Here is a 143,170-nt window from a genome sequence, read left to right as displayed (position 1 = left end):
ATGCGCACTAAGTGTATGAGGATACACCAACAGTGTTTTCTTTTGTGCCGCTAATAGAAACAAGGTTGATTAGTTATGTAATGTCAAAGTAAATTATTTCAAAGTCACACGCTAATATATTACACAATCGCGCCATTAAAACAATCTGAAATACTGGAATACACCAGGATCCACGGTCCCATTTTTAACAAAAATATAAAAGAAACAGAAATAAAATAAACTGTGTTGTGTATAGTAAAGGTAAGAGTAGATGAACTTAACCTTTCTCTACTGACCAGAAATATTTGTCATCCCAGAGATCTATTAATGTAATACAGTATAAAAGTTTTCACTGATAATTGCATTATTCTTATAAACCTATAATACAAAGACAGATAATTAATGAAATGTACTGTCAGTTATTAAAATGGCATATTACATGTTCATCAGATACCTGTGTGTGTTTACAGGGGTTTCACATGAGATACCTGTCCTAACTGAATTACATGTTCATCAGATACCTGTGTGTGTTTACAGGGGTTTCAGGTGAGATACCTGTCCTAACTGAGTTACATTTGCATCAGATACTTGTGTGTATTTACAGGGGTTTCACGCGAGATACCTGTCCTAACTGAGTTACTTGTTCATCAGATACCTGTGTGTGTTTACAGGGGTTACACATCAGATACCTGTGTGTATTTACAGGGGTTTCACGCAAGATACCTGTCCTAACTGAGTTACATGTTCATCAGATACCTGTGTGTGTTTACAGGGGTTACACATGAGATACCTGTCCTAACTGAGTTACATGTTCATCAGATACCTGTGTGTGTTTACAGGGGTTACACATGAGATACCTGTCCTAACTGAGTTACATGTGCATCAGATACCTGTGTGTGTTTACAGGGGTTACACATGAGATACCTGTCCTAACTGAGTTACATGTGCATCAGATACCTGTGTGTATTTACAGGGGTTTCACGCAAGATACCTGTCCTAACTGAGTTACATGTTCATCAGATACCTGTGTGTGTTTACAGGGGTTACACATGAGATACCTGTCCTAACTGAGTTACATGTTCATCAGATACCTGTGTGTGTTTACAGGGGTTACACATGAGATACCTGTCCTAACTGAGTTACATGTTCATCAGATACCTGTGTGTGTTTACAGGGGTTACACATGAGATACCTGTCCTAACTGAGTTACATGTTCATCAGATACCTGTGTGTGTTTACAGGGGTTACACATGAGATACCTGTCCTAACTGAGTTACATGTGCATCAGATACCTGTGTGTGTTTACAGGGGTTACACATGAGATACATGTCCTAACTGAGTTACATGTGCATCAGATACCTGTGTGTGTTTACAGGGGTTACACATGAGATACCTGTCCTAACTGAGTTACATGTGCATCAGATACCTGTGTGTGTTTACAGGGGTTACACATGAGATACATGTCCTAACTGAGTTACATGTGCATCAGATACCTGTGTGTGTTTACAGGGGTTACACATGAGATACATGTCCTAACTGAGTTACATGTTCATCAGATACCTGTGTGTGTTTACACGGGTTACACATGAGATACCTGTCCTAACTGAGTTACATGTTCATCAGATACCTGTGTGTGTTTACAGGGGTTACACATGAGATACCTGTCCTAACTGAGTTACATGTTCATCAGATACCTGTGTGTGTTTACAGGGGTTACACATGAGATACCTGTCCTAACTGAGTTACATGTGCATCAGATACCTGTGTGTATTTACAGGGGTTTCACGCAAGATACCTGTCCTAACTGAGTTACATGTTCATCAGATACCTGTGTGTGTTTACAGGGGTTACACATGAGATACCTGTCCTAACTGAGTTACATGTTCATCAGATACCTGTGTGTGTTTACAGGGGTTACACATGAGATACCTGTCCTAACTGAGTTACATGTGCATCAGATACCTGTGTGTGTTTACAGGGGTTACACATGAGATACCTGTCCCAACTGAGTTACATGTGCATCAGATACCTGTGTGTGTTTACAGGGGTTACACATGAGATACCTGTCCTAACTGAGTTACATGTTCATCAGATACCTGTGTGTGTTTACAGGGGTTACACATGAGATACCTGTCCTAACTGAGTTACATGTGCATCAGAAACCTGTGTGTATTTACAGGGGTTTCACGCGAGATACCTGTCCTAACTGAGTTACATGTGCATCAGAAACCTGTGTGTATTTACAGGGGTTTCACGCGAGATACCTGTCCTAACTGAGTTACATGTTCATCAGATACCTGTGTGTGTTTACAGGGGTTACACATGAGATACCTGTCCTAACTGAGTTACATGTGCATCAGAAACCTGTGTGTATTTACAGGGGTTTCACGCGAGATACCTGTCCTAACTGAGTTACATGTGCATCAGAAACCTGTGTGTATTTACAGGGGTTTCACGCGAGATACCTGTCCTAACTGAGTTACATGTGCATCAGATACCTGTGTGTGTTTACAGGGGTTACACATGAGATACCTGTCCTAACTGAGTTACATGTGCATCAGATACCTGTGTGTGTTTACAGGGGTTACACATGAGATACCTGTCCTAACTGAGTTACATGTGCATCAGATACCTGTGTGTGTTTACAGGGGTTACACATGAGATACCTGTCCTAACTGAATTACATGTTCATCAGATACCTGTGTGTATTTACAGGGGTTTCACGCAAGATACCTGTCCTAACTGAGTTACATGTTCATCAGATACCTGTGTGTGTTTACAGGGGTTACACATGAGATACATGTCCTAACTGAGTTGCATGTGCATCAGATACCTGTGTGTGTTTACAGGGGTTACACATGAGATACCTGTCCTAACTGAGTTACATGTGCATCAGATACCTGTGTGTGTTTACAGGGGTTACACATGAGATACCTGTCCTAACTGAGTTACATGTTCATCAGATACCTGTGTGTGTTTACAGGGGTTACACATGAGATACCTGTCCTAACTGAGTTACATGTTCATCAGATACCTGTGTGTGTTTACAGGGGTTACACATGAGATACCTGTCCTAACTGAGTTACATGTTCATCAGATACCTGTGTGTGTTTACAGGGGTTTCAGGTGAGATACCTGTCCTAAATGAATTACATTTTCATCAGATACCTGTGTGTGTTTTACAGGGGTTTCAGGTGAGATACCTGTCCTAACTGAATTACATGTTCATCAGATACCTGTGTGTGTGTTTACAGGGGTTTCACATGAGATACCTGTCCTAACTGAGTTACATGTTCATCAGATACCTGTGTGTGTTTACAGGGGTTACACATGAGATACCTGTCCTAACTGAGTTACATGTTCATCAGATACCTCTGTGTGTTTACAGGGGTTACACATGAGATACCTGTCCTAACTGAGTTACATGTTCATCAGATACCTGTGTGTGTTTACAGGGGTTACACATGAGATACCTGTCCTAACTGAGTTACATGTTCATCAGATACCTCTGTGTGTTTACAGGGGTTAGGGTTAGGTTAGGTTAGGATTTCTGTAAGTCCAATCGACAGGTTCCGAGGGACCTGAAGACGGCTATGCACTGTCCATCCATTCTGCTGACCGCTTTGCAATGGTGTGGGATCAGGAGGGATCCCATCACAAACTCCTACTTGATATATGATTTTTTCTTTTGTCATTTCAGGTCCCAGGATCACTCACAACACAAGTCTGGAAGGTCAAGAGGTCAACCTGTTTGGCATCAATGCCAGAGTGAACGCAAGGATGAAAATATAGATGTGGTAATGTATAATATCTCATAATGTTTATTTATTTAAGTATTTGAGTGTCCGGGGTGTTCCTGAGTGGGCTATTTGGCCTCTGGCTATTTTATGAAGGGCTGTTTTACCCAGGGTTATTCTGGTTAAGGTTAGGGGCCTGTTTGGGACTGGTCAGTCCAGGGATAATAAACAGAGGGTTATGATGGTTAGGTTTAGGTGCTGGAAGGGGTCATGTATCATGGGTTGGTGATGCCCAGGTGTGACGGTTAGGTTTAGAGCTGTGGAAGGGTCAGCCGTCGAGGTTTTGACCACACCAGTCACAGATGGAGACTCAGGTTTCGTTCAGACCTCTGGGAAAACGTGTATCCAAATGTTTGATCCACTGTGCTTCTGCTCTGAGCCGGTCACTAAGGGCCCAGGATGGGTTTGCCTGCAAACCTGTGACCCTCAAGGCCGTCAGGCCGTGAAACAGAAAGTATTGTACCACGTGTCTGCGGTTTTCTCTTCAGTGTGTGATGTTATGTGCGTGCTGATATTTGTGTACTCTTAATTAATTTTTTTGTCTGGCCGATGTACTGTTTGTTGCACTTGGTACAGTACAACAGGTAAATACAATTGCAAGTTTCGTGGGACAGAAACCTGGGAAGCTGAAATACTTTTTTTAGAGAATCTACTAACTATTAATTGTGCTGGAGTGTAGTATTTGCATTTGCCAATACAGCCTATGGCAGGCGCGGTATAAATCTTGCTTTGTACTAATTTATCCAGCAAGTTGATGTTCCTCCTATATGCCGCTATTGGCTTATGTCTTTTTAAATAGTTAGTAGGTTCTAGGAATTTTGGGAAGTTGGCTTTGAGTTCAAGGTTCAGCTGCGTGCTTTGTAGCGAGAAATGGGCCACAAGAGGGAGTATTTTGTCCCTCTGGCCTGTGTTTTCCACAGGAGGAGCCCGTGGCTGGTCAAAGGTTTTCAGGATCCTTCTGAGGAAGGAACGAGAGTATCCTCTGTGTTTGAGGGCCCCAAAGAGGGTTTGTACAGCTGAATAAAAGGAGGACGGTTGTGTGCAGATTCTTTTAAATCTGAGTAATTGTGATTTTATGATTCCCTTAAATGTATGTTTAGGGTGTAAGCTCCCTTTGTGTAAAAGTGAATGTGTGTCCGTCTCCTTGAAATAGACTCTAAAATCAAGGAAGCCAGTTTCCAAAAATGTAGGTCCTTTATAGGAGACCACATCCAAAAAGTTGACCTCCTTTGGGTCAAATGTATATTTAATTTTAATGGACCTTTGGTGTATGTTGAGATGGTCAGTGAAGGCAACAAAATCCTCTTTAGAATATATCCATACTCCACAAATGTTGTCCAGGAATCTGTGGTATGCATACGGTTTCTTACTAGCTGAGGTCAAAGCTGATTCTTCCCAGTCTGCCATAAATATATTTGCATGAGGGCACACATTTCTTGCCCATTGCTGTCCCCTTAGTCTGTAAATAGAATTCTAGTAAGATTGATTTCTAATAATTTAAGTATATAATGATCTGGTCTTTTGGGGTCTGGGTATTTTTCCATAAACTTTTTTACAGCTTTGAGGCCTACCTCAGTTTCTATATTTGTATATAAGCTATCTATATCTATGGTGAAGAGAAATGCATTTTTAGGTATTTTTAAATTTTTTATATAAAATCATAAGTATCCATAAGTATCACTAGGATGACATATAGATATGGGATTCAAAAATATTCTATATATTCAGCTGTAAAATATGTCTCACTGTTACAATCGGATACTATTGGTCTTCCTGGAGGGATTTCTCCAGGTACACTCAATTTTTCAGGCTCTTTATGGATCTTGGGTAATAAATAAAATCTTCTGAGCCTGGGAGGGTTTTCTCCCCAAAAAAATATTTTTGTGCCCCACAATTTTTTTTTTTTTTATCAAGCATTTAATCTAGTATCTAGATGATTCTAGTTTGTGGATATATGGCTCCCTCTAGTGTGCAATAGTGTTCCTTCACTGCCAACTGTCTCTGTCCTTCCCAAATATACTGTGTTTTATCCATAATAATAGTTGCATTCCCCTTATCAGCAGGTTTTATAATAATATCCATTATTCTTTGAAGTTCTAACAGAGCTTTTCTTTCTACCCTTGTTAGGTTTTCTGGTGTTTTCAGGCCCCAATTTAGGTGCTTGTATGCATAATTGTCAGCTCTGATTATTTGTGTGATTTGTTTAGGTAGGCTGGATAAAGCTGGAGTCCAGTCTGAGGCTCTAGTGAAGGGAATTTTTTGTTTTTGATTCTTTTTACCCTCAAAGAAAGTCTCCAATTTAATTCTGCGGTGATAGGCTTGCATATCTTTTAAAGGGATAGTTCACTTTGAAATTAAATTTTGGTATGTTTTAGCTTACCTCAAGGGCATCCAAGATGTAGGTGTCTTTTTTTCCGCAGTAGTTTCAATTTTGATATTTTTAGGTCAAACCGTTCTTGTCTGTCAGTCATATAATGCAGGTCTATGGTAACTATCTCAAAGAGCATGCACAGAGTCCAAATTAACAATTCCCCATCGTAAGTACACATTGATGGCCAAAGACACGAAACGAGCGGTTTGTGTGAGAAAACTAATAGTATTTATATCGTTTTTACCTCTTGAACACAGCCACGTCCAAGTGATCTGAGGGCGCGCGCGCATCCTGGTGTGTGACGTGTGCGCAGACTGGTGCATAGATATATACACTAGATGTCGCCTTGGCTACGGTTTCTTTCCAATGAACTGCAGTAGCCAAGGCGACATCTAGTGTTTATATCTATGCACCAGTCTGCGCACACGTCACACAGCAGGATGCGCGCGCGCCCTCAGATCACTTGGACGTGGCTGTGTTCAAGAGGTAAAAACGATATAAATACTGTTCGTTTTCTCACACAAACCGCTCGTTTCGTGTCTTAGGCCATAAGGCCAGGTCTTATGTCATGTTGGGGGGGGGGGATTTATAGGTAATGTGTTTCTCTGTACTGTTGGCATCTGCACCGAGAAGATTTTTTGGTATATCTACTTGTCAAATAAAAGTTCTACTTCATTTACTTTAAAAATTCATCAAAGCAAAATATTATGTAACTGACCCCTGAATAATGAGCAGCAGCTATTGCATCAGTGCCTTCACTGTGTTTAGATGTGTTGCTTTCACACCTCTAATGAATAGATCATCTCTGCATTCAGCACAGGTGTTAACAGCACCCTGAGGTGCACATTTACTCAACAGCAAACCTATAATGGCTATAATTGGTCTTCAGAGTTTACTGTGGTACCGAGGTATGTTTACTGTGGTATGAATAACCTCACATGACTTATTAACAGGAGTAAATGAGAAACCTGCCATTGCATGTTTGACAAATCAAATGGGCAATGTGACGACTTCACAGCATGCATTCTACCAGCGCTGATTCCTACTGTTTCCTTCCTTTTTCTGCTGTGTAACAAGAAAAGGGATATGCGCCACCCAATGGTCAAAGTTGACACAATGAACCTTAGAGGGCATGAGCAGAAAAAATATATATTGTTACAACCCTGCAACAAAAAAGGAGAATACATGCAACAATTCTAAATGAAACATTTATTTTACCCCTCCTTGAACTGCCACCTTAACGTGGTGGAGGGGTTTGAGTACCCGAATGACCCTAGGAGCTATGTTGTCCGGGGCTATATGCCCCTGGTAGGGTCTCCCAAGGCAAACAGGTCCTAGGCGACGGGTGAGACTGAGAGCGGCTCAAAAACCCCATATGAGAAAAATTAAACCGAGGACCGTGACGTCGCCCGGTATGGCGCAGCCGGGGCCCCACCCTGGAGCCAGGCCCGGGGTTGGGGCTCGTATGTGAGCGCCTGGTGGCCGGGCCTCCCCCCACGGGGTCCGGCCGGGCTCAGCCCGAAGGAGCGACGTGGGGCCACCTTCCCGCGGGCTCACCACCTGCAGGAGGGACCGTAAGGGGCCGGTGCTGAGAGGATCGGGCGGCAGTCAAAGGCGTGGGCCTCGACAACCCGATCCCTGGACACGGAAGCTAGCTCTAGGGACGTGGAACGTCATTTCATTTCATTTCATTTATTAAGCACTTTTACACAACTGGTCATTGAACAAAGTGCTGTACAAAACACATAGACAACCATAAAAACACACAACATTAACACCATAGTTAAATAACAGCGAAATAAACCCCTCAGTTTAATAGCCTACAAGAACAACTACTATACCCCATTAAATGCTAATGCTAGGAGGTATTCTTTAACCCGCTGAGGTCGGCGGTATCGTCGGCGATACCAGCTCGCTTTTTTTTTATCATTGTAAAACAAACTCATAAATACTCTGTTGACTTTGATTTTCCATAGGAGTTTCATACATCAATCGATTCTGTTAAATGTGTATTATTTTTGTGTATACTCACAATAAAAACAAAGTGTTGTGCTTTTTGCCAAATAAAGAAAAATAAACACGAAGCGAGTTCTGCCTTCTCTCTGTCAGTGAAGTCCATTCTGAAACGCGTCCGAAAATGAACAATCACTCAGCGAATACTCAGTCAAACAGGCATAAAGACACACAGGCATGAAGCTTGAATTCTCTTCTTTTAAATGAAATAATTTATATAAAAAACAAATATTCTCATCTTGTGAAATCTGTATTAAAAGAGAGCGATTCCAGTCGAGCTCATCTCAGCTCATTACGTTTTAATCGGCCCCGCCCACGGAGAGCGCGCGCTATTCAAACGCAAATGACTGAGACGATCCCATACAAACTGTGAACGCCCCCATATCAGCTCGAGAAAACACAAGTTTATTCAGATCATTGTACTTGTTTACACAGTCTCGCGGCGCTGTGAGGAATAATAATAATGGAAAACTTACCTCAGAAGTGCTGGTATTTCGAGGAGCAACGGATGGAATACTGTAGTAAGTTTTTTTTCATTCTCAAGTAAATCGCGTTTCTGTGTGAATGAATGAACGGAAGAGATGCGCTGTTTACCACAACTCGCAAAAAGACAGTTTAAATTTGGTTTCTGTGTGTGAATGAATGATCTGCTTTTAGCAAACTATTTTGCTATACTGAGTAAAAATCGACTGAAATATGTTGAAATAAAATGTATTTGTATAAGCAACGTATTAAACTGCAAATTAACATTTATATTCCTTATAATAAAAACGAAAGACCTATGTTACAGACAAATGAAAGACAACATTTCGTTGATTAGTTTTGGATAGATTACACATTTTTACTGTAAAATATCTGCCACCTCAAATAAGCTTTTGTTTGCCAATTTTTGCTAATATGTTAAATATAGTATGTTTTGTCAATGTAGGCTATATTCGAAGTAATGAATCCTTAACTTTGAAATATGTATGATAAAATGTATACTTTAGTTTTACAAAGAAAGATTACCCTTCAATTGTTGTTGTAATTGTAACCTTTTTAATAAAAAAATATATATTTACAAGGTAGATGTAAACAAATTTTAAAAGGTAAATATAAGCCTTTTCTTTAAATAATTTTTATTGTGTTTTATTATTGACAAATTTGGGGAGAGGATACATATTCCAAAACTGAAAATACAGTATGAGAATTAACTGCACAATTACTAGACATGTTTTCCTTGGATATTATACAATTTGCAAGCACAATTTGTGAAAAAAAAAAAAAAAAAAAAAAAAAATTGAAATGCTTCCAACTGTGAACCAATTTGGTAGAATATATATATATATATATATATATATATATATATATATATATATATATATATATATATATATATATAGGGCTGGGAATCGATTAAAAAAAATCAACTAATTAATTGCACAATTTCTGTAATTAATTGCAATTAATTGCGCTTCCCCCAAGCTTGTAATCATCAATATTTAAACTTAGAATCACCTAATTAAACAACACAGGAAAAAAAGGGAACAGAAAATAGCCCTATATTAAAATATTAAACATCAATATATCAATATATGAGCAAGACACTTAACCCCTAGTTGCTCCAGAGGCGTGCGACCTCTGACATATATAGCAATTGTAAGTCGCTTTGAATAAAAGCGTCAGCTAAATGAATAAATGTAAATGTAAATGTAAATATATTATTCTTTTTCAATAATCAATCAACATAATCAATTTAACAGATTATTATTATTATTATTATTTTATTAATTATTAAAACAAAATATAGTCCTACAAAGCTATTATTACCAGAGCATGTGATCAGAGCAGGTCATTTTACCATTGTTGCCCAGCATGGCTATACCAGCTCAGCAAACAGAAGTCAACAGAGAAATTTCACGTTACTTGAGTGGACTTTACTTTTCCAGTGCTTAGTACATGATTGAAGCCTTTGGGCCGTTAACGACAGAGCCGCCGACACACACACACACACACACACACACACACACACACACACACACGGAACGGAGAGCTCGCCGCTGCTGGGCCATTAACGACAGAGCGAGCCGACACACACACACACACACACGCACGCGCGCGCGCGGAGCACAGAGCGCGCCGACCGACCGACACACACACACACACTCACGCGCGACGCACATACCGAGCGGAAAAGACCCGCTCATGAAAGCTGCCCGAGAATGAAACCTGACCGCCGAACATGGAGGGGCGGGACGGCATATTTCGGCCTTTTTAATAGCAGACGCAACAGGAAATCATTAAAACGAGGCAAAAAAAAAAAAGTGCTGCGTCTATTGCGTTATTTTTTTTTAACGCGTTAAACATTTCAAATTAATCGCAAAGATTAACGCGTTAATTCCCCCAGCCCTAATATATATATATATATACATTGCTCTTGCATTCTTTCTTGTGGCTATAGGTGACACACCTGAATGAATGGCACATTAAGTTTGCAGGCCCCATTGTCTCCTCAGGTGTGAACCACTACATATGCATGATGCTGTTGAATGGTTGACGCCCCTTGCACATATTGCCTTTACAAACAAAAAGTGTTTTACAAAATTTAAATCAATGTATTGTGTTATGTGAATGATAAGGGCAGGATGATTTTCACATCATTTTGAAGAAAAAACTCTAGGCAACTACATCCATTAGTCAAAAGTCTTATTGTCACATATTTAGTATGTGTTTTGTGGCCTTATTTCAGAAACTTTAGTTTTTAGTTTTTTCAATAACCATGCATAAACATTATTCTCTCAAAAATACAAACATGTACATGCATGTTGCTCACATATTATGGTAGCCCTGTTTGTGCTAAATAGAGTGTAATTATACCTTTGCCATTAATATGTTTATAAGCAACTGAAAAAAGCACAAATGTCAGGGCATGTCAGAACATCTCAAGGACCCCAAAAACACCTCAGACCCCAGAGGGTTAAGCTTGTGTTTAAAAACAGTTAATGTAGGTTCCAATCTGATAGAAAGGGGTAGATCATTCCAGAGTTTTGGAGCTATCGCTACAAAAGCTCGATCTCCACTTCTCCGTTTTGTTCGAGGAGTCGTTAAAATCAGCTGGTCAGCTGACCTCAAAGACCGTTTTGGTTCATGTTTCTTAATCAGATTTGCCAAATACAATGGAGCCATGCCATGCAATGATTTATAAACAAAAAATAACATTTTAAAATGTATTCTGTAGTCGATCGGTAGCCATTTTAAAGAGCTCAAAACTGGGGTAATGTGGTCTCTCTTACGAGTACCTGTCAAAAGCCTCGCAGCAGCATTCTGGACTAGTTGTAAACGATTAATCAATGTTTTATTTATGCCGACATATAGTGAATTACAGTAATCTAGTCTTGTAAATATAAAAGCATGAATACGTTTTTCGAGATCACGCGTGGACAAAAATGGTTTCACCTTCGCTATTAATCTCAAATGATAAAAACAAGACTTAACCACAGAATAAATCTGTTTCTCAAACTTGAAATCACTATCAAAGAGAACTCCTAAATTTCGCACTAATGGCTGACAGAAGGGGGCTAAATCACCCAGATCAACAGAATCATTAGGAACTCCAAACCAAGGCAAACAGGTCCTAGGCGACGGGTGAGACTAAGAGCGGTTCAAAAACCCCTTATGAGAAAAATTAAACAGAGGACCGTGACGTCGCCCGGTATGGCGCAGCCGGGGCCCCACCCTGGAGCCAGGCCCGGGGTTGGGGCTCGTATGCGAGCGCCTGGTGCCCGGGCCTCCCCCCACAAGACTTAACCATAGAATAAATCTGTTTCTCAAACTTGAAATCACTATCAAAGAGAACTCCTAAATTTCGCACTAATGGCTTACAGAAGGGGGCTAAATCACCCAGATCAACAGAATCATTAGGAACTCCAAACCACACAACTTCAGTTTTCTCTTCATTTAGTTTTAAAAAATGTAAAGATAACCATGATTTGATGTCATGTATACAGTCCCACAACAACTCTATTTGGTTCTTACTGTTCTTTTTCAGAGGGAGATAGATTTGCATATCATCTGCATAAAAGTGAAAGGGGATTCCATGCTTGCTAAAAATTTACCCAAGGGGTAACAAATACATAGAGAACAAAATTGGGCCGAGAATGGACCCCTGTGGAACCCCACTGAGCAAAGGAGCAGGTAGAGAGTAATCTTGACCAATATTTACAGAAAAAGTTCAGTTTAAAAGAAAAGACTTGAACCATGCAAGCGCTATACCATGAATTCCTACAACATTTTCAGCCACCTTGCTGGCGGGGAAGGAGCCTGAGATTGTGCGTGAGGTTGAACGGTTCCGACTAGAGATAGTCGGGATCACCTCTACGCTCGGCTTGGGCTCTGGAACCACACTCCTCGAGAGAGAGGATGGACTCTTCACCACTCTGGAGTTGCCCATGGTGAGAGGCGGTGGGCTGGTGTGGGTTTGTTTATAGCCCCCCAGCTTAGCCGCCATGTGTTGGAGTTCACCCCGGTGAACGAGAGGGTCGTTTCCCTGTGCCTACGGGTCGGGGATAGGTCTTTCACTGTCGTGTGTGCCTACGGGCCAAACGGCAGTGCAGAGTACCCGGCCTTCTTGGAGTCTCTGGGAGGGGTGCTGGAAAGTGCTCCAACTGGGGACTCCGTCGTTCTACTGGGGGACTTCAATGCCCACGTGGGCAGCGACAGTGACACCTGGAGGGGCGTGATTGGGAGGAACGGCCCCCCTGGTCTGAACCCGAGCGGTGTTCAGTTATTGGACTTCTGTGCTAGTTACAGTTTGTCCATAACGAACACCATGTTCAAGCATAAGGGTGTCCATCAGTGCACGTGGAACCAGGACACCCTAAGCCGTAGGTCGATGATCGACTCTGTGATCGTTTCATCTGACCTGCGGCCGTATATCTTGGACACTCGGGTAAAGAGAGGGGCGGAGCTGTCAACTGATCACCACCTGGTGGTGAGTTGGATCCGATGGCGGGGGAGGAAGCTGGACAGACTCGGCAGACCCAAGCGTACTGTGAGGGTCTGCTGGGAACGTTTGGACGAGTCTCCTGTCAGAGAGATCTTCAACTCCCACCTCCGGCGGAGCTTCGACCGGATCCCGAGGGAGGCTGGAGATATTGAGACAGAGTGGACCATGTTCTCCACCTCCATTGTCGAAGCGGCCGCTCGGAGCTGTGGCCGTAAGGTCTCCGGTGCCTGTCGAGGCGGTAATCCCCGAACCCGGTGGTGGACACTGGAAGTAAGGGATGCCGTCAAGCTGAAGAAGGAGTCCTATCGGGCCTGGTTGGCGGGACTCCTGAGGCAGCTGACGGGTACCGGCAGGCCAAGCAAACTGCAGCCCGGGTGGTTGTGGAGGCAAAAACTCGGGCCTGGGAGGAGTTCGGTGAGGCCTCGAAGAGATTCTGGCAAACCGTCCGGCGCCTCAGGAGGGGGAAGCAGTGCCCTACCAACGCTGTCTACAGTAGAGGTGGGGAGCTGTTGACCTCAACTGGGGATGTCGTTGGACGGTGGAAGGAATACTTCGAGGATCTCCTCAATCCCGCCGTCACGTCTTCCATTGAGGAAGCAGAGGCTGAGGGCTCAGAAGTGGACTCGTCCAGCACCCAAGCTGAAGTCACCGAGGTAGTCAAGAAACTCCTCGGTGGCAAGGCACCGGGGGTGGATGAGATCCTCCCTGAGTACCTCAAGTCTCTGGATGTTGTGGGGCTGTCCTGGCTGACACGCCTCTGCAGCATCGCGTGGCGGTCGGGGACAGTGCCTCTGGGATGGCAGACCGGGGTGGTGGTCCCTCTTTTTAAGAAGGGGGACCGGAGGGTGTGTTCCAACTACAGGGGGATCACACTTCTCAGCCTCCCTGGGAAAGTCTATGCCAGGGTACTGGAGAGGAGAATACGGCCGATAGTAAAACCTCGGATTCAGGAGGAACAGTGTGGTTTTCGTCCAGGCCGTGGAACACTGGACCAGCTCTATACCCTCTACAGGGTGCTGGAGGGTTCATGGGAGTTTGCCCAACCAGTCCACATGTGCTTTGTGGATTTGGAGAAAGCATTCGACAGTGTCCCTCGCGGCGGCCTGTGGAGGGTGCTCCGGGAGTATGGGGTGCGGGGTCTTTTACTAAGGGCTGTCCGGTCCCTGTACGACCGAAGCAGGAGCTTGGTTCGCATTGCCGGTAGTAAGTCAGACTTGTTCCCGGTGCGTGTTGGACTCCGGCAGGGTTGCCCTTTGTCGCCGGTTCTGTTAATAATTTTTATGGACAGAATTTCTAGGCACAGCCAGGGGCCGGAGGGTGTCAGGTTTGGTGACAACACGATTTCGTCTCTGCTCTTTGCAGATGATGTTGTCGTGTTGGCCTCATCAAACCAGGACCTTCAGCATGCACTGGGATGGTTTGCAGCCGAGTGTGAAGCGGCTGGGATGAGAATCAGCACCTCCAAATCCGAGGCCATGGTCCTCAGTCGGAAAAGGGTGGCTTGCCCACTTCAGGTTGGCGGAGAGTTCCTGCCTCAAGTGGAGGAGTTTAAGTATCTTGGGGTTTTGTTCACTAGTGAGGGAAGGATGGAACGGGAGATTGACAGACGGATCGGTGCAGCTTCTGCAGTAATGGGGTCGATGTACCGGTCTGTCGTGGTAAAGAAAGAGCTGAGCCGCAAGGCGAAGCTCTCGATTTACCGGTCAATCTACGTTCCTACTCTCACCTATGGTCATGAGCTTTGGGTCATGACCGAAAGGACAAGATCCCGGATACAGGAGGCCGAAATGAGCTTTCTCCGCAGGGTGGCTGGGTGATCCCTTAGAGATAGGGTGAGAAGCTCGGTCACTCGGGAGGGACTCAGAGTAGAGCCGCTGCTCCTCCACATCGAGAGGGGTTAGCTGAGGTGGCTCGTTCCGGGTGCATCCCACTGGGAGGAGACCCCGGGGAAGACCTAGGACACGCTGGAGAGACTATGTCTCCCGGCTGGCCTGGGAACGCCTCTGTGTCCCCCCGGAAGAGCTGGAGGAAGTGTCTAGGGAGAGGGAAGTCTGGGCATCTCTGCTTAGACTGCTGCCTCCGCGACCCGACCCTGGATAAGCGGAAGAAGATGGATGGATGGACATTTATTTTAATGGTGTATGCGCATGAGCTCAAACGTTGGGAATCTGGTGAAAAGTCGATCTTCCCGATTGAAAATGCGCAAGTGAACGTAATCATAATTTTTATATAGGTTATGGCATCCAGGATAAGCACAAGTACAATTTTTATGAACAAAACAACACATGGGTCTTCCCTCTTGTCACGGACAGATGGGAAAGACAACAGGATAAATGGGTAAGTAGATATTTATTTATAAATAGGAGACAGGAGATGGATGAGCACAAGCTTTCGGATGTAAAGATGGTAATTCTGGACTTCCGGTTATGGCGGCGCTAGAATGAAACAAAGTGCACGGAGCTCCCGAATAATTTAATCTAAATAATCCTACCTGAAGGCTTTTCATACGACGAAAGTACTTTCTTTAGTACAATCATTTTGTTGCGATTTGAACACCCTGCTAAATATGCCGCATTCAAAGAAAACGGACAACAAGAAGGAAGATGCACAAGACACGAGACTGCAGTTATCGGACCCTCCGCCATGGTTTCATGCAGAAATGGAAAAAGGATTTCTCAGAATTCAGGAGTTAATCGATGGACGCCTGAGTAAATTCGCAGAATCCTTGGAGAAAATGAGCAGTGAACTACAATCAACAAATCTGAGAATGGTGGAAGTGGTAACAAAGCAGATGGAGATGAAAGAAGCATTAACAGGCCTTCACACGGATGTCGCGGATGTCAAGTTGGCTGTTGATGGCGAAATCAAACAGTTGAAAGACAAAATTGATGAACTCGAAACTCAATCTCGCCCTTCAGAATTTACGTCTTGTAGGTTTCCCTGAGGGAGTGGAAGGGAGAAACCCAGTGGACTTTATGAAGGAATGGCTGCCTAAGATTCTGGGGAAGGAGGACAAGATCTACAAAATTGAAAGAGCTCATCGCACTTTGCAACGACGACCAGCCGAAAATGGCAAGCCACGGGCTATTCTCATTCGTCTACTTCGGTATGGAGACACACTTAAGATTCTCAATGCGGCAAGAGAAAAGGCTCACCTATGGCAATTCTACCATCATGATATTTCGTGACATGTCATAGACATTGTTCAGAAAGCGACAAGATTTCAGCGCACTCAAAAAACATCTACACAATAACGACGTCACTTATGCTATGCTTCATCCCGCGACGTTGAGGATTCAGCTGCCGGAGGGACAAAGATCCTTTAACTCCAAAGCATCAGCAGAGACTTATCTTCGACAACACCATCCACACTTGATTGCCGGATAAGACACTAGCCAATGGCATCTCAAAGCATTCCGGGGATCCACACTAAACTCCACTAAAGTAATCACCCAAAAACTGTAAAAGAATAACTGTACCAAAGTAACAGGGGTGAGGGGATTTTCTTTTCAATGAATATTAACGGAAAAACTCTGTCAATGGTGAGTAAGCCTATTTAAATAACGGTTCAAGAAGAACGTGGTTTTATTTATATTTTGGACATTGAGCAGCTTCATTACGGTTTACTAAAATATGTGACTTTCGGGACTTTAGGAGTGTTCGAAATAATTTATTTGTTTGCTTGAAAGTACGTAATTTAAGTTTAACATTTGGTAGGTTTGACAGTAGATCTAACGTTACCTGGGAGTTAGGTAGGATGGATAAGGAAGAGGAAGTCAAGTTCGACTGCATGTTGCGGTGCACAATCAGTCATGGGGGTTTAAAGTTTCACACTTCGTTTGGGGAAGTGGTGGGAGTGATAGGGGGAGGTGGACAGAACACATGTTTTAATTATTTTATTTATGGGTGGCGTAGAGATAATTTCTTAAGATCTAAATGCAAATATAACAAATAATCTACAGTTAACGTCAAATACACTGAAATACAAGTATGTTACTTGGAATGTCAATGGGTTAAATCAAAGACTTAAAAGGAAAAAAGTCATGCTATACCTTAAAAAACATAATATTGGAATTGCTTTGCTACAAGAAAAGTATTTGACCGATTCTGAACATCAAAATCTTAAAAAGCAATGGCCTGGACAGGTTTTCTTTTCTTCCTTTACATCACAATCCAGAGGGGTGGCTATACTTATTGATAAAAATATACCCTTTCAAATGGAATCTGTTGATAAAGACAAATCCGGTAGATATATTATTTTAAGAGGAATAATTGCTATGCAGAGAATAACACTGGTAAATGTATATCGTCCTGAAATGGAGGGTGCTGATTTTATTCACAATCTATTTTTCAAATTTGCATGTCCTACGGCAGAACTAATGATTGGAAGAGACTTTAATGTAGTCATGGACCCAGTATTAGATAGATCGTCTACCAAAGCGTCAGCGTTAAGTCAAGTTGCCTTAGCTTTGAAATACGAACTATCAAGTTTTAATTTAATAGACATATGGAGATTTAAGAATAAAACAAAAAAAGAATATTCTTTCTACTCGCATAGGCATAATAATTATTCCAGAATTGACTATTTTTTCGTTCCAAAAGCGAAGGACTATTTGATTGAATTATGTGAATATCTACCAAGAATATTGTCTGATCATGCCCCTTTACTTATATCAGTGCAACATCCTTCGGAGTTGCCGAATTGTAAGCTTTAGTGATTTAGCAACCATTTACTGAACAGTTCTGAAGCGGTGAGCTTCATAAATAATAATATAGACAACTTTATGATTACAAACAGGAATTCTGCTTCTTCTGGCATAGTTTGGGAGGCTATGAAAGCATTTTTACTGGGCCAAATTATCAATTATTCTTCCAGTATGAAAAAACAATATAATAAAAAGTTACAATTACTCGAAAAAGAAAAATTAAAAAAATGGAAAGACAACATTTTAGGACTAAAGATGCCCAGATGTTTCTACAATTGCAATAAAAAAAATTGGAATACAATATTATGACTTCCAAAGAAGCCGAAAATGTGCTTCTTAGAACACGGCAGAAATATTATGAACATGGGGATAAGATTGGAAAAGTGTTAGCGTGGCAGATAAGAAAAGAAGAAATTAGTAAAACTATTACTACAATATGTTCGCCAGGCAAAAAAAGTGTTAAGCACCCTAAATTGATTAACCAAGAATTCTTAGATTTCTATAAATTACTGTACAAGTCTCAAGGAGTAGATGAAGAGGAAATCCAAAAGTTTGTAAGCAAATTGGATATCCCAGTCTTATGTGATAATGACCGAGAATAACTCGAGAAAGAAATTTCGAAAGAAGAGATTAATTTTGCAGTTATCGCACTGGCTGGAGGTAAAACACCTGGTTTGGACAGTTTCTCTATGGATTTTTATAAAACTTTTTTTCCGAAATTAGCCGATCCGATGCTTTCAATGTATACGGAGGCAATTCATAAAAAATAATTACCAGAGACTTTAAATCAGGCTTTAATTACAGTTCTGCTTAAACCTGGCAAAGACCCGAATCTACCTACCTCATACTGACCAATCTCACTACTCAATTCGGATTATAAAATTCTCACTAAAATGATCGTGCTACGTTTAGAATAGGTTTTGCCTAGTTTAATTCACATCACATTTATTAAAAATAGTTCCTCAGTTGATAACATACGAAGGTTTATGAATATTATTTATTCGGCGAAACAAATAGACTCTGCGATGATTGCTCTTTCTCTGGACGCCGAGTAGAATGGCCCTATTTAATAGCTATCTTGTAAAAAATTAATTTCGGTCCTAAATTTATTGATATGATTCGTATGTTAAATAGATGTCCTTCGGCAGCCGGCGTCCGTACTAACTCCGATTTATCTTCGCACTTTAATTTGTCAAGGGGAACTAGACAGGGATGTCCTCTGTCTCCACTACTTTTTGCAGTGGCGGTGGAGCCCCTGCCCATTGCCATACGGGCACACGAATCAATCTCTGGGCTAGAGATAGGAGAGATGACACAAAATATCATTGTACGCGGATGATGTAATATTATAACTTACTAACCCTGAATCATCACTCCCTACCTTATCTCAATTATTAGAAGACTTTAGAAAAATATCTGGATATAAAATTATTTTAAATAAAAGTGTTATGATGCCACTGAATCTGGCTGCGGAGAAAATGCCCTTAAAGGACAAATCCAGTGAAAAATGAACCTAGGGGTAATTAACACATGGTTACCGAGTCGATCGTTCCCTGAGATGCGTTTTCATGATAATCGAATATAAAGTGTTTTATCTTTAAAAACAGATTAGCTCATAACAATAGTATATGGGGCACAGAGTAAGTAAAAGTAAATTCTAGTTTAATAAGAAGATACTTTATAAAGACAGTACATTACGCGTTTACATGCAGGATCCATTTTGGAAAACAGTCTCGACTAATCGAGTCACGAACGCCGTGCTACGTTAGATTTCACTATGCGTAATTCCTATCGACCAGCTCACTTAGCGTGGCGTTCGTTGCTCGACTGGTCGAGACTGTTTTCCAAAATGGATCCTGCATGTAAACGCGTAATGTACTGTCTTTATAAAGTATCTTCTTATTAAACTGTCTGTACACTTACAAAGTGCTCAATGCTTCGGTTTGCATGTAGGGACCCTCATTATGCTACCGTGTTAGTGTGAGGCTATTTTGAGCCTTGTTAGTGGTATTAACTAGCGATTTACTTTTACTTACTCTGTGCCCCATATACTATTGTTATGAGCTAATCTGTTTTTAAAGATAAAACACTTTATATTCGATTATCATGAAAACGCATCTCAGGGAACGATCGACTCGGTAACCATGTGTTAATTACCCCTAGGTTCATTTTTCACTGGATTTGTCCTTTAAATAACATCCCTTTTTCATGGAATCCAGATAAGATAGTTTATTTAGGATTAGATATTCCTTCAAAGTTGGAAGAAGCATATTCTTTGAATTACTCCCCATTACTTAAAAAGGTAACGAGAGACCTGGAAAGATGGAACTCACTACCATTATCGTTAATTTGCAGAATAAATTGCATAAAATGAACGTTCTTCCTAAATTTTTATATTTATTTCAAACTCTTCCGGTGTCTATCCCACTAAAGTTTTTTAATACTCTTAATAGCTCGATTAGAAAATTTATTTGGAATAATAAAACTCAGAGGGTTAAACCTAAGACATTACATATGGCATTTAATTACACTTTTTAATCATTTGGGAGTTGAGGATACTAATTGTTGGAGTTTTGTAAGTGGAATATTTGCCCAATCTTGTCTGATACAAGACAGCCGCTCAACAGTCTGTGGTCATACATAATGATTTAATTTCTATAGGCTATATTTTTAAAAATAGAGTCGGCTCTTCAGATATGTGAGCCAGCTTCCGACGATCACCTACAAGAGCCGGCTCTTAGATCCGGCTCATTCGCGAACGACCCATCACTAGCGAGAACTCTCTCTGAACTGCACGCGCGACACACACACACACACACACGTCCAGCTACAATAATCATTTTAATTTGAAACAGCAACCCAGAATATTTGTCACAAGCATTGATTAAAACAATGATGACAATAATCACATAATTATTTTTTTTTTAAACGACTTAAATTCTGGACCTTTGGCAGTGAGGGGGGGTTCGTTCGAACCACCCAACCCCCCCCCTGCCTACGGGCTTGTATAACACAAACACAAGCCAGTAACTAAATACTAATGACTGCTTGAATATGCCTCTACGAGTCTCAAATGCTCACAAAAGTTCTGCACGCTCTCACTTCTGTGTCACATATCTCAGTGAAATGTAGAGCAGAGCTGATGTGTGCATCTGTAGAACATATAAACGGTTGGATGTGCCAGAATTGTCATCAAGTAAACAAAGATAACTGAAGTCATTGTTTTTAGAGCCAACAAAGAACGATTAAAAGTTAGCGCTCACCTTCAATCACAAACTACTGTAAGCCAGAAATCTTGTTGTAGTCATGGACAGACCTACATTTTAACAGCCACATTAAGACAATAACAAAGTCAGCTTACTGTCACCTGAAGACGATATCAAGGGTTAAATAAGCTTGTGTCTTAGCAGGATCTGGGAAAACTTGCCCATGCGTTTATCTTAACCCTCTGGGGTCTGAGGTGTTTTTGGGGTCCTTGAGATGTTCTGACATGCCCTGACATTTGTGCTTTTTTCAGTTGTTTATAAACATATTAATGGCAAAGGTGTAATTACACTCTATTTAGCACAAACAGGGCTACCATAATATGTGAGCAACATGTATGTACATGTTTTCATTTTTGAGAGAATAATGTTTATGCATGGTTATTGAAAAAACTAAAAATGAAAGTTTCTGAAATAAGGCCACAAAACACATACTAAATATGTGTCAATAAGACTTTTGACTAATGGATGTCGTCGCCTAGAGTTTTTTCTTCAAAATGATGTGAAAATCATCCTACCTAATCATTCACATAAAACGATACATTGATTTAAAATTTTTAAACACTTTTAGTTTGGAAAGGCAATATGCGGATGGGGCGTAAACGATCCAACACCATCATGAATATTTAGTGGTTCACACCTGAGAAGTTCACACCCATAATGAGCCTTTCATTCAGGTGTGTCACTGAGCCACAGGTAAGAATGCAAGGACTATATATATATATATATATATATATATATACACATACATACATACATACACACACATATATATATACACATATACACATACATATATACATATACATATACATATATATATATATATATATATATATATATATTTATATATTTATATAATACATAGTTCCCAAAGGCCAATTAATGTCACGTGACCTCCCCGGAGACGCCATCTTTTAGGGCATAAGCTGCTGTGTTTACAAAGATTTAACATGGACAGTATAGAGTTTTACAAGCAAATTTCGAATATTTCTTTCTATTTATAATGTTACGAAAATCATGAAGAGACAAAGTGACAGAGATTATAAAGAGACTCTTATTAACACAAGACAGAGAGAGGTACAATGCGAAAATTTCTGTCATAAATGGTGTGGATCCGTATGCGCTAAACTGAGCACTGATTTTGCAGCTTTGCCTCAGATACAGTATTATCCATGTGTACCATTATCTGGTATTGGCTAGGAGTTTTAACACATGTGAGCAATTCCGAGCCTGGAAATATGTGCATGAATATGAATATACACGGCATGAAAATAAACAAAACTCGCGTGCAAATTAATTAATGTAACGGTTATTGCGGAACTACTTTATACGCGGGTTCTTTAGGGACATAATCTGAGATTGCAAGGCTGGAATGTGTGTGCGTGTGGCAGAGTGAGAGAGAGAATCGCGGGCGCGATCGAACAGTGGAAACAATGTTGTTTTTGTATGTTTTTAATACCTCGTCATTTTGTATACAGGACATCATTCAAACTGCAAAGTGTTAACTTATATTTGTGTACACTCGCAATAAAACACAACAAATTCTTGCGTGTTTTGAGGGAGTTTCTTTCCTGTTTATCCTCGCCAGCCATAACCTCCGTCGTTGTTCTGACAAAAGCTTAGTCTTCTCACATTCATTAAGTCTAACGACGGGTATACTGTAAAAACTAAATTTAACTGAACCTCCGGCACGATTGGAACATCCATTGACCCAGCAGGAGATGACCATTTTCACTTTTTAATCACAAAATTTCCGTTTCAGCTTCTTCTTCTCATGTTCTGCATTGTAAGAATGTTGTGTTCTGCCCTCAGAAATGGCGCCGGGTCGGCAAATGCCCGTATGTTGTGACGTCATGTGGGAACTATGTATTGGTTCACAGTTGGAAACACAGTTGTTGTTGTTTTTTTCACAAATTGTGCTTGCAAATTGTATAATATCCAAGGTAAACATTTCTAGTAATTGTGCAGTTAATTCTCATGCTGTATTTTCAGAAAGTTTTGGAATATATTCTCAACCCAAATATGTCACTAATAAAACACAATAAAAAATTATTTAAAGAGAAGGTTTATATTGACCTTTTAAGTTTTTGTTTACATCTATCCTTGTATATATATTTTAGCTATTTTATTAAAAAGGTTATACAATTATAACAAATATAAAATTTTAACAATATTTCCAGTGTAATCTTTCTTTGTAAAAATACATTTTTATCATAACTATTTCAAAGTTAAGGATTCATTAGTTTGAATATCGCCTACATTGGAACAAACACTATAACATCTTAGTTGATTATTTTTGACAAAACATATACACTCACCTAAAGGATTATTAGGAACACCTGTTCAATTTCTCATTAATGCAATTATCTAATCAACCAATCACATGGCAGTTGCTTCAATGCATTTAGGGGTGTGGTCCTGGTCAAGACAATCTCCTGAACTCCAAACTGAATGTCAGAATGGGAAAGAAAGGTAATTTAAGCAATTTTGAGCGTGGCATGGTTGTTGGTGCCAGACGGGCCGGTCTGAGTATTTCACAATCTGCTCAGTTACTGGGATTTTCATGCACAACCATTTCTAGGGTTTACAAAGAATGGTGTGAAAATGGAAAAACATCCAGTATGCGGCAGTCCTGTGGGCGAAAATGCCTTGTTGATGCTAGAGGTCAGAGGAGAATGGGCCGACTGATTCAAGCTGATAGAAGAGCAACTTTGACTGAAATAACCACTCGTTACAACCGAGGTATGCAGCAAAGCATTTGTGAAGCCACAACACGCACAACCTTGAGGCGGATGGGCTACAACAGCAGAAGACCCCACCGGGTACCACTCATCTCCACTACAAATAGGAAAAAGAGGCTACAATTTGCACGAGCTCACCAAAATTGGACAGTTGAAGACTTGAAAAATGTTGCCTGGTCTGATGAGTCTCGATTTCTGTTGAGACATTCAGATGGTAGAGTCAGAATTTGGCATAAACAGAATGAGAACATGGATCCATCATGCCTTGTTACCACTGTGCAGGCTGGTGGTGGAGGTGTAATGGTGTGGGGGATGTTTTCTTGGCACACTTTAGGCCCCTTAGTGCCAATTGGGCATCGTTTAAATGCCACGGCCTACCTGAGCATTGTTTCTGACCATGTCCATCCCTTTATGACCACCATGTACCCATCCTCTGATGGCTACTTCCAGCAGGATAATGCACCATGTCACAAAGCTCGAATCATTTCAAATTGGTTTCTTGAACATGACAATGAGTTCGCTGTACTAAAATGGCCCCAGTGTTAATTTCGTTAACGAAAACTATGACGAAAAATGTTCGTTGACGACCTTTTTTCCCCTGACTAAGACAAGACGATGAGAGACGCCACCCACGTCATTAAACGATAACTGTGACTATATCAACACATGCAATATCGTTGACGAAAAAAGACGAGACTGAAATGTGTTTAAACTTTTTTGAAACTTAACCAAAACCACTTGTTTGTGTCAAATAAAGGAGACGACAACACATTGACTGTTTTTACGAACGTTCATGCTTACGGTTGCCAGATTTTTATATTTAACCCCCCAGTCAGAGCTTTTCTGTTAAAAGAACACGTTTTCTACCCGGTCTTTTCAATAGTATCTGGCAACCATGCGCGCGCGCTCTCTACACTGCTGAAGAAGCGCGGATGATCTGAAAACACAGACAAGTAGGCTGGAATTTAGCGATCTTCATTTGAGATTTTCTACTTAAATTAAAGTGTCGTTCAGTCGGTCTGTGTTCTGCCACGAGCCGCTTGCGCTATCTGTGCTACTAAATCTGCGATCAAAATATAGGCTGATATCCAGCAGTGTTTTTAATGTTGATCATTTTATACGAGCAAGAATGCAATGTTTCCTGAATATCCACACGATTTCAAATGTGACACTGATTTTATACAACAGTTCAACAAACAGAAGGGTAACATTAAATGATGTAGGCCTACTACATTTAAAACAGTATTGTGTCAGTATTGCTCTATTTTGCAACGAAAGCCACAGCAGAACTGCAGCACACAGCGGTGATTCGTGAACGATTCTGTGGCTTTGAATTTAATTTTTTATTTATTTATTTAATATGGACATAGCAATAACATTGGACGAACCAGATGCATTGTTTAAAGTGTTATAGCACATGTGCTAATTTTCAACACCTGAATGAATCGTGAGATTCAATGACCCGTTCATAAAACTAGCAGCTTGCTTCGTTACTGAATGAATGAATGACTCCATGACTCACTCATAAGACAGTGACTTACTACTGGCTTTAATTTAATATTTTAAAAGTACCGGTATCACTTTGTTTTTACCATCATTGCATATTTATTGAACATTGTTTAATTAAAACAAATATTTAAAAAATATTGTCCCTTAATGGAAAAGGTGTGACTGCAGTCTAAGTGGAAGAGAGGGGGTAGGGCACTCTAAAAACCACTGAAATAAGGAAAAGTGGTATGTAGAATTGCACAAGTGCTACTGCTAGAGAGTGCAATGTCAATACAGCCTGTTACCTTAATTTACATTTCTCATAAGCTTAACTGAATTGGCCTAGAGATAAACATTTTAGGAAATTTTTTGTCTAAAGACTACATATAAATAGCTACCAAAATTAATGTTGGTAACTGCAGTTTGACTAAAAGTTGACAAAAAATGCAATGACTTTTCGTCAACTAAAACTAGACTAAAACTATGAAAGACAAAATGACTAAAATGTGACTAAGACCAATAAATATTTTCGTCTCAAGATGAAAACTAAGACTAAATCAAAAATGGCTGCCAAAATTAACACTGAATGGCCCCCACAGTCACCAGATCTCAACCCAATAGAGCATCTTTGGGATGTGGTGGAACGGGAGCTTCGTGCCCTGGATGTGCATCCCACAAATCTCCATCAACTGCAAGGTGCTATCCTATCAATATGGGCCAACATTTCTAAAGAATGCTTTCAGCACCTTGTTGAATCAATGGCAAGGCAAGGCAAGGCAAGGCAAGGCAAGGCAAGTTTATTTATATAGCACATTTCATACACAATGGCAATTCAAAGTGCTTTACATAGAAGAAATTAAAATAATAAAAAGAAATAAGAATAATTAAAACAGTTTAGAAAAATTAAATTAAATACAGTACTTTTAAAAAAATATATATATATATTATTATAGATCTTTCCTTCAAAGGATTCCCTTAAGACTTAAATCTTTCCTTCTTTTAACCTTCAATCTTTTTACGACTTCCATCTATCAACTTTCCTTTAACTTTCTTTTCTCCCTCATTTACTCACACGTTCTTTTCACTTTCTTTAGCACTGCGTTCACATTCTTTCTCAGACGAAAACTTTAATATCGTCATTTAAACACTATTCTGCTTTCAAACCCACATTAATACACGTCACTTTCACATTATCACTTTCTTTTACCTTCTGAGTGGGCATTTACAGTTTCGGGCTAAATGCCCTGCTGACATAGGAGAAATTAAAATAATTAAAAGAAATAAGGATAATTAAAACAGTTTAGAAAAATAAAATAAAATACAGTACAGTACAAACAGTCGGACGAACATTGGCACAGTGCTCATTCAGTAAATGCACAGCTAAACAGAAGTGTTTTGAGTCTGGATTTGAATGTGACTACTGTAGGAGCACATCTGATCTCTTCTGGAAGCTGGTTCCAGCTGTGGCTGGCATAATAGCTAAAAGCAGACTCACCATGTTTAGAGTGAACCCTTGGTATTTCTAGCTGATATGATCCTAATGATCTGAGTGATCTGTTGGGTTTATATTCAGTGAGCATATCTGCAATGTATTGAGGTCCTAGGCCATTGAATGATTTATATACCAGTAATAGTACTTTAAAATCAATCCTAAATTTAACTGGGAGCCAGTGTAAAGACCTGAGGACTGGTGTGATATGTTCATATTTTCTGGTTCTGCTCAGAATCCTAGCAGCAGCGTTCTGTATGAGCTGCAACTGTCTTATGGTCTTTTTGGGAAGGCCAGTGAGGAGTCCATTACAATAATCCACCCTGCTGGTGATGAAAGCATGCACAAGTTTCTCTAAGTCTTGCCTGGAAACAAAGCATCTAATTCTTGCAATATTTTTCAGATGATAGTATGCTGATTTAGTTATTGCTTTGACATGACTACTGAAACTAAGGTCTGACTCTAGTGTCACACCAAGATTCCTGACTTGATGTTTAGTTGTTTGACCCCTAGAGTGAAGGTATACGTTCACCTTGAGAACTTCATCTTTGTTTCCAAACGCAATAACTTCAGTTTTGTCTTTGTTTAATTGAAGAAAGTTTTGAGTTTTGACACATCCAACTGTTGACTTCGTCAATGCATCGGCACAAGGAGTCAATGGGGCTGTAGTCGTTAGGCGATAGGGCTAAGTACAGCTGTGTGTCGTCTGCATAGCTGTGGTAAGCAATTTGGTTATTTCTCATTATTTGGCTCATTGGGAGCATATACAGGTTGAACAGGAGTGGCGCAAGGATTGAGCCTTGAGGGACTCCGCATGTCATGGATGTCCACTCAGACTTATGGTCTCCTATACTCACATAATAACCTCTCCCATCTAAGTATGACCTGAACCATTTTAGGACTATCCCAGAAAGCCCCACCCAGTTTTCCAGCCTGTCAAGAAGTATGTTATGATCGACAGTGTCAAATGCAGCACTGAGGTCGAGTAGTACCAGCACTGATAATTTTCCTGAATCAGTATTTAAGCGAATATCGTTTATTATCTTTATGAGCGCTGTCTCTGTGCTGTGATGCGGTCGGAAACCAGATTGAAAATTGTCAAAGTATCCATTTGAGCTTAAGAATTTGTTCAGCTGATTGAAGATAACTTTTTCAATGAGCTTGCCTATGAAAGGAAGATTTGAGATCGGTCTATAGTTGCTTAATATGGTCTTATCCAGATTGCTCTTTTTCAGGAGGGGCTTGACAACTGCAGTTTTCAGGGAGTTTGGAAAACTCCCAGAGAGAAGTGAGGCATTTACCACTTCTAGAAGATCTGCTTCTAAACTGTTTAGCACACTTTTGAAAAAAGATGTGGGAAGTGTGTCAAGAGCGCATGTTGATGTTTTAAGGTGTTGTACGGTTTCTTCCAAAATTTTGCCATCAATTTCTTTGAAGTCAGACATAGTAACTACTTTCTCAGGTGGTCTGATCTGTCTGACCTCAGTGCAACTCAAGGATGTGCTGATCACCTTTCTGATATTATTGATTTTCTCAGAGAAGAAAGAAGCAAACTCACTGCACTTGCTGTTTGAGAGCATTTCACTAGGAATCTGGCTTGGGGGGTTTGTCAGTCTCTCTACAGTAGCAAAAAGAGTGCGTGTGTTGTTTAAATTGCTGTTTATAATATTTGAGAAGAAAGTCTGTCTAGCTTTGCCTAGTTCCATATTGAAAGCATGCAGGCTGTCTTTGTAGATGTTATAATGGACTACAAGTTTTGTCTTCCGCCACATGCGCTCTGCTTTTCTGCATTGTCTTTTCATATTTTGCACTGCTGTTGAGTTTCTCCAAGGTGCTTTTTGTCTGCCACTCTTCTTCCTGACTTTAACAGGAGCAATATCATCAATTATATTTTTAACTTTTGAGTTAAAAGAATCAAGGAGAAAATCAACAGAGTCAGCAGATATGCTTGGTGTTAAAGATATAGCCTTCATAAATAGTACACTAGTGTTCTCATTTAAGCATCTCTTCTTGACAGACACAGATCTAGCTTCAATGGCACGAGAGATCAATATATCAAAGAAAATACAGAAATGATCAGACAGTGCTACATCCTTAATAACAATCGATGAAATGTTTAGACCCTTACTGATAAGTAAATCTAGAGTGTGTCCATGATTGTGTGTGGGTCCATGTACATGCTGAGTCAGATCAAAAGTTTTTAAAACAGTTTTGATTTCTTTTGCCATATTGTTTTCTGCATTATCTATGTGAATGTTCAAATCTCCAGCAATGGCAAAACAGTCAAACTCTGAGGTAATTGTTGATAACAGTTCTGTAAAGTCCTCAGCAAAGGCTGGAGAATATTTTGGAGGCCTGTAAATAATGATAAGTAAAATGCGAGGAGCACCTTTTAACACAGTACCCAGATATTCGAAAGATGGGTAATTCCCAAATGATATTTGCTTACATTGATAGATATCTTTAAAAAGAGCAGCTAGACCCCCACCTCTCTTAACAGCTCTGCAGACACTCATAAAAGTAAAGTTAGGAGGGGCTGTTTCATTGAGGATTGTTGCACTGCAGCTGTCTTCTAGCCAGGTTTCATTTAGAAACATAAAGTCCAGGTTGTTTGTGGTTATTAAGTCGTTGACTAGAAGTGATTTATTTTTAAGTGAGCGAATGTTTAAAAGTGCTAACTTAACAGTCTTACTTTTTGTCCCCACAGCAATCTTAGTTTGACATGTAATAGGCACCAGATTAGTTGGGTTTGCTGTACGGCTATTGAAGGCCTTAGACTTTCTATCTTGTAATAGAACAGCAATAGAGAAAGATACAGGCACACTGGGTTCCCGCTTGTTCTGTAAACATTTGAGAAGGTTACTGTTATCATAACAGGAACCCAAAACACATCACTGAGAGCTGGTATCAGTTGTTTTTGGTTCCAGCATGCACCAGTTCTTCCATTTTCTGTGAGAAGCACAAAAGTGGAGTTGCTGGCGAGAGTGAGAAAGTATCTGGTGAAAGGGGCTGTTGCTCAGGTGTTATCGGAGGCTGGGATATGCTGTCCTGGCTTCCCTGGCTGTTTTCCAGGAAGTCGTCCTTGGGTGCTGAATCTTGGAGCAGTTCTAATATGTCTGTCTGTGGTGAGCTCTGTGGGCAGGGCTCAGCTGAGATGGTGTCCATGAGCAGAGGTTGTTGTGGCTCAGTGGTGTTATCATTGTCCTTGTGTGATATGTCAACCGCATGTCCATTTTGCTGCTGAAGTGAAGTCCCGTGTTCATTCATACTGTTTCCAGGTGTGTGTGTGTCGTTCAGATTGACACACACTGCAGAAGGATGATTGAGGGAGAAGTCGATATTGTCCTTTAACACTCTTGAACCAAGTTTGTTTGGGTGATGGCCATCCCGATGAAATAGTTGTCTCTGACTCCAGAAAAGATTGAAGTTGTCAATGAAGTTTACTCCTTTTATATTGCAGGTTTTTTGCAGCCATGTATTAATCCCAAGCAGCCGTGAAAACCTGTTTGTTCCTCTTGCTGGGAGTGGTCCACTGATGAATGTTTGAACTTTCAGTCTTTTAAGTGTTTCAAAAAGTTCATTGAAATCCTTCTTAAGGAGTTCTGACTGCTCTTTATGAATATCATTCTTCCCCACATGAATTATGAGTCGATTTGCAGTCTTATGTTTCATCAGAATGTTTTGAAGTTCCCTGTTTATATCAGAAGTTGTAGCTTGTGGAAGGCAGCATGTAGTTGTATCCCTGCTGCTAATGTTTCTGATTATGGAGTCCCCCACTATCAGAGTCCTGTGCTCGGCTGCGCTCTGAGCTGAGTGCCGCTGTCTGCTCGACCTTGAGTGCCAGTTAGCATCAGTGTTAGCTACTGGCTGATACAGTCTGTGTTCGATCGTATTCATCATGTTTGGGGATTCCTCATTTACATTCATTAGTACTTCAAATCTGTTCTCAAGATGTATAGGTGTTGGTAGGAGACCAGTGTTTGCAGTCCTTGTCAGAGCTGTATCTGGGGTAGAGGATGCTACTGCGGTAATATGTGATGCTCGTGACAATCTGATGTCTCGAGTGCCTTTGGGTCTCGCTCCCTGTTTGTGCCATCGGTTTGTAAGTCGATCGGCTTGTTTCTCTACCTGTCGAGGAGCACTAGTTTCATGGGACTCACCGGCTATATGCTGAGGGTGTCCATGACGAAGCTCTGTTGTGTGTTCCGTCTGGTTTGGTGGTCCCGTAAATAACTTTGTTTCAAGAACTGCAATCCTTTGTAAAAGTCTGTGGCAGTTAGTGCAGCAAGTAGATTCCAGAAGAGGCATTTTCTCTCTTATCCTTGTAGGCAGTTGTGTTTTCCTTTCCCCGGAATGTAAGCTGGTCGGGTAGAAGAATTCTGCGTTTTTGTGGTAATCCAAACTTTGTCGTTTGAGCACTGTGCTGATTTGCTGAAGTTAAAATTAGGTGATAAAAGGAGCTAAAATATAAAAATATAGAAGATAAAATATAAAAGCGATAGAGCAAAGCGCGGAGCAGTAAGCAAGAGCGTCCGAACGGTAGCTGAGCTGAGCAGGAAGTGTGGAGAAAAATATAGTAGTTATATTCCTATGTATATATCCTAGTTTATTATCTTCAATGGACGTCACTTATGCAGTAATCTGCAATTAAATTAATGCAGGGCAAATTAATTAATATCTTAAGGCTTGCATGGTGACTTCAGTAGTTTCATAGAAGTATCATTTTTATTCTTTTTTTTAAAGTTAAAACTAGGGCAAGTTAAAAGCATTATATAATGTTTTCTATTATAATATAATTGCTCTAACTTGTCCCCCCTTGTTTTTGTTTTGCAGCTGATGGGGAAGTGAAGATGGAGAAGTTTCAAGTTTTTTGTTCACCGCACATTTTCACAGTTTTTTGTTCACTGCACACATTTTCAGTTTTAGGTTTTACACCTTTCCATACCTATAAATTGTTTGTTGTTTAAAATAAAATGTTAATTTCCCATTTCAGAGATTGAGATCATTTCTTTAAATGCAAGTCATTTTATATGTATATTCATGGTTCATAAGATTTTTATGTACAAAAAGAAAAATATAATTTTTTGTACTATAATAAACTATGTATAAGTAGTGGCTTGTTGACTAATTATTAATGTACCGACAAACGTTCTGGGAACCTTCAGAGAACCTTATTCTTATGTTTTGTGAACAATAAACTATGCAGAGTATGACTTAATTGTTTACTGATTATTAATGTACAGACATCATAATGTATAGGTTAGGAGAACGTTCTGGGAACCTTCAGAGAACTTTATTCTTGTGAACATAAACTATGTAGAAGTATTGGTTTGTTGACTGATTATTTATGTATAGCAGCCATTCTCAAACTGTGGTCCGCGGACCACTAGTGGTCCGTGAGGGTACTGCAGGTGGTCCGTGGAAAGGCTAAATAAAATATAAAATAATATTTTTTTTACCTTCATTTTACCAGGAAATTCCCATAAAAAAAGAAAAGTAAAAAGAATATGTAGGCCTATATTGATATAACATTTTAATTAAATTGTCAAGTTATTGTGTGATTACTAAAATAGCCTAGTGGTGTTCGGCCGTGACATTCAAGTTCAGTGCCGTTAGAACCACAACATTGGTTCGGTGGATAGCAACAGGTTCTCTGAAGAGAAAAGGGCAGAGGCAAATATGTTCTCATTATCACATCACACGCATAGCCTTTAATGGTACGTTCACAACGGACGAAATTTCGCTTCAAACTTTTGTTTTTACGCGCGTCAATTTAGCTCTTGACGCGCGAATTGATACAAAGTGGTCAAGCGTATCACTAGACGCGGCAGGCGCGAATTTCACATAATCCCTTTTTGAATTTGACGCGCTATTCGCATCCGGTGTGTGAACGCACAGTTAGGCATAGGCAGTTTATATGAAACGAAATGTTTATAAATGGAATGAATAAGGCCTGTTATTATTTAATTTCCAGTTAGTTTCTTGATCTCGCGTTTCTGAAATGTTTTGCAGATGTGCTGTTAAGTGGACAAACTTTCTGAGGACTTGTAAAACTCTGAAGATTAATAATAATAATCCCCTAAAATCGCCAAAGGTTTTGAAATGTTGACTATATTCAAGTGTTCTTATTACTGTATAGATTTCATACTACATTGCTATGGAAATAAGCCTGTTGTTCAAATGAACCTGATTATGCCCTGGGCGCTTGAGTAGCCTAAATAAATAAATTAAATATGTGGCAGCCGTTGTGTGCAGTAAACTTTCCTTTAACAAGCCTGTGATGTGATGACCAGTTATAGTTTTAGTGCTAGTAAGCCTATTTAGAGGTGCGGATTAATTCAGGTAGGACTGTGTGTAGACATATTTTATTATGTGTATTATGAGGTGGTCCGCGAAAATTCTTGATCTCAAATAGTGGTCCACACACTCAAAAAGTTTGAGAACCCCTGATGTATAGACATCAGTAGAGGTTAGGGGAACGTTCTGGGAACCTTGTTGTAAAATTCCTGAAATGTGCTTAGGTTAGGGGAACGTTCTGGGAACCTTCTCGTAAAATTCCTGAAATGTGCTTAGGTTAACCCTTAAAGACCGATACGTCCGCCCGCAGCATAAAATAACTATCGTTCTAAAATGTTTAATAACTTTTGAGTCGCTAATCCTATCTGTATGCTTTAAAATGCACCGTAAAGATGAGATTCTCAGCTTTCCTGTGTTATCACGGGTGTCTCTATTGGTCATTCAGTGGCTCCGTAGTGCCGGTGATTGCGTCATCAAAATCTGCAGCAGTGATTCGTCAAGGAAACACATGTGGTTTCTTTCTCTGAGCCAAACAGGAACGAATGTTGATGCTTAGTCCCACCCCCATGCCCAGATTCGTCCAAACGGTCATCGACTCAACCAACAAACATAGTGATTGGTGATTTTAACAACCAATCACGTTTCTTTATACATTTTTAACAAACGCAATGCATTGAAAACTACGCATGAAAACTAACGGATGCAAAGTTTTTGACCATAGCGCAAAACACGAAAGAGCGCAAAACACGAAAGAGCATGAGTATGTAAAAAAAACAGCAGTACAAATCGGAGGATGTGTTAGAATAGATTTTTTTAAACGAGTCGTTAGACCTGGTGGAACCTTCCGATTCAGAAGATTGTTTGAATCATTTGCACTGTTTATTTATATTTAGTTAGTGAAGATTATTTGCACTATTTGTTCATTAGCACTCAGTATATTACCCTCAATGAACCATTTCTTCATTTGCACTGTTTATTTCTTTTTGTATTTAGTTTGTGAAGATTATTTGAACCATTTGTTCATTTACACTCTGTATATTGTATTGTTAGTATTTATATTGCACAGTTGTCACTACTTGTTATATTGTTTGCATTTGTTGTTCATGTTCAAATTATAATATAATTTTCTGAAGAAAAATGTTTGCTTCAGTGTTCTGTTGTAATATAACAACTTTTCTATTTACTTTACTTCCTGAACTTATTTGGACACATCTACATTGTCAGTAAATGTAATACACCTGTTTTTACTCAAAAACGCCTAGAATAATATTATAATAAATGGCTATAACTTGCTGTGGGATTGTTACATGTAGACAAAATTTCATCTGGAAGTCTAAAACAACCAAGTCTAACTTTCTAAAAGAAAAAAACAAAACTTCAGGAAGTTCTGTTTGAGTTCACACTGAAAACACCACATTTTTTGCTGCCGTTTTTCTTAAAATCCTGTTAATTTCATAAATTCTCTGACAAAAGAAATGTAAAACTGGGACTTTAAATGAGCTAGCTGGAAACTTTAGGTTCTCCTGTTTAAAATGATATATGGCACTTGATGCTTGCTGCTAGAATGGGTTAGAAAAACAAAGAAAAGTGCAGGTGAGTCAGGCGCCCCAAAAATGTTCTAGGTCTTTAAGGGTTAAGGGAACATTCTGGGAACGTTTTGGGAACCTACTCGGAATGTTCTGGGAACGTTCCCCTAACCTAAAGGGAACATTCTATTTACGTAAAGAAAACTTTCCTGGCTAACCAATAGGGAACGTTCTTGGGAACGTTCCCAGAACGTTCTGGGAACCAAAAACTAACGTTCCCAGAACGTAAAATTGTTTGCTGGGTCATCATTTGAACTTGATCACTCAACTCATTAAGACCCTTATTTCTGATGTAGATTTATGTTGTTGATCACAGAATAACTGTGATTCTGCATAAATATCCAGAATTTTAGATATAATACAAAAGATTTCTTAAAAGTTGTTTTGAAAAAAAAAACTAAAAAAATCTTTCTTTTAGGCACTTACAGCCCAGCCGGCATTTCAACGTTGATTCACCGTTGAAACAACGTCAGGTACCATGGTTGAATCAACGGTGAATTACCTTTCGATTTTGCAAATTGAATCAACGTTAATATCGTGACGTTGTTTCACTGTCTTACCTTTCATCATGGGATAATACAATTGTACATTCAATTACAACCTAGTTTGCAGTTGGAACATGAGTCATGACAATGCTGACTGAATTTGTGATTAACTGTCCATACTGTACACTAAAAATTGTTAACTGTCAAATGATTTGCAGAAATGGCTTAATTAAACACATTAAATAATGAGTTAACACATGCTCAAGATTGTAAAACAAGTTTTATTCTGAAAAAACAAGTCTAAAAATACTTTCTAAAACAGATGAAAAACATCTCAAACTTTAAATTGCAGCGTTTTCGAAGTAATGTTAAAAACCTGTAGAAGTAAACATCTAAATGGAATATTTAAAGAGTTTTTGTTCAATTACAGTAACCCTTAAATTAAACATTTAATATTTCAAATGTACAGTAAAAAAAGAAGTTTTTAAATTCTCAATAAAATGTGACAGTGCAGTGCTCCGACAGAGTCCCAGCTCGAGGTCCATTCCGATGCCATCACTTCCTCTTCACTTCTTGCCCGCTGTCTGCTACTATCCTATAAATAAAAGCAAAAACACTGAATACAAAATAAATCATGTACAAGATTTTCACTTTACAGTTCAATTTGTCGGGTAGAAAACAAAATATACAACACTATCCATTCTAAAACACATATTTTATGTATTCAGATGTACATTTACACAAGAAATTCTTCAGAGCCTCAAGGTGGAATTGTAAAAAATGTAATATTACTCCCATGTGTCAGTTACGGTTACTATAATCATGAGGTCATGATTTCATCCTTAAAACAGATGAAGAAATCAACAAATTGTGGTGTTGAGCTGAGAGGGTTGAGGTCTGTTGTTCTTTATTTCTTTCAATGCAGGTTTATATTGTTTCAACAATTATATATTTCTGTATATTTCTGATAATATTTGTGGAGAAACATTACACTGTTTTAATTCAGAATCCTAACCATACATTGTACTAATTAAAAGTAATTTATTAAATCAAGTAAAATAAAAAAATAACACAAAAGGCCAATGAATCCGTACCAGAAGTGATAGTGCAATGTAGCAGCTAAAGAATAATCCTCTACCAACCTGCCAGTAATCAGCTGGATCCTTGGAGAATCTGAAGGGGGAAAGAAGAAATTATTCAATGAAAAGTCCTTAAAAAGCAGTATTTTTTATTTATTTTGACCATTCCTTTAAACAATCTTAAAAATGTATTTAAATTGTAAAAACTTTTGCCATTATAACATTCACACAACATGAACTGAGTAATGTCATCTTTGAGACTGTTAGTATTACATGATTAAAAATGTAAACATACACTTAAAGCATGGCAATCCCATCAGAAGTGTGTATCATAGCAAGCGAAGCACACACAAAAAAGCCAAATGGTACCAAAATCAAACCATCAAATAATTTGACCTGCAGCCGCATTTATCCTATTATGACACGTCTGAGGGTCTTTCCCTTAATGGTTTCCAGTGATTAAAGAAAGGACTGATGAAGGTGACATGAATCCACTTTCAGTGCGCCACTTCAGCAGAAGAAAGACAAAAGGACAAAAAGTTAAATGTATCAGTTAAATCAGTAATGTTAAATGTCTTACTTTAAAGATGAAAATCATACTTAATACTATATATTAATCCCTGTGTAGGTTTTCGAACAGTGGGTAAAATTGACTTACTGTATCTTAGTTGGTGAATGGGTCTTTCTGTTGGGTGTTCTCCCCCGATAAAAATCTTATTCCAATGCTTGATCTAAAAAAAAAAATTTTAAACAAATATCTTTTCAATATCGTTATCAGTGTTTGAAGAGGTTATGTAAACTTCTAAATGATGGTTTTATCACTTTACTCATTCCCACGCTTTTTTTTTTACCTCTCATGCGTTTTTAAACTAACGTTAGCTGACAACATTAACCCTCTGAGGTCGAGAAACGCGCCCACGCGTTTTGCTGGATTTTTTTCAGTTCAGTTCAAAAGAAATTAATTTTGCTCTGTTGACTTTGATATTACAAGCAAGTTTCATACATCAATCGATTCTGTTAAATGTGTATTATTTTTGTGTATACTCACAATAAAAACAAAGTGTGGTGCTTTTTGCCAAATAAAGAAAAATAAACGTGATGCGAGTTCTGCCTTCTCTCTGTCCGTGTAGTCCATTCCGAAACGCGTCCGAAAATGAATCATAACTCAGCGAATACTTCTCACACAGGCATGTGAGTTATGTCTTTATGAAGCTTGAAATCTCTTCTTTTAAATGAAGTAATTTATATAAAACACAAATGTTTTCAACTCATGTAATCCGTTTGAAAGCAAGGAGAGGTACCGTTTTTCCTTCTGCCTCATTATCTTTATAATCAGCTGCGGGCGCCCCGCCCCCGGCGCGATTCACATGTAAATAGTTTAGGTGATCTAGTATACGCCCCCCGATCAATGCCATAAAAACACAGTTTCTTCATCAGACTTACTGATAGTTCATCGCGTTTTGAGTATGGCACGCTTCTCCAGTAAAGACGCCCTTCAGATGATTCTGGACAGCGAGGAAGAATGCACGATACCGGGTTGTTTCCTCAGAGGAAGATTGTAACAGACGACGAACGGCAGCATATTGAAGAGCGAATTCCGCCGAGGACACAATTTCGGAGTAAGTTTTACTTAAAAGTCTTTTGTCTTTTATTTTTCGTGTTCGCATTTATGAGGAAAAAAACAATATTACGTGACAGTTCTCCATTATGGACGCGAGCGCTCTAAGCACTAAAATACTTTCAAACATTCACAGAGACCTCAAAACAGAAACTACAAATCCTTTCTTTAAAACGAATTTCGTTTTGTATCAATTGTCTCTTAATTTTAATATTTTTTTCATTAACAAATTTCCTGGATTTAAAGTAAATATAGGCTAGCAATCACAACATAAGGTCTGAACTGGAGATCATCATGAACCCGTAGCCTACTCGCCTCACATGTCTAAAAAAAATGTAATATATTTACAGAAAGCTGGTTCTAAACAAAACCATCCAAAACAAAAAAACTATGTAGCCTAATAAATGTGCATTTCTCCGGTGCGTTCACAACGTTACAGTCAGGCGAAATATGAAAGACAACATTTTGTTTAGTAGATTTGGGTACAGTTTTTACTGTAGAATATACTGCCACATCAAATAAGCTTTTGTGTAGCAATTTCTATATATAAAATAGCCTACTATTTTTGTCAAAAATAAAGTCATCAACTAAGATGTTAGCTGTTCCAATGTTGGCTATATTCAAAGTAATGAATACATAGATAAAATGTAGGCCTATAATCTTTTTTTTTACAAAGAAAGAGTACACTTGAAATATTGTTGAAATTGTAATTATTGTTGTTGTAACCTTTTTAACTTTGAAATATGTATGATAAAATGTATACTTTAGTTTTTACAAAGAAAGATTACACTTGAATTGTTGTTGTAATTGTAACCTTTTTAATAAAAAAAATATATTTACAAGGTAGATGTAAACAAACTATTAAAAGGTAAATATAAGCCTTTTCTTTAAATAATTTTTATTGTGTTTTATTAGTGACAAATTTGGGGAGAGGATCAATATTCCAAACCTGAAAATACAGTATGAGAATTAACTGCACAATTACTAGACATGTTTTCCTTGGATATTATAGGCCAAATTGCAAGCACAATATGTGGAAAAATAAAAAAGAATTGAGATGCTTCCAACTGTTGCTCTTGCATTCTTGTGGCTCAGTGGCACACCTGAATGAATGGCTAATTAAATATGCAGGCCCCATTGTCTCCTAAGGTGTGAACCACTAAATATGCATGATCTGTGACGCCCACTCCGCATATTGCCTTTCCAAACAGAAAGTGCTTTGCAAAATTCAAATCAATGTATGTGTTATGTGAATGATAAGGGCAGGGTGATTTTCACATCATTTTGAAGAAAAAACACTAGGCAATGACATCAATTAGACAAAATTCTTATTGGCACATATTTAGTATGTGTTTTATGGCATTATTTCAGAAACTTTAGTTTTTAGTTTTTTCAATAACCACGCATAAACATTATTCTCTCAAAAATGCAGACATGTACATTCTTGTTGCTCACATATTATGGTAGCCCTGTTTGTGCTAAATAGTGTGTAATTTTTTTTTGCCATTAATATGTTTATAAGCAACTGAAAAAAGCACAAATGTCAGGGCATGTCAGAACATCTCAAGGACCCCAAAAACACCTCAGACCTCAGAGGGTTAAACACATAACGTTACCAACAACAAAACACAGCAATGTCAGATGGTATAACTTACATTGAAATACATGCTAATATCGCTACGCTAATGGTGAAGCAGTACAAAAACACACACAGAGATAACTTATTTATTTTATGAGGTTTTATGAGGTTCAGTCCCTAACGTTAGACTGTTAAGGACTGAAAAATGTTTTCTTACCTGATATCGCCAGTATTTTTACAGACCACGTACGACCCCTTCCTCTGTTCACATTCCAGCTTTTGTTCTTCATTGACATATCAACTCAAATTCGCTCAAAATTTAAGAATTCAACAGGCAGATATAAAATAATCCAGGTCTGACCGAGTAATCAACGCAAGCAGCAGCTGCTCACCGACCGAGAGTAACGGACGTATTTTCAAACTTAAAATAGGCGGGCAGAGCCGCGCACACTCTCATTGGACAGTTTCCTGAAAGACAGACAGATTAACCAATCATGCTCAAAGTAAAACGGTGAAACAACCAATAGCAATAGTTTGTGCGAGTTAACATAGTGGTGTAGGCTATTGAGTTTTATTTGACATGACAGTGTGAATACTAACATAAGGCAAAAGGTTTCTGCTGCACTGCTCTCTTGAGAGTGAAAATATTATTGTTAATAATGATAATAATTGTATTTTAACATACACTGAAGAGCTGTTATGATCAAAAATCATTAAATGCGAATTAATTATCATAATAATACGTTAAAAGGCAGATATTATGTTGTCGAAAACATTACGTTGTTTCAACGTACATATCTTGTAAAAAAGATTCATTTTTCAGATCACAACATGATTATGTCAAAACATAACCAACACCATCAGATCACATTGTCTCTGTTCATCTGGCAGTTATAACTCAGATACAGCAGACAAGCAAAAATCTAAAGTAAACATGTAAGGGTCAAGATCCCAACGAAAGCAAACACTGATCACCATAATGGTGACTTACAATTTGTGATTTTCTCCTTCAGTGATTCTGCTTGTCAACATCAGGTGTCTTCAATAATGATCAATCATCACTCAATTAATCACTTAATTATCTCATTAACTTTAACACTCTTGAGCAGGGGTAGGCAAACTTTTTGGCTCAAGGGCCACACTGGGTTTTAAAATTTGACAGAGGGCCGGCCCAGTAGCAGATTATGAAACACGATCTCATGAAAGTGTGTATCTATACCACAAATTTTATTTCTCGTGCCATTTATACGGCAAAAATGTTTTTTGCATGCATATGCTACGCACTGTAAACCCCTTGGTTAGGATTATGGGTGCGGAGTGCGTGCCTATTACACGCCATAAAGTGCGTATCATATGCATGCGAAAACTGCGTATCATAAGCACTACAAATACAATTCGTGGTATTCGCACTTTCATGAGATCGGGCTGAGCAAACACATTTACGTTGGGGCAACGTCTGCGCGAAATTCAACAACTGAGAGAGACATTATGACAATACATTTTTTATGCTAGATATCCCCCATTTAGCATGTTATGTTTTGAGGTTAATTTTTAATTAGTCAGATGTTAGATAATTATAGCCCATACTTTTTAAATATTGTTATCCTTATTATTATTTAACCCTCTGAGGTCGACAAACGCGTCGACGCGTTTTGCTGGATTTTTTTCACATAGCAGCAACATCAACTTAAAAAAATCCGTCATTTATGGTCATATAAATAAAATAAATACATGATTATAAACTATAGAGGGTCTTCTTTTTTTTGTGTACACTCACATTAACATCAAAACCTTGTTTTTATTTTTAAATAAATAAAATAAACAGGGTGCGCTTTCAGCTCACTCTGTCTCCGCAAAAATCTTTCTGAAACAAGTCTGGAAAATGAACTGAAACTCACTTTTTCCTCAGAAGAAGAACGTTTGTATTTTGAAGAGCGACTTGATCCAGGCGTGGATAATATTTCGGATGAGTAAGTCTTTTCAAATTTACTTGCATTAGTTGACAAGCTATTTTATATAAACGTAGGCTACATATTTTACTGGTTGGACCATTTCCATACTTGTCATTCAGAGTAATTTATATTTAAATGGTCTAGGCTATGCTTTATAAAGTAGGAGAGAGGCTTCGATCATAGGCCTGTATGAAAGTTAGAATTTTGAAATTAATTTAGAAGATATTATGTATGTTTAGATTATATTTTGACTAGTGTTTATGCTGCCTCATTATCATCAACGAAGAGTGCTTGCAAATATCTATTGCAAATGTGTGTATGTGCTGAAATGTATAAATATGCCCAGCTGATGAATTGCAAATGTGTTAATGTTTGCGTTGTGCTATCTCCGTAATGGCCCATTACACACAATATATGCCTACAGCACGTGTCTACAATTATTCACATCAGTTATTCATATAGACTAATGATAGGCTACTATACTTTGAAATATTTATGTTATAATAGTTTTCAACTTTTTTTAAAACAGGAATGCTGCATCTCCTTCATCTGCAACTCGGAGGGCGCGCAGCAACACAGTTGAACGTCAGAAAGAGTAAGTACATATTTACCAATGTTTGTGCAATTTTGTTTATATACTTATTACAATATGAGACTGTATGAGTTTATTTATTTTTGGAGGTTGGTTGATAATGTTACATATTTTTTCTTTGTGCTATCTTATCAGCATGCTAATGCCCATCAGTTGTGCATGTGCTGGAATAGTACTCTATATGATAATAATAGTTTTCAACTTTTTTTGAAAGGAATGATGTAGGTTGCTCACTCTCACCTCTCACTGCAACTCGCACTAAGAGGGCACGCAGCAACACAGACAGAAATCAGAAGGAGTAAGTACATATTTACCCACTATTTTACAGATGTTAGACCTGATGTTGTTTTATCAACATGCTGACTGTCCTTCAGTTATGCATGTGCTGGCATAGTACTTTGTTCAACCGTTATTAATATTAATATTATTATTTTCATAGGAATGTGGTAGCATCACTCTCACCCTCACCTGCAACTCGCACTGGGAGGTCACGCGACAGGTGTCGTTCAGTTTTGAGAACAACTGAAAAGTAAGTACACTTATTCCCTTTCTTTCAGATATTAGTATAATTCTGTTTACATATTCTGGTTTTACATAGTCCATACAAACATTATGTGTCTGTATGGCTTTGCATCTGGCCAATGTTACTTATAATGATTGAAATGCAGTTGTTATATTTTGTGTAATAAACATGCTCACAGTTGTTTGTTTGTTTTACAGCTATAAAGGTGATGGTGATCATCAGACACCTGTTGCAAAGAGGGCCAAGACAAACATTCAGACAAGCAACAAGCAGTCTACTCTGTCATGGAAAACAGAGACTGACATTGATATGGTTCCACAGACTCTGAGATTCCTGCCTGCACGGGAACCTGGACCACAGCTGAGTCCTGCTGATGCACACACTCCGCTGAGTCTCTTCAAAATGTTTTTTTTCTGAGAATGCTGTGTCAACTGAACATTTGAGAAGAACATTTGCACAGTTGGTCGCAAGATCTGTGTGCTTTGCAAAGGACAGCTTGGTAAAAGGCAGGACACACCTTGGAAATGCCAGGCATGTAATGTTCACTTGTGTCTTCAGTTGAACAGGAACTGTTTTCAAAAATGGCACCAAGACATGTAACTATATTCTATCTGCCTTTATTTTGCTCATTTTGCATTATTTTGCTTTATTTTGCTTAGAGCCCGCATCAACGGGGCATAAGCATTTACTGTGATATACCTGCAAATTTAGAACATTTAGTTCCTCCACATAAGAGGAATTACAATAAAACAGTGAAAAACTCCTCTACTTTGTTCAGGCTGCCTCTCTTGATGGCCCATTAGTCATTGGGGGAGTGTCTATGTCACACCCCTGGTCTGAATCTCATTAATATTGATGAGCGATTACCCCTCCCACGCATAAATCTCTTCTGACAAAAAAACTATTTTACAAAGTTAAAATCAATGTATTGTTTTATGAAAACAATTAGGCACGATGAATTTCACATCATTTTGAAGCCAGAACTAGAAGCGACAACATACATTAGTCAAGAGTCTTGTGGACACATATTTAGTATGTGTTTTGTGGTCTTATTTCAGCAACTTTCATTTTTATTTTTTCAAATAACCACGCATAAACATTATTCTCTTAAAAATTCAAATATATAAATGCATGTTTTTCACATATTATGGTAGTCCTGTTTGTGTTATATAGAGTGAATTTACACCTTTGCCATTAACCTGTTTATAAACAACTTAAAAAAGCATTAATGTCAGAGCATGTCAGATCACCTCCAGGGCCCAGAAAACCCCTCAGACCCCAGAGGGTTAATGGGCCTAACAGTAAATTAGAAACAAAACACCTGCAAGTGTACACTCAAAAGAGTAAAAATGACAGAAGGTTACGTTAATTTATTAAAACTGCATATGGCAATCAATTTGCACTTCCAAAAGTCATACATTTGTGGAAAAAACGAAATAAACGAATATACAAATTTATTTTAAGAATAATAAAATAAAACATAAAAAGCAAAGGCAGATCAGAACATTTAATGAACAAAACCGGGTTCTGTACATGGCAGACGGGAGCGTAGCCGAAAGCCGGGCGATAAAGGTCGGTAAACGGAATCAGTCAGGATACATCCACAAATCCAGAGGAGCAAAGAAACTCGTTTGGATGATGTGAACGCTGTTTTCCGAACTCGGGTGCGCACCCGCAAACCGTACTTGAGTCCGCTTAAAAAGGTGGTCTGGGGTACGGTTCATGTGAACTCGGGTACGGTTCGCTGCTTGTAACGGTCACCAGCTGGAGTGCCCTTGAGAGCCACCAGAGGGCACTCCACATAAGACTATTATCACTCACAAACTACATTTCCCATAACTCACTGCCCGGACTCATCATCACTTATCACTGATCACATTCACCTGTACCTCATTCACTGATTGCATTCACCTGTGTCTCATCATCCTGTTAGTCTCAGTCTATTTATACCATGTTCATTCATTCACTCACCGCAAAGTCTTGTTTAGTGTCACACTGCTACTCTGAGCGTTTTCCTGGTTTTCTTGTTTATTGGTTTTCGGATTTCTTGCCTCTGACCCCTGCCTGTCTTGTTTTTGTTTTGTTTTGTTTGTTTGGACTGTCTACCTGTGTTTTGACCCATTGCCTGTTTATTGGATTACGTGTCTGGATTGCCCCTTAATAAAGCTGCATTTGGATCCTCTACCCTCGTGTCTCAGAGCGGTTCGTGACAGCTGCTGATATGAACGCAATCGTACCAAATCGCGGAAGTGAACCGCTATTGATGACGTATAACCTGGTGCGTGCCTGCGTGCGTGTGTGTTTAACAACTGTAAAAGGGTCTATATACACTTACCTTGACGAAAAGCGGGATTGACGCACTGCAAGCAGAGAGATGATTTCTGCTTGCCTCCACAAAAATTGTCTTCAGCGGGCGGGTTGACATCCCGCTGTCTTTGGAACGGTTTTAATACTTTAGCGGCAGACAGACGCAAGTGTGTTTCTGTATCTTTTCTTTGAAAACAAAACCAAAGGTTCAAAAAAAGAACAAATGTGAAGCGAGCAATTCTATCCATTTTGACACCTTTTCATAGCGGTTACCAAGCAACACGAGTACGCGCCAGCTGCAGCTTGATGACGTAAGCGTACCGCGGTTCAGATACAAATAATATAATGTGAACACAGTCCATCGGGGGCAGGGGGAGGGGCGAGCAATCGAACTCGGGTTCGGAACAGGCAATCGAACCAAGTGTGAAAGCACCCTAAATAGCAGACAAATCAAAGGAAAAACTAAACGGGTGTGCAAGCGGTTACCAAACATTTTTTTTCTCTGTGAGCTTCCAAAAAAGGAAAAAACATTAACGTGCAACAAGTCTATGCGCTTAAGTCGCTGTCTGTTTGGTTTCCATGGTGACGCGTCATTGCTTGTTATGTGACACACCGCAGCCACAACAGCGCTGAATGAATGATGATCTGCTTTTATGTCATTTTTCCTTTTTTACATTTGTTAGCTATGGCATGAAATATCTGATATTCCGATTGTCAAATATATGCAACGCAATATATATATATATATATATATATATAACGCAAAGTATTGCAAGAAAAAGGCAAAATGAATGCGATCTTAAAGCCCATGTTGCAGGTTAGAATACCCAGTAAGCCAATGTATAGAAAAATAATGTAGGAACTAGATTTAAATATAAACATATACTTATAAAACGCTATTTAGGCTTCTGGAGTCGTTTTTGTGAGAAAATTTTACTTCCGCATTTGAAAACCGCCGAACCGGAAGTGACGCAACATGAGGTAGAGCGGTCAAAGTAAACAATAGGAAAGCAATGGATCGCAATGACAGCTCGGAAAGCTGGGGGAATTGTAGCCTAAATGTTTACTCGTATGATATATATAATTCATATAATTGATATATATGATGATATCATATAATTATGAGCCTGATATGAAGCCAAGTGAGCAGGACAGGCCAGGGTTAGACAGAACAACGGTGAGTTGTGGTGTGAGGAGAACAGGGCGAGAGAACAGCGTTAGCTTATAGATGTATTCACGTTAGCCGACGATATGTACAACACTATGCTCAGATCACAATACTGTACAGATTATTATCATCATGTATCAGGCAATGGCAAAGCTAGTATTTAGACCCTTACCTGCATGTGTTATGTGTGTCAGCCATTAGGAGACAGTTTCCAGAGGAAGGGGGACTTTATAAAGGCTTTGATTTGACCCATTTGGTGACGATGAATACAAAAAATGATCACAATCACAACTGTCTTACTGTATAAAAACTTTATATGTAGAAACAGCCAACACAAACATTAAAGTCGGTTTGTACAGATTGAAAATGAAATATAGAACATAATATATTATATATATAATAATAAGTGTTGGCTACAGACTAATAACAAACACATAAATGCATTACAAGTTTATGTAGGATATGTTAATGAATTAAATTAAGACAAGGCACATTTTGTAAAACAGATGTACAATATGTGATCTCTGACGGATCCGTGAGCGTCATGTTTCCCGCCGGCGGCCGAACCACATGCTGACGGCGGACCGTCACCGGGTGACCCGATGAAGGAGCCGGGACAGTGTCCACATATCGCCGGGATTATAATCATTCGGTCTATAGTGAACGCTACACACTACCGCGTTATTCAAAGCAAAAGCAGAAGCAGAAGTGAAGTCCCGTCTCTTACCCTGCACAAAACGCACACAGGCACGGAAGATCGCACCGTCCTTTTTCTTATTCGGAAACCTGTGTACTCGATGCCCTGACAGGCCATAATTCACAATCATTTACCGCGACGATGATTAATTGAAATACAATAAGCACCGAAAACACACTGAATCATGACCGCTCCAACTGAATACCAACCTACTCCGCACTGAGCGCAGAGCCGGCGAACGACTACCTCATGTGGCGTCATATGACGCGATGGTGAAAAAAAGCGTTTTTTCAACACGGTCAAGGAAACGGTCACGTTTTCTATTAAATTTGTGCCCTTATGCTTGCAAAACAATTTTTAATCCTGCATTTACTTTTCACATGGTATTTTCATACAAGGTTATATTAATTAAAAAAAATAAAAAAAAACCTGCAACATGGGCTTTAAGACAATTTTTTTAAATACTCGACGGGCCGGATTAAACAGCCTAACGGGCCGTAGTTTGCCCACCCCTGCTCTTGAGTGTTAATTTAACACTGGAGTTTTTGCTGTGTACTTTGGGTTAAGGTAAAACGTTGAGTTGGAAAAATTTTAATTTTGGTTTGACATTAAATCAAAATTATGGTTTTAACTAAATCATAAATACAATTTGAGAAAATCAAAAAAAAATTAGCTGTAACAAATTACATCCATTTTTTTAAGTTAATCCAAAGTATCATTTTTTTCAGTGAAGGTTAAAATTGTATGGCTGTGCATAATGCCAATGCTCTATCAAAATCACTGTTTTTTTTTTTTTTTCATTGATTTTGAATTCCTGCAGAAAAAAGTTGAGGCGATTCAACTTATTGGAGAAATGCAACCTGCGGTCACCATGGACAATCATGTTACCGGCGTGCGTGTGTGTGTGGAATAATTGCATATTATTTTGTCTTGGATTGGATTAGGCTCTTCACCAACCAACTGATGACCCTATGCAACATGAAGGGGAAGGGCAAAAAAGACAAAATAGGATTTGAAGAAAAAATGTAAAATTGTTTTCAGCAATAAAAGGTAAGCTTCATATAATGGTAATTAAAAAAAAAAAGTGTGTATATATATTTTTTTTGTGTGTACAGATGGTGGACAACCAGAATGCCTATTACCGCCGCGCCAGCTGCCGCGGCGAAATCACCGCGGCAAAAATAAACCAGCCGCATTTCAAAGTCGTTCCCGAAATGACCGCCAGGTGGCGCAAAGGGACATTGTGCAAAACAGCAGCAATTGCCGTATTTTAAAATGTAAGTGGGTTAAATATAAAACCCTAAGCCTAATAGGCATATTGTTCATATATATAAATAGGCCTATTAGGCTACAACAGAATAGAACCAAAGATAGAATCAATTTTAGAACTGAAAAAATAGAATCAAAAGTTAAAAATAGAGACAATATTAGGAGCAATGACGCTGAATATTTTTACTATTCTATTGAGGAATTAGATCAATGAAGAGCTCTCGTGAGCGATACAATTGCAAAGTAATTTATAGTGATTTCAAAAGTAGTCCTTAAAAAAAAAATACATGGAGTAGTGTGGCATAATTTTTGAGAGATTACGCGGAACGCGTTTTAGTTAAGATCCTGGTTTCAATGCCCTTATATAGGCTAGGCTACTGCTTAAAAAAATGTCACAACGCGTTTTGAGATTGTTTTGAATTAAAAATTGAAGTTTAAAATGTAGTGTTTTGGCACACCAGGCCGAGTGGCGTTACGCATTGTTCAAAAATCAGGATTTATTCTGGCATGTTGAATTGGCGTTAGATTTTTTTTTAGATTTTAGATTTGGTTAGATTTTTTTTCTCATAACAGCTAAAATAACTTAATATATGCCTTGTCTTAATATGACCTACTTAATATAGGCAATATGCATATAATAGCCTATATAATAAATTAGCAAAACTTGGCCACTAAATATTTAATTTTCAATTATTTTAATTATCACAATTAAAGTTTTAATTTTATTAAATTGAACAAGCAGCATTTAATCAAATATTCTAAAAGATGTATTATTAATAATAATGTTATTTCAACATAATATTTCGTTTTTTTGACATAATATGTGCGTGCAACAAGCAAGATGTGTATTTGTAAATCCGGTGATGCATGCATTGATTTTTATCAATAAACTAGTGTTTTCTGACAGTGTCGACTGCAAAGATGAAGTTGACGATCGCCATATTTGTAGTGAACGCACCTAGAGAGAAATGCACGTAAAGACATAATCAGAGAGTAGCCTTTTTCTTTTCGTTTTGAATTATTTCGTTTGAAGACATTTCAAGCTTTGTGTATTTGATGTATTTATCATGTCTGTGTGAGGCATACGCTGAGTTTCGTTAAGTTAGGAGGATGAGATGCGCTCCAGCTGACGTGCAATGCAAGTGACCGCGCGGGCGCCTCCATGATTAGTGTCTGTTATATTTGCTTCTCTTACTTATCTCTTAAATCCAGAAAATGGTTGATGAAAAATTGATTAAAATTAAGATACAATTTATAGAAAACGAAATTCACTTTAAAGAAAGGTTTTCTACTAAACAAAACTTAATGAAGTGGTCAAAATCATGTCTGACCCACTCCATACCCATTTCTCGATATAATGCATCCTATCTTACTCGTGCTGTTCACTTTTCATATTCAACATAGATGGAAAAAAATAACATTAGAATATTTTAACAAATATGATACTAAATGAGATTATTTAATGGCTACAACAGTATAGTAGGACTATAGACTCTATTTGTACAAATTGCTGCACATTAATTTAATTAAATGAAACCTTGTAACAAATTCACACTGTAGGGTAGACTGTGTACAGTTGAGACACCTTAAATAACTTGCGTTCGCAGCAAGCACAAGTTGTGATTTTTGCTGTGCACTTGCATATTAGTGTCAGCTGGGAAGGAAATATAGAGACCAGACCTCTTGGAACTTTAATTGAATACATAGCGTTGGTAAAGCATACTGAAATTACATCCCTACAAATGTATTAGGCCCTACTGAAAATAAATGTATCGAATTTAAGCAAAGTAGCCTAAATGTTAAGACTGTAAGCCCTTTGCTTTTTTCGTAGCCTATAAAGGATTCTTATAGCCGACTTTGTGTTAATTTAATCTGTAGAGGATTTTTTTAACTCAAACATTAACACTGAAATAAATGAAACTAAAGTATTGTACATTTTTTGGCACACCACGACGAGTGGCGCTATGCATTGTTCTAAAGCCAGGTTTTATTCTGGCATGTTGAATTAGTGTTCGACAAACGCGGCGGCGCGTTCTTTTGAATGAAGAGCGCTTCTCGCTCGTGTGAGCGAACACACACTGGAACGTTAGGCCATGTCGCATCGAGTGAATCGTGGCCGAGTGGTTGAACTTACGTTACGATCATTTAGATGACACGGGTTCGAAACCCGAACTAACTTAGACTACTGATATTTTTATATTAGCCTATTAATGCATTGTATAGTCTATTGTTGATGCAGAGAGATTTGTCTAGTTCTAAAACATAGTTTTTTGCTTATAGCCTATTATCAGCTGTATGGTGTTTTTTTTTTACGCTGAAATGCTTAAAGCTGCCGTCGGCAACATTTTTTTGATCATATTCAGTGTAATCGACACTATAATCCGACAGAACAACATAAATAAGGTGGTTTTAGAAAAAACCCCGAGCTTCTAACTCCACCTGGAGCGTGTTATTTGTTTAGCAAAAATCCAGCGCTCCCGCTTCATCAGGTCCAATCAGCGCAGGGGGGTGTGAGATCTGACTGTCAATCACAGGTCGTGCACACGCCACAGATCCCCCCTCACTCGCGCACGTTAATATCACATGCACACGCCACGCCTGAAGTTCGCCTGGAGATTGCATGAAGCGTGATGGCGGAGAGAAAATCTACTAACAAGCTTCCAATTCCTCGGTTAATTGCTATCTATGGATAGATTAGCCAGGGCAGCCTACCTCCGAGTCCATGGTGTTGATAGATGCTGAAGAGACGGACGCGTTCACAGAAAATCAGGTACACACGCACAGTGACGCACTGACGAGCACGACCTCGATGGGAGGGTGCTCGCTGGTAGTGGGGAGGGGCATGAGAGTTGTAAACATTCAAAATTTTGGCTAATCGACCCAATCTGCCAGACTTGCCGTTGGCAGCTTTAATTTCGAGAAAGACCCGCCGCGCACAGTGAGGGAGACCAAACTTACAAAAAAAATATCCAGCGCGAGAGAGGCAAAGAAAAACGCCTGTTCTTAATTTATGTTGCTTTGAACTTTTTTCGTTTTGTACCGTTTTAATTTTTTAATTTAGCTGCAATTTCTTTGACAATAGAAATTTAAAATGTTGCAAGAATAAGATTCTGTGTTTCTTATTTTGCATCACAAAGGGAATAAACTATCGATGCAACCCTGTTTAAATAAATAAACTGTCCCGACACTTTATTCATACCTTGAAATGTGCGATGGGTTTTCAAACTTAATTAATTTTCTTTTACATTTTCATTGTTTATTTTTTAATTGAAAGCAATACTGTATTGAAAGTATTTTTCTGATTTGTTCGATCTGTTTTGAAAAATGTCTTCCGTTGCTATGGCCGGGTATCACTGTCAGTCATCTCAATCTCGTGAATGATTCACACACACACAAAAAAATAATTTAGCAGATTTATATTTTTACATATTCAATCAGTCTCATTTTTGTTCAAATAATGAAATATATATTATAAACAGATAGGAAACTTACCTTTTAAAATGCCGCAGTTGCTGCTGTTTTGCCCTGTCACTTGCGCCACCCGGTATAGCCTATACTCATTTCGCGAACGACTTTGAAATTCGACTGGTTTATTTTTGCTGCGGCAGTAATAGGCATTGTGGTTGATTTATTTATTAAAGAATTCAATTGATAATCATAACAACATGTAAGCCTATTTAATTCTGAATATAACAAAGAATGCTTAAACCGACTAACATCGGTTAGTAACTGCAAGTCCTGAAAATGTTTTAATTTTACGGTAAATTATTTTAATTTATTTCACTGTTGTTTCAGTTAATAAATCTACAAACACATTAAAATAACACGAAGTAAATGACAAGTAACCTATTGACATAGCCTTTCTAAATTATAGAAAAACTGGGCACACAATGTTAACTTGTGTCTACTTTTTTTAAATTTAATGAATTTGAATTCGTTTAACCACAATATTTATCTTGAATTTATCTGTGACCTCAGCTCAGATTACTGCCGCGGCAGATTACGTCATAAAGAGAATAAACTGACACTTTTCAAAGTCTGTGATTACAGCGCCACTCAGCGGTAAAAGGCAGCAAATACACATCCCAATTTTGCCGCCGCGGGAACGGCGGCGGTAAAAGTCTCATTCTGGTTGTCCACCATCTGTATATATATTTGTGTGTATATATGTATGTATGTGTGTGTGTGTATAGATGTATGTATATGTGTGTGTGTGTATATATATATATATATATATATATTAGGGCTGGGGGAATTAACGCGTTAATCTTTGCGATTAATTTGAAATGTTTAACGCGTTAAAAAAAAAATAACGCAATTGACGCAGCACTTTTTTTTTTGCCTCGTTTTAATGATTTCCTGTTGCGTCTGCTATTAAAAAGGCCGAAATATGCCGTCCCGCCCCTCCATGTTTGGCGGTCAGGTTTCATTCTCGGGCAGCTTTCATGAGCGGGTCTTTTCCGCTCGGTATGTGCGTCGCGCTCTGTGCTCCGCGCGCACGCGCGCGTGAGTGTGTGTGTGTGTGTGTCGGTCGGTCGGCCGGTTGGCGCGCTCTGTGCTCCGCGCGCGCGCGTGCGTGTGTGTGTGTGTGTGTGTCGGTCGGTCGGTCGGCGCGCTCTGTGCTCCGCGCGCGCGCGTGCGTGTGTGTGTGTGTGTGTGTCGGCTCGCTCTGTCGTTAATGGCCCAGCAGCGGCGAGCTCTCCGTTCCGTGTGTGTGTGTGTGTGTGTCGGCGGCTCTGTCGTTAACGGCCCAAAGGCTTCAATCATGTACTAAGCACTGGAAAAGTAAAGTCCACTCAAGTAACGTGAAATTTGCTGAGCTGGTATAGCCATGCTGGGCAACAATGGTAAAATGACCTGCTCTGATCACATGCTCTGGTAATAATAGCTTTGTAGGACTATATTTTGTTTTAATAATTAAGAAAATAATAATAATAATAATAATCTGTTAAATTGATTATGTTGATTGATTATTGAAAAAGAATAATATATTGATATATTGATGTTTAATATTTTAATATAGGGCTATTTTCTGTTCCCTTTTTTTCCTGTGTTGTTTAATTAGGTGATTCTAAGTTTAAATATTGATGATTGCAAGCTTGGGGGAAGCGCAATTAAATTGCAATTAATTACAGAAATTGTGCAATTAATTAGTTAATTTTTTTTAATCGATTCCCAGCCCTAATATATATATGTTGTGTGTTTAAATATATATGTATATGTGTGTGTGTGTGTGCGTGTGTGTGTGTGGAATGCTTAATATCAGGCTTGATGTAATTTTACTTGATATGTGATTTAATAACTATTTCATTTAATAAATTCGAGTACTTGAATTTTCAACTATGTATACTATGTATCTCTGCTGCAAGCTAAACCACAACAGTGGCGTTTGTATTTATTAATTTTACATGTGGATGTTTTTGCTGTGATTGTGGAGCTGTCATGAAGTGGGACCCGGCTGCTACAGAGGCCCAGATAAAGTCTGCAGCCGCCGATCATCTGAAACACCGGGGCTGGGGGCTATAAATGAATCTTGTGGACCTTATAGCAGCCAAATTTAGTTAATTGTTACGTCATACTGTTTTAACAACATTTTATAGATTATTTAAAGGGAAATTGTGTTAATTTATACTTTACTGTTCTGGCTGTTAAGATTTATTGTGTTAATTTATACTTTACTGTTCTGGCTGTTAAGTTTTGGTCAAGCAGAACAAAATAGTAATAAAAATATATTTTGAGATTTAAATAGTTGATTTCTTGGAGTGATCAGTTTGGTTTACAGGAAAATGGTAAGCAGTTTATTACAATTATATTGATAAGATATAGAAATGCAAGATTAGTATATACACTACACAGTTTTTGCCAATTGAGTATTCAATATTATCAATATTCTTTAAAATCTTATTTAGGTCTATGGTCTGTGTGTCTGCAGTTTCATGACACGACAACCATTAACAATGAGTAACTGGGTTTTTCTCAGTGAGAACTAACTCACTGCCACTGTTTTGAAGTAAAGTTGGATCCTTGCAAATATGCACATATGGGATTTCCATGTCAGTATGGGTCTTTAACAGTCTTTGACATTTCTACTACAGAAAACGTGTCTAATACAACTTTTATTCTGGCTGCCTTTAGATGTCTAACAATTACGTATTTAGCATGTCTTTAATTGACGTCTAAACAATGTCCAGAAAAGATGTATAAAACCCTTCATTCTGGCTCCTGTGAGGACGTCTTCTGCATGTCTAACAATTACGTCTTTTAGACGTGTTCTAGACCCCTTTTTGCTCGCTGGGTCTGCTTAGGTTATATAATGTGATTTAGTGCAAATATATTTCAGCCTCCGGTAAAATATGTGATACTGTCTAAATACATTATATTTTTATGTATAAATGTTCGGTTTTGGTTAGCCTATGACATTGCTTATGCTTCAATAGTGCCTTATCAAAGTAAAGTGTTATATAAAAGTTGTAAAGTTTTTAAATAAACCAACTCTTAAAGAACGAAAAGATACAGTGTGGAGAGAAAACTGGGGTTGGAAAATGATGTATAATAATAATAATAATAATTTGTTACATTTATATGGCGCTTTTCTCTGCAAATCTCCTCAACCAGTATCCACCAGGATGATGATGCGACGGCAGCCATATTGCACCAGAACACCCACCACACACCAGCTTACTGGTGCAGAGGAGAGAGTGATGAAGCCTATCAGTGTATATGGGGATGATTAGGAGGCCATGATGGACAGAGGCGGGGTTACACCCCTACTCTTTTTCTGAAGGACATCCTGGGATAAATAATGACCACGGAGAGTCAGGACCTCGGTTTAACGTCTCATCCGAAGAACAGATGTAAAACCTGCATGGAGAATCCTTTACAAACCAGCTTTAGAAAAGTGTACAGGTGATCTTCCGTGGAAATACTGGACGGTACAGTTGCGGTTAATGCATCTGTGAATACTATTAATTCTGATGTGTCTGATGAGTGCCCTTTCTGTAAATAAGGGGAACTATTTTTCACTGCTTTTTAGATTGTTTAAGATTGATGAATTTGCTCAGTGTATTTAAATTAATGTTTTCTAATTTTGGTGAAAACTTCTCCATTCAGAGTTTCATTCTTGGTCTATGTTATAGAGCGGCCCAAAGAAGTAAAAGTAAATTGTTAAACAGAAAAGTTAGGAGGTAGAGATGGGCAAAAATTCGAGATGGTTTTTAAAAGTTTGGTGAAAAGTCGGGTTCTGGTTGATTTTAAGTTTTATAAGTTGATTAATGATTATGAAAGGGGTATAATGAAGCTATTTGCACAGTTGTGGATCAAATGTCGTTTTTTAATTTGGTATTTGAATAAGTATTGGGTGTGAGATATTTTATGATATGTGGAAACAAAAATGTTTTTATAAAGTTGAAAATATGATTATAATTTAAAATCTATAATGTGAAGTTGCTCTTATGATTAAATAATGTTGTGAAAAACAAAACAAAAAACTCAGACACACAAATACTCTCTCTCCGTTACGAACTGCTCCGAGACACGAAGGTTGAGGGTCCAAATGCAGTGTTTAATCAGAAAATCAGTGTTTAATCAGCCTAATCAGTGTTTAATCAGCCTAATCAGTGTTTAATCAGCCTAATCAGTGTTTAATCAGCCTAATCAGTGTTTAATCAGAAAATCAGTGTTTAATCAGCCTAATCAGTGTTTAATCAGCCTAATCAGTGTTTAATCAGCCTAATCAGTGTTTAATCAGCCTAATCAGTGTTTAATCAGCCTAATCAGTGTTTAATCAGAAAATCAGTGTTTAATCAGCCTAATCAGTGTTTAATCAGCCTAATCAGTGTTTAATCAGCCTAATCAGTGTTTAATCAACCTAATCAGTGTTTAATCAGCCTAATCAGTGTTTAATCAGCCTAATCAGTGTTTAATCAGAAAATCAGTGTTTAATCAGCCTAATCAGTGTTTAATCAGCCTAATCAGTGTTTAATCAGCCTAATCAGTGTTTAATCAGAAAAGCAGTGTTTAATCAGCCTAATCAGTGTTTAATCAGCCTAATCAGTGTTTAATCAGAAAATCAGTCTAATCAGTGTTTAATCAGCCTAATCAGTATTTAATCAACCTAATCAGTATTTAATCAACCTAATCAGTGTTTAATCAGCCTAGCCTAATCAGTGTTTAATCAGCCTAATCAGTGTTTAATCAACCTAATCAATGGACCCACACACAATCATGGACACACTCTAGATTTACTTATCAGTAAGGGTCTAAACATTTCATCGATTTTTATTAAGGATGTAGCACTGTCTGATCATTTCTGTATTTTCTTTGATATATTGATCTCTCCTGCCACTGAAGCTAAATCTGTGTCTGTCAAGAAGAGATGCTTAAATGAGAACACTAGTGTACTATTTATGAAGGCTATATCCTTAACACCAAGCATATCTGCTGACTCTGTTGATTTTCTCCTTGATTCTTTTAACTCAAAAGTTAAAAATATAATTGATGATATTGCTCCTGTTAAAGTCAGGAAGAAGAGTGGCAGACAAAAAGCACCTTGGAGAAACTCAACAGCAGTGCAACATATGAAAAGACAATGCAGAAAAGCAGAGCGCATGTGGCGGAAGACAAAACTTGTAGTCCATTATAACATCTACAAAGACAGCCTGCATGCTTTCAATATGGAACTAGGCAAAGCTAGACAGACTTTCTTCTCAAATATTATAAACAGCAATTTAAACAACACACGCACTCTTTTTGCTACTGTAGAGAGACTGACAAACCCCCCAAGCCAGATTCCTAGTGAAATGCTCTCAAACAGCAAGTGCAGTGAGTTTGCTTCTTTCTTCTCTGAGAAAATCAATAATATCAGAAAGGTGATCAGCACATCCTTGAGTTGCACTGGGGTCAGACAGATCAGACCACCTGAGAAAGTAGTTACTATGTCTGACTTCAAAGAAATTGATGGCAAAATTTTGGAAGAAACCGTACAACACCTTAAAACATCGACATGCGCCCTTGACACACTTCCCACATCTTTCTTCAAAATTGTGCTAAACAGTTTAGAAGCAGATCTTCTAGAAGTGGTAAATGCCTCACTTCTCTCTGGGAGTTTTCCCAAACTCCCTGAAAACTGCAGTTGTCAAGCCCCTCCTGAAAAAGAGCAATCTGGATAAGACCATATTAAGCAACTATAGACCGATCTCAAATCTTCCTTTCATAGGCAAGATCATTGAAAAAGTTGTCTTCAATCAGCTGAACAAATTCTTAAGCTCGAATGGATACTTTGACAATTTTCAATCTGGTTTCCGACCGCACCACAGCACAGAGACAGCGCTCATAAAGATAATAAACGATATTCGCTTAAATACTGATTCAGGAAAATTATCAGTGCTGGTACTACTCGACCTCAGTGCTGCATTTGACACTGTCGATCATAACATACTTCTTGACAGGCTGGAAAACTGGGTGGGGCTTTCTGGGATAGTCCTAAAATGGTTCAGGTCATACTTAGATGGGAGAGGTTATTATGTGAGTATAGGAGACCATAAGTCTGAGTGGACATCCATGACATGCGGAGTCCCTCAAGGCTCAATTCTTGCGCCACTCCTGTTCAACCTGTATATGCTCCCAATGAGCCAAATAATGAGAAATAACCAAATTGCTTACCACAGCTATGCAGACGATACACAGCTGTACTTAGCCCTATCGCCTAACGATTACAGCCCCATTGACTCCCTGTGCCGATGCATTGACGAAGTCAACAGTTGGATGTGCCAAAACTTTCTTCAGTTAAACAAAGACAAAACTGAAGTTATTGCGTTTGGAAACAAAGATGAAGTTCTCAAAGTGAACGCATACCTTCACTCTAGGGGTCAAACAACTAAACATCAAGTCAGGAATCTTGGTGTGACACTAGAGTCAGACCTTAGTTTCAGTAGTCATGTCAAAGCAATAACTAAATCAGCATACTATCATCTGAAAAATATTGCAAGAATTAGATGCTTTGTTTCCAGACAAGACTTAGAGAAACTTGTGCATGCTTTCATCACCAGCAGGGTGGATTATTGTAATGGACTCCTCACTGGCCTTCCCAAAAAGACCATAAGACAGTTGCAGCTCATACAGAACGCTGCCGCCAGGATTCTGAGCAGAACCAGAAAATATGAACATATCACACCAGTCCTCAGGTCTTTACACTGGCTCCCAGTTAGATTTAGGATTGATTTTAAAGTATTATTACTGGTATATAAATCATTCAATGGCCTAGGACCTCAATACATTGCAGATATGCTCACTGAATATAAACCCAACAGATCACTCAGATCATTAGGATCATATCAGCTAGAAATACCAAGGGTTCATTCTAAACATGGTGAGTCTGCTTTTAGCTATTATGCCAGCCGCAGCTGGAACCAGCTTCCAGAAGAGATCAGATGTGCTCCTACAGTGGTCACATTCAAATCCAGACTCAAAACACTTCTGTTTAGCTGTGCATTTACTGAATGAGCACTGTGCCGCTGTTCGTCCGACTGTTTGTACTGTACTGTATTTTACTCTATTTTTCTAAACTGTTTTAATTATTCTTATTTCTTTTAATTATTTTAATTTCTCCTATGTCAGCAGGGCATTTAGCCCGAAACTGTAAATGCCCACTCAGAAGGTGATAATGTGAAAGTGATTAATGTGGGTTTGAAAGTAGAACAGTATTTAAATGACGATATTAAAGTTTTCGTCTGAGAAAGAATGTGAACGCAGTGCTAAAGTGCTAAAGAAAGTGAAAACAACGTGTGAGTAAATGAGGGAGAAAAGAAAGTTAAAGGAAAGTTGATAGATGGAAGTCGTAAGAAGATTGAAGGTTAAAAGAAGGTTGAAAGATTTAAGTCTTAAGGGAATCCTTTGAAAGAAAGATCTATAATAAATATTCTTTTTTATTTTTTAAAAGTACTGTATTTTATTTTATTTTTCTAAACTGTTTTAATTATTCTTATTTCTTTTCATTATTTTAATTTCTTCTATGTAAAGCACTTTGAATTGCCATTGTGTATGAAATGTGCTATATAAATAAACTTGCCTTGCCTAGCCTAGCCTAGCCTAATCAGCCTAATCAGTGTTTAATCAGAAAATCAGTGTTTAATCAGAAAATCAGTGTTTAATCAACCTAATCAGTGTTTAATCAGCCTAATCAGTGTTTAATCAACCTAATCAGTGTTTAATCAGCCTAATCAGTGTTTAATCAGAAAATCAGTGTTTAATCAGAAAATCAGTGTTTAATCAGCCTAATCAGTGTTTAATCAGCCTAAAAAGGAAAGGAAAAATGCACCAAACATTAGGCTTTATGTTTTTACTATTATCTCATTTCATATCATCATAACGAATGGAAACATTTGAAGTAACATATGACAATCAATATATTTTTCTCTAGCGTAGTTGTTCTTGAAATCTTTTGGAAGATTTAATTTATTGTTATTATTATTTTATGCAGCACTGCGTAGCCTATGCCTACAAGGCACAACAAACCTAGTGTTCATTATATATTGTTGGAAACGTGTGTGTGTGTGTATTCTGTGAATTTTAAAAAGAAATTTTAACCAGAAAAATCTAAAATCTATTCCCAAAATCGTGCAGCCCTATAGTTTCTCTTGATATCAGTATGTTCACAGTTTTTTCTTTTTTTTTTTTCTTTCAGGGACCAGATGCAACTGAGTCCTGCTGACTTCAACATTCACATGAGTCTCTGTATATGAACATGGTAAAGTGAAAATCAAACACCTTGGAAATGAAAGGTATGTTTTTAGGAATGGCACAAAGGTCTCTGTCTTTGGATCATTGTTTTCAATGTGCTCTTTTGTCATTTGTATTTTTGGATTGTGTTGTGTTGTAAATAAATCCAAACAATCTAAAAGCCATTCTTTTTTAAATCTCCTCATTCTTTGTGCAAGGTTGCTCTGAATGACAGGGCCTGATCGCTCCTAATAGGGCAGTTAGGGGAGTGTCTTTGTCTTTCTCAGGTGTAAAAGCTTACATATTCATGAGATGATCACGCCTCTTCGAATATGGCTTTGTCACACAAAACACGTCTTAGAAATTTTAAATCAATATATTGTCTTATCTGAATGAGCAGTCAGGGTGATTTTCACATAGTTTTGGAGCAAATATTCTAGGCTATGTGATACAATTTTCAAAAGTCTTGTGAAGAAATAATCAGTATGGGTTTCATGGCCTTATTTCAGTGAGAATTTTTTTTTGTATTTTCACAAACCACGCATAAATGTCATTATCTCAAAACTACAAACTTTTACATACATGCTGCTGATATATTATTGTAGCAGAGTTTGTGCTGAAAACAGTGTAATTAGACTTTAGCCATGAAAATGTCACTAGTAACAGAAAAAAACACAAATGTCAGAGCATGTCAGACCACCTCAGACCGCCCAGAAAACAGCTCAGACCTCAGAGGGTTAATCAGCCTAATCAGTGTTTAATCAGTGTTTAATCAGCCTAATCAGTGTTTAATCAGCCTAATCAGTGTTTAATCAGCCTAATCAGTGTTTAATCAGCGTTTAATCAGTGTTTAATCAGCCTAATCAGTGTTTAATCAGTGTTTAATCAGCCTAATCAGTGTTTAATCAGCCTAATCAGTGTTTAATCAGTGTTTAATCAGCCTAATCAGTGTTTAATCAGCCTAATCAGTGTTTAATCAGTGTTTAATCAGCCTAATCTGTGTTTAATCAGCCTAATCAGTGTTTAATCAGTGTTTAATCAGCCTAATCTGTGTTTAATCAGCCTAATCAGTGTTTAATCAGCCTAATCTGTGTTTAATCAGCCTAATCAGTGTTTAATCAGCCTAATCAGTGTCTCCTCTCTCCACCTATAGCTGGTGTGTGGTGAGCGCACTGGCGCCGTTGTACTGTGGCTGCCGTCGCATCATCCAAGTGGATGCTACACACTGGTGGTGGTTGAGGAGAGATTCCCTGATATGATTGTAAAGCGCTTTGGGTGTACAGTAGTACACATGAAAGCGCTATATAAATGCCTCATTCTATTCTATTCTATTCTAATCAGTGTTTAATCAGCCTAATCAGTGTTTAATCAGTGTTTAATCAGCCTGATCAGTGTTTAATCAGTGTTTAATCAGCCTAAATCAGCCTAATCAGTGTTTAATCAGCCTAATCAGTGTTTAATCAGCCTAATCAGTGTTTAACCCCCTGAGGTCGACGGTATCGCCGGCGATACCAGCTCGCTTTTTTTTATCAGTGTAAAACAAACTCATAAATACTCTGTTGACTTTGATTTTCCATAGGAGTTTCATACATCAATCGATTCTGTTAAATGTGTATTATTTTTGTGTACACTCACAATAAAAACAAAGTGTTGTGCTTTTTGCCAAATAAAGAAAAATAAACACGAAGCGAGTTCTGCCTTCTCTCTGCCAGTGAAGTCCATTCTGAAACGCGTCCGAAAATGAACAATAACTCAGCGAATACTCAGTCAAACAGACATACAGACACACAGGCATGAAGCTTGAATTCTCTTCTTTTAAATGAAGTAATGTATATAAAAAACAAATATTCTCATCTTGTGAAATCTGTATTAAAAGAGAGCGATTCCAGTCGAGCTCATCTCATCTCATTACGTTTTAATCGGCCCCGCCCACGGAGAGCGCGCGCTATTCAAACGCAAAAAAACAGCTCGAGAAAACACATCAAGTTTATTCAGATAAGTGTAGTTGTCTACACTGTCTCGCAGCGCTGTGAGGAATAATAATAATGGAAAACGTACCTCAGAAGTGCTGGTATTTCGAGGAGCAACGGATGGAATACTGTAGTACGTTTTTTTTCATTCTCAAGTAAATCGCGTTTCTGTGTGTGAATGAATGAACGCAGAGATGCGCTGTTTACCACAACTCGCAAAAAGACGGTTTAAATTTGAATTGCGTTTCTGTGTGTGAATGAATGATCTGCTTTTAGCAAACTATTTTGCTATAAAAATCGACTGAAATATGTTGAAATAAAATGTATTTGTATAAGCAACGTATTAAACTGCAAATTAACATTTATATTCCTTATAATAAAAACGAAAGACCTATGTTACAGACATATGAAAGACAACATTTCGTTGATTAGTTTTGGATAGATTACACATTTTTACTGTAAAATATCTGCCACCTCAAATAAGCTTTTGTTTGCCAATTTTTGCTAATATGTTAAATATAGTATGTTTTGTCAATGTAGGCTATATTCGAAGTAATGAATCCTTAACTTTGAAATATGTATGATAAAATGTATGGGACATTCTACCAGAAACGTACATTATCTGTCCTTGAATTGTTACAGTGAATAAAAAAGTATTTCATCCAAAAATTTCTAAAACTGGCTCATAGTTGATTTCTGTGAGTTGTTCTGTAAAGGAATATGTCATTCATTAGGTTCTCAGATATTTTTTTCTTTATTAAAAACACTTTTGAAAATTACAAATCCTGTCCATGCCCTTGTCCTCAGCCAAATTGGAGCTACAGCTTTCATAGTTTTGTTATGCTACAAACTGTTATTTAAAAAAAAAAAACTCATCAATAACAAGTTTAAGCTGTTATCATTCACATCAACTGATCAAAAACATAAAATTATATATAAATTCTACAAATAAATTCTATTTTACAACTGTCCCCATGTTTTGGTCAGTCCTGTCACGTTTACATAAAACTCTACATAAAATGTGTGAAATACACCTTTAAGGGTATCACTCAGAGGAAGTGACATCATTTGACCCAGGTGAAGCTTACATTGATTAAGGCTGAATTGTTTCATTGAATTGTATGATTTTAAGCTTGTTTTTGTATGTTTTTTTTAGGAAGACGAGCTAAAGGGTCAGGCCCTGTCACGGTTAAACATTCCAGAAAATAATGAAAATGTTTTAAATCCAAAACATGTCTACAAAGGTTATTGAAATTCCTTGCTTGCATGTTAACAGTTTTTATGCTAGCATGCTAGCAGGCTGAGTAATGGCAGTTTACAATGGCCAACCGTCAGGCCCTGTCACATCAGGCCCTGTCACATTCCTGTGTGACACGGCCTTACAAATTAATGTTATTGTTCTTTTTTATTACATTTATTGCATATGTTATGTATTTAACGCATGCAATAGTAAAATGAAGGCCAAGGTGCTTGATTTTTATACAACTGTGGCCATGGAAGTGATTTAAACACCTAAATTCAATTATTTGGAGGGCTGTCCCAATACTTTTGGCAATATTATGTATGTCCTTGGCTGAATTTTACCATAGTCTAATATTACTTTAACATTAAAATTATAATAATAATTTAAAAAAGAAATGCCAATCAAAACTTAAATAAAGAACACAAAACATAACTTTTTCTGCATCATCAAAATCCATAAAGTCAGTCCTGTCACAGTACCGTCAGTCCTGTCACGCCATGGTCAGTCCTGTCACACAGGAAATTATGATAAAAGTGTACTATTTGAGGAAATATTAATTAATTAATCTCTTTAACTGTGTAGATGAAGGTGGGGGTATATATCCACTACTATGTTTTTATAAAAATCTCCTATGTAAAGGTAGTTATTTTACAACTATATGAGTGCCTGCGGGTATTCTGTGATTTTGTGTACTACAGTTGACCGAAAAGTTACTTATATTTCTTAAAGGAATTATAAAACCATGTTAGATACAATCAGGGACATGTGATCAATAAGAAAATGCTATCTGTATCAAAGAAATTCATTAGGAAACCATTCTAACATATACAAATTTGTCTGTGACAGGGCCTGACATTTTAGGGGTGAAATGCGTATAAAAATGTATTTTATTTAATCATAAAAACATGCTGAGATGGGATGATATGTGTTTCTCATAGTTTAACATGTCCTCCATATGTCTCAACGTTCAGATTTAAGAAAAATATATTTTTTTCCCCAAGATTTTTTAAAGTGGAAATGTACGTTTCTGGTAGAATGTCCCGTATACTTTATGTGGTGATGTGAGTGATTCGTTGCCTCGTCATCCTCATTATGTATTTGGCCAATGGGGTACCGCCCTTAGCGTATATAGACTTTGTGTTCATGCCTCCTGGGATGCGTCATTGTCGAAAGCCCGCCCCCTTGTCTTCATTCCAAGAGACCGTGGAGGTATGCGTGTCAGCTGTGCAGCTGGTTGTTTTGATTTTAGTATTAAGTGATGTTACATTGTTTCTTCATCTGTATCTGTTTAGTGTGAAACTCGGCCATCGAGGCTGTGCGCGTTCTCGTGGCGACACCCACATCGTGGTAAGTTCTAATGTTAGTTTTTAACTTTTTGTGTAGTTCGTTTGTTTGAGCGACCTGCAATGCGTTTTAGTGTGGTGTGCCTTCGGTCTCCCATTGGTGTGACGTCTCCTCATAGCTGTGTCGGAGTATCAGCTGTTTATTGACTCGCTAACATCAGATGACTGGCATATGATTTCCGTGTGCCTGTGATTGTGTGTGTGTGTGTGTGTGTGTGTGTGTGCGCGCGCCGAAATTGAATCAGGGTGAGTACATTTACGATCGTTTCTTTTAATCTGTAACTGTTTTTAATTAGATAGTTAATGAATATTTGTGTTTAGGAGTTCTCTTTTGCCCGTGTTAAAGCCAGGCTGAGCAGCTATTTTAACAACTTGCTGCCAGCAATCCATGCTTCATTGAGCCACGTTTGCTGCTTTGTGGAAGCCGAATATTATTGCTGGACTCCACTTTATCTATTGCTCAGGCAATTTATTTGTTCTTTCGGGCTCAAGTGGGCCAGAAGGTAGGCCTGTCGCGATAATTAAATAACCGTCTGATCGCGATTATTTGATCTAACCGCGATTGTTTCAGACAACCGCGATTATTGCGCTCTTTTATAGACCTACGGCACAAGGGGGAGTCATGAACCAAAATAAATAGACAAGCAGTCAAGCACTAATTACGTTTTCTAGCAATATATTCAAAGTCATCTGAAGCCATTCCATAGCTTAATGTGAGGGACAGTAGTATATTTACATTGTTAAATTAAAGTTCACAAACTCGTCTGCAGCTGTCAATCATTCCGTTCAGCATTCAAACAGCGCGCGTCGTCCGGTTACGACAGGATACACGGTAAAACTTTCTCCAATGTGACATTGACGTTATAATGCTTGATCTGTAGATAAAGGGCTGTGGATTTGCATAAAATGACTTTATTTTGCTGGAGTTTTTTGCTGTTTCTAAATGACTCGCTCGCTACCGTGTGCCTACACAGCACAAGGACTATGAATTGGCATCAGACGCACAATAACTGGAGTTTAAAACTGTGAAGAAACAAATGATCAATAAACTGTTGGACTGATATACACTAGGATTTGTGCCCTCGACATTTCTTCGCTTTGTGCCGTGAACTTTTAAATGCGCACTTGTGCAGCGCAGCGCTGAACACTGTGACTCCATGTTGCTTTGAGCACATCATTCTGCACCCGCGATGCGCATACGCGCTTTGTTCCGCTCTGTTTTGAAGCGTATCATATTATCATGGTTTGTGCACATTTGTTTTTATTAACATGTTTAGATTTTATTAAATTACTGTGCAGATGTTTTCAAAAATTACTTTTTGCTGCTGATTTATACACTCACTAAGTTTAATAAACAAATTGTCATAGCTATTGAATATAGCCTATTTATTTAATATTTAAAGGTGTTAACTGTAAACTTACACTGCAAAATGATAACTTACAAAGGATTAAATTCATCACAATTATTTAATGAATGAAGCACAAAGCCCTAAAACAGACAATTAATCGTCAAAGCCCTAAAACTGACAATTAATCGGCATAACCGCAATTATTTTTTAGACAATTAATCGTCAGCCAAATTTCATAATCGTGACAGGCCTACCAGAAGGATTACTTTATTTGGTCTTCTAATTTTGTGTTTTTTTTGTTTATGTCGTATGAATGTGGCTGGTTTTGTTACCAGTCCTTAGCCGCATGATCATCACTGTTATAACTGTGATTTATTACATGGAGTGATAATTAGCCTACCGAACCGGTTCCATCATCTGTGTAGGTTGGACTGACTGTGTGATTTTTGTGTTGTGACCGTTTGAAAGGTTTATATTTACTTTCTTTGTCTTTATTATAGATGACCATTTATTTCATAACTTGATTTTTGTTTTCATTATTTGTTTCATTGTGATTTGGTTTATCCCTAATCATTTGTATATTTATTTCTTTTCTTGTATTCTGCAGGAGCTGGGTTTTCCTGGAGGCAGGCTGGTGGTTTTAGCTGCAGGCCTTCACCCTAAGTAGGGGTTATAAGTGTGGTGTGATTTTTAATCACTATTTTGTAGTGGAGTGATTCTTCAAAGTGTGTTTGTTTGCCATATGCAGCTATAGCTAGCCTGCTTCTCGGTGGTCTCAGCCCCTGCAGTGATCATATTCTTTTTGTTTTTGGTTGCCTTTTTGATTACGAAATGACACTATTGATTGTGTTATTTGTTTAATTGCTTTCTTTAATAAAAATTGCCTATTTCAATGTGAACTCAAGTCTCTAGCCTCTCCTGAGCAAACGGACTTGTGTCCTATTCATTAGATTATTTCCCCGGTAATTCGGGGTGGCGTAGTCATTACTAGACGGCCACGTATTGCTACATTTAGTTTTTACAAAGAAAGATTACACTTCAATTGTTGTTGTAATTGTAACCAGTGATGCGCGGGTCAATGTATAAACAACCTGCACCCGACCGACGTTTTCAACTAACCCGCCCGCAACTCGGACCGCAAAAAAAAAAAGAAGAAAATATTGTACCCGACCCGCTTCCTGACCCGCATTTTTTAAAAGTAGTAAATGCATAGCAAGAAGTACACATGACAAAGCCAGCACTTTGGTCATCATCTTTCATTATTTCGGCAAATGTCTCCCACATTTTGCTCTTTCTGTTTTTTGTATTTGCGGAGCTTCCACTCCCCAGTCTTCACCTTTTCTCTTGCCGCCTCCATCTCTACCTGCAGACTGAGCTCGTGCCTTCGCGCCAGTTATTCAGCCAATAAAGTGTAGCAGGCCTATGTATTTCATAGAAAATTGCATGTGAGCGGAGTGGAGCGGGAGCGAGCGGGCGGATCTTGGACAGAGCGCAGAGCGGCATTTTTAAAAGGATGGAGCGTCGCCCTATTTCCCGCTCCAATTTCGCTCCGCGCACACCACGATTCTGAAGCATGCTCAGCCTGACTCAGTTGATGACTGCAAGATGGATTCTATTTTCAGTCAAAACTCGGCTCAATAATGGAGTTCAAAAAGTAGGCTACTTCAAAAAGGAAAATAAGAAGTCATACAGGTAGGCTACACTATAATATTAAACTAACTATAATGTGGTAGAAGAAAACGAATGTGGAGACATCGTTTCAGTCAGTAAAGATTCATTTTGGAATCTAAAAAGACACATCTCTCGAAAACATGCAGTGTGCTATCTGAACACGCTGGAAAGAAAGCAAAAGGTTAGCAAATTGAATGGCCTACGGTATAACTTGTAACAAAGTGTAAATTAAATATAGCGTAATATTCAAACAATTGATACAAGCCCATTTCAATTTTAATCCTGCGCGCTGCGCAAAAGTTCAGTTATAAGAATGTTGGCCTAATAGTTAATTTAGCCAACTTTTAAAACGTTTATGTATATTTTTTTATATTTTTGTTTATATAAATTTTATTTATATTATTAGGCCCATTTATTCGTTTTATTTTACAGCAGTTTATGTGTACAATGGATATAAGCCCATTTAAATTTTAATCGTGCGCGTTGCGCAAAAGTTAACTTATCAAAATTCTGGCCTAATAGTAAATTTATTTAAAAGAAATGTATGTAGGCTATATTTTTGTTTATATAATTGTTATTTATATTATTAGGCCCATTTATTCGTTAAATTTTACAGGACTTTGTGTAGGCTATATTCCTTATAGCCTAGGCCTAATTTGAAATAAAACATTTCTATTTGAAAAATGTTGTTGTTGCTCATTAGTTCTTTAGGAGGTAAGGCTGTGGTCTAAGCTAACAGTGATATACATGTAGATTTTTTTTCCTTTTTTGGAGCGAGCGGGGGGCGATTTTGGTGGAGCGCGGAGCAAACTGCGTTGAGCGCTGAGCGATAATGAGCGGAGCGGCCTGATGTTTGAGCGGGGGAGCGGAGGGGTGGACAGTTCCGTGAGCGATGAGCGGAGATTCTCACCGCTCCACTCCGCTCATATGCTCTCTAGTACTATATCAATTACAAAGGTTTAATTGGCATCTTTATTTCAAACGACCCGACCGACCGCGACCCGAATATCATTAAAAATATTTTTGGATGACTCGTAACCGCGGGTAACCGCGGGTGACCGCAGGCACCCGCTCATTTCGGATCAACCCGCGCATCACTGATTGTAACCTTTTTAATAAAAAAGTATATATTTACAAGGTAGATGTAAACAAATTTTAAAAGGTAAATATAAGCATTTTCTTTAAATAATTTTTATTGTGTTTTATTATTGACAAATTTGGGGAGAGGATACATATTCCAAAACTGAAAATACAGTATGAGAATTAACTGCACAATTACTAGACATGTTTTCCTTGGATATTATACAATTTGCAAGCAAAATTTGTGAAAAAAAATATAAAAAAATAAATTGACATGCTTCCAACTGTGAACCAATTTGGTAGAATATATATATATATATATATTTCTCTTGCATTCTTTCTTGTGGCTATAGGTGACACACCTGAATGAATGGCTCATTAAGTATGCGGGCCCCATTGTCTCCTGAGGTGTGAACCACTACATATGCATGATGCTGTTGAATGGTTGACGCCCCTTGCGCATATTGCCTTTACAAACAAAAAGTGTTTTACAAGATTTAAATCAATGTATTGTGTAATGTGAATGATTAGGCAGGATGATTTTCACATCATTTTGAAGAAAAAACTCTAGGCAATGACATCCATTAGTCAAAAGTCTTATTGACACGTATTTAGTATGTGTTTTGTGGCCTTATTTCAGAAACTTTAGTTTTTAGTTTTTTCAATAACCATGCATAAACATTATTCTCTCAAAAATACAAACATGTACATGCATGTTGCTCACATATTATGGTAGCCCTGTTTGTGCTAAATAGAGTGTAATTATACCTTTGCCATTAATATGTTTATAAGCAACTGAAAAAAGCACAAATGTCAGGGCATGTCAGAACATCTCAAGGACCCCAAAAACGCCTCAGACCCCAAAGGGTTAATCAGAAAATCAGTGTTTAATCAGCCTAATCAGAAACACCTGGAGAGACTAAAACAAGAAAAACTACAAAACATGGCACAGGACAGGAAATGACCAAAGTCCACACAAGACAGGAATCATAACTCTCTCTCTCTCTCTCTCTCTCTCTCTCTCTCTCTCTCTCACACACACACACACACACACACACACACACACACACACACACACACACACACACACACACACACACACACACACACACACACACACACACACACACACACACACACACACACTCACACTCACACTCACAGGCATATGTGGTTTGTGAGGTCAATGTGACTTATTGGTGATTTATTGGAACCCACCTTTCCTTATTTTATTGTTAAAGTCATCTACTAAAGACAAACCATGCTTCAAAATAGTCATTTCATCTTTACAACACACACATATTAATTATGTAACATTTCACAGGCTTATGGGTTCCGAGCATAGCTGTGGTATATGAGGACACCAGAGGTTATGAGGTCTGTTGACATGTAACACACAAACCCAGACTCTTCGTGGTATAAGGGGACTGGTCTACATTACATCCGTTTACTGACAACAGAGCAGCTCCTGGATTCCCCCAGCTAGACCCCAGCTTAACCCAGTCCAGTTGCTCAACTTCTGTCCATGTCTGGAGCTTTCTTATATTCCCAAAACCTATTTTGTTTACAATTCACTTTTGCTTTAAAAAAAATTCACCAGCTTGATTGATTTTTATATTTTATCAGCATAATCTAATCATACAAGTAAAACAATATTGTCAAATAGTGACGAGTATAAAAACAGGTACAGAACACATAACACTACTTCTAAAAATGACAGTAACGTCACAAATGTGAAGGTGAAAGCAGAGGTTTATAGTCAAGTCAAGTTTATTTGTATAGCGCTTTTCACAATACAGATTGTATCAAAGCAGCTTCACAGTATTAAATTAAAATAATACAACAAAGTTTGTTTCAAGAGGAATTTATTGATTGATAAAATGTAATTAAATATCCCCAAAATATCCCCAACTGAGCAAGCCAAAGGCAACTTATAGTCCCTCTGTCTAAACATCTACGTTACAATCTTCAACAGAACCAGGAGGAGAATAAAACATGTTTTCTTAATTTCATTTTTGAAATGGGTGACACATTGTCTCTCTGTGACGGGAATAAGAAAACATTAATTCTCAATACAACATTAACATTACAATCACAAGAATAGAGGTGAACATGTGACAAACAGATAATTACTCCCTTGGACTAAGAAAGTTAGCATGGAGGTCATTAATTCACCTCTGTGTTTAAAGTTTAGTCCTCAGTTTCTCACAAAGTCTCTTATATTTTGGACTGTCTGGTTTTTTAGGACTGGATGCGCGCACCTTTGGCAGACATTCACTGACAGGCAGGTGCACACATAGACATCAAAGGGGGCTTGAGAACCTGCCCTTTTTATTCCTGGAAAGAAAGTGCCCTTTTTTCTGGGGTGCTTTTTATTTATTTATTTATTTATAATATATATTCCTGTTTGCGCACAGCTTCCCTGTCAAACAAATATATTTATTGAAGAATAGTATATCTAAATATCAGGTCAGGAGTTCTGAAGCGCTCCCTCTCTCTCTCTCTCCCCCCCCCCCTGCGTCTCTGCGCAGCGGCGCACATCGGCACACATCATACACACACACACACACACACACACACACACACACACACACACACACACACACACACACACACACACACACACACACACACACACACACACATACACGTCTATATTACTAACAGGGGACTATCGCTCTACACTGGCCAAGAGGGGACTAGTGTTTCTGGTCATTTTGAAGAAACAAAAATGACATACAAAATTTTCTTTTAAGCTCTTTTTTCATAATATAACTTTCAAATATGCATTTTTTTATTTAAAAAAAAACATGCCAAGTGGGGACCTGAAACTCTGACCGATCTCTATCTATACTAGTGGGGACTTGATAGCCTGCAATGGAGCTGTGTGTGTGTGAACAGTGAAGTGAACTGGCAGTGAAGTCTGCCTTCATTATGTAACTCTCTCTCTCTCTCTCTCTCTCTCTCTCTCTCTATATATATATATATATATATATATAATATATATATATATATATATATATATATATATATATATATATATATATATAACCCATCAGTTATCAAAAATTGTAAAATACGATTTTTTTTAGGAAAGACCATTTAAATCTACAACGGGGTAAAAAATACAGACGGCCCGACGACAACAGTTCAAAAGCAGAGGCGAGAATATCCTCATCATTCATAATATTATTTTTCTTATTTAACTCTCTCTCTTCATAGATACTTTCTATGCTTGGTTATGCAGTCCCTAACAATTTACTTGTTACTACTTTTCTTAATAATTTCTTCTGTACCTCAGTAGCAGTTCCATACCAACAAATAATACAGAATATCATAACACTTTCAATGAAAGCACTATAAAACATCAGAAGCTTTATGTTGTGGACATTACAGCAAAGTTATTGCTTTAAGAAATTCATTCTCTGTTGTGGCCTATTAATTAAAACATAATTTCTACTCTAATAAAATCAATAGACATGTCCTTATTTTTCTGTTTCCTTTGTTTCTAGGATGTTGATGTACAGAGAAAGTCAGTGTTTGAAATATTGCTCAATTTAAATGCAACCAAACATATGTCGTTCGTTACCATCCAACAGTGGACCTTTCTTTAAGATCTAATTCAAAACCTTTGAGTTGACTTGCTGCATCTGGTCGTTTTGAAGAAACAAAAATGAAATCATTTTTTTTTCATAATATAACTTTTTAAAAAATTTAAATTACATTTTTTTTTTAAATTAAACATGCCAAGATTGAATCTCAACTCTGAACGATCTCTACCTATACAACAGTGGACTCACAAAAGCCTGCAATGGAACTGTGTGTGTGTGTGTGAACAGTTAAAGGAGAAGTTCACTTTTGAAAAAACTTTTGCTGATAATTTACTCACCCCCATGTCATCCAAGATGTCCATGTCTTTCTTTCTTCAGTCGAAAAGAAATTAAGGTTTTTGATGAAAACATTCCAGGATTTTTCCACATATTATGGATTCCATTGGGACCCAAACGGTTCAAGGTCCAAATGACAGTTTCATTGCCGCTTCAAAGGGCTTTAAACGATACCAGACGATGAATAAGGGTCTTATCTAGCGAAACGATCGGTCATTTCAAAAATAAAATCAAAAGTTGACGTTTTATAAGCACAAATGTTCGCCTTGCTCTGTTCTGTGATGCGCGTTCGTGACGTCACGTAATACGCAATTACGTTGAAAAGGTCAAGTTTGATGTGTTTACAAATGTGCGGAAGGAGGACCATATAAACATTTTCAAATGTATTTGTGTCAGTTTATCGTTTAAAATGCCCATTTCGTGTGCGCATCCTGAGTGTTTTAATATTAAAAAGCCAAAAAGAACATTTTCTTCAATTTTTCAAGCGTGACCTTTTCAACGTAATTGCGTATTACGTGACGTCACGAACGCGCATCACAGAACAGAGCAAGCCGAACATTTGTGCTTATAAAACGTCAACTTTTTATTTTATTTTTGAAATGACCGATCGTTTCGCTAGATAAGACCCTTATTCATCGTCTGGTATCGTTTAAAGCCCTTTGAAGCGGCAATGAAACTGTCATTTGGACCTTGAACCGTTTGGGTCCCAATGGAATCCATAATATGTGAAAAAATCCTGGAATGTTTTCATCAAAAACCTTAATTTCTTTTCGACTGAAGAAAGAAAGACATGGACATCTTGGATGACATGGGGGTGAGTAAATTATCAGCAAAAGTTTTTTTAAAAGTGAACTTCTCCTTTAAGTATGGCTACGTTCACACTGCAGGCTGAAACGACCCAATTCCGATTTTTTTGCCCCTATGCGACCTGTATCTGATCTTTTCATGACAGTCTGAACGACACAGATCCGATCTTTTCAAATGCGACCCAGGCCACTTGGGTATGTGGTCCCAAATCCGATACATATCCGATCTTTTGAAATGCGACTTCAGTCTGAACGGCCAGGTCGCATGTATCCGACCCGCACGTCATTGATACGCGAAAAACGTCATAATTCTGCGTTGAAGTAGTCGTCGGTTTGAAAACGGACTGCATATTCGTCGAGCTGAGGTAAATCTGCCGAACGGGTCGACCTCGACGAGCCCGTTAATTAAAAAAAATTAAATAAAAGCCCACGGCCATTATATATACGTTATGTTAACTTATTTGTGCTGAATCTGATATTAGATAGGTCAGCGGCTGCTGTCTGGCTCTTGTGTAACGGTCGCTGCGCGCGCTCGCGTGTGTGTGTGTGTGTGTGTGTGAGAGAATCAGTTAAAGTTTAGCTACTTCCGCAAACAACAAGTGACGTCGTTGACCGTTGAGTACTCTTCTGCGCATGCGGGTCACTTCTGGGTCATTTCACGTTCACACAGGAGATCACAAAAGGTCGCATTTAATTGGAAATGTGAACGGCCTTGCAAAAAAATCAAATTTTTTCAAAAAATTGGAATTGAGCATTAAGCCCTGCAGTGTGAACGTAGCCTATGTCTTTATTTTGTAACTATAAGTTATATATATTTATATATAGGCCTTCATAGATACTTTCTATGCTTGGTTATGCAGTCCCTAACAATTTACTTGCCATTGAAATGTGCCATTGCACTCACACATACATGTCTATATTACTAACAGACCAATGTCGCTCTACACTGGCCAAGTTGAGGACTCACTGAACGATGTCTATCTATACAAGTGAGGACTTTGGAGCTGTGTGTGTGTGTGTGTGTGTGTGTGTGTGTGTGTGTGTGTGTGTGTGTGTGTGTGTGTGAACAGTGAAGTGAACTGGCAGTGAAGTCTGTCTTCATTATGTGTATATATAGTATATTATATAGTATATTATATATTATGCCTTTTATCACTCGTTTTGAAAACGATGCCTTTACCATCTGCATGTAAACAACATAAACGTGAATTTGTGAAATTGTTACGTCATTCCAACCCGGTCACACTAAATGCGTCTCTATAGCACACATTGTGTTTATTGTGCAATTTATACGTGCATATGATAGGCATGGGTGGGTTTAGGGTAGGTTTAGTAGTGGTGTGTAATATGTAATATGTATTATATGTTTGGTTAGGATTAGTTTTGTAGGATGTGTGTGTATTACACTCAATAAAGTGCGTATTATATGCATGTAAAAAAATATGTTTTCGCGTAAAAATTGCACGATAAACACAATGCGTGCCATAGAGATGCATTTTCATGACATCAGGCAGGTCATGCACAAGTATATAACATGGTCACATGCGTACTTATCATCACGTGTTCACATGTTCATGAGTATTTGAGGTTTTTTTGTTTTTGTTTTTTTTGACAAAGTAAGAAAGGTTTGGGGTGTGCTTTTAGATGGGCCTTTAAAATTTGACAAACAAATATCTTCAGTAATTGGATCTAGTTTCTATCAACTCCGTCTTTTGTCTAAAATTAAACACTTCCTAACTGACAAAACACTAGAGATGGCTGTTCATGCTTTTATTACTTCCCATTTAGACTACAGCAACTCATTGTATTGCGGTATTTCCAAGTCACAAATCGCTCGCCTTCAACTGGTCCAAAATGCTGCAGCAAGATTTATTCACAAAAGTAGTAAATATAATCACATGATGATGATGATACATTTTATTTATATTGCGCTTTTCTGCTTTACATATAGCCTCACATTCAAGCTGGGGGCAAGCTGGGGCCAGTTGTACTGTTAGAGGGGCCAGTTTAGACCTTATTGTTGTCATATTTGTCATTATTGTCTAAACTACATACCAAACCAGGCAGCCCTACTGTACATGCATGCTATGGTGTTTTCACATATTTCATACTGCATGACAGTTTGGGGGCAAGCAGCTCCATCTGCAACAAAACACATTGGTTCACTTTACAATCGAGCAATAAAAATTATGGATAAAAAGCCAATCCGCCATCATCACTGTTACATACTGGAGAAATATAAAATATTAAGCTTTGAAAGCTTTAGTAATTTATGTTTCCTTAAATTAATCTTCAAGTGTATTAATAATTTAGCACCTGAGCCTCTTAGTAAATTTATTGAAATACAGAACAGCCAAAGAGTTACTAGAAGTAGTACAAAACATAACTGTACAATACCATACTGTAGGACAAGCTTTGCACAGACTGCCTTTTCTGTTAAGAGCTGTAGGCTATGGAATGCATTACCATCTGATATTAAGGCCATATCTGACTTCAAAAAGTTCACTTCCAGGATTAAGCTGTGGCTAAAGACAAACCAAAACTGTATACATTTTTAATTGTTGTTATAATTGTGTATGATTATGTATGTATGTGTGTATATGTATATATGTATATATGTATGTGTGTATGTACATGTATAGTTTTGTATTACTTGTTGTTTTTTTATGTATGTATCTGTTTTATAATGTTCTTAGAAATGCCCAACCAGGGACAGGAGTTGAAAATTAGCACTAGCTATAAACTCTATATGCTGCGCATCAGTTACAGGCTTTGTATTGTAACTATGTTTGCTTGTATGGTCCCTGTTAAATAAACTTTAAATAAATAAATAAATATCATTTTCTGTACTGCACTATAGGCATTAACAGGCAAAATACCATGATTACCAATCATTCAACAATGTATTTGCATTGCCATTATATTTTTAAAATTTGCATTACATATTCAGAATCAGTCACATTAACTGCATTCTACGATTTTTGTGTTTTTTTGCAAAAAGATCAGCAAATTCATCTAGATTTAAGGCCTTTGCCCTCCTTGACTCAATACTTAGAACACCTAAATTGCTTAATCTGTCATCTGACATTGTGGACCTGAGATAGGTTTTCACCAGCTTTAGTGCATACAATATAATATACAATTAAATTATGCTTATTTTAAATGTATTGTGCAGGCTAGGTATAAAAAAATATAGGAAAAACCATGATAATATGAAACGCTTCAAAACAGAGCGCACAAAGCGCGTATGCGCATCGCGGGTGCAGAATGATGTGCTCAAAGCAACATGGAGTCACAGTGTTCAGCGCTGCACAAGTGCGCATTTAAAAGTTCACGGCACAAAGCGAAGAAATTTCGAGCGCACAAATCCTAGTGTAGCCTATATCTGTCCAACAGTTTATTGATCATTTGTTTCTTCACATAGTGAAGTTTTAAATTCCAGTTATTGTGCGTTTGATGCTGATTCATAGTCCTTGTGGTGTGAACAGGCACACGGTAGCGAGTCGTTTTAAAACAGCAACAAATATAAAATACAAATACACAAAATAAAGTCATTTTATGCAAATCCACAGCCTTTTATCTACAGATCAAGCATTATAATGTGTATATATCATATTGGAGAGAGTTTTACCGTGCATATATATAACATAATATAAATTAACATTACAAAAGTTAATGATAGTACATTTCAAATACCTAAAAATTGACAATTAAGTGATTTTGTTCGAGTCAAAAATATTACTTAACATTAATGAACCAACGGTACACATTTTTTACTTTAGCAATCTTATGGGTTGTGGTCTCTCAGACATTGGCAGTAATAAAAATACAATAAAAACATAGTTTCCCTTTGGACTTAAATTACATATCTTTGTGGTATACGGTAGAAATATTGCATATTTCAGTCTAGCTTAGGTTTTTAAAATAAATAACACAGTCTTGGAAATAATATGTAAGCATGTGCAAATAAGCCTGTATAGTAAATCAAGTTCTGTTGGTCTTTGTGTTTAAAGGGACAATGTGTAGCTTTTTAGGTATTTTATTATCTAAAATCTATATTTTTATTCATAAATATGCCCTCAATGGTGTACAAATACCTATGCCAATGTTCAGACTAATCCTCGTAAACGAAGAATTTATTATCTTTATATACATGGGACGGGTAAGTCCACGGAGGCTTCCATGTAGTTCCGCCATCTTGAAAAACTATAATAGCAGAGAGGGACAAAAAGTACTAGGCCAACGCGTTTCCACAACGCGTTTCGTTCAGAACCAGCGTCACGTGACTGAAGCCAGCAGAAGCGGAGGAGCAGAGCAGTGAGAGGCGCTTGTCACTGCACCGGCAAGTTTAAAAGGCTGCACTGCACGGTTATTTATACACCGTTCATTCATACATACATATGAGTCACAGGATAAGGAGTCCTCGTCGTCGAAAAAGTCCAAAATAGATCGTAAAAGGAAACGTGACCGGAGATTACAAAAACAAGGGTTAATGTCAGGATAGCTAATGCAGGAGAAAGCTTTCAAAAGAGACCCTGAAGTTGCCTGCTTTCTTCTCGACAGGTAAGTCAATGTTACAGTCTTAATTACAAGCTTTTTTTTTCATTGCTTGGTTGTGTACTTTATTATATAGACAGTCGAACATTTATAGTTAAAAGTTAAACAGGCTCTTTGATGAATAGCAGCTATTGAGTAAAGTAACGTTAGAGAAGGCTCTGATGATGATGATATCTAACAATGCACATACTTCAAAAAAATATAACGAGTAAAGAAGGCATTACTACTAATTACCATAGTTAATGTTTTTGACAGTCAGTAGTTCATACTGTAACATTCTTTTTTTCGTTGTTTCAAGTTTCAGTTTGTTTTAAATAACAAACATGTTCACCCGAAGAAAAACTCGAAGTGCTATTACAAGACATCCTGTCATAGCTTTTAGGTACATAACGGCTACCGTAGATGCAACACGCATTTGAAAAAGTGAGGCGCTGGAGAGCATTATTCGGGAGAAATTCCTACACAATGTCCCTTTAAGTGAGAAATTAATTCATTTAAATTGAAAGATCTCAATGTTTATAAGATCTTTCAATTATGTTTAACAGTTTTGAGCGTATAAAAGAGTGTATAAAAATGGGCTCTGAGTTTTGGCAGTGGTTGTGTCTAAGTGAAATATGTAGTTTGGAAGATGTAGTCACTGAATGCATTAATACAACATTGAATGACACAGACATTTGCAACACTTCTACAGTAATACCGTAGTAAAATATTTTCAGAATCTAAAAAATTAAATACTATCAAAACAATTAGATGTAGCTGAACACATACAGGTATTAATCTTTCAGTTTCATCACCATCTATAAAAAGGGGAAACTTGGGGGAAATGTGTACTGTACTGTAAACAATGACCATGTGACATATAATGCTGTGAATTCTGAACAACAGAAAACAGCAGAAATATGTTAGAATTCTACCCGTTATTTGTGTGTGTTTTTATTTAACGTGTGTTTTTTTGGGGTAAAACCTTTTCTAGTGTTCTGGAAGAATGAGTTGATCTGAGAATGAAGTTTCAGTGCATTTTGAATGTGAAATGAACTGCTGTCAAGCTGTAAGTTGGTTTGGAGAAGATATCATGGTCTTTTAACCTGATATCATTTAAGACATCATTTAAGACTGTGGTATAAATGATTGAATGATTTAACCATAACTCATTACTATCCTTGATATTCTAAAATAGGTATTTTTCATGTGTATGTAGACTAGGGTGTGTGAATTGAGTTGTTGCACTTCCCCCCCCACACGCAATTTACATATCAATGGAGGAAGGCCTTAAAGGCCAGTGTTTTTCTTAGGTGAGAAAACTGGCCAACAACCCCCAGAGTCCTGTTACCAATATCTGTGCAACTTCTCAAATACACTAGAATAAACTAGAGAAAACGCTGGGATGAGCGAAAAAATTCCAACACATTTTTGGGGCCCTGGGGGTGTTCTGACATGCTCTGACATTTGTGCTTTTTTCAGTTGCTTATAAACATATTAATGGCAATGGTGTAAATTCACTCTATATAATAATAATAATAATAATTCGTTACATTTATATAGCGCTTTTTCTGAGACCTCAAAGCGCTTTACATAGATGGGGGAATCTCCTCAACCACCACCAATGTGCAGCATCCACTTGGATGATGCGACGGCAGCCATATTGCGCCAGAACGCCCACCACACACCAGCTTACTGGTGGAGAGGAGACAGTGATGAAGCCAATCAGTATATGGGGATGATCAGGAGGCCATGATGGACAGAGGCCAAGGGGCAAATTTGGCCAGGATGCCGGGGTTACACCCCTACTCTTTTTCGAAGGACATCCTGGGATTTTTAATGACCACAGAGAGTCAGGACCTCGGTTTAACGTCTCATCCGAAGGACGGTGCTCTTTTGGCAGTATAGTGTCCCCGTCACTATACTGGGGCATTAGGACCCACACAGACCACAGGGTGAGCGCCCCCTGCTGGCCCTAACACCTCTTCCAGCAGCAACCTGGTTTTCTCAGGAGGTCTCCCATCCAGGTACTAACCAGGCTCAGCCCTGCTTAGCTTCAGTGGGCAACCAGTCTTGGGCTACAGGGTGATATGGCTGCTGGCTGTATATAGCACAAACAGGACTACAATAATATGTGAGCCACATGTATGTACATGTTTTCATTTTTGAGAGAATAATGTTTATGCGTGGTTATCGAAAAAACTAAAAATTAAAGTTTTTGAAATAAGGCCACAAAACACATACTAAATATGTGGCAATAAGACTTTTGACTAATGGATGTCCTCGCCTATAGTTTTTTCTTCAAAATTATGTGAAAATAGTCTTGCTTTATCGTTCACATAAAACCATACATTGATTTAAATTGATGTAAAACAGGTTTTGCTTGGAAAGCCAATATGCGAGGGGGCGTGAACGAGGAGTGGTTTACACCTTAGAATACAATGTCCCACCCACTCTGCATAATGATGAGCCATTCACTCAGGTGTGACACTGACTGAGCCACAATGCAAGGACAAAAGATATATTTAGAAGAAGACTTATATTGACCATTTAAGATTTTGCTTACATCTATCTTGTAAATATGTTTTGCTATTTTATTAAAACGGTTACAATTACAACAATAATTACAATTTCAACAATATTTCAAGTGTACTCTTTCTTTGTAAAAAAAAAAAAGATTATAGGCCTACATTTTATCTATGTATTCATTAGTTTGAATATAGCCAACATTGGAACAGCTAACATCTTAGTTGATGACTTTATTTTTGACAAAAATAGTATTTTATATATAGAAATTGCTAAACAAAAGCTTATTTGACGTGGCAGTATATTCTACAGTAAAAACTGTACCCAAATCTAGTCAACAAAATGTTGTCTTTCATATTTCGTCTGACTGTAACGTTGTTTTCATGAAATATAAGGGCATATTGTTAATTTGCAGTTTAATACGTTGCTTATACAAATAGCCTACATTTTATTTCAACATTCAGTCGATGTTTACTTATCTCAGTATAGCAATACAGTTTGCTAAAACATCATCATTCATTCACACACGCAATTTAAATTTAAACTGTCTTTGCCAGCTGTGGTAAACAGCGCGCATCTCTGCCGTTTATTCATTCATAAACAGAAACCCACGTGAAGAAATTCACGTGAGAAGGAAAAAACTTACTAGTATTCCTCAGCTCGCTCCTCGATATACCCGCACTTCTGAGGGACATTTTCCATTATTATTATTATTCACAGCGCTGCAAGACGGTGTAAACAATGATCTGAATAAACTTGTGTGTTTTCTCGAGCTGATGGGGGCGTTCACAGGATTGCCTCAGCCATTTGCGTTTGAATAGCGCGCGCTCTCCGTGGGCGGAGTCACATTACATCTGAATTAGCTGTAATGAGCTCGACTGGAATCGCTCTCTTTTAATACAGATTTCACAAGATGAGAATATTTGTTTTTTATATAAATTACTTCATTTAAAAGAAGAGAATTCAAGCTTCATGCCTGTGTGTCTGTATGTCTGTTTGACTGAGTATTCGGTGAGTTATTGTTCATTTTCGGACGCGTTTCAGAATGGACTTCACTGGCAGAGAGAAGGCAGAACTCGCTTCGTGTTTATTTTTCTTTATTTGGCAAAAAGCACAACACTTTGTTTTTATTGTGAGTATACACAAAAATAATACACATTTAACAGAATCGATTGATGTATGAAACTCCTATGGAAAATCAAAGTCAACAGAGTATTTATGAGTTTCTTTTACACTGATAAAAAAAAAGCGAGCTGGTATCGCCGGCGATACCTCCGACCTCAGGGGGTTAATATAAAGCGGGAGATTACCAGATACAGTATTTTGCTCGTGCCCTTGCTGCCCTGGGCCCTTTAGAGGTCTTGGGCCCCTGGGCAATTGCCCAGTTGCCCGTATGGTTAATCCGGCCCTGCCTCCCAGCAGTGTTTTTCTTGGCTTGTGCTGAGGTGAGTGGCGCGTGCGATGAACAAAAGATTAAACTACCAGTGCCTCGAAATTCGAGGCACTGGTCGAGGCTCGAATTTACTGCTGATTAGCCAAAGACAAATATAGTTAACCTGTGTTTTGCTAGCATGCATGCCTCATGAGCTACTAGACTAGCTAATGTGTAAGGGATAATCGCAATACATTATCCCGCTTATTACATGGCTACCTACCAAATAAATAATTAATTTGACACAAAATATTGATTTAAAAGGGAGTTTATTGATTTAAACCCGATTGCATTGCTTCCGCTAAAGAAAATAGTCCGTTCCGTCTCTACGGTTAGAATCCTGTGAGTCCATAGCAACACTCTGTTTATCATGGCAACGGTCCTCCGCACTGTTATCAAGAAATAACACACCGCAAAAATAAGTTAGTAATAACATTTATTTTTTGTATTTTGTCAATCATTTTTACAGTGATTTTTTCAGTAAAGTTAACAAAATAGCAGCAACAGCCCTCTTCAGTTTAGAGTGAATGTTTGTGTTGATTTTAAAGTGTTATGTATTCTGATAACACCAAAATAATTAAAATGATGTAGTGCCTTGTGCAAAAATAAACAAATTATTAGTAAAACACGCCCCTCTGCTTGATGCAGTTATTTAGGTTATTCTAAATATATACTTGAAACTAGTAGCATAGAAAATGTTTTCAAAACATGCACATTGTGGAATGGATCCTTTGCTGCTCTATAAACCTATGAATACTAAGGAGACCATGGTTTCTGTGTGAACGGATTATTTTGTACACATCTTTTGAAAATGAAACAATTGCGTGAGTTTGAGGAAGATAAAATTAATTAACTTTTTTAATAAATTTTTTAAAAAGGAAGTCAGAGTTGCGTTAATATACTTTTTTTGGAAAAAACCCCCCGTAATTATGAGAAGTGCCCTTTCTTTCACTTCAGCCCCTGCCCCTCAAAATGTCTGTGCACGTCCCTGTTCACTGATGTGAGATCTGAAGACAGCGTTCACCTCAGGATGTGTGCTTTCCTCTGCTAGAGACTGAAAACAAACCTGATGATTAACTGCTAGCATCGCTTTTAACAACAGATCAATATCTTCATTAATACAGTTTAAAAATCTCCTACTCTCTCTTAGAAATAAAATGAATACACTTACACCATGGTTAAATACCATATAACTGAGTGCTTTAACATAGAGCAAGTTACATAAGAGTATGACTCTCTGTGAAGCTGCTTTGATACAATGTGGACTGTGGAAAGTGCTATGGGCAATTCCATGCAAAGGTTATTCTTACCATAAAGAAAGTCCATTTAGGTCTGTAATGTATTGTATTAATGTGCTGTAACCGAAAGTACGGTTTTTCTCGATTGCTTAAACACATTTCTTGAAACTATGCCTCGTATTCTCAAAACTGTAAACCCAAATCCATAACGTCTCACTCAATTCCCAAACATCCTATTTTCAGCTCAAAATGAAGCTCTACACTCAAAACCATTCACTCTTGCTGAAAAACCAAACTTTGCCCTCAAAATCACACACACTACAACATAGTCTTACACACTGGTGCAATACATTCAAAACAACATTTCCAAAACTGGTATGTTGCTTGTGGTTCCCCCATTACCTTTTCACATGATGAACACAAAAGATACAATGGATACATTGGCACATTTTGATTCATTAATGTACTACACAGTACAACACACACACACACACACCCATATGGAAAAGGTTTGCTAAAAACGTACTCGGTTACTAACGTAACCTCGGTTCTCTCTAGAAGAGGGAACGAGTACTGCGTAAGATATCTTACGCTAGGGGAAAATCCTTTTCCGCGAGATATTGAAGCCAAAAATTATCCTTAATTTTGTAATAATGCAAAACGCGTTGCAGCAGCAATGCAGACATAGGCGAGACAGCTCGCGCGCCTATTGGCTGCTCTGCGGCAACTGCAGCAGCCTATCGAGCGAGGCCTGGCGTGACGTCAGACCCAATCAGGGCACTTCGCGCCCGCTGCGTCACGTCCCGCCGAAATGGGCGTGGTCTAGGCCTATAAATATCGCTCGCAGGCAGCTATTATCTGATTTTTCATCATCGAAGCAACCAGAGCGTGTGCATGCACGGCAAGATACGCAGTACTCGTTCCCTCTTCTAGAGAGAACCGAGGTTACGTTAGTAACCGAGTACGTTCTCTTACGAGAGGTCTCTCGTACTGCGTAAGATATCTTACGCTAGGGGACCCAATGTAAAACGCTGTGCATGCTGAGATCTGACACCAAAGACCCAAGGGCAAAAGCCCGGGGTACATATAGTGCACAATCACTCAGGGAACTCACAGGGAGTCCCTGACTGGGCAAAGGAGGCTCGCGTCTCTTTCCTCATCAGGGACCGGTAGGGCTGACAGGGAGATAACCTGCGCCCTAAACGGTGTGTTGAGGGATTTTGGAACATAACCGTGCTTAGGTTTGAGTATAACTTTTGAGTCATTGGGCCCAAACTCCATGCACGCCGCGCTCACAGAGAGCGCGTGCAGATCCCCTATGCGCTTCACTGAAGCGAGAGCCAGCAAAAACACCGTCTTGAAAGACAGGTGTTTCAAATCGATTGACTGTAAAGGCTCAAATGGCGCACCTTTCATGGCTTCCAGAACCGTAGAAAGGTCCCATACGGGGACTGAGGGAGGTCTGGGAGGATTCAGTCTCTTAGCCCCTCTAAGGAAGCGGATGACTAAATCGTTCCTTCCTATTGACTGACCAAGCGTTGTTTCTGAGAACGCTGCTATAGCCGCCACATAAACTTTGAGCGTGGAGGGGGCCCTGCCCCCATCCAACAGCTCTTGTAGGAAGGAAAACACCTCCGTCACACCATAGTTTGTGGGTGACACACCACGGGCTGTGCACCAGCCCGAAAACACAGACCATTTCGAAGAATAGAGTCGTCTTGTAGACGGAGCTCTAGCCTGCGTGATCGTGTTTAATACTCCTTTAGGGAGTCCAACATGTACCCGTTGATGGCCCAGACATGAAGGGACCATAGTTCCGGGTGAGGATGCCAGATCGAGCCGCGGGCCTGTGAGAGGAGATCTCTCCTCACTGGTACTGGCCACGGGGCAGTACTTGCTAACTGCATCACGGCTGGGAACCAAGGTTGGTTTTTCCAGAACGGTGCTACCAGCAGTACTGAGCATCCTTCTTCCCTGATCCGTTCTATCACCTGAGGCAGGAGAGAGACGGGGGGAAAAGCATAGAGCGGGCGGCGGGGCCACACATGGGCCAGCGCGCTCCTGCTCTTGGAGAAAAATTCTTGACAGTGAGCGTTTTCTTGAGACGCAAACAGGTCCACTTCCGCTCTGCCGAATTTCTTCCACAGCAGTTGGACTGTCTGTGGGTGTAGAGACCATTCGCCTGCCGGAACATTGTTCCTGGACAGTCTGTCTGGTCCTATATTCATGATCCCTGGCACGTGCGCTGCTCTGAGCGAGCGCAGGTTGCACTGAGCCCATACCAGGAGGCGTTCTGCCAGCCTGTACAGTTTCTCGGATCTGATGCCGCCCTGGCGATTTATGTAGGACACCACAGACATGTTGTCCGAACGGACCAAGACGTGGTGACCTTTTATTTGGGGACAAAAACGCGTCAGCGCGTTGTCTACTGCCAGCATTTCGAGGCAGTTTATGTGCAGGAGCTTCTCCCGTTCTGACCACTGGCCGAAGAACGGTCTGCCCTCGAGCAGCGCTCCCCATCCCGAGGTGGACGCGTCCGTGGACACCACTTTCACCCTCGAGGAAGTCCCCAGGCTTACACCTGATTGGTACCAGTCGTTCGCTTTCCAGGGTTTCAGAGCTGTAACGCATTTCTGATTGACCCTGAGGCGAAGCAAACCGGGTGCCCACGCTTCGCGTGGGACTCGCGCTTTCAGCCAAAACTGCAGCGGGCGCATGCGGAGCAGACCCAGCTGGAGCACTGACGATGCTGAGGCCATGAGACCTAGCATCTTCTGAAAATCTCTTGAGCGGGACAGACGCGCCGCAGCGAAAAGAGTTCGCTGTGCGTCGAATGTCTACCGCGCGCTGTTGTGATAGTCGCGCTATCATGGATAGTGAGTCCAGTTCTGTGCCCAGGAAAGATATTTTCTGACTGGGTGACAGAGAGCTCTTCGCCCAATTGACACTCAGACCCAAATCCTCGAGGTGATCGAGTAAAATGGTCGTGTGTTCTATGAGCACTGCGCGAGATTGCGCTAGAATCAGCCAATCGTCCAAATAGTTCAGCACTCGCATGCCTCTCATTCTGAGGGGTGCGAGCGCCGCATCCATGCACTTCGTAAATGTACGGGGTGCTAGGGACAAACCGAACGGCAGGACTGTGTACTGATATGCCTGGCCCTCGAAGGCGAATCTCAAATATCGCCTGTGACGTGACGCTATCTGTATTTGAAAATACGCGTCTTTCAGATCTATTGACACAAACCAATCTCCTTGGCGAATCTGCACAAGGATTTGCCTGGTCGTGAGCATCCTGAACTGTCGCTTCACAAGCACTTTGTTCAGTTGCCTTAGATCTAGTATGGGTCTGAGACCCCCGTCTTTTTTCGGTACCAGGAAGTATCTGCTGTATAGCCCTCCCTCGCTCTGATCTTGAGAGAGAGGTTCTATGGCCCCTTTGCTCAATAGTTTCGTCACTTCGGCTCGAAGTAGATGTGCTACTTCTGTTTTTACCGTGGTCTCGACGCGCGCCACATAGCGGCGAGGGCGTCGGCGAAACTGCAGCGAATAGCCTCTTTCTATAATGTTCAGCACCCACTTCGAAACCCCGGGTAGCTTTGCCCATGCGTCTGCATGGATAGCTAGGGGTCGAATACGAAGCGCGCTCCGCTCGCTCAGCGATGGAGAAGCTTCGGTGTGCTGTAACACAAGCGTGTCGCTCGTGACATTTGAGGCATGGGGCGCGCTGATGACAGCGGGCAGATTGCCCGCGCTCGACTCCTCTGCGGTGGTTAACCGCGAGGGGGAGGGCTGGGCGGTTCCCGTGGGAACTGTCATGTCTATGTGTGGATGTGGGCGCGGGACAGCGGGCACATTTATCACACCGAAAGCATCGTTCGCTTGTGTGAAGCGAGTGCACGTTGGTTTCGTTTTTACAGAAACCGTGAGACATGCATAACGTGGTGTTAGTGGGCACATTCACCATGTTTGAAGCGCAATCGGTCTGAGCCGATTCATGTGCGCGAGCCCTGTGTGACGGGCTGTGCTTGTGTGTAGAGATGGGCACTGGGCAGTGGGCATTCTTCTTACACATAAAGCACCATCGGCCGTGGCCGGGACACCAGAAAAAATTCACACTTATGGGATTTATCTGGGTAGCCGTAAAAACGGCGTTTGTGTGCAGGCAAGCGGGTGACAGAACCGACTTGTTTACTGCAGGATACACTGGAACAGTCACATTTACTGGAACTGAACGAGCGAGAAGTTGCCATAGAAACAGAGAGCGTCAACATGCTGGCGTTTATTGCAGGCCTGCGTGCATTACAACAGGCTTGTTCACTGCAATATTGACATTTCCAGTCGCCTGAATTCCAGAGGGGAATGGGAAATGTATAGGAAAAAGGAGGTTGGTCCGTCCGCAGCGGGACCAGAAAAACTCCCTTTTTTCCTTACGCCAGTGACGCACGGAACACCATAGAAACGGTGTTTGGGTGCAGGCGAGCGGGTTGTACAACGCGCTCGTTGGCTGCAAAATACACATCTGCAGTCGCCTTTTCAGGGAACTGACAGAGCGAGCATTGACGGCATAATTTTATCTGCCGGTAGACCCGGGGATCGAACGCGGGTCTCTCGCGTGCAAAAACCTGAGAGTCTGCCACTGGGCCACAGGGGGAGACACATTGAAACTCAGTTAGCGCGAGTATTATAAGAGAGCGTCAACGTGCTGGCGTTTGTTTGCAGGCATGCGTGTATTACAACAGGCTTGCTCACTGCAATACAGACATTTCCAGTCGCCCGAACTTCAGAGGGGAATGAGAAATGTACGAGAAAGAGGAGGTCGGTCCGTCCGCGGGGGGACCAGAAAACGCTCTTTTCTCCTTTCGCCAGTGACGCATGGAAACCATAGAAACGGTGTTTGGGTGCAGGCGAGCGGGTTGTGCAACGCGCTCGTTGGCTGCAAAATGCACGTCTGCAGTCGCTTTTCAGGGAACTGACAGAGCGAAGCATTGGCGGCATAATTTTAACTGCCGCTAGACCGGGATTCGAACTCCGGTCTCTCGTGAGAAAAACCAATGATTCCGCCACTGAGCCACAGGGGGGGAACGCAAAGGTTTTCGGATGCACGAGCATATAAGAGCGTCACATGCTTTCTTCGCCGTATGCTTGCAGGCGCGCTTGTATTAAAACAGGCTCGCCTGCTGCAATATTGATATTTCCAGTCGCATGATCAGGGAACTGGGAATATGTATGAGAAATTGAAGGTCAGTCCATCCTCGGAGGGACTAAAAAACACACCTTTCTCCTTTCGCCGGTGAGTGACGCGTGAATGGGGCGCAGAAGGCAGGGTAGCTTTCTTATAACGTAAAGAAAAACTAACCCGACCGTCCGCTTCCAGCCTCCCTTGTGAGCGGCGCAGTTTGCGCGGCTTGAACAGAGGGAGAGAGAAAGCTAGCCCCGTGACCGCCCGCTCCTGACATCCTCTGTGAGCGGCGCGGTGTGCGCGGCTCGAACAGAGGGAGAACAGGTATCGTCCCCCAAGCAGGCAAGGCAAGCGGGCGAACCGGCAAGCTTTGTCTCGGAGAAGGATGCCAGGTGAGTCCTCAGAGTCACCATAGGCAGTACCTAACTCGCAGTGAGGGCAGTCGCCGTCAGCGAGTGCGAGAGCTGCGTGATCAGGAAAAGGGGCGTCTTGAAAAAGACGCCCAGCTCTTTTAGTGCAATGGGAGTGTGTGTCGCGGCGGCGAGCACACACACATACATAAACACAGTAGCAGAGAAAGGATATAATGCCGGAAAGCGCAGCAGGAAGGCAAGGAAGGCGGCGCGGCCAGCGACTTCAGTGACTCGTCCCGCTGAAGGTGCTCTCTTTCAGACGGCGCGGCTTCTTATCCAGCTCCAGCGATGCGTGTGCTTCGCTTGAAGGATGAAAAATCAGATAATAGCTGCCTGCGAGCGATATTTATAGGCCTAGACCACGCCCATTTCGGCGGGACGTGACGCAGCGGGCGCGAAGTGCCCTGATTGGGTCTGACGTCACGCCAGGCCTCGCTCGATAGGCTGCTGCAGTTGCCGCAGAGCAGCCAATAGGCGCGCGAGCTGTCTCGCCTATGTCTGCATTGCTGCTGCAACGCGTTTTGCATTATTACAAAATTAAGGATAATTTTTGGCTTCAATATCTCGCGGAAAAGGATTTTCCCCTAGCGTAAGATATCTTACGCAGTACGAGAGACCTCTCGTAAGAGAACATTAAACTACCAGTGCCTCGAATTTACTGCTGATTAGCCAAAATATAGTTATCCTGTGTTTTGCTAGCATGCATGCCTCATGAGCTACTAGACTAGCTAATGTGTAAGGGATAATCGCTATACATTATCCCACTTATTACATGGCTACCAACCAAATAAATAAATAATTTGACACAAAATATTGATTTAAAAGGGAGTTTATTGATTTAAACCCGATTGTTTTGCTTCCGCTAAAGAAAATAGTACGCTCCGTCTCTACGGTTAGAATCCTGTGAGTCCATAGCAACACTCTGTTTATCATGGCAACGGTCTGTTATACTCCGCACAGCGGTCTGTTATCAAGAAATAACACACCGCATTCTACATTGGAATTCAACCAAGCCAAATAAAATAAGTTAATAAAATAAGCATATATCACCACCAGGTGATATGCTTTAGTTATTTTGTTTATCCTATTTACCTGCATTGCCCTGTCAATTAAATGCAAATGTGCGCATTTTAACTAGTTGACAACTAATTTGCATACAGAACGTCCCCAGTTAATGACTTGCATCAAGAGTCTTTCCCCCTGTAATTTAGAAATCTAAATTGGTGAATTTAGAAGAAATCTACAGATGCAAACAGATGGAGGATACACTCTAAAAAATTTAGTAAATCTGAGTAAATGCATCTGGTACATCAATAAATAAAACTGAGTAGAAATAAGTTAACATTAAACATTAAAAATAACAATATTTATAAATTAACTTTTTATTTATGAGTAATTAATAAATTAGAAGATTTTGCTATCTGTAACAAAATAGCAGCAACAGCCCTCTTCAGTTTAGAGTGAATATTTGTGTTGATTTTAAAGTGTTATGTATTTAGATAACACCAAAATAATTAAAATGATGTAGTGCCTTGTGCAAAAAATAAACGAATTATTAGTAAAACACGCCCCTCTGCTTGATGCAGTTATTTAGGTTATTTTAAATATATACTTGAAACTAGTAGCATAGAAAATGTTTTCAAAACATGCACATTGTGGAATGGTTTCCTTTGCTGCTCTATAAACCTATGAATACTAAGGAGACCATGGTTTCTGTGTGAACGGATTATTTTGTACACATCTTTTGAAAATGAAACAATTGCGTGAGTTTGAGGAAGATAAAATTAATTAACTTTTTTAATTAATTTTTTAAAAAGGAAGTCAGAGTTGCGTTAATATACTTTTTTGAAAAAAAAAAAAAAAACGTAATTATGAGAAGTGCCCTGTGCACGTCCTGATAGTCAATCTGCCCAAGCTTACAAACTACTTACATATTTGTATGTATATGCATATTTACCCAAAATGTTTTAAATATGTTGCTTCTTTTAATTCCAAAATTTCACACTTCACCTTTAAATCAGTTTCAGAAGTGTTTTGCAAATAGAATGTAGACCGGTGGTTCTCAACTCCAGTCCTCGGGACCCGCTGCTCTGCACATTTTGTATTTCTCCCTTATTTAACACACCTGAATAAGATCATCAGCTCATTAGGAGAGACTCCATGAACTGAACTGAGTGTGTCAGATAAGAGAGACATACAAAATGTGCAGAGCAGCGGGTCCCGAGGACTGGAGTTGAGAACCACTGATGTAGACAGATAAGAAATGCATAAATCCACAACAGCCATTTCTCCTAGAGAAATGCAATAGATCTAATAAAATAAGGTGACATGTTACGAAACCAACATGCAACTTAATGTGTTTCCAAAGGTATGGCCTTGAACTACATCCTCCAGAACAACTTCAAGGCAAATGTGGGTTTGAGACCCGATTCTCGTAAGATTGGTGTCCTTGTTACCGACGGCAAATCTCAGGACGAGATTATAGTGAATTCTCAGAAACTGCGTGACTCTGGCATTGAGCTCTATGCCATCGGTATGTTCTTCTCTTCTTGACATTGCTGACATACTATCCATTCAGTCACAATGGACTATGATAGTTTGCATGCCAGTGATAGACACTCAACCCAGAGCTCTCCTGTGTCCAAACATCTCACATCTTTTTATTTGGCAAGACTACAGCTTGATCAGTGTCTCTTTGACGCAGCTGAAGTAATTGAGATCTTTCAATAATGATCTCCTCTTGGCTTCTAGGTGTGAAGGATGCAGATGAAAATGAGTTGCGATCCATTGCATCCCACCCTGATGATATTCACATGTACAATGTCAAAGACTTCTCCTCCCTGTTGGACATTGTGGAAGACTTCACTGTTAACCTCTGTAACAGTGTTAAAGGCCTAGGCACAGTCAGTCACATACTTGACTAGTGTTTGTTTTGACAGAAAAACAACCTGTGAGTCTAAACAAATCTATTCTGGTTCTGTTCTGCAGACGACAAATAATACAGTTTTTCTCAATTGTTAAAACACTAAAACCCATTGGCTGAATAAAGTTCTCAGTTACCTGAACTCAATTAGCTAATTGTGCAGTCTGTTGTCAATACCTTTAACCATTTCACATGGTAAAACACAATTTGCAGATCTCACTTAGACTTTTCAGCCAAACTCTAAACACATTCTCATCCTCAAAACACATTCTGCACTCCAATGCACATGTCATCCATACTGGTAAACACAAGAGGCAACAATCAAATACAAATAAAGAACACATGTCATTGATTGAACACAACTGATTTAACCTGTTTCAAATGATGCCCAAAGACAAGAAGAAGCACACTGATCACATGTTTACTCCTTTGATTTTTGTCCCTTTTAGTATTGTATACTGTAGTACAGTGCATTGTAGGCTGTATACTGTACAATGAACAAATCCTATGGCCCTGAACATTGTGCTTTCCATTTGTTAACAGTACTGACTGCTCAATAGATTTTGACTGGTTGCAGGTTCATATCAACAAAGAACAAAGAACAAGTAGTAATAGTGATCAATTTTGAGCTACTATGATAGAACATGTTTTCGTTCATCAAAAGACAATGATGGAAAAATATGAAATTTGTTTTGAGATCAAAAATGTACTTCTCCCTGAACTCTTTGATGGTACAGTAAGGTGTCACGGGTAAGTCTAAACAGAATAGCAGTCCATAGGTATCTTTCGAGAACTATATGTTTTGAACAATGGGTTTTCTATTTTTTGGTGTATTGTTTACTGACTGCTTGATAGTGTATATCATTTTGATCAATTTGTTTATGATTTAAGAGCAGTGTTTGATTTTGAACACAGGTAAAACTGTTTTGAGGCGAAAGTTTCATTTTGCGAGAGGATTCAGAGGCTTCAGAAATTGTTTTTTAGAAATTTAGAAAAACTGTAATGTCTAATAGACATGAACAAGTTCTTTGAAAAAGATCTATGACCTTTGAAACATGTCTCATCTTCATGCTCTGTTTCATGCAATTTCAAGTATGTTAAGAGTCTCAAAAGCATCAAAAAAGAATATTAAAGTTTGAAGCATTGCCACGGCAACAGTATCTAAGATATCAATAATCCTTTCACAGGCCTACATCTGCCGTGTGTCTACATTATACACATAAAGTTTGAAGCAAATTGAGTAAAATAAGAGGGTGATTTCAAAGTATTTTGAAAGTGACACACTATAACTTTGACTCACAATAGTCACGTCCATGTGATCGGCCTCTTACAACGAACACACTACTGAAGTTTAATCAAGATCAGTCAATGAATGCAGAAGTTATAACACACTTCCTGTTTCTCTTTTCTCCCTGAAAATTCGTTTCCTCGCCACGGCCAAACCGTTCGAGATATCAAAAATCTGTCTGCAATTTAGCATCCTCAATGTCTTGACTTCATGCTGACCTATTGTCAGGGATCACAGAGGATGCAGACAAGATGGTAAGGTTAATGCTTTTATTGCAGATAGTGCGGAGATGCAGACAGAAGGTGAGTAACAGCAACACAGAATAACAGTGAATGCTTAGCTGGTTGTTAATGTCTTTCTTTCTCTTTCTCTTGTAGATTGTCTTGACCCGTCCTTCGGATGAGACGTTAAACCAAGGTCCTGACTCTCTGTGGTCATTAAAAATCCCAGGATGTCCTTCGAAAAAGAGTAGGGGTGTAACCCCGGCATCCTGGCCAGATTTGCCCCTTGGCCCCTGTCCATCATGGCCTCCTAATCCATATACTGATTGGCTTCATCACTGTCTCCTCTCCACCAGTATGCTGGTGTGTGGTGGGCGTTCTGGCGCAATATGGCTGCCGTCGCATCATCCAAGTGGATGCTGCACATTGGTGGTGGTTGAGGAGATTCCCCCATCTATGTAAAACGCTTTGAGGTCTCAGAAAAAGCGCTATATAAATGTAACGAATTATTATAATTATTATTAGATGATTTCGGGTAGCAGGCTGAAGAGGATGGCAGGCAGGACGGAACGGAGAAGATGCGTAGCAGGTAAGTATCCAGATAAGTGTGAGGAAGTCTGTGGGTCACGTAATGACGAATAGACGAGACCAGACAAAGAGTGAGTGACTAAGTGCTGCATATAAAGGTGAGCTGGTGATGGAATCCAGGTGACGGTGATTACTAATTAGAGGAGAGTGAGTGCAGGTGTGCGCCAAGGAGGATTCTGGGGAGTGTAGTGCAGAGACAGAGGAGGAAGACAGACGGTGGATGTGACATAACTCCCCCCTCCCGCAAGGCGCGTCCCGCGCCGAAGAAGGCAGCATACGGGAGGGGGGGTGGGCATCCTGGAGTCCGTGACGGGAAGGTGGAACAGGTTCAGAAGTACGGACTTCAGGATGGTGGCAGGACAGACAGAGGAGGATGTGAACACGACGGTGCAGACAGAACAGGGGACCATGGTGGTGCTGGCAGAGCAGGGGACCAAGGTGAAGCAGGCTGATCAGGGGACCATGGCGGTGCAGACCCTTCGGGTGGCCACGGCGGTGCGGACACTTCGGGTGGCCACGGCGGTGCGGACCCTTCGGGTGGCCACGGCGGTGCGGACCCTTCGGGTGGCCACGGCAGTGCGGACCCTTCGGGTGGCCATGGCGGGGACGACTGATAGCCCCCCCCCATATCAGGCTTTACCACTGGACTGGAAGAGGCAGGGGGCGAAAGCTGCTCTGGACTGGACATGACCAGCGGCAAAGAGAACTCTGAGCTGGACAAGACCAGCGGCGAAGAGGGATCTGAGCTGGGCGGAACCAGCGGCGAAGAGGGCTCTGAGCTGGGCGGAACCAGCGGCGAAGAGGGCTCTGTGCTGGGCAGCGACGAGGGCTCTGTGCTGGGCAGCGACGAGGGCTCTGTGCTGGGCAGCGACGAGGGCTCTGTGCTGGGCAGCGACGAGGGCTCTGTGCTGGGCAGCGACGAGGGCTCTGTGCTGGGCAGCGACGAGGGCTCTGTGCTGTGTAGCGATGAGGGCTCTGTGCTGGGCAGAACCAGTGGCGAAGAGGGCTCTGAGCTGGGCAGGACCAGCTGTGAAGAGGGCGTTGAGCTGGACAGGACCAGCTGTGAGGAGGGCGTTGAGCTGGACAGGACCAGCTGTGAGGAGGGCGTTGAGCTGGACAGGACCAGCTGTGAGGAGGGCGTTGAGCTGAACGGGACCAACAGGGAAGGCTCTGTGCAGGGCAGGACCAGCGGTGTAGGCTTTGGGCTGGGCAGGACCAGCGGTGTAGGCTTTGGGCTGGGCAGGACCAGCGGTGAAGAGGGCTCTGTACTGGACGGAACCAGCGGTGAAGGCTTTGGGCTGGGCAGGACCAGCGGTGTAGGCTTTGGGCTGGGCAGGACCAGCGGTGAAGAGGGCTCAGTGCTGGGCAGGACCAGCGGTGAAGAGGGCTCAGTGCTGGTCGGGACCAGCGGTGAAGAGGGCTCTGTACTGGACAGAACCAGCGGTGAAGGGGGCTCAGTGCTGGACGGGACCAGCGGTGAGGGCTCTGTGCTGGACGGGACCAGCGGGGAAGGCTCTGTGCTGGACGGGACCAGCGGTGAAGAGGGCTCTGTGCTGGACGGGACCAGCGGGGAAAGCTCTGTGCTGGATGGGACCAGCGGTGAAGGGTCTCTGCTGGACGGGACCAGCGGTGAAGAGTCTCTGCTGGACGGGACCAGCTGTGAGGAAGGCTCTGTGCTGGACGGGACCAGCGGTGAGGAAAGCTCAGTGCTGGACGGGACCAGCGGTGAGGAAAGCTCAGTGCTGGACGGGACCAGCGGTGAAGAAGGCTCTGTGCTGGACGGGACCAGCGGTGAAAAAGGCTCTGTGCTGGACGGGACCAGCGGTGAAGGCGGCTCTGTACTGGACGGGACCAGCGGTGAAGGCGGCTCTGTACTGGACGGGACTAGCGGTGAAGGCTCAGTGCTGGACGGGACCAGCGGGGAAGGCTCAGTGCTGGACGGGAACAGCGGGGAAGGGTCTCTGCTGGACGGGACCAGCGGTGAAGAAGGCTCTGTGCTGGACGGGACCAGCGGTGAAGGCTCTGAGCTGGACGGAACCAGCAGTGAAGGCTCTGTGCTGGACGGAACCAGCGGCGAAGAGGGCTTTGAGCTGGACGGAACCAGCGGTGAAGAGGGCTTTGAGCTGGACGGGACCAGCGATGAAGAGGGCTTAGAAGACTTTGGCTCTGGCTCGGGGAGAACGACACTCACAGACTCTAGCGGGCAGGCGACTGGCTCTGGCTCTGGCGGGCAGGCAGGATGAACGGGTTTGGCTGGGCTGATTTTGTGTGAAGCATACTTGCAAGGTCTTCGGACGGACATCAAAGGGGGATCGGCCGCGCATGAAACCAGTCCTGGACGGCCATATACTGATCCGATGGCTGGTTTGATGGTGGGCGTGGTGGAGATGGCTGGAGATGGTGGTTGAGTGGCGATGTCCTCCACCTCACCTACGGTGAAGTTTGAGCCACTCAACCACAGCACATGATCCAGGTACTGGACAAACGTGCCTGGGATGACGCCGCTGGAGCTTGCTGATACAGACTATCATCCAAACCGCCCCAAAACACAATTTTTAGGACTTCGTCTGTCCAGCTTACCCCATTAGAAATTTCCAGGAATCCAGCGACATAATCCTCGATAGGGAGACGGTCCTGAAAACAATGGATCAAACGATCGGCTGGGGTTGATAGGAAGCGGCCAACTTCCATGTCTTTTGGGGCTGGTTCTTCTGTAGTATGGTCTGGTCTTCTGTCAGGGATCACAGAGGATGCAGACAAGATGGTAAGGTTAATGCTTTTATTGCAGATAGTGCGGAGATGCAGACAGAAGGTGAGTAACAGCAACACAGAATAACAGTGAATGCTTAGCTGGTTGTTATAGCTTTCTTTCTCTTTCTCTTGTAGATGATTTCGGGTAGCAGGCTGAAGAGGATGGCAGGCAGGACGGAACGGAGAAGATGCATAGCAGGTAAGTTTCCAGGTAAGTGTGAGGGAGTCTGTGGGTCATGTAATGACGAATAGACGAGACCAGACAAAGGGCGTTTTTCCACTGGGTTCGTTTGCTGCGGTCCGAACCCGAGTGCGCTAGTTCCCGGCGCCTCCCGCAGCGTTGGTCTGGTTTCACACTCAATTAATTGTATCGAACCCAGGTGCGTTTGCAGTGATCTTACGTCATCGCAAACGCAATCAAACAATGATATCGACAGTGATACGCATGCGCGGGATACTATACTTCCTGAACAAGCGCGCACCCGAGTCCGTGTTGCTTGCACATTAACGCGAACCGCGCCACGGTTCGGGAGCAACCGAGCTCAGACCACCTCCTCCAGCTAGTCTCGGGTTCGGTACTCTAGTGCGCACCCGGGTCCGATGACAGCGTTCACATTAACGATTTTTCATGCGAACCGTCCCCCGGTCCGCACTAAACTGCCAGTGTGAAAGCGCCCAAAGAGTGAGTGACTAAGTGCTGCATATAAAGGTGAGCTGGTGATGGAATCCAGGTGACGGTGATTACTAATTAGAGGAGAGAGGAGAGTGAGTGCAGGTGTGTGCCAAGGAGGATTCTGGGGAGTGTAGTGCAAAGACAGAGGAGGAAGACAGACGGTGGATGTGACACCTATATATTGTTTTATGGTGCTTAATTTAACCCCTTGTTTGGGTCTTAAATATAGACACCTTCTACCTTATTTTGTTTATTCTCAGGTTAGGTAAAGTCAGTCGAATTCGTTCTAAACAAAAAGTATATAAATTTCCATACTTACATTTCAGTCGAAAGACTGCTCCGTGGTTTAGTTCAGCTCAATATTTTGTAAAACAGAGACTTAAGGCAGGCGAGCTTCTTAATTTCAATTATATGTATTTTTTATTAAATACAGGTTAACTAGTTTACATAAACGGTACTAATATATAAAATAAAAATAAAAGTAAATCAAAACCAAATATTTTACAAGCTTTCATCTTCATGAGGCGCAATAGCAAGGCATCTAACACCGGAGAGGCCGTCCTTGGTGAATCAGCGTCTGACTGGACATGTCATTCCAGCTCTTTTAACCCTCATAGGTCGGCAATCACGCCGGCGTGATCTGCTCGCTTTTTTCCTTATGAGTTGAATTGAGACCCGAAATACTCTTTTGACTTTGATTTTACAAACAAGTTTCATACATCAATCGATTCTGTTAAATGTGTATTATTTTTGTGTATACTCACAATAAAAACAAAGTGTTGTGCTTTTTGCCAAATAAAGAAAAATAAACACGAGGCGAGTTCTGCCTTCTCTCTGCCAGTGTAGTCCATTCTGAAACGCGTCCGAAAATGAACAATAACTCAGCGAATACTCAGTCAAACAGGCATACAGACACACAGGCATGAAGCTTGAATTCTCTTCTTTTAAATGAAGTAATTTATATAAAAAACAAATATTCTCATCTTGTGAAATCTGTATTAAAAGAGAGCGATTCCAGTTGAGCTCATTAGAGCCGATTCAAAAGTAATGTGACCCGCTCACGGAGAGCACGCGCTATTCAAACGCAAATTTCTGAGGCAATCCGCGCCCCCATCAGCTGGAGAAAACCAAAACACAAGTTTATTCAGATCATTACTTGTTTACACCGTCTCGCAGTGCTGTGAGGAATAATAATAATGGAAAATGTACCTCAGAAGTGCGGGTATATCGAGGAGCGAGATGAGGAATACGAGTAAGTTTTTTTTCCTTCTCGGGTTTCTGTTTATGAATGAATGAACGGCAGAGATGCGCGCTGTTTACCACAGCTGGCAAAGACAGTTTAAATTTAAATTGCGTGTGTGAATGAATGATGATGTTTTAGCAAACTGTATTGCTATACTGAGATGAGTAAAAATCGACTGAAATATGTTGAAATAAAATGTAGGCTATTTGTATAAGCAACGTATTAAATTGCAAATTAACATTTATATGCCCTAATATTTCATGAAAACAACGTTACAGTCAGGCGAAATATGAAAGACAACATTTTGTTGACTAGATTTGGGTACAGTTTTTACTGTAGAATATACTGCCACATCAAATAAGCTTTTGTTTAGCCATTTCTATATAAAATACTACTTTTGTCAAAAATAAAGTCATCAACTAAGATGTTAGCTGTTCCAATGTTGGCTATATTCAAACTAATGAATACATAGATAAAATGTAGGCCTATAATCTTTTTTTTTTACAAAGAAAGAGTACACTTGAAATATTGTTGAAATTGTAATTATTGTTGTAATTGTAACCTTTTTAATAAAATAGCAAAACATATTTACAAGATAGATGTAAGGGACCGTTCGGTATTTATGGAAGGGGCCACCGGAGGAAAATAGGGGAGGGTCATGTCTTTTTATTATTTGTTGAGGGGAGGGTCATCCAACTTTTTTTAGTCTAGGGGGAGGGTCACCCAACTTTTATAATCATGAAAACAGCAACATTTCAAAGTGGCTTGTTTGGTGCTATTTTTTTTTTCCATTTAGCTTCATGTTGATCTCGCGTTATCAGCCCCCCTTCGATATCAGATGGGTCTGACCCAACAAAAATCCAGTTTGGCGCTGTTTGACAGTGCGTGCGCACTTCAGTTCGCGCTTAGAAAAAGTGCATCATGTCAGAACAGAATGCCAATTAAATGTTTACCCGGCAAAGCTTTAAAGCACGAGCAAATAATGAATTTTTGCGATTGCGAATAAGTGCACAGTGTCCTGTGAGTAACTCTACCGCTGCATTAACATGTGATGTGAACGTACGTTGAGTTTTACAGCACCAGAACTGCAGCTGATAGAATGTGCGCTGTAGCGCGATACCATATTTTAGTTTCCATTCTTATTTTGTTTCCACGATGTGTAAGTTGTAGGGCTACCACATCTTTAAATTACTATTAGTATTATTTAAGATAACATAATAGACCTACAACACAAAAACTAGTTGAGGATAAATTCGTTAAAATTGTCCGATTCCAGTGTTATGAACGTAACATTTGCAGTCAAAACTTGAAATATAAATTCTCAGAAAATGCATTTAATACCAATATTTTGAAACGTCTGAAAGGAGTCAAGACATTAGAAAAATATCGGTCTACACATGCGTTTTATATTTAATATGAGGGAAATCTTTAACTTTTAGGTGGCAAAATATTTTTTAGTAATTCTATAAATTACACTGTGCAAACCAAAAAATATATACCCACCGGATGAATAAAGATCGGCCTCCACAGAACATAAAATATTATTTTAATTTTATTTTTCGTGTTCGCATTTATGTAAAAAAAAAAAAAAAAAAAACAATGTTACGGGTGAGACAGTTCTCCATTACGGACATGACTGCTCTGAAAGCGACTTTAAAAATTTCACAGAGACCTCAAACAGAAAGCACAACGCCTTTCTTTAAAGTGAATTTCATTTTTTTATTAATTGTATCTTAATTTTAATCAATGTTTCATCTGGATTTAATAAATAATAAGTAAATATAGTAGCCTAGAAAATAGATAGCCTAATCATGACACGGAGGCGCGGGCGAGTGAACTGGACTTGTCTCATAAATGAACCGAAACTCAGCGTAAGGTATGCTACTTGCCTCACAGACCTGAGAAATATATAGAAAGCTTGAAATTTCTACTTTTAAACAGAACAATTCAGAACGAAGGAAAACAGACTGCTTTCTGCTTATGAAATGTGCATTTCTCTATGGCGCGTTCTGAGAAGATCGCGACGCATCGTCAACTTCATCTTTGCAGTCGACACAGAAAACACTTGTTTATTAATAAACAATTAAAATGTCTCCTTGCTATATTTGACATATTAATAATCATTACTTTTGCTGGTTCTTTGTGACAGCTTTTAGATGCTTTGTTGGCAGCGCCACCCACATGTTGAACGAGTCACACCGCATCAGCACCGAAAACATGATTTTTTTAAAATCTAAAATCAAAAATCGTGATACGAACCGAATCGTTGGTTTGGTCTATCGTTACAGCCCTAGTAAGATGAGAAAGCAAGAGTTTATGGTTAAAAAAAAAAAAACAATGGCTATCTGAACATCTTTGCCAAGCGCAAACCAGTACAGAAGTAGGCTAAAAATTATCGGGGAGGGTCATGCCTTTTTTCACAATCATTTTGGAGGGTCATAGGAAAATGTATTGCTGGCGAAGGGAGGGTCATGTCTTTTTTGACAACAGATCTCAAAACTCCTCCGGTGGCCCCTTAAATAAAAAACGAACAGTCCCTAAGCAAAATCTTAAATGGTCAGTATAAGTCTTCTTCTAAATATATCTTTTGTCCTTGCATTGTGGCTCAGTCAGTGTCACACCTGAATGCATGGCTCATTATGCAGAGTGGGTGGGACATTGTATTCTCAGGTGTAAACCACTCCTCGTTCACGCCCCTCTCGCATATTGGCTTTCCAAGCAAAACCTGTTTTACATCAATTTAAATCAATGTATGGTTTTATGTGAACGATAAAGCAAGACTATTTTCACATAATTTTGAAGAAAAAACTCTAGGCGAGGACATCCATTAGTCAAAAGTCTTATTGCCACATATTTAGTATGTGTTTTGTGGTCTTATTTCAAAAACTTTAATTTTTAGTTTTTTCGATAACCACGCATAAACATTATTCTCTAAAAAAGGAAAACATGTACATACATGTGGCTCACATATTATTGTAGCCCTGTTTGTGCTATATAGAGTGAATTTACACCTTTGCCATTAATATGTTTATAAGCAACTGAAAAAAGCACAAATGTCAGGGCATGTCAGAACATCTCAAGGGCCCCAAAAACAGCCCAGACCCCAGAGGGTTAAACCCCTGAGGTCGGCTGTATCGCCGGCGATACCAGCTCGCTTTTTTTTTATTAGTGTAAAAGAAACTCATAAATACTCTGTTGTCTTTGATTTTCCATAGGAGTTTCATACATCAATCGATTCTGTTAAATGTGTATTATTTTTGTGTATACTCACAATAAAAACAAAGTGTTGTGCTTTTCGCCAAATAAAGAAAAATAAACACGAAGCGAGTTCTGCCTTCTCTCTGCCAGTGAAGTCCATTCTGAAACGCGTCCGAAAATGAATCATAACTCAGTGAATACTCAGTCAAACAGGCATACAGACATACAGGCATGAAGCTTGAATTCTCTTCTTTTAAATGAAGTAATTTATATAAAAAACAAATGTTTTCAACTCATGTAATCCTTTTGAAAGCAAGGAGAGGTACCGTTTTTCCTTCTCCCTTCATTATCTCTAATGAGCTGAGGCCGCCCCGCCCCCGGCACTATTCACATGGTAAATAGTTTAGGTGATCTAGTATGCAGCGCACACGCCCCCCGATCAATTCCATAAAAACACAGTTTCTTCATCAGACTTACTGATAGTTCATCGCGTTTTGATTATGGCACGCTTCTCCGGTAAAGACGCCCTTCAGATGATTCTGGACAGCGAGGAAGAATGCACCTTTTCCTCAGAGGAAGATTGTAACTTGGACGACGAACGGCAGCATTTTGAATAGCGAATTAATCCCGCCGAGGACACAATTTCGGAGTAAGTTTTACTGTTATATAATTATTTTTCTGATATATCTGCTTAGTGTTGGCTAGCTTTTGGCATCTTACATGAAAGATTGCATAACAATATCCCTAACATTCGTGTATATGCTCAAGTGTAAACTTTTTCAATGTGATAGGCTATTACTCTCTAAACATATTTGTATATTAAATATATTTCACTCAGTTTTGATTAGCTTATAACACTGATTATCATGCTAAAATACTGCCGTATGTCTTATGTACCTTATTTGTGAATATCTGCTTAAGTGTAATGTGATTTAGTCTAAATATATTTCAGCCTCCGGTAAAATATGTGATAGCCTAGGCCTACTGTCTAAATACTAGACATTTTATATATATATATATATATATATATATATATATATATATATATATATATATATATGCTTTATGGTTTTGGTTAAACTATCACACTGCTTATCATGCTTCAATACTGCCTTATGCACAGATGTTTGTGAATACAGGTGTAAATGTTTGAAATGTAGTGATGTGTCGTTCGCGAACGATCCGTTCATTGCGTGCGTCACTAAATGCGTGCGGTCTAAATGGCTCATCAACAGATACTCGCGGTGACGCGGTGATATTTCTCTGTCCTATGGACCATCAACAGATATATACATAGATTGTGCGTCCATAACAATTAATTGCCCATCAGTTTACTTTGGATAATGTATGCTAAATATTTTTTGTTGTTGTTGTTTTTTAGGAATATGACTGCAGCTAGCTCTCCTTCTCCAGCACCTCGCAGAGGGGCACGCAGGTGTCGTTCAGTTCTCCGTATGATGGAGAATCTTCCCGAGTAAGTCCACAGACGGAATATTTACAGATGAAATATAATTGTTTACATCATCATAATATAAAAGTACATATTCTTGTGTGATATTACAAAAACTGTTGTCTTTTTTTATCCATGGCCATTAGTGATCGATAATGATAATAATACAGTGTCTTTGATTGTGTTATCAGTATGCTCACAGTGTGTTTTGTTTTGTTTTTTACAGATGTGACAATGAACTTGTCCAAGCACCTGTCCCGAAGAGAGCCAAGGCTAACTAGCAGGCAAGCAACAGGCAGTCCACTCTGGCATGGAAAACAGAGACTGATGTTGACATGGTTCCACAGACTGTGCGATTCCGTCCTGCACGAGAAACTGGACCGCAACTGAGCCCTGTAGACTCACAATCGCCCATGAGTCTATTCAAACAATTTTTTTCAGGAAGTGCTGTCAGTGTGCCACTCTGTGCCACAACTCTGTGCCACAACACAGGAATTTACTGTGAGATACCTGCCTTTACTTTTGTTTACCGCTCACAATTGCTTTGTTTATAGCAGACTGATTATTTTTTTATTTTGCTCACATTTTATTTGCTTAGAACAAATTTAGAACATTTAGTTCCTCCACATAGAGGAATTACAATAAAACAGATTGAAAAACAAAATCTTTGAATCTCCTCTTCTTTGTTCAGGCACTTGATGGCCCATAAGCCACTGGAAGAGTGTATGTCACACCCCTGGTCTGAATCTCATTAATATTGATGGGCCATTGGGCCATTAATATTGATGGGCCACCCCTCCCATGCATAAACCTCTTCTGACAAAAAAACTGTTTTAGAAAGTTCAAATCAATGTACTGTTTTATGAGAACGATAAGGCAGGATGATTTTCACATCATTTTGAAGCCAGAACTCGAAGTTCGACAAAATTCATTAGTCAAAAGTCTTATTGACACATATTTAGTATGAGTTTTGTGGTCTTATTTCTGCAACTTTCATTTTTATTTTTTCCAATAACCACGCATAAACATTATTCTCTTAAAAATTCAAACATATACATGCATGTTGCTCGCATATTATGGTAGCCCTGTTTGTGCTATATAGAGTGAATTTACACCTTTGCCATTAACATGTTTATAAATAACTGAAAAAAGCACAAATGTCAGAGCATGTCAGAACATCTCAAGGACCCCAAAAACAGCTTGGTCCCCAGAGGGTTAAAGGTGGAGCTATAGTCTAGAAACAGCATCCTAACATATGTTCTGTTATAGTCCAGATGTAGAAGTGTGTGGTGTAAAGCAAAGGCTACTGCATCGTCCACTGATCTGTTCGGACGGTAGGCAAACTGAAATGGATCTGCAGTGTCTGGGATGAAAGAATTTATATGTGTCAGAACCAACTTTTCTAGGCACTTCATGGCAACTGGTGTTAGGGCCACAGGCCTAAAGTAATTTAGGGTTGAAGCGTCAGGTTTCTTAGGAACTGGTATCACAAAACAGGACTTGAACAGACGTGGAACTACCGCTTGTGACAGGGACTGGTTGAAAATGTCTGTATACACACCTGCTAGTTGTTCAGCACAGGACTTCAGGACTCTGGGCGACACTCCGTCAGGTCCCACAGCCTTGCGGGGGTTAACCTGCTTCAGAGCCTTCAGCACCTGTGTGTGTGTCACCTGTAGAGCGATGTCCTCAGCACTATGGGGGAGTTTGGAGGGTGTGTCCGAATTCATCCTGTCGAATCTGCAGTAAAAGTTGTTGAGGCAGTCCGGCAGGGTGGCGTCTCTGACCTCGGTGATGTTAGTGCTTCTATTGTAATTTGTGATAGACTGGATTTCCTTCCACATAATGTGTGTGTTGTTCTGTAGATGGAGGCTTTCAAGTTTTAGGGAGCGTGCCCTTTTTGCTGCTTTGATGGACTTTCGCAGTTCGTATTTGGCCCTTTTATACTCCTCTTTGTTACCAGACTTGAAAGCCACCCGTCTTTCCTTGATCTTTTTCCGTACGTCAGCATTAAACCACGACTTTTGGTTTGGAAAAATATGGACAGTACGTACAGGAACACATAAGGAGGTACACCAGCTAATATAGTCACTGACAGTCTCTGTATAATCATGAAAATTGTCTTTGGCCTCCTTGAAGATGTTCATATCCGTGGCCTCCAGACACCCCTGAAGGCTGGCCATAGCACTGTCAGTCCAAGCATGAACAGTACGAGTGGTGGCAGGGATAGCCTTTAACCTGTTTATGTATATGGACTTAAGTAGAATAGCAATGTGATCAGACTTCCCAAAATGAGGTTTGGGTTCAGCTGCGTATGCATTTTTTAAGTTACAGTAGCAGTGATCCAGTGTTTTATTACCTCTAGTAGGAAACGTCACATATTGATACAGTTTTGGAATGACTTTACGAAGATTACAGTGATTAAAATCTCCTAAGATTATAAAAGCAGCTTCAGGATACTCATTTTCATGTTTACTGACCATGTTGTGTAAAATGTTTAGTGCGACCTCCTCCTTAGCAGAGGGGGGGATGTACACAACACTTACAATGATGCAGTGTAGCTCCCTGGGTAGATAAAACGGCCTACACTTCAAGGTTAGAAATTCCACGTCTTCGGAGCAGTGCTGAGAGATGACCTTGTTATCCGTACACCAGGACTGGTTTACTAGAACGGCAGTTCCTCCTCCGCGGCTCTTTCCACAGTCTGCAGCGCGCCTGTCAGCTCTGAAGATGGTGTAACCCTCCGGTGTTAGAGGTTCATCAGGGATTTCCTCCCCCAGCCACGTCTCACAGAAACATAATAAGGAACAGTTTCTCAGGTACCGCTCAGCTGATAATCTTGCGTGCAGTTCATCCATTTTATTTCCCAATGACTGGACGTTTGCAAACAGAATTACAGGGAGTGTTAGCCTCCCTTTGCTAACAAGCCATCTGAGCTTTCGCTCGGTTCCTCCCCGTCTCCCTCGCTTGCGCTTCGGTCTGTTGAAGCCAGTATAGGCTCTCGCTTGAGTCTGGCTCCCGGAATAGACTAGCTGCACGTTGTTTTGGCGTAAGAGTTCCGGGTGTAAATCCAGCGCTGTGTGATCGAGTGTTCCCCAATGGCTTTGCTCTTGTAAAGAAAACAACGTGTCCCGATCGTACCAGACACTAGGTCTTACTGTTGCCTTTACGTGATGTGTGAATAACAGTAAAAATAACAAAAGTAACACCAACAACCAGTTAATTCTAAGGGCTACGCAACGTCGCACACAGGGGAGCGCCATCTTGGATCCTGCGCCATCTAATGAAATTATTACCAAGTAAAAAGAAATTTACAATGATAAAGTAGTCCTTATGAAACTTCAAATGTATAAATATCCCCATTACTCATTGTTATTTTATTTACTGCAGCCATGGCTTCACAGCCCATTGAAGTGGCAGCTCTAGGAAGACCTCTGTATCCTGGTATGCTGTATGACTGCCGCAGGGATACCTTCATTCCAGGTTAGTGTACAGTCCCTACTAAAATGCTTTTTATTCCTTTTTTACCCAAATGTGAATCAACAAAACAGTACATGTGTGGTAATTTCGAGACATAAGATAAAGCTCACAAATATTAAATTAGTAGTCTTATACAAAATCGGCATGTTTACTTGAACGGTACATTGCGTCCTCACACGTTACTGTTTAAGTCTCCGTGAACCAGAAGTTGGAAACGACTTTTCCCCAGTGTTGTGACGTATTTCCAAGTGAAAAGGAATATTGAATAGAGGGCAGGGTTTGACTTTAGCGCTCCTCCTCTCCATCTCTCACTCATAGCGGCAGTGGCTCAGTGGTTCATGTAGTTTGTCTACAAACCGAAAGGTTGGTGGTTCAATCCCCGGTTCCACCTGACCAAGTGTCGAGGTGTCCATGAGCAAGACACCTAACCCCAGCTGCTCCCGACGAGCTGGATGGCGCCTTGCATGGCTGACACCGCCGTCGGTGTATGAATGAGTGAGTGAATGGGTGAATGTGAGGCTATATGTAAAGCGCTTTGGTGGCCATAGGTCTGTGAAAGCGTTATATAAATGCAGTCCATTTACCATTTTACCATAGCAGACTAACGGTTTGAGGAGAGGTAAAGCGTTTCAATCCAAGCCGTCAAACTGACGTCATCAGAAAAGGAACGCCATTCCAGACCTAAACTAATTTTTCAGATTTTGATTAAAGATTACTTCGGCAAAAAAATTTTTCTGTGTATTAACTTGCACGGATTAATTGTTCACCACAAGACTAGTAATATGCGCTAACAAAGTAAATAGGGTCAATTTTGATTTCATGTCGACTTTAACCCTCTGGGGACCAAAAACGCGCTCGCGCGTTTTGCTCGTTTTTTTTTTTAGCAATGAAAAATAAACACAAAATGCTCTGTTAATTTTGATCTTTCATTTTCGTGTAATACATCAATCGATCCTGTTCAGTTTCTATTTTTTTTCTGTATACTCACAATACAAATAAAGTGTTTTGCTTTTTGACAAATAAAGAAAAACTAACATGATGCTATTTCTGCCTTCTCTCTGTCAGTAAACTCCCATTTGAAACGCGTTCGAAAATTATCTATAACTCCGCGAAAATTCAGTCAAACAGGCAAACAGACCCACGGGCATAAAGCTTGAGATCGCAGCTTTTAAATGAAGTAATTTATATAAAAAACAAATATTATCAGCTTCTGTAATCTGTATAAAAAGAGAGCGACTCCAGTCGAGCTCATTACGAGCCATTCAAAAGTAATGTGACCACTCCCCGGAGAGCGCGTGCTATTCAAACGCAAATTCTGAGAACCATTTCAGTCTGTGAAACGCCCCCACATCAGCTGTAAACAAAGAGGCATAATATAGCCTACCTTATGGAGAAAATTTTCCGTGCTGATATGAGGAGCAGATCCCGCTGAGGAGTGAGGTAGGCTAAGTTATCCTTTCTCAAGTGTTAATGTGGAATAACGTTATGGAATAACGTTGTAGGCTTATGTAAACAAAAAGATGAATCGCGTTTCTATAATATGAATCGCGCGTCTATTTGTAAAGAGTGTTTAGCCTAAATATGAATCGCGCGTCTGTGTGTGAAAGAATAAACTGCTTTTACAGTTACAGTTACTGCGTTACAGTCAGGCGAAGTATGAAAGACAACATTTTGTTGACTAGATTTGGGTACAGTTTTTACTGTAGAATATACTGTCACATCAAATAAGCTTTTCTGAATATATATAAAATACTATTTTGTCAAAAATAAAGTCATAGACTAAGATGTTCCAATGTTGGCTATATTCAAACTAATGAATACATATGATAAAATGTAGGCCTATAATCTTTTCTTTTTTTTTTTTACAAAGAAAGAGTACTTTTTTGCAGAAATATTGCTGAAATTGTAATTATTGTTGTAATTGTAACCTTTTTAATAAAATAGCAAAACATATTTACAAGATAGATGTAAGCAAAATCTTAAATGGTCAATATAAGTCTTCTTCAAAATATATATTTTGTCTTTGCATTGTGGCTCAGTCAGTGTCACACCTGAATGAATGGCTAATTATGCAGAGTCATTATGCAGAGTGGGTGGGACTAAGGTGTAAACTACTCCTCCCCCTCGCATATTGGCTTTCCAAGCAAAACCTGTTTTACACCATTTAAATCAATGTATTTTTTTTTGTGAACGATAAAGCAAGACTATTTTCACATAATTTTGAAGCTAGAACTGAAAGGGACAACATCCATTAGTCAAAAGTCTTGTGGGCACATATTTTGTATGAGTTTTGTGGTCTTATTTCAGCAACTTTCATTTTAATTTTTTTAAATAACCACGCATAAACATTATTCTCTTAAAAATACAAACATCTACATACATGTTGCTCGCATATTATGGTAGGCCTGTTTGTGCTATATAGAGTGAATTTACACCTTTGCCATTAACATGTTTATAAATAACTGAAAAAAGCACAAATGTCAGAGCATGTCAGAACATCTCAAGGGCCACAAAAACAGCTTGGTCCCCAGAGGGTTAAAGCCATTTACATTTACGCATTTGGTAGACGCTTTTATCCAAAGCGACTTGCACTACATTTCAAGGTACATATTTTACATTCTTGTCAGTTCTTGCAGTCTCTAGGAATCAAACCCATGACCTTGGCGTTGCAAGCACCAACAGTCTATTGTTTGAACTTTTCTCATTTCAGGTGTAACACTGTGGGACAAGAAGTCGCTGAGTGAAGATTTGGACAGTCGTCCACAGCCCATGACAGATTTGAAGTTCAGTAGCTCCGACTCTCTCTCCAGTAAGTCCAGTCTCCTGGCTGTAAGCGCTTCCCTGAAGGCCAGCTTCTTGGGAGGGCTGGTGGAGGTGGGAGGATCTGCCAAGTTCCTGCGTGACACCAAATCCTCAAACCAACAGTCCAGAGTTACAATGAATTACAGTGAAACCACAAGATTCGAACAGCTCACTATGACTCAGAAAACTGCAACTCATGTGGTCACAGGTGTAGTATATGGAGCTAAGGCCGTCATAGTGTTTGATCGGACATTTTCAAAAGAGGAAGAAAAGCAGGAGATTGAGGGAGAACTGAATGTCATGGTCAAGAAGATTCCTCAATTTTCTATTGAGGGGAAAGGAGCTATAGAAATGACAGATGGTCATGAGGATAGGGCTGAGAGCATCACCTGCACATTTTATGGTGACGTCCACCTTGAGCAGAACCCACCACTTACATGGAGGCCGTAGAGGTGTAAAAGAAGCTCCCCACTATACTGAAGGAGAATCCACAGAATGCAGTTCCAATAAAAGTCAATCTCTATCCTCTTTCTCTATTGGATACAAAAGCTGCTAAGTTGGAGAGAGAAATTAGCTTAAGTCTGGTTTCCAAAACTGAAGATATAATAGAGGGGCTGGGAGAAGTACAGAGGACTTGCAACGACCTCTCCAGAAAAACACTGGTAAATGTTTTCAAAGACATCAAAGAGAGGCTCCGTTTATTTCAGGGCTCTCTTAGCACTTAGGAACGGTGCTCCTGAAAGAAGTGGCCAAGATCTTGCCTGCTATACGAGGAGGAGAGATGGAGCAACATTCATTGGAAGAGATCCTGAAGATCCACTACAGCTCCCCCTTTAACCCTCTGGAGTCTGAGCGTTTTTTTGGGCCCTGGGGGTGTTCTGACATGCCCTGACATTTGTGCTTTTTTCAGTTGCTTATAAACATATTAATGGCAAAGGTGTAAATTCACTCTATATAGCACAAACAGGACTACAATAATATGTGAGCCACATGTATGTACATGTTTTCATTTTTGAGAGAATAATGTTTATGCGTGGTTATCGAAAAAACTAAAAATTAAAATTTTTGAAATAAGACCACAAAACACATACTAAATATGTGGCAATAAGACTTTTGACTTATGGATGTCGTCGCCTATAGTTTTTTCTTCAAAATTATGTGAAAATAGTCTTGCTTTATCGTTCACATAAAACCATACATTGATTTAAATTGATGTAAAACAGGTTTTGCTTGGAAAGCCAATATGCGAGGGGGGCGTGAACAAGGAGTGGTTTACACCTTAGAATACACCCACTCTGCATAATTAGCCATTCACTCAGGTGTGACACTGACTGAGCCACAATGAAAGGACAAAAGATATATTTAGAAGAAGACTTATATTGACCATTTAAGATTTTGCTTACATCTATCTTGTAAATATGTTTTGCTATTTTATTAAAATGGTTACAATTACAACAATAATTACAATTTCAACAATATTTCAAGTGTACTCTTTCTTTGTAAAAAAAAATGATTATAGGCCCTACATTTTATCTATGTATTCATTAGTTTGAATATAACCAACATTGGAACAGCTAACATCTTAGTTGATGACTTTATTTTTGACAAAAATCGTATTTTATATATAGAAATGGCTAAACAAAAGCTTATTTGATGTGGCAGTATATTCTACAGTAAAAACTGTACCCAAATCTACTAAACAAAATGTTGTCTTTCATATTTCGTCTGACTGTAACGTTGTTTTCATGAAATATTAGGGCATATTGTTAATTTGCAGTTTAATACGTTGCTTATACAAATAGCCTACATTTTATTTCAACATTCAGTCGATGTTTACTTATCTCAGTATAGCAATACAGTTTGCTAAAACATCATCATTCATTCACACACGCGATTTAAATTTAAACTGTCTTTGCCAGCTGTGGTAAACAGCGCGCATTCATGCCGTTTATTCATTCATAAACAGAAACCCACGTGAAGAAATTCACGTGAGAAGGAAAAAACTTACTTGTATTCCTCAGCTCGCTCCTCGATATACCCGCACTTCTGAGGGACATTTTCGATTAGTATTATTCCTCACAGCGCTGCAAGACGGTGTAAACAATGATCTAAATAAACGTGTGTGTTTTCTCGAGCTGATGGGGGCGTTCACAGGATTGCCCCAGCCATTTGCGTTTGAATAGCGCGCGCTCTCCGTGGGCGGGGCCGATTATAACGTAATGAGATGAGATGAGCTCGACTGGAATCGCTCTCTTTTAATACAGATTTCACAAGATGAGAATAATTGTTTTTTTATATAAATGACTTCATTTAAAAGAAGAGAATTCAAGCTTCATGCCTGTCTGTCTGTATGTCTGTTTGACTGAGTATTCGCTGAGTTATTGTTAATTTTCGGACGCGTTTCAGAATGGACTTCACTGGCAGAGAGAAGGCAGAACTCGCTTCGTGTTTATTTTTCTTTATTTGGCAAAAAGCACAACACTTTGTTTTTATTGTGAGTATACACAAAAATAATACACATTTAACAGAATCGATTGATGTATGAAACTCCTATGGAAAATCAAAGTCAACAGAGTATTTATGAGTTTCTTTTACACTAATAAAAAAAAGCGAGCTGGTATCGCCGGCGATACCGTAGACCTCAGGGGGTTAATGCTGACATGCTTAACCAGTGGTTAGATCATGCAAAGGCTGAACTTAACCTCTTGAGTTCTCAGACCGAGATGCTGGAGGGAATCAAAACTGAAGACTCGAACAGTCTCAACACCATCCGCTTTAATCTTAATATTGATGTTGTGGTGTGCTTGACCTTCACATCTCTGAAGTATGAAGACCCAGATCTCTCAACCCTGAAGAAGTTTCTGGAATCTGATGAGTTTAAAGAGCTAGATGTGGGAATGAAACACAATTCTAGCATGTTAGCATCTGTCAGAAAGTGGTTCAACGATCCTGATGTCACCTCAAAGATGAGAGAGAACTTATCTCTTTTCAGAAGTTTTTCAGAGGCTAATAAAGATAAAAAGAGATATCGATTCATTATTTCTGCCATCTCTGATCCCTCCAGTCCTGGCTCCTCTATCTATCTGTATGAATCAGGGAACCTGATGGACACACAGTTCCAGCCTGTGTCGAAGCCTCCTCCACCAGAAGTGATTAAGGTCCTGGAGCGCAGTGTGACCCTGAAACTGCAGAAGTCCCCAACTGGAGAAACTGTGAGGTACAGAGTGGAGTACCAGCAGGTGAAAGCAGATTCTGGCACTGGGGAACAGTGGATTATCATGAACACCGCTGATGAAGTCTTTACTCTGACTGGATTGGAGTTTGGAAAGCAGTACTCGATCCGCTACAGGATAGTGGGTAAAGTGGGAGTGAGTGAAGCCAGTGACACTATCGGCCTCATACAATCTTCAGGTGAGTGTCATATGCAATATTTTTTGCATTAATCTTTTTTTTTTAAATATATAATTAACTTCTTTCACACAGTCAATGTTTGTATTGATAACAATATTTCCAAACAGATGTGGCTATTAATAAATGTGTAACGTTGTAAAGTGTTTCCCATGACTGTATATATATATACGAATGTATTATTTCCTTTGTTCATGTTGTTACAAATAGTCCTTAAAGACGCAGAGTATATTATGTATTTGATGTCTAATCTAGGCTAGTGTACTTAATCATATGAAATTCACAATAAACAATACAAAGCCTTGAACAAGTAAAACATACATTTCTCTGTATGAAAACAAATAGGACATTTAAAACTGACATACAAATAAAAAAATAAAAAACAATAACTATAATAAGCAAAACACAAAAATAATCAACTTAACACAAAAAACTGTTGACACTTAAACCCACTGCATGATGGCATTTCATAGTAGAGTATGAAATGACTAGAAGATAACTACACATCAGCTACATAAATTCACCAACTAACCATTCAGAAATGTCCTGTTAGTGCAGCAGATTACAAAAAAAATCGTTCACTTTGGTATAAAAGCATGAAATTTGGCACAGATACTCTCTAAGGGCCACTATTTTGGAAAAAGGCGTTGGCCACTCAAAAATTCAATATGGCGGCCATTTTTCAAGATGGCCGCCATTGCTATTCAATGCTTATTATATCAATTATTCAAACAGTGATCCAAGCATAAAATTTGATACAAAAACTCTCTAAAGGACATGTTAATGGAAAAAGATGCTTGTCCCTCAAAAATTCAAGATGGCCGCCATTTTTAAAGATGACCACCGTTCCTGTCGAATATGAATTATTTCAATTGTTCAAATGGTGATTCAAGCATAAAATTAGACAGAAATACTCTTCAAGGAACACTCTTTTGGAAAAAGGTATTTGCCACTCAAAAATTCAGGATGGCGACCATTTTCAAGATGAACACCATTTTTTATTCATATTTGCATTTGCACAGTTCTGTTTTCCTCGAAAAATAGGGTTGCGCGTAACCTGCCCCGCACCGTTTGTTACAGACCCCTGAGTGAAGTGTGAAATCGACCGGCTCATTGAGGAGAGGTGTGCTATGACTTTTCTAAGCGATCGGGTGTACGATGTTCGCACAGCGGATGAAAAAGCGGCCAAAAAAGTCCCATTGACTTAACATTGAGGAATTAAAAAAAAATTTAATCCCAACTGCCTTTTTCACACACACAGGTGCGTTCCATTCGACAGGGTCCATACGCAGTGTTCACTGCTCCCCTACCCCCTGAGCACGGTATATCAGTTGAAGTGGACTTCACTGACAATAGCCGCTCATTTGAAACGCCCTGCAAACGTCATCAAAGGAAGTCAACGACGGGGTCGCGCAGATTATGATATAACATAAATATATACATAGGACTACATTCATATTTTAATTTTTATTATTATATTATATATTTACAATTATATTGCACTATTTTTACAACTACCTAAAATAAAATCACTTTACATCACAAACTAGCTAAGCTGGCTGCATTCACTGAGGTAAATTATAATCATCAAAAATAGTATATGTAATATTCACAACAATAACCGTTAAAAATACTGGCATTTGTATAACAATGGCGAAATGTATGAATACTTACACACATACGTAAACTCCTCCATCGTTAGTTATGACCGTTCTGACTGGTGATGACGTGGTGCGCGAAATGACAGTTGGGTGTGTGATCATCGCTCTCCACTTCCTGTGAAGTGATGTATCGATGTTCCCTTATTCCCTATGCCGTGCGCAGTGCCCTTCGAACTGAACATGTTCGCTCCCTTCGGATTGGAATCTCACTTAAGATGGCGGAATACCCTGTGAAGTCCACTTCGCAGTCCACTTACGGTCAAATGGAACGCACCTACAGACTCCAAAGGGCCTGACAGCCCTGCATCTCTCCCTCTCTCCCTCAGAGGATTTATATTATCAAGCAACCAATAAGTAATGGCCTAAAATCTTCATAGCCACACCCTAGCAACCAGTTACAGCACCCTTGCAACCACTAAGAGCTCTCTAGCAACCACCCTAAACCAATAAATAATTGTGCATTTAAAAAAAAAAATTTTTTAAAGCAATATCACACTCGTAGCCTTGCGATATTGCTCCATGCTTGTGCCTATTCGGCCATAGGCATGAGGCCGCAGGCCAAATGCCGTACTGAAGGCGCTCGTTTTTAAAGATTTTAAGAACTATATAAAAACTCCATAGTAACCATCTTTGACAACTACCAACCACCTTGTAACACCATAGCAACTACCAAAAATACCTTAGCAACCACCCTGAACACCCTAGTAACGTCTAGAAACGCTCTAGTAACCACCAAAAATACCCTAGCAGCCTCCCAGAACACCCTAGCAACTGCCTAGCAACCACCCAGAACACCTAGCAACTGCCTAGCAACTGCCTAGCATCCACCCACAATACCCTAGCAACTGTCTAGCAACGCCCTAGCAACCACCCAGAATACCCTAGCAACCGTCTAGCAACCACCCAGAATACCTTGGAAACTGCCCAGAACACCATAGCAACCGCCTAGTGAAACCCTAGCAACCGTGCCAAATTTTGCCACTGCAAGCACCACTCACATTTTCTTCAGGAAATGTACATTCTAGTTTTCGAGTGAGAGAGACAAAAACTGTGTAATTTCAGTGGTCCTCTCTGTGTTGTTTGAGGATGCCACAGACGTCATGGCAACTCTCAACTCCCAACTGCCACTCCGAATTCAGAAAATGCAATTGTCCAGTGCAAATTCATTATAATTATAGTTTAAATAAAACATACATAAACTGTATATAAATTGAAATATAAATTGAAATAGACATAAATAAATACAAAATTATATATATATATATATATAAACACTTAAATATTTTTGTGACCCAAATATACAGAAATGGTGGCCATCTTGAAAATGGTCGCCATCTTGAATGTTTGAGTGGCACACATCTTTTTCCATGATAATGTTCCTTGAAGAATATTTGTACCAAATTTCATGATAGCATCACCATCTTGAAAAATGGTTGCCATCTTGAATTTTTGAGGGACAAGCTCCGTTTTCCAAAAAAACATTCTGAAGAGTATTTTCACAAAATGTTATGCCTACATCACTGTTTGAACGATTGACATAATGAGCATTTGACAGAAATAGCGGCCATCTTGAAAAAATGGCCGCCATGTTGAATTTTTGGGTGGCCAACGCCTTTTTCCCAAAAAGTGACCCTTAGAGAGTATCTGTGCCAAATTTCATGCTTTTATACCAATTTGAACGATTCTGTTGAAATATGCCATTAATCTGCTGCACTATGTTGCATGTTGTCACTTCTTGAGTCTCTCTGACATCATTGACTGACTCCGGTTTGAACATAAAAGGCTAAAAGTTTTTGAAATTTTCAGTGCATGTCTGTGTGAGGTAAAAGGACACACTTGAAGCTCCGCCCACTGTGCCGGGAGCAGCAGATCATTTGCATTTAAAGGGACATATACAAAAAACAGTGTGTTTTTGCTCACCCTCAGAAAGGGTAAATTTTAACATGCTATATAAAAATATTGGTGGGGTATTTTGAGCTAAAACTTCACATACACACTCTGGGGACATCAAAGACTTATTTTACATCTTGTGAAAAGGGCATTATACCAACCCTTTAAGAATTTAAGATATATTTATCAATAAAATGTGGCTTCCATGTATTCACAGAAATTCTAATAAGCAGTAGAATTATAATATAGGCTAATTCAGTTATTGAACATGAGACATTTATTGATCTATTGATGTCTCTTTGAAAAAGATTAATAAGGAGGTTGAGGTTTAATTCAAGTCTTATGAAGCGATATGATTACTTTGTATGATGAGCAAAGTGAAATTTAAGTCTTATTCTCTTTCAAATCCAATCAGTGCTCAGTTCATGTCTACAGAAGCCAAATCAAATATGGTGACATGTCAATAATATCAAACCCTCAATAGTGGTCGTGTCAGGATTTGGGCTCTGTAAACAGCAGAGACATCTCTAAATATCTTCTGTGTGTGTTTTCTGTGTGGATTTCTGCATGTGTTAGCAATGGATGCAGGATCACTTTCTCTTGACATGATAATCACACTCTTCATGTCTGTTGATTTCCACAGATGTTCCCAAGACCAGGAGCGAGATCCTTCAATGTAAGTCAGAAAACAAGCAGAGAAACTCACTGAGTGTGTTCATGTTCTTCCTGGAGAAGCTGAAAGAAAACATGACAGAAGAGTTTTAGAGATGATCATGTGAATGATGATTAAACTGCACTGAGACACTGCTGATATACTGAACATGAAGAGTTCAGCTACATTAAAATATCAGATTCATAATTCCTGATTGTGATTGTGTTTTATCTCCATCAGATTTCCAGCCGCTCACTCTGGATCCGAACACAGTGGATAAACGCCTCCGTCTGTCTGAGGAGAACAGAGTGATTACTAACACTCACCCAAAGCTTCAGTCGTATCCTGATCATCCACACAGATTTGATCAGTGGGAGCAGGTGTTGTGTAGAGAGAGTGTGAGAGGACGCTCCTACTGGGAGATTGAGTGGAGTGGGATTGATGTGTCTATAGCAGTGTCATATAAGAACATCTGGAGGAAGGGACGAATAAATGAGTGTGAGTTTGGAGGTAATGATCAGTCCTGGAGTTTCTACTGCTCTTCCTCCGGTTTCGCAATCAAACAAAATAACATAGTGACTAATCTCCCTTTAAAGTCCTTCAGGAGTCGTAGAGTAGGAGTGTATGTGGATCACAGTGCAGGAACTCTGTCCTTCTACAGCATTAGCGGAGACACAATGAGCCTCCTCCACACAGTCCAGACCACATTCACTCAGCCGCTCTATCCGGGGTTTAAGGTTTATCTTGGATCATCATTGAAACTGTAGATGAATGAGAATAGACAGTAGAGAGATTCTACCCATAATGCTTTGAGCTTCATGATAAATCAGTTCAGTGAGATGTTACAGAGTCTCTTATTTCCTCTTCATTACATTAATAACACAGCTGAGCTTCTGTCACTGAAATATCATGTCAGAATGACTGTGTAATAAATCCTCATATAGACATTAGTGTGTGTGACGATGTGTATCTTCCAAAATATCATGTCAGAATAACTGTGTAATAAATCCTCAAATAGACATCAGAGTTTGTGACGGTGTGTGTCTTCCTCATATAGACATCAGTGTGTGTGACGGTGTGTGTCTTCCTCATATAGACATCAGAGTGTGTGACGGTGTGTATCTTCCTCATATAGACATCAGAGTGTGTGACGGTGTGTATCTTCCTCATATAGACATCAGTGTGTGTGACGGTGTGTATCTTCCTCATATAGACATCAGTGTGTGTGACGGTGTGTATCTTCCTCATATGAGTGTGTGACGGTGTGTATCTTCCTCATATAGACATCAGTGTGTGTGACGGTGTGTATCTTCCTCATATAGACATCAGTGTGTGCAGGGGCGCCACCAGGAATTTTGGGTCCCATGACAAAAAAAATCAAATTGGGCCCCCTCTGCGCAGCTGTTGTCACCACATCTCTAGGACCTGTCCCATCAAAAGCTTTACATAACTCTAATCAAAGACTTGCAACTTGTAGTTCAATACTAGTACTAGTACAATATTTAATGCTATGATTTGTAAATGCAAGTCTGCAGTTCACTATTTGATGCAAGATTCACTAGTTCACACTTACAAATAAGTCAGACAGAATAAATGCGTATTTGGCGTGCTGTCCGAGGAGAGGGCTCCGGGCTCGGTATTCGGCCCGAACCCAGAGTACTCCCCCCGTATTCCTGGCTGTAAAAGATTGAGCCAAGAGTGAGGAGTCGGGGTGGTGGAGGGATGCTGGAAAACTGTCAAGGAATGTTAGGTGAGTTGACAGAGTGGATATATATATATACTTCTTGTCATGTTGATTAGGGTAGACATAATTGTTTGATGACGAGTAGATTGGATTGATTATTTGAACGTGCTCCTCCCAAACTTTGTTTATAAAACATCATTTAAAAGCCACCATAAAAATGTCCTTAAGGCAATCCTTTACAAGTTTACATTCTCAATGTATTTTTATTGTAAAACTAGAAAAAAAAGTTTGTTGAGACAAACTTTAAGTTGGCTTGAGAAAGCCGGACCAGATAGTTTAGCCGCTAGCGAGCAGGCAATGGAGTAGGTTGCAAGTTTAGAGAGCTCTGCACAAAATTATCGAATGTGTCGAATGTGTGATACAAAAAGACTATCCAAGACTGTCCTGCATTTTTGAACACGATTTATTCCCTGAATAAAGGTAAATGGCGAACAACCTGCGTAAATACAAATATACGGGCAAGGCCTCTGCTAACAAGACGAGCACCGACACACCTCGCGTTGGCAACGGCGCTAACACGACACCCGAGATGGCTGAACAAACTCAACAAACTGGAGAAATGATCAATATGACGACGGAGATGAAGGAAGAGTTATTGTCCTCTATAAAAACGGAGATGACCACGCTTTTCCAAACCGAGTTAAAGTCAATCATGTCTAAAGAGTTTGATGGAGTTAGATCAGAGCTACAAGCAGTGAGACAGGAGATAGCTAACAACACATCAGCTTTTCGGTCAGACCTGGAAGTGATTAGAACAACTGTGTCAGACATGGAAAGAGGACTCTCAGGATGCTCGGATGATATCACGGAGCTACAAAACTCGGTGCGCAAGCTGGAGGAAAATGTTCAAAATCTACAGGAGAAGTGCTTGGACATGGAAGGTCGAATGCGGAGGTCAAATATCTGCATTATGAATGTAGCTGAGGAAGATGGTTCCAGCACCCCTGCTTCTGTTTCAAGGCTGATTAAAAAAGTCCTTAAAATGGATAAAGCTGTGCTGATTGACAGATCCCACCGCACTTTACAGGCGAAACGGATGGATGGCAAACCAAGGCCCTGTCCACACGGAGACGCGTATCGCTGTATACGTATACATTTTTTATCGTATTGGTGTTTCGTCCACACGGATCCGGCGTTTTCGGAGACTGAAACCGCTATTTTTTTAAACCGGGTCCCAAGGTGGATAAATCTGAAAACGCCGCCCTTGCGTTTTCGTGTGTACGGCCAATCCGTACATTTTGCGAAACGATGATGTCATCACACCAAGTGTCAACTAGTCAGACACCGTTAAGTCACAGCAACTACATTTATGGTTTTTCATATTGTTCAACAAAGTTCTTGATTAAAAAAGAAAAAAGAAAAAAAGAAGCTACTGTGCCTAATATTATTGTTGTATACAGCCATAGTATACAGCGCGCAAGGTTTATGCGCGAGCTCCAAGTCTTCTTCTCCGTTTTTAGTGTATGTCTGAGGCAGAATTACAGCGCCACATACTGGTCTGGCATGTATACTACATCGTTTTGAGTCGGTTTCAGTGGTTTCGTGTGTACGCAGATATTTCTGGGAACGGGAAAAAAAAATATCGGTTAGGGAAAGCTCTGGCTTTGTGTGGATGTGGCCCAAGAGCGATTATAGCAAAATTGCACTACTATCAAGATTGTGTCGAAATCCTCCGCCGCGGACGGGAATCTGGCCCGCTACAACACAACGGCTCAACCATACTCATCTTTCCTGACTATCCACCGAGTGTAGCCCGCGCCAGGTCGGCGTTTAACGAGGTCCGTAAACTACTTCGAGGACGAGAGGGGGTTCGCTATGGTCTCCTACATCCAGCCTGATTTCGGATCACGTATAACGGGACAGATAAGCAGTTTCAAGACGCAGCGGAGGCCATGGCGTATGTTAAAGACAACATTCTACGTGAGGTGGCTTAGCTTCGCTTGTCTAAGTTTGGTAAACAATAATGCAAAATACAATAATGAGGCTTGTTGATATGGGATTACAGTTAAGTTAATTTCTTTTAAGGTTTTTTTTTTTTTGTCAATGAAAGGCTGTGCTACAGTTACTGTTATGTTTATATGCAATGAATTTTATCTATTTTTTTTATTATTTTATAATTTTTATTTTATTTATTTTTTTACCAGTCTTAAAGTCTGTTAGAAGATAAAAGCACCACTCTTCCTTTTATTTTTCTATTTAATTTGAAACATTGGGGTTATATTAAAATATTCTGTTAGTATGTCTGTGCAGAGCAAGCTGCAGAGCTAGAGCACTTTAAAAAAAGCACTTTATGTGTGGATTTGTTATTTGTGAGGGGTTATTATCTCACCATGTTCTAGTTGGTGACTGGGGAAGTTACTGTTGCACTAAATTGATTGCTCCTATTTTTTGTTTTGCTAACTTTAGGTTGAGGGAGGGACTATCTTCTGTTTACGTGGCACAAATGTTACTTAGGCTGGATCCGTACTACAATTTATAAATACTTAACACTATAAATGAACGCTCACGCTGATGTATCAAGCACTTGCCAGCTAAACTTTGTCAGTTGGAATGTTAAATTACTAAATCACCCAGTGAAGCGCCGAAAAGTACTCTCACACCTTAAGGAGCTGAATGCAGATATCGCCTTCCTGCAAGAAACCCATTTGAACACATCTGACCATTTTAGGCTTAGAGGGGGATGGGTGGGACAAATTTTCCACTCTATTTTTCATTCTAAATCTAGGGCAACGGCTATTTTGATCAAAAAGACTATCCCGTTTGTAGTGTCAAAAGTTGATGCTGACTCTGCTGGCCATTATGTAATAGTAGTGGGCAGACTGAACGGTACCCCAGTAGTTCTAGCGAATGTGTACGCACCTAACTGGGATGATAGTGCATTTTTTACCAGCCTCTTCTCTCGAATACCTGATATAGATACACATCAGGTCATATTAGGAGGAGATATTAATTGTGTACTGTCGTCCTCATTGGATCGCAGTTCACCCAAGACCATGCAACTAACTCGCTCAACAGTAGTACTTAATCAGCTTCTTAAAACTTATGGCATGACTGATGTTTGGCGTTTTCAGAATCCTGGGCGCAGATGCTACTCCTTCTATTCACCGGTTCACAAAACATACTCTCGAATCGATTATTTTTTTGTTGATAATAGTTTGCTTTCATTAGTCAGTAAATGTGAATACCAGGCAATAGTGATATCAGACCACGCACCACTGTTAATTACTTTAAACTTGCCTACTACAAACAGTGGATATCGGCCGTGGCGATTTAATACATTACTACTCTCAGATACTGAGTTTGTTAAATTTATTTCCAAGGAAATACATGAGTTTTTAGAGCATAACCGGACCCCAGGGGTGTCTTACTGTCTAATTTGGGAAACGTTAAAAGCCTATCTCAGAGGCCAAATCATATCGTATAGTGCCCGTGTACAGAAAAAACAACAGGAAAGGCTTAAAAAGATAGAAAGTGATATTCTGCAAATTGATGAGGTTCTTTCACACTCGCCATCGGTTGATTTATTTAAGGAACGATTGGCTCTTCAGACAGAATTCAATCTGTTATCTACGAAATTTATTGAGAACCTTTTGAATAAATCCAGACATAAGTCTTATGAACACGGCGAAAAAATTGGAAAAATCTTAGCTCATCAACTACGGCAACAAAATGTCGACCAGTCAATCCTTGAAATTACTGATGAACACGACCAAAAATTTACTGATCCATTAGAGATTAATAATAGGTTTAAGGAGTATTACTCGCAATTATATACATCTGAATCCTGTAGAAATGAGGTATTGTTTGACTCATTTTTCAGCAAATTTACTCTGCCCACTATTGATGAACAATATGGCTCAGATTTGGAAAGACCATTTTCAAAGGCCGAAATACTGAAAGCAATTGCCACCATGCAAAGTGGAAAATCGCCGGGGCCAGATGGTTTTCCGAGCGAATTTTTCAAAAAATTCTCCTCACAACTTTCCCCTATCTTACTCGCTGTCTATGATGAGTCCTTCATCTCAGGGTCGTTACCAGAAACCATGAGACAAGCAGTCATTTCTTTAATTCATAAAAAGGGTCAAAGTAAATTAGATTGTAGCTCATATCGACCTATCTCATTGTTAAACATTGATAGTAAAATATTTGCCAAACTTTTAGCATGTCGATTAGAGATTGTTATACCTTCAATAGTGTCTGATGATCAGACTGGCTTTATCAAAAATCGATATTCATTCTATAATATACGCAGACTTCTGAATATCCTTCACTATCCCACTCCACCCGATATACCTGAGGTGCTTCTGTCACTTGATGCTGAAAAAGCATTTGATCGGGTGGAGTGGGACTACCTCTTTTATACCCTGAAGAAATTTGGCTTTGGTGCCAAAATCATTTCATGGATTAATGTTTTATATTTCTCTCCTGTAGCAGCAATTCGGACAAACAACAACATATCATCCTTTTTCCAGTTAGGCCGCGGGACTAGGCAGGGTTGCCCATTATCCCCCTCATTATTTGCACTGATGATTGAGCCCCTGGCAGTGGCAATACGGTCCGATAATACTATTAAAGGCATACTGAGGGGTGAATCCGAAACATAAAGTGTCCCTTTATGCGGATGATACTCTTGTATGTGTCTGAGCCGCTTAGGACCCTGCCTCGTCTACTGTCATTACTTGGTAGTTTTGGGAAAATATCAGGATATAAAATAAACATGCAAAAAAGTGAACTTATGCCGATTAACACTGCAGCCAGACTTATCACATTTAACTCCTTACCATTTAAATTGAGTAAAGATAAATTTAAGTATTTAGGTATATGGGTTACTAATAATTACAAGAACCTCTATAAAACAAATTTTATTCCATTGATAGATTCTATAAAACAAGATTTTGAGCGTTGGGCTACACTACCGCTATCACTAGGAGGCAGGATAAACACCGTCAAGATGAATATCCTACCTAGATTTCTATATCTGTTCCAGTGTATCCCGATATTTTTAACCAAATCGTTTTTCATACTGATAGACAAGCTGGTATCAGCTTTTATATGGAATGGGAAAAATGCACGCATCCGTAAAAGTGTTCTGTGGCGACATCGAGAGCATGGAGGACTATCATTACCCAATTTTCAGCACTATTATTGGGCAGCCAATGCTCGTTCTATGTTATATTGGTTTAATTCGCATTCTGGTGGTCCTAAGTGGCTGTCCCTTGAAAATTTGTCATGCCATCCTGCTTCTTTACATGCATTTCCTGCTCAGCTCAGCTACCGTTCGGACGCTCTTGCTTACTGCTCCGCGCTTTGCTCTATCGCTTTTATATTTTATCTTCTATATTTTTATATTTTAGCTCCTTTTATCACCTAATTTTAACTTCAGCAAATCAGCACAGTGCTCAAACGACAAAGTTTGGATTACCACAAAAACGCAGAATTCTTCTACCCGACCAGCTTACATTCCGGGGAAAGGAAAACACAACTGCCTACAAGGATAAGAGAGAAAATGCCTCTTCTGGAATCTACTTGCTGCACTAACTGCCACAGACTTTTACAAAGGATTGCAGTTCTTGAAACAAAGTTATTTACGGGACCACCAAACCAGACGGAACACACAATAGAGCTTCGTCATGGACACCCTCAGCATATAGCCGGTGAGTCCCATGAAACTAGTGCTCCTCGACAGGTAGAGAAACAAGCCGATCGACTTACAAACCGATGGCACAAACAGGGAGCGAGACCCAAAGGCACTCGAGACATCAGATTGTCACGAGCCCCACATATTGCCGCAGTAGCATCCTCTACCCCAGATACAGCTCTGACAAGGATGGCAAACACTGGTCTCCCACCAACACCTATACATCTTGAGAACAGATTTGAAGTACTAATGAATGTAAATGAGGAATCCCCAAACGTGATGAATGTGATCGAACACAGACTGTATCAGCCAGTAGCTAACACTGATGCTAACTGGCGCTCAAGGTCGAGCAGACAGCGGCACTCAGCTCAGAGCACAGCCGAGCCCAGAACTCTGATAGTGGGGGACTCCATAATCAGAAACATTAGCAGCAGGGATACAACTACATGCTGCCTTCCACAAGCTACAACTTCTGATATAAACAGGGAACTTCAGAACATTCTGATGAAACATAAGACTGCAAATCGACTCATAATTCATGTGGGGAAGAATGATATTCATAAAGAGCAGTCAGAACTCCTTAAGAAGGATTTCAATGAACTTTTTGAAACACTTAAAAGACTGAAAGTTCAAACATTCATCAGTGGACCACTCCCAGCAAGAGGAACAAACAGGTTTTCTCGGCTGCTTGGGATTAATACATGGCTGCAAAAAACCTGCAATATAAAAGGAGTAAACTTCATTGACAACTTCAATCTTTTCTGGAGTCAGAGACAACTATTTCATCGGGATGGCCATCACCCAAACAAACTTGGTTCAAGAGTGTTAAAGGACAATATCGACTTCTCCCTCAATCATCCTTCTGCAGTGTGTGTCAATCTGAACGACACACACACACCTGGAAACAGTATGAATGAACACGGGACTTCACTTCAGCAACAAGATGGACATGCGGTTGACATATCACACAAGGACAATGATAACACCACTGAGCCACAACAACCTCTGCTCACGGACACAATCTCAGCTGAGCCATGCCCACAGAGCTCACCACAGACAGACACATTAGAACTGCTCCAAGATTCAGCACCCAAGGACGACTTCCTGGAAAACAGCCAGGGAAGCCAGGACAGCATATCACAGCCTCCTATAACACCTGAGCAACAGCCCCTTTCACCAGATACTTTCTCACTCTCGCCAGCGACTCCACTCCTGTGCTTCTCACAGAAAATGGAAGAATTAGTGCATGCTGGAACCAGACTATCCCACTCTTTTGCTGCAAGCCCCCAGATACCAACCAAAAATCGTCAGGCACCTCAAACACCGAAGCCTGCGCGCCGAGCTCGCCCGCCCCCTCCTCCTGTGAGAGCTCTTCGGCCTCTTCGGCCAAAACGCCAGGGCCCACACCCTCCTCCATCTGCTCGAGGTGAACCAAAAACAACTGATACCAGCTCTCAGTGATGTGTTTTGGGTTCCTGTTATGATAACAGTAACTTTCTCAAATGTTTACAGAACAAGCGGGAACCCAGTGTGCCTGTATCTTTCTCTATTGCTGTTCTATTACAAGATAGAAAGTCTAAGGCCTTCAATAGCCGTACAGCAAACCCAACTAATCTGGTGCCTATTACATGTCAAACTAAGATTGCTGTGGGGACAAAAAGTAAGACTGTTAAGTTAGCACTTTTAAACATTCGCTCACTTAAAAATAAATCACTTCTAGTCAACGACTTAATAACCACAAACAACCTGGACTTTATGTTTCTAAATGAAACCTGGCTAGAATACAGCTGCAGTGCAACAATCCTCAATGAAACAGCCCCTCCTAACTTTACTTTTATGAGTGTCTGCAGAGCTGTTAAGAGAGGTGGGGGTCTAGCTGCTCTTTTTAAAGATATCTATCAATGTAAGCAAATATCATTTGGGAATTACCCGTCTTTCGAATATCTGGGTACTGTGTTAAAAGGTGCTCCTCGCATTTTACTTATCATTATTTACAGGCCTCCAAAATATTCTCCAGCCTTTGCTGAGGACTTTACAGAACTGTTATCAACAATTACCTCAGAGTTTGACTGTTTTGCCATTGCTGGAGATTTTAACATTCACATAGATAATGCAGAAAACAATATGGCAAAAGAAATCAAAACTGTTTTAAAAACTTTTGATCTGACTCAGCATGTACATGGACCCACACACAATCATGGACACACTCTAGATTTACTTATCAGTAAGGGTCTAAACATTTCATCGATTTTTATTAAGGATGTAGCACTGTCTGATCATTTCTGTATTTTCTTTGATATATTGATCTCTCCTGCCACTGAAGCTAAATCTGTGTCTGTCAAGAAGAGATGCTTAAATGAGAACACTAGTGTACTATTTATGAAGGCTATATCCTTAACACCAAGCATATCTGCTGACTCTGTTGATTTTCTCCTTGATTCTTTTAACTCAAAAGTTAAAAATATAATTGATGATATTGCTCCTGTTAAAGTCAGGAAGAAGAGTGGCAGACAAAAAGCACCTTGGAGAAACTCAACAGCAGTGCAACATATGAAAAGACAATGCAGAAAAGCAGAGCGCATGTGGCGGAAGACAAAACTTGTAGTCCATTATAACATCTACAAAGACAGCCTGCATGCTTTCAATATGGAACTAGGCAAAGCTAGACAGACTTTCTTCTCAAATATTATAAACAGCAATTTAAACAACACACGCACTCTTTTTGCTACTGTAGAGAGACTGACAAACCCCCCAAGCCAGATTCCTAGTGAAATGCTCTCAAACAGCAAGTGCAGTGAGTTTGCTTCTTTCTTCTCTGAGAAAATCAATAATATCAGAAAGGTGATCAGCACATCCTTGAGTTGCACTGAGGTCAGACAGATCAGACCACCTGAGAAAGTAGTTACTATGTCTGACTTCAAAGAAATTGATGGCAAAATTTTGGAAGAAACCGTACAACACCTTAAAACATCAACATGCGCCCTTGACACACTTCCCACATCTTTCTTCAAAATTGTGCTAAACAGTTTAGAAGCAGATCTTCTAGAAGTGGTAAATGCCTCACTTCTCTCTGGGAGTTTTCCAAACTCCCTGAAAACTGCAGTTGTCAAGCCCCTCCTGAAAAAGAGCAATCTGGATAAGACCATATTAAGCAACTATAGACCGATCTCAAATCTTCCTTTCATAGGCAAGATCATTGAAAAAGTTGTCTTCAATCAGCTGAACAAATTCTTAAGCTCGAATGGATACTTTGATAATTTTCAATCTGGTTTCCGACCGCATCACAGCACAGAGACAGCGCTCATAAAGATAATAAACGATATTCGCTTAAATACTGATTCAGGCAAATTATCAGTGCTGGTACTACTCGACCTCAGTGCTGCATTTGACACTGTCGATCACAACATACTTCTTGACAGGCTGGAAAACTGGGTGGGGCTTTCTGGGATAGTCCTAAAATGGTTCAGGTCATACTTAGATGGGAGAGGTTATTATGTGAGTATAGGAGACCATAAGTCTGAGTGGACATCCATGACATGCGGAGTCCCTCAAGGCTCAATTCTTGCGCCACTCCTGTTCAACCTGTATATGCTCCCAATGAGCCAAATAATGAGAAATAACCAAATTGCTTACCACAGCTATGCAGACGACACACAGCTGTACTTAGCCCTATCGCCTAACGATTACAGCCCCATTGACTCCCTGTGCCGATGCATTGACGAAGTCAACAGTTGGATGTGTCAAAACTTTCTTCAATTAAACAAAGACAAAACTGAAGTTATTGCGTTTGGAAACAAAGATGAAGTTCTCAAAGTGAACGCATACCTTCACTCTAGGGGTAAAACAACTAAACATCAAGTCAGGAATCTTGGTGTGACACTAGAGTCAGACCTTAGTTTCAGTAGTCATGTCAAAGCAATAACTAAATCAGCATACTATCATCTGAAAAATATTGCAAGAATTAGATGCTTTGTTTCCAGACAAGACTTAGAGAAACTTGTGCATGCTTTCATCACCAGCAGGGGGGATTATTGTAATGGACTCCTCACTGGCCTTCCCAAAAAGACCATAAGACAGTTGCAGCTCATACAGAACGCTGCCGCCAGGATTCTGAGCAGAACCAGAAAATATGAACATATCACACCAGTCCTCAGGTCTTTACACTGGCTCCCAGTTAGATTTAGGATTGATTTCAAAGTATTATTACTGGTATATAAATCATTCAATGGCCTAGGACCTCAATACATTGCAGATATGCTCACTGAATATAAACCCAACAGATCACTCAGATCATTAGGATCATATCAGCTAGAAATACCAAGGGTTCACTCTAAGCATGGTGAGTCTGCTTTTAGCTATTATGCCAGCCGCAGCTGGAACCAGCTTCCAGAAGAGATCAGATGTGCTCCTACAGTGGTCACATTCAAATCCAGACTCAAAACACTTCTGTTTAGCTGTGCATTTACTGAATGAGCACTGTGCCGCTGTTCGTCCGACTGTTTGTACTGTACTGTATTTTACTCTATTTTTCTAAACTGTTTTAATTATTCTTATTTCTTTTAATTATTTTAATTTCTCCTATGTCAGCAGGGCATTTAGCCCGAAACTGTAAATGCCCACTCAGAAGGTGATAATGTGAAAGTGATTAATGTGGGTTTGAAAGTAGAACAGTATTTAAATGACGATATTAAAGTTTTCGTCTGAGAAAGAATGTGAACGCAGTGCTAAAGTGCTAAAGAAAGTGAAAAGAACGTGTGAGTAAATGAGGGAGAAAAGAAAGTTAAAGGAAAGTTGATAGATGGAAGTCGTAAGAAGATTGAAGGTTAAAAGAAGGTTGAAAGATTTAAGTCTTAAGGGAATCCTTTGAAAGAAAGATCTATAATAAATATTCTTTTTTATTTTTTAAAAGTACTGTATTTTATTTTATTTTTCTAAACTGTTTTAATTATTCTTATTTCTTTTCATTATTTTAATTTCTTCTATGTAAAGCACTTTGAATTGCCATTGTGTATGAAATGTGCTATATAAATAAACTTGCCTTGCCTTGCCTTGCATTACTCTGCTCAACATTGCCATCACCTCATCCAATATATAAATACTCTCTGAATCCAGTGGTTAAGCACTCCTTCAAAATATGGGGACAGTTTAGAAGACATTTTTCACTTAATGATGTATCAGTCGATGCTCCCATAGTAAGAAATCACATGTTTACTCCTTCTATTATAGATGACTCTTTTGGTGTGTGTGGTCTGTAAATGGCCTTAAAGGGATACTTCACCGTTTTTTCATATTAAACTATGTTATTCCCTTAACTAAGACGAGTTGATACATACCTCTATCGTCTCAGTGCGTGCACTAAATCCCTCTGTCTTGCGGCGAAACTTTGTTAGCCCAGTTCATTTAATATGGGCCAAGCAGAGAAGCTACCAAACACCTCCACGTTTTCCCTATTTAAATACAGTTACTCGCGAAGTGTAACTCGACCTAGGACGGTGACACAAAACAAAACGTTGCGCTTTTCTAAGCGTGTAAAATGGATAACTATTTTGTATGGCGGAATACCATAGCAAGTGCTTGTAAGCACTTCGACTTGGCGTAGTAATATCTTCACTCGTGAAAAATCCTCTCACCGGCCCCCACTCCCTCTAGTGAAGATATTACTGCGCCAAGTCGAAGTGCTTACAAGCACTTGCTATGGTATTCCACCATACAAAATAGTTATCCATTTTACACGCTTAGAAAAGCGCAACGTTTTGTTTTGTGTCACCGTCCTAGGTCGAGTTACACTTCGCGAGTAACTGTATTTAAATAGGGAAAACGTGGAGGTGTTTGGTATCTTCTCTGCTTGGCCCATATTAAATGAACTGGGCTAACAAAGTTTCGCCGCAAAACAGAGGGATTTAGTGCACGCACTGAGACGATAGAGGTATGTATCAACTCGTCTTAGTTAAGGGAATAACATAGTTTAATATGAAAAAACGGTGAAGTATCCCTTTAAGGTACTAAAGGATATGTATATTGAAGGTACTTTTGCAACCTTTCAGCAAGTGAAAACTAAATTCCAAATTCCCAACACTCACTTCTTTAAATATCTTCAACTTCGCAGTTTTGTAGCATCATCTGTTAGTCACTTCCCCTCATTACCGTTCTAAAAGTGAATCCATACTCTAAGGGGGCCATTGGTAAAATCTATAGTGCAGGGGTCGGGAACCTTTTTTGACCAAAGAGCCATTTTTTCATTTTTGGATAATGCATTTTTCCAAAAGAGCCACAGTAGAAAAATATATATTATTAAAGACGTGCTTTTTTTCAATAAAAAATTCAACAGTAGTAATTATTAGGTCCATAGACAACTAAAAACAAGCAAATATTCAGCAAACAATAAATAAGTGGCAATATGGAATTAATTGTGCAGGGCTTTCACTGTGAGGTTGAGTTACCAAGTGATGAGCATAAATCCTGTTTTGTGTGCGTGTGCGTGTGTGTTTGTGTGTGTGAGAGAGAGAGAGTGAATGCACACAGTACTATCTGCTGTGTTTACGTGAATACTCGACTTGGCATTTTGATATATTTCTGTGTTTATTTGGCCGTTTAGGCGCGCAACCGAAGACAAAGGCTACTGTGCTTGTCCGTGTTTGCTCGGAGCGCGTGCACAGCATCCTGCCAGTATAGTTCAGTTCTCTTTCACGACTTTTAATATTTAATTTCAATATAAAGCACATCCTGTTCTTTTCTTTCTCATTCATTCATGTTTTGTTATTAATAACTTTAAACAGAATCGTTAACTGAAATCTGCACGGATTATCAAAAATACGACACATTTATAGGACATAAAGGGTCTCTGCGGCAAAAGTGAAAGTACCAGCGGGTGAAATGTGTCTTTGCGCAGCAAAGCACCCGTTTAAATAAAATGATATATTAAAGTTTATAAAGCCTACTTTTACATTTTCGCTGCTGTTCTAGAATGGTTTTCGCCAGCTTGAATCCCAGTGCAGGAGCTGTAACTTAGGTTACCACAGAAACGTAAGCGGTTAGTTGATTGCTGTGGTGACTCGTGACACTCGCGAACAGCACTGAACACGCACTTTTGCCGGTACAACTTTAATATTATTATTATCATAAACTTTTCATTAACTTCAGTAGGCTGTAGGCTACTACAACAAGGGAATTGTAATTGGCTGCTTTTTCTGCAGAGAGACGATCTGTTGATGTGTTTTAATTGTTTCATCGATGGTTTGTTGATAAAGGGTGAGAGACCTCGCGAGCCACATGATTTTTGCCAAAGAGCCAGATGTGGCTCGCGAGCCATAGGTTCCCGACCACTGTACTAAACCAATTGAAGGGCATGATGGGAAATAATCAGAATTCAATGCTACAAAATTTGGAAGTTGCAAATACCTATAGAAATGTGACTCGGGAATGTTAAATTTCTGTGCCAACTGTTCAAATGAATCGTCCATCATTGATGGAGCAAACATGAAATTTTTAACAATTGGTGCAGCCTGTGATAAATCTTTAAGGGAAAATGATCGCCTAAACTGATTCCAAATTTTAACTGAATGTATAACAACTGGATTAGAAGTCAAGCTAGAGATTGGCTGTGTGAATGGTATTTTAGAACATAATAAAGCTGTTAAAGACGTAGACCCAACTGAGGCCCCCTCCAGAGTCGTCCAGGCAGGGACAGTGATGTTATTCCTTAACCAGAACAGCAGTGCCCTTATGTTGGCTGCCCAATAATAATACATGAAATTTGGAAGTGCCATCCCTCCTTTTGTACGAGGTCTCTGCAGTATACTTCTTTTAATTCTTGGTATTTTTTTGTTCCAAATAAAAGTCGATATCTGATTATTTAATTTGGAGAAGAAAGATTTTGTTAAAAAAAACGGGAGGCATTGAAAGATATATAAAAACTTGGGCAGTACATTCATCTTTACTGTATTAATTCTTCCACCCAATGAGAGAGGGAGGTGATCCCATCGCTCAAAATCTTGTTTTAGATTAGTTAATATATTATATGTCCCTAAGAGCCGATGTGGGTTTAGGGTTTAACACTTATCTTACGATACATCCGAGGGCTGTATGCTGTAAAGCCTGTAATGGATATATTGTAATGGAAGCATTAAGAGAAGCTCTGTTCACGAAACTGCAGGCTAACCTACTAGCTAGCTAGTAGCACGACAAAGCAGGAACAATATAAACATAATGCCTCCACCACCTGCATGTAAGTTTTTTTTTTTTTTTGCCATGTGCAAGAAACCTATCATAAATTAACTGACCAATATTCATATCTACTTTCTTTTTAGATGAGTCAACACCACACAGAAAACCAGCCGGTCGCCCAGAATTGGATGGGTCTATTGTGACGCAAGCTAGGCCTGAAGGTACAGTGGCTTTGAATTTTCCATTTCCAATTAAATACAATTTCATGACAAGGAACTTTAGAGTAACTTGACTTTTTTGTTGTTGTTGTTGTTAACAGCCGAACTCATTACACAGAGGGAGGTGGCTCAGCCATGGAGACTGAAATGAGAGGTAAGAAACTCCCTTAAGTTGTTCACATGCAAGTATATAATGTATAACAACTGAAACTAACACCATTAATTTTTCCATAGCCGTGAGGACATCATTACCCGCATGGCACAGCAGATGGACGCATTTGAGGAGAAGATGGAGCAGAAGATGGATGAGCTGCTCATGCTCTTAAAGGGATAGTTCGCCCAAAAATGATATTAACCCCCTGAGGTCTACGGTATCGCCGGCGATACCAGCTCGCTTTTTTTTTATCAGTGTAAAATAAACTCATAAATACTCTGTTGACTTTGATTTTTCATAGGAGTTTCGTACATCAATCGATTCTGTTAAATGTGTATTATTTTTGTGTATACTCATAATAAAAACAAAGTGTTGAGCTTTTCGCCAAATAAAGAAAAATAAACACGAAGCGAGTTCTGCCTTCTCTCTGTCAGTGAAGTCCATTCTGAAACGCGTCCGAAAATATACAATAACTCACCGAATACTTCTCACACAGACACGTGAGATATGTCTTTATGAAGCTTGAAATCTCTTCTTTTAAATGAAGTAATTTATATAAAAAACAAATGTTTTCAACTCATGTAATCCGTTTGAAACCAAGGAGAGGTACCGTTTTTCCTTCTGCCTCATTATCTCTATAATGAGTTGAGGCCGCCCCGCCCCCGGCGCTATTCAAATGGTAAATAGTTTAGGTGATCTAGTATGCATCGCATACGCCCCCCCGATCAATGCCATACAAACGCAGTTTCTTCATCAGACTTACTGATAGTTCATCGCGTTTTGAGTATGGCACGCTTCTCCAGTAAAGACGCCCTTCAGATGATTCTGGACAGCGAGGAAGTTGTTTCCTCAGAGGAAGATTGTAACTCAGACTACAAACGGCAGCATTTTGAAGAGCGAATTCCGCCGAGGACACAATTTCGGAGTAAGTTTTACTTAAAAGTCTTTTGTCTTTTATTTTTCGTGTTCGCATTTATGAGGAAAAAACAATATTACGTGACAGTTCTCCATTATGGACGCGAGCGCTCTGAAAGCCACTAAAAGACTTTCAAACTTTCACAGAGACCTCAAAACAGAAACTACAAATCCTTTCTTTAAAACGAATTTCGTTTTGTATCAATTGTATCTTAATTTTAATATTTTTTTCACTAACAAATTTCCTGGATTTAAAGTAAATATAGGCTATAGCAATCACAACATAAGGTGCTTGAACTGGAGATCATCATTAACCAGACCGTAGCCTACTCGCCTCACATGTCTAAAAAATGTGAAATATATTTACAGAAAGCTGGTTCTAAACAAAACCATCCAAAACAAAAAACTATGTAGCCTAATAAATGTGCATTTCTCCGGTGCGTTCACTAGCCTACTGCGAAGATCGCGAGTCAATAGCCTATCGTCAACTTCATCTTTGCCAGAAGTTAAATTTAAATTGCGTGTGTGAATGAATGATGATGTTTTAGCAAACTGTATTGCTATACTGAGGAAAGGAAAATTCGACTGAAATATGTTGAAATAAAATGTAGGCTATTTGTATAAGCAACGTATTAAACTGCAAATTAACAATATGCCCTAATATTTCATGAAAACAACGTTACAGTCAGGCGAAATATGAAAGACAACATCTTGTTGACTAGATTTGGGTACAGTTTTTACTGTAGAATATACTGCCACGTCAAATAAGCTTTTGTTTAGCAATTTCTATATCTATTTTTGTCAAAAATAAAGTCATCAACTAAGATGTTAGCTGTTCCAATGTTGACTGTATTCAAACTAATGAATACATAGATAAAATACAGGCCTATAATCTTTTATTTTTACAAAGAAAGAGTACACTTGAAATATTGTTGAAATTGTAATTATTGTTGTAATTGTAACCTTTTTAATAAAATAGCCAAACATATTTACAAGATAGATGTAAGCAAAATCTTAAATGGTCAATATAAGTCTTCTTCTAAATATATCTTTTGTCCTTGCATTGTGGCTCAGTCAGTGTCACACCTGAGTGAATGGCTCATCATTATGCAGAGTGGGTGGTAATTCAGGTGTAAACCACTCCTCCTTCACGCCCCCTCGCATATTGGCTTTCCAAGCAAAACCTGTTTTACATCAATTTAAATCAATGTATGGTTTTATTTGAACGATAAAGCAAGACTATTTTCACATAATTTTGAAGAAAAAACTCTAGGCGAGGACATCCATTAGTCAAAAGTCTTATTGACACATATTTACTATGTGTTTTGTGGCCTTATTTCAGAAATTTTAGTTTTTAGTTTTTTCAATATCCACGCATAAACATTATTCTCTCAAAAATGAAAACATGTACATACACGTGGCTCACATATTATGGTAGCCCTGTTTGTGCTTTATAGAGTGAATTTACACCTTTGCCATTAATATGTTTATAAGCAACTGAAAAAAGCACAAATGTCAGGGCATGTCAGAACATCTCAAGGGCCCAGAAAACCGCTCAGACTCCAGAGGGTTAAACCCATGATTTATGTCAATCATTTTTCAGATGAACACATTTTCAGTTATTTTAGAAAATGTCTTAGATCTTTCAGTGGTTATAATGTGAAGTAATGGGGTCTACGTCACAACGCTTCCTACGCTACGTCCTACGTCAGCATCCATCTCCGTGAACGCGCTTCGACCGCTACCGGAAGCCAGTTATTTTCGTTTATAAAGTTTTAAATATGTATATTTTTACGACAAAACCGCACGGATTACCCTCAGAAGGCCTTCGTTTATCCCCCTGGAGCTGGATGGATTACTTTTGTGAAGGATGCATGCACATTTTGGGACTTGAAGCAGTGGACCCCATAACTTCACATTATAACCACTGAAAGATCTAAGGCATTTTCTAAAATAACTGAAAATGTGTTCGTCTGAAAAATGATTGACATATGCATCTCGAACGGCTTGAGAGTGAGTAAATCATGGGTTTAATATCATTTTTGGGTGAACTATCCCTTTAAGGAGCTCCCAGTCACCTCCCCCTGCTCCAGTCGATGACCTGTTGCTGTCGCCCTGCTCAACAGTCACAGAGCTGGAGGAGTTCGACAGGAGTCTCGGTCAACAGGAGAGGAGGGACAAAATGGTAATTAAGTGGCCATAGTCCTGCCCTACCCTGCTTTAAAATTACACTATATGATTGCATAATTTCAAATATCATTATTACTGAACTGACGGTTCTTACAAAATGAGATTGTACAAGCTCTCCACTTTGTTCTACATGTATAATTTGTATTTCTATATGTTTAACAGCAACTTTTCCTGACAACCCTTGGAGGTTCGACCGGAGGTACTGCCATCCGTCGCATGCTACGGCGAGTGGCAACCAATGACGTGCTGAAACAGTATAGTCTGCGGGTCAGAAAGGCAAAGAAGGCCTTCCAGGACCTTAAAATCTGCAGGGTTATAACAGGCATGTGTTATTTTATTGTTAACATCAGTATTTTGCTTAGCTTGGAGGTTTTAATTTGACTTGTAACTTTGCTTCATTTTGACTTCTACTCTAGCAGCCTCCCAGAAAAACTTCCCTGCGCTGACTGCAGCAGACGTGGAGGACTTGATTGGGCAAGTGCTGAAGTTTGCCCCACACAGACGGTAAATTGAAATTCGTCTATGTGATGTTCATAATAATCAAAAGAATGGGAAAACTATCAATATTTGTGATCATAAAAAAAAAAAAAACAGGGTTGTTAGTAAGTCTTGCTTTTGTCTGTCTTCATTTTTAGTATGACATATCAAACGTTTGTTTCTTTCTTTTTAGGCCAGCTGAGAAGGACTGAGCCTTCAAAACCATGGAGCTCTATTTTTTTTTAATCTTCATGGTTGTTTTGTTTTTTATTAAAGCAATTGTGTTTTTGGCACTTTGGCCATTCACCTAAACATTACATACTTTATAAATTCCAATATGCATCTTGCACACTACATTTGCACTATTACTTTGCACTCTTCATCCCACTCCATTTGTACTTGTATTGATATTATGTCTTATTTGTATAATTGATTCTGATTCTTGTATTATATTTTTAGGCCTTTTATTGTTCATTTTATATTGTATATTAAAGTATTATTATATTTAAATCCCATCAAGTTTGCTCATTCATTCCTGCTAATATATAATGATTCAATCTTGCCCATGCACAGACAGTTTAAAGTAATAATACAATTTTTAAAGTTTTTTAAAGGTTAGGGGAATGTAAAAAAGAACGTTAGGGGAACGTTACCTAAAGGTTGCAACGTTAAGAGAACGTTAGGGGAACGTTAAATAAGGGTTGCAACGTTAAGAGAACGTTAGGGGAACGTTACATAAAGGTTGCAACGTTAAGAGAACGTTAGGGGAACGTTACCTAAAGGTTGCAATGTAACTAAAAACTAACGTTCCCTGAACGTTAAAAAAACTTTCCATGGGAACCAAAACCTAACCAAACCTTAACCTTAAGGGAACGTTCCCGCAACCAAAAACGAACGTTCCGAGAACCATAAATTGTTAGCTGGGTAAAGCTTGAACCATTTTCTCAAGCTGGTTAGCTCGAGAACAAACGTGACAATACTCTTACTCTGTTTCCTTTCCCTTATATCCACAATATGTCTACTTTGCCATCTAGTGGTGATGCCAAGCAATACAAATTAAAGGGGAAGGCCATTACAAAAGCCTTATTGATGTAACATTTTTTTATTGCAATATTTTGTTGAAATTTTTCATTATTTATTAAATTATGCTAATCATGTAAGCCTATTTAATTCTTAAAATAATAAAGATTGCTAAAACACAAATGCTGCCGGCTAACATCAAGTCCTGACAATGTTTTAATTTAACGATAATTTAGTTTTTTATTTCACTGTTATGTTTCAGTTAAATCTACTAACAAATGTAAATAACATGGAGTAGGCTATAATACATATTTAATAGACGCATAACCTATTGAGATGCATAGCCTTTATAGAAAAACTGGGCACACAGTGTAAACGTTTAGCCTACTTTGCTTAAATTTGATGCAATAAGCCTACATTTGTTTCAGTTCTAAATTTGTACTGTAATTTCAGTGTTGTGGTTATGAAGTTGTTTAACTAAAATGTTTAACTTGAATTTACCTGCTATCACAGCTCTCAATGAGCCGTGGCATATTACGCGGGAACGGCAGTGGTATAAATATTATTCTGGTTGACTACCAACTATACATTCAAGAGCCATCAGGTTGCCTAATAGTGTTTAACACAGGGAGACAGGTAATGACAGCAGTATTTAATCACTAAAATCCTTTAGACATCTTAAGAATAGCAACCTAGCACTTTTACCCAGTGAATTTAGTTATCACAACAAAAATTGTTTCAGTGTAATGATACATCTGTAATTGGAGCCATCAGACCTGTATCATGCACTCAAAAAAAATTTTTTGTCTAAAAATAAGATTTATGTATTTGAATTGCATAACAAATTTCCATGCATTTGGATTACATAGTTTTAAAGGTATAGCGGAGGATGTTTTACTTCCTGGTGGGTAGTCTAAACTATTGGTCCTCCTAATTGTCAATCATTCTGGTGAATCAATCAAACTTTTCAAAAAGTGGAGAAGGCGGGTCTTATCTAAAATTTGGAAAGATCCTCCGCTATACCTTTAACATAAACCAATCAATAATCTGAATGTGATTCATATTTTTAAGTCATATCTAAATGAAACAGATAAGATTTATGTAATTGTATTAATAAACTGAATGTGATTTATATTTGTCAGTCATATGTAAATGAAACAGGTAAGATTTATGTAATAGTACACAGAAAAACGCCCATGTTAAAGTCCCTGTAAAGTCAAAATTAAGTATGTGTTCTGAGTTTGTCACACCACAGAAAAATGTGTTATTAGCCACCCAGCCAAATTTGAATGATAAAAAAAGCCGGCAAGTACATAAAATAAGCTATCAAAATCTTGAAAAAATGAGCAGTTGTCTCTGCTCTCAAACGCTGGGGGCGTGTCCGCTGGCTGCGCTGAAACCACGCCCACTCGCGGGAAAGCTGCCGTCACTGCTACAGCAGGAATGGATGCTCCTAGCAGCAGTTTTACAAAGCCATACATGTTCGAGCCTGGACTACCTACTATAATTATAACATAAGCACACAAGGCAACTTACACTCATTGGTGGGCACGCACTGCCGATGATGGCACCAGTTGTCGGCGCGACGGGAGAATGAACACCGAGGCGGGAGATAGTCAGTTCGGCCCCATTCACCAGTAACAGCGGATTATCAGTGAATCCCAGTTGTCTCCGACGAAAGTTTATAAAACTATCCTGTGTAAAATGATCACTACAGAGGCGGATTTTGGCGGTGATCCTCAGCTCTCCATCAAGGTGGCTCTTCACAAAATTAATCCACCTCTTCTTGATATGATCGTTTTTCGGAAATTTTAATAAGGACACCGATCTGTTTTGTACGTGATCGCATCCAGGTAGTACGCATTTCCGTGACGAATGCATAGCTAGCTAGCAAACTGTAGGCTGTAGTAACTAATAGTACTGACAGTAACTCGCGATCGGTAAACTGATGTGATTGTGCTCTATTTAGGGGAGGGGCCAGCGTCAGGGGCTCCAGTGCGTCATCAAGTAGGGGCGTGTCCAGGATCTCAGGGGCTCCGGTGCGTCATCGAGCCCCCGTTTTAGCCCCGCCCAAAAAATCCGGAACACAGCAATGGTGAAAAACTGTTTAACGGTCTAACTCCACAATTCAGCACTTCACAGTTCACAGTCTTTGTAATATGTTTTAGCAATACATTTCTAACATTTATAATGTGTTTAGAATTTTTTTTTAGAATTGCCTTTACAGGGACTTTAAATTAACACTGCTCAGTGTTCATATGTGTGCACACTACAGAGTTAAAGCGGTGTTGAAGTTAATGAGATAATTAAGTGATGATTGAGCATTAATTATGAACACCTGCTGTTAACATGACCATTGACTCTTTAATATAACATTTTCTCTGGCTGCTATAATTATGTGTTTATAAAACACGTTTATTGCAGCAAAAAAGCCAAGAGAAAATGAGATCAAGTGATATTGGCTGTTTATTGATGAAGGTGTAACCATCATATTGTGGCCTGAATCACTTATCTTTTTCAGTGTCTAATGCTTTGATTATTGGGGTTATGTGATTTTGTTTTATTTATTATAGTAGCTGTGTGACCTGACAGCATTAGATCCAACAGTTAATCAAATAATATAAAGAATTTAAAAAACATTTAGTGCATTAAACTTTCTCTTTTTCTACATTATTACTTAGACATCAAGAATCAGTGTATGACTCTCAACAATGGTGACAATCAATGAAATGCTTCATACTGCAGTGCATGCTGGGTATCACCAATCAAAACTCACCCATATCTCCCAGCATGCATTGCGGCATTAATAAATTATGCATCAGGATTTTTTGTATCTTTTGTCACCATTGTTGAGATTCATATGCTGTTTCTTGATGTCTGTGTGAGTCTAAGTAACGCCATAGATGAAAGGTTTTTGTGCACTAACTATAAAAAATAAAAAAAAGAAGTATATTGTTTGATAAACAACACTGTTAGATTTCATGCTGTAAAATCAAATGGCTTCTGTTATGAATAAAACAATATTAAAAAGCATTAGACACTGAACAAGATCAGCGAATCAGGCAATTACATGATGATGACTTCAGGGCCGGCCCGAGGCATAAGCGAACTAAGCGGCTGCTTGGGGCCCCCTCGCCACCAGGGGGCCCCCAATCGAGTTTTTTTTTTTTTTTACATATTAATTAACTTAAACAAGTGACATAAATGAATGAAAGGATTAATAATTCAAGACAAGAAAATTCTGATTTCATGATCAATATACCTGCCTACAACTGCTGTTGTGTCTGCCAGTGTTTGAGTCATGCGCATAAACTCGCGTGCATAGACAATTTGTGCGCAAAGTCACGATAATGTTAAGCCATGTCACAAAAATTTGATTTGATCAATGATTTATCCTTTAAATGTAATGATATTCAGAACAGAACAAGAATAAAAAAATCTATAAACTATAGAAATAACTATAAACAAGCCAAAACGAAATAATTTAGAGCGAAAGCGAAAGTAAGCGGCGTTGGGCTCACGTATCTCTCTCATAATCAAAATGTTTCAACATTCGCGATGGATTTGGATGGTAAACTATTCTTTATTATAGGCTTTGTACTTCACTCACGATCCAATATCGACGGGAAAAAATCATCCTCTTCACACGCGCAAAAATGTGCTTGGAAACAAAGATTACAAAGCTGGAATATGTTGTGTGTGTGTTTGTGTGTGTGTGTGTTTGTGTGTGTGTGTGTATGTGTGTGTGTGTGTGTGTGTGTGTGGGAGTTGCGGGCGCGATCGAACAGTGGAAACATAAAAACATACTCCGTCATGTTCATACAAGACATCATTCAAACTGCAAAGTGTTGCAAAACGTTGGAGGATATTTTGCAAATAATTGTTTAATATGTTTTGTGACAGTTTGTTTTCAGAAGTTTCCAAGAGTTAGTAAAAGAGTAAAGAAAAAGTTAAAACTTTTTTAAGTAGCTATTTTTTTATTAAGTATTTATTTTGTATTAATACATAACCTCATTGTATTGATTGATTGATTGAAAACTTTATTGAACAACAACAATCAACATGAAGTGTTGAAAAGGATAAAAACACAAAAAAAGCCCAAAGGCTTGTTTCCATTGTGGTCCTTAAGATGGAAGATGAGTAACAGTACATGGACTAACAACATTGAGGACAATGAAGAAAGGGGGCATACAAAAAAATACAAATAAAATAAAACAGATAAAAACACAAATAAAAAGAACGAAACAAGGACTAAATTCCCAGATAGACAAGGTATTAATTTATAATGTAACATTATAGCGTGACATTGTGTCAATAATCGTCAAGCACAGGTGACTCTGCGTGGTGGGAGGGGGCCCCCAAATCAAATTCTGCTTAGGGCCCCCAAAAGGCTCGGGCCGGCACTGGATGACTTTGTCGTCATCATCATCAATAAACAGCCAACATCACTTGATCTCATTTTCTCTTGGCTTTTTTGCTGCAACAAACGTGTTTTATAAACACATAATTATAGCAGCCAGAGAAAATGTTATATTAAAGAGTCAATGGTCAAGAGCCCAACTAAAGCAAATGCTAACCACCATCATGGTGACTTTAAAATACAACTATTGATTTCATTCAAACGGAAATTAAATAAAGTCAGTCTGGTTAGTAATAAGTGAAGCTGGTAATTCTGTTTGTGGAGTTGTTTAATCCTCCTCTGCTGAGATCTTCACAGATTTAATGTCTTCTTTTCTCTTCAGTTGATTTCATCTGAGGCTGTGGCTGAAGTCAGTTGTAGTTCTTGTGTTTCTCTTTCCTTCAGTGATTCTGCTTGTTAACAGCAGGTGTTCATAATTAATGATCAATCACCACTTAATTATCTCATTAACTTCAACACCGCTTTATCTCTGTAGTGTGCACACATATGAACACTGAGCAGTGTTAATTTAACATGGGCGTTTTTCTGTGTACTATTACATAAATCTTACCTGTTTCATTTACATATGACTGACAAATATAAATCACATTCAGTTTATTAATACAATTACATAAATCTTATCTGTTTCATTTAGATATGACTTAAAAATATGAATCACATTCAGGAGTATTGATTGGTTTATGTTAAAACTATGTAAACCAAATGCATGGGAATTTGTTATGCAATTCAAATACATAAATCTTATGTTTAGACACAATTTTTTTTTTGAGTGTGGTGGAGACTAAGATAAGACAAAAAAAAAACATACTGGTCCTAGTCAAAAATGTCATTTCTACTGTTTAAGGTCTGAATTATCAATGAAAGTCATTGAATTTTACTTTTAAAACATTTAAATACAAATTGCCCTCTAAATGTATACAATCTGAAATGTAGAGTGTTTGAAATGCCTGTAGCATTTCTTTTAACATCTCTTTGTCTATGATTTTCAACTGAAACACTGTGCTTTACTATAAATAGTAGGGATGTCCCGATACCACTTTTTGCAGAACGAGTCCGATACCGATACTTAGATTTTTGGTACTCGCCGATACAGATACTGATACTGATATCGTAACCGATACCTGAATTTTCACTGCATTTGTCATTTTTAAATGTATTAGTAGATAAACCAAAAGAATATACATCATATTAGTTGGCTTAATTTGTTCATCAAATATATATTTCTTTCAGTTATTTTCATGCTTAATTAAGCCTGCTAAAATGCATTGTATGAGCTTCTGTCCGTCACGAACTGCTCCGAGACTCGAAGGTGGATCCAATAGCAGCTTTATTTGTAGGCAATCCAGAGGCGTAATCCAATGTACAGGTAAGAGTCATACACAGACAGGCAGTCAAAACAAACAAACAAACAAACAAACAAACAAACAAACAAACAAACAAACACGGACCAGAGGCAAGAGAGTAATCCAGGGAACAGGGCAAGATATCCAAAACCAAGAGACAAGAAAACCAGGAGAATGCTCAGAAATGCAGTGTAACACTTAAACAAGACTTCACGGTGAGTGAATGAATGAACATGGTATAAATAGACTGAGACTAACAGGATGATGAGACACAGGTGAATGC

General features: G+C 39.4%; 1 protein-coding gene, 3 long non-coding RNA genes and 1 pseudogene across 7 annotated transcripts; 3 read left to right on the top strand and 2 right to left on the bottom strand.

The window, feature by feature from the left end:
• Positions 1-35,709: 35,709 nt before the first annotated feature.
• Positions 35,710-39,542, bottom strand: LOC309480399. Of its 2 annotated transcripts, XR_014199627.1 has the most exons (5): positions 39,504-39,542; positions 36,940-37,175; positions 36,678-36,789; positions 36,345-36,375; positions 35,710-35,797 (listed from the first exon to the last, which is right to left on the bottom strand). It is a non-coding gene; the product is annotated as an uncharacterized lncRNA (long non-coding RNA). The 2 variants fall into 2 exon arrangements; XR_014199628.1 differs by lacking the exon at positions 39,504-39,542 and having other exon boundaries at positions 35,711-35,797; positions 36,297-36,375; positions 36,940-37,073.
• Positions 39,543-41,408: 1,866 nt separating this feature from the next.
• Positions 41,409-42,943, top strand: LOC309481306. 2 transcript variants are annotated; one of them, XR_014199980.1, is made up of 5 exons: positions 41,409-41,448; positions 41,960-42,025; positions 42,237-42,320; positions 42,462-42,551; positions 42,743-42,943. It is a non-coding gene; the product is annotated as an uncharacterized lncRNA (long non-coding RNA). The 2 variants fall into 2 exon arrangements; XR_014199981.1 differs by lacking the exon at positions 41,409-41,448 and having other exon boundaries at positions 41,776-42,025; positions 42,743-42,939.
• Positions 42,944-70,707: 27,764 nt separating this feature from the next.
• LOC309480405 lies at positions 70,708-89,391 on the bottom strand. The gene is made up of 3 exons (XR_014199634.1): positions 89,269-89,391; positions 81,669-81,868; positions 70,708-70,850 (listed from the first exon to the last, which is right to left on the bottom strand). It is a non-coding gene; the product is annotated as an uncharacterized lncRNA (long non-coding RNA).
• A 1,322-nt stretch (positions 89,392-90,713) lies between these two features.
• LOC309480255 (uncharacterized protein) lies at positions 90,714-96,297 on the top strand (the record flags this gene model as incomplete). Its single annotated transcript, XM_082144666.1, has 4 exons — positions 90,714-90,910; positions 91,129-94,933; positions 95,228-95,377; positions 96,284-96,297. The coding sequence occupies exons 2-4, from the start codon at positions 94,084-94,086 to the stop codon at positions 96,295-96,297; spliced, it is 1,014 nt and encodes a 337-aa protein (XP_082000792.1). The 5' UTR covers positions 90,714-90,910; positions 91,129-94,083.
• Positions 96,298-106,104: 9,807 nt separating this feature from the next.
• On the top strand, positions 106,105-117,545 carry LOC309480254 (stonustoxin subunit alpha-like; annotated as a pseudogene). Its single transcript, XR_014211692.1, has 5 exons — positions 106,105-106,195; positions 108,903-109,840; positions 111,633-112,405; positions 116,597-116,629; positions 116,846-117,545. The product of XR_014211692.1 is annotated as a stonustoxin subunit alpha-like (transcript).
• The last annotated feature ends 25,625 nt before the right edge of the window (positions 117,546-143,170 follow it).

This window comes from Leuciscus leuciscus (genome assembly GCF_965113295.1).
Source record: "Leuciscus leuciscus genome assembly, chromosome: 18".
NCBI classification, from domain to species: Eukaryota; Metazoa; Chordata; class Actinopteri; order Cypriniformes; family Leuciscidae; genus Leuciscus; species Leuciscus leuciscus.
The sequence above is the reverse complement of the archived record's forward strand: the minus strand, read 5'-3'. Positions and strand labels throughout refer to the sequence as shown.